This window comes from Zea mays, chromosome 2 (assembly GCF_902167145.1).
Source record: "Zea mays cultivar B73 chromosome 2, Zm-B73-REFERENCE-NAM-5.0, whole genome shotgun sequence".
Taxonomy (NCBI): Eukaryota; Viridiplantae; Streptophyta; class Magnoliopsida; order Poales; family Poaceae; genus Zea; species Zea mays.
The window spans coordinates 9,383,703-9,527,121 of record NC_050097.1 but is presented as its reverse complement, the minus strand read 5'-3'; the positions used below and the strand labels follow the sequence as shown (position 1 = coordinate 9,527,121).

Below are 143,419 nucleotides of genomic sequence, written 5' to 3'. Positions count from 1 at the left end.
TCTTGAGGTGGGGGATGCACCGTTGTTGAGGAAGAAGGTTGATCTCGTTCATCTTGTTCCTGTGGCCGCACTTCTCCAATCGCCATGGTTCGTATAGCGGCCGTCGGAACATCTTCTTCATCTACATCATCACAATCAACAACTTGCTCTCTTGGAGAGCCATTAGTCTCATCAAATACAACGTCGCTAGAGACTTCAACCAAACCCGATGATTTGTTGAAGACTCTATACGCATTTGTATTTGAGTCATAACCTAACAAAAACCCTTCTACAGCTTTGGGAGCAAATTTAGAATTTCTACCCTTCTTCACTAGAATGTAGCACCTGCTCCCAAATACACGAAAGTAAGATACATTGGGTTTGTTATCGGTTAGTAGCTCATATGAAGTCTTCTTGAGGAGACGATGAAGGTAGACCCGGTTGATGGCGTGGCAAGCCGTGTTCACGGCTTCCGACCAAAAACGCTCGGGGGTCTTGAATTCTCCAAGCATCGTCCTCGCCATATCGATTAACGTCCTGTTCTTCCTCTCTACCACACCATTTTGCTGTGGTGTGTAGGGAGCGGAGAACTCGTGCTTGATCCCTTCCTCCTCAAGGAACTCCTCCACTTGAAGGTTCTTGAACTCGGACCCGTTGTCGCTCCTTATCTTCTTCACCTTGAGCTCAAACTCATTTTGAGCTCTCCTTAGGAAGCGCTTGAGGGTCCCTTGAGTTTCAGACTTATCCTGCAAAAAGAACACCCAAATGAAGCGGGAAAATTCATCAACAATAACTAGACCATACTTACTTCCTCCTATGCTCAGATAGGCGACGGGTCCAAAGAGGTCCAAATGTAGCAGCTCCAGGGGTCTTGATGTTGTCATCACATTTTTGGTGTGATGAGAGCCTCCCACTTGTTTCCCTGCTTGACAAGCTGCACAAGGTCTATCTTTTTCGAAATGAACATTGGTTAGACCTATCACATGTTCTCCCTTTAGAAGCTTGTGGAGGTTCTTCATCCCCACATGTGCTAAGCGGCGATGCCACAGCCAGCCCATGCAAGTCTTAGCCATTAAGCATGCATCTAGACCGGCCTCTTCTTTTGCAAAATCAACTAGGTAAAGCTTGCCGTCTAGTACACCCTTAAAAGCTAGTGAACCATCACATCTTCTAAAGACAGACACATCTATATTTGTAAACAAACAGTTATATCCCATATTGCATAATTGACTAACAGATAGCAAATTATATCCAAGAGACTCTACTAGAAACACATTAGAGATAGAGTGCTCATTTGAGATTGCAATTTTACCTAACCCTTTTACCTTGCCTTGATTCCCATCACCGAATATTATTGAATCTTGGGAATCTTTGTTTTTGACGTAGGAGGTGAACATCTTCTTCTCCCCCGTCATATGGTTTGTGCATCCGCTGTCAATAATCCAGCTTGAACCCCCGGATGCATAAACCTGCAAGGCAAATTTAGGCTTGGGTCTTAGGTACCCAACTCATGTTGGGTCCTGCAAGGTTAGCACAAATATCCTTAGGGACCCAAATGCAAGTTTTGTCTCCCTTGCATCTTGCCCCTAATTTTCTAGCAACTATCTTCCTATCCTTTCTACAAATAGCAAAAGAAGCATTTAAAGCATGATATATTGTAGAGAGTTCATTTACTTTCCTAGGAACATTAACAACATTTCTCCTAGGCAAATTATGAACAGCATTTCTCCTACCAACATTTCTATCATGCACATAAGAAGAACTAGAAGCAAACATGGCATGAGAATCAAAGGCATTATATGCATTACAACTTCTATAAGCATTTCTAGATTGTCTCCTATCATGGTACATAAAAGCATGGTTCTTTTGCACACTACTAGCCATAGGGGCCTTTCCTTTCTCCTTGGCGGAGATGGGGGCCTTATGGCTTGTCAAGTTCTTGGCTTCCCTCTTGTAGCCAAGTCCATCCTTAATTGAGGGGTGTCTACCAATCGTGTAGGCATCCCTTGCAAATTTTAGTTTGTCAAATTCATTCTTGCTAGTCTTAAGTTGGGCATTAAGACTAGCTAATTCCTCATTTAATTTAGAAATTGAAACTAAATGATCACTACAAGCATCAATGTCAAAATCTTTACACCTATTACAAGTTTCAACAATTTCTACACAAGAATTAGATTTACTAGCTACTTCTAGTTTAGCATTTAAATCATCATTAAAACTTTTTAACTTAGCAATAGTTTAATGACAAGAAGATAATTCACTAGAGAGCATTTCATTCCTCTTAATTTCTAGAGCAAGAGATTTCTGAGCTTCTACAAATTTATCATGTTCTTCATACAACAAATTCTCTTGCTTTTCTAACAGTATATTCCTATCATTCAAGGCATTAATCAATTCATTAATTTTGTCTACCTTAGTTCTATCTAATCCCTTGAATAAGCATGAGTAATCTATCTCATCATCATCACTAGACTCATCCTCACTTGAAGAAGCATAAGTACTAGTATTAGGAGTGCTTACTTTCTTCTCCCTTGCCATGAGGCAAGTGTGACGCTCGTTGGGGAAGAGGGATGACTTGTTGAAGGCAGTGGCGGCGAGTCCCTCATTATCAGAGTCGGACGAGGAGCAGTCCGAATCCCACTCCTTGCCAAGATGAGCCTCGCCCTTTGCCTTCTTATAGTTCTTCTTTTTCTCCCTCTTGTTCCCTTGATCCTGATCACTATCATTGTCGGGGCAGTTAGCAATAAAATGACCAAGCTTACCGCATTTGAAGCATGAGCGCTTCCCCTTGGCTTTGGTCTTGCTTGGCTGTCCCTTGCGACCTTTAAGCACCGTCTTGAAACTTTTGATGATGAGAGCCATCTCTTCATCATTAAGTCCGGCCGCCTCAATCTGTGCCACCTTGCTTGGTAGCGCCTCCTTGCTTCGTGTTGCCTTGAGAGCAAGGGGTTGCGGCTCGTTGACCGGACCATTCAAGGCGTCGTCCACGTACCTCGCCTCCTTGATCATCATTCGCCCGCTAACAAATTTCCCAAGAACTTCTTCGGGCGACATCTTGGTGTACCTGGGATTTTCACGAATATTGTTCACCAAATGAGGATCAAGAACGGTAAATGACCTTAGCATTAGGCGGACGACGTCGTGGTCCGTCCATCGCGTGCTCCCGTAGCTCCTTATTTTGTTGATAAGGGTCTTGAGCCGGTTGTATGTTTGTGTCGGCTCCTCGCCCCTTATCATCGCGAACCGTCCAAGCTCGCCTTCCACCAACTCCATTTTGGTGAGCAAGGTGACGTCGTTTCCCTCATGAGAGATCTTGAGGGTGTCCCAGATCTGCTTGGCATTATCCAAGCCGCTCACCTTGTGATACTCGTCCCTGCACAAAGAGGCTAGCAACACAGTAGTAGCTTGTGCATTTTTATGAATCTGTTCATTAATAAACACAGGGCTATCCGAGCTATCAAATTTCATTCCACTTTCCACAATCTCCCAAATGCTTGGATGGAGAGAAAACAGGTGAGTACGCATTTTGTGGCTCCAAAATCCGTAGTCCTCTCCATCAAAGTGAGGGGGCTTGCCAAGTGGAATGGGGAGCAATTGAGCATTTGAACTATGCGGGATGCGTGAATAATCGAAAGAAAAGTTTGAGTTAACCGTCTTTCGTCTATCGTGGTCGTCATCGTCCTTTTGGGAGGAGGAAGATTCGTCGCTATCGTAGTAGACAATTTCCTTGATGCGCCTTGTCTTCTTCTTCCTCCCGTCTTTTCTTTTGTGGCCCGAGCCTGAGTCGGTGAGCTTGTCATCATTGGGCTCGTTGACGAAGGTCTCCTTCTCCTTGTCGTTGATCACCATCCCCTTGCCCTTAGGATCCATCTCTTCGGGCGGTTAGTCCCTTTCTTGAAGAGAACGACTCCGATACCAATTGAGAGCACCTAGAGGGGGGTGAATAGGTGATCCTGTAATACTTCAAAATCTTAAGCCACAAAACTTGATTAATTGTTAGCACAGTAATTTGCCAAGTGGCTAGAGAAGGATCTCAACACAACACAATAACCAAGAGATATCAATCACAGAGATGGCACGGTGGTTATCCCGTGGTTCGGCCAAGACCAACGCTTGCCTACTCCACGTTGTGGTGTCCCAACGGACGAGGGTTGCAATCAACCCCTCTCAAGCGGTCCAAAGACCAACTTGAATACCACGGTGTTGCTTTGCTTTTCTTAATCCCACATGCGAGGAATCTCCACAGCTTGGAGCCTCTCGCCCTTTCAAAAGATGTTCACAAAGAATCACGGAGCAAAGGGAGGGATCAGCAACTCACACACGACACAAAGATCACAGCGAATACGCACACACAAAACCAAGACTTGAGCTCAAGTGACTAGCACACTAGAACGGAGCTCAAATCACTAGAATGTCGAACAAGTGCGCAAGAATGTAGTGTGAGTGATCAACAATGCTCAAGGGATGCTTCGTGTTCTCCTCCATGCGCCTAGGGGTCCCTTTTATAGCCCCAAGGTAGCTAGGAGCCGTTGAGCACAAATCTGGAAAGCCATTCTTGCCTTCTGTCATCGGGTGCACCGGACAGTCTGGTGCACACCGGACACTGTCTGGTGCCCGATTTCCTTCCTAAAATGGCGCGGCCGACCGTTGCAGATCTAGGAGCCGTTGGCGCACCGGACATGTCCGGTGCACACCGGACAGTCCGGTGCCCCCTCCCGACTGTTGGCCCGGCCACGTGTCACGCGCAGATTCCGCGGCCGACCGTTGGCCCGGCCGACCGTTGGCTCACCGGACAGTCCGGTGCACACCGGACAGTCCGGTGAATTTTAGTCGTACGTCGTCGGTGAATTCCCGAGAGCGGCCACTTCACGCCGAGTCAGCCTGGCGCACCGGACACTGTCCGGTGCACCACCGGACAGTCCGGTGTGCCAGACTGAGCTGAGTCTTGGCTGTACACAGCCAAGCCTTTTTCACCTCTTTTCTTTTCTTCTTCTTTCTGTTTCTAACACTTAGACAAGTATATTAGTACACCAAACCAATGTACTAAGGCTTAGAAACATACCTTTACTCTTGATTTGCACTTTGTCCATCCATGAGCATAAATTCACATTTAAGCACTTGTGTTGGCACTCAATCACCAAAATACTTAGAAATGGCCCAAGGGCACATTTCCCTTTCAACAAGACCGGCGTCCCATCTGGCTCGCTCCGCCAGACAAGTAATGATGGCGCCCCGCACGCTCTATGACGACGGCGGCTCTCATCCCCCTTATGGAAGCAAGAGGACGTTAGCAAGGACTCGACAGCTCCGACAGCTGTCCTTCCGCCAGGCTCCAGCGCTCCTCCGACGGCCACGACACCACACAAACCAGGTGCCAAAACCTCTCCGGCTGCCACGATGGCATGTACTTAGGGCGCTAGCTCTCATCCGTTAGACACGTTAGCACTCTGCTACACCCCTCATTGTACACCTGGATCCTCTCCTTACGCCTATAAAAGGAAGGACCAGGGACATCTTAGAGAGGGTTGGCCGCGCAGGGAAGAGGACGAGACAGGCGCTTGCGCGAGGCCGCTCGCTCCCCTCCCGCGTGGACGCTTGTAACCCCCTACTGCAAGCGCACCCAACCTGGGCGCGGGACAAACACGAAGGCCGCGGGATTTCCACCTCTCTCTCGCTCTGGCCGCCTTTTTCCCACCTTCGCGCTCCGTCTCTGAAGCGTCCCCAATCCTCTGGGACTCAAATGTGATACAATTACTAGTCCCAGGAGGCTAGTAAACACATTTATACATCAGATGATACCAGATCTGCTCAAACGAAACAAACCTACAAGGTGGCGAACAACTTTAAGAGTTGGTCCACAACTCGGGACATATCATCAGAGTGGGGCTGAAGCAGCCCGATATACGCAGCGAAGCAAATCAGCGGTCCAACAGCCACAAGCAAGGTTGGGAACAGTCGTAACTCTTACCCGATCTCCTTTTTCTGAAAAAACAACAAATAAGCAAGGGTGAGTACAAACGTACTCAGCAGCCCACCTTCACCCGCGGAATGGGGAAATCAGATATAATGCATGGAATATGTAGAGCTCAGGATATTTGCAGAAACATCAATATTTTATGCAGGGTTGTTTTGAAAAACATTTTGTATTTTGCAAAGTGCATCCTCTCCAAAAGGAGCAAGAAGTTTTTCAATATTAGAACAAAATCCCCTGGACTAAACCATCCAGGTATCTCAGCAGTTTCCCACTGGTTTTCCTTTTCAAAAAACAGCTACTGGACTTCCCGTCCACCATAGCTCACGGCTCAACCGCCGAACCTTTTAAAAACCACTTTTCAAAACCATCTCTTTTTTTTGGAAAACAAAACATTAATTGCCATACCATACCAGACTCGTCCATTCCTGTGGACACAGACTATTCGAATAGGTTTTCAAACTCTGCGCAGAGGTGTACACTTTACCCACTAGTCCGGCTCTGCGGTCTCATGATCAATGAGATCCGAATCCGAATCTCTTTCTTTCCTCGCACGTCCTAACCTTAACGGTTATCCAGAAGGAGTCAGGCCACCGCCATGTCCAAACCGGACAAAACTTTCCCCCTCCTTATCCTCCCGGTGCTCCCCAGCCTTCATAACCCTGGGGTTGGACCGTACGAGTTCAGATTGAGTGACTGCCCACACAGTCTTGAGTGGTTGTACTATTAAAGAGTACAGGTAGAGAAGATGACAAACCGGTCCTTATACGAGGGGACAATCCTTCTGCTCACGCCTAAACCAGCTGAGCCATCACCTTAGGCCCTCCCCTAAACTAGGGAGTCCCTGATTATCCCACTCACAAGGTGATAAGGGTGAAAACCCTTCATCATACACATTTTGAAAAGCATTTTCTTTTGAAAACTCACACCCTTTTCTCAAATCATTTGTAACAAATATATTAAGGATTGATTGCGGCAAGCGGCTTGGGTGGCCATAGTAACTTGTCTCAAAATCATATCATGCATAAAATAACAGGCTGAGGGTTGTGGTTGTAAAACATAGGTAATTTATGCATCAAAGGGATCCAGTGAGCTTGCCGTGCTTATTCGACGAATGGGGAAGGGGAGCTCGCAGAACTGGCTTCTGGCTCCACCGCCTGGTGTAGACTTGCAGATCTAGCCTCCACGAGACGGCACGAACGCTCCGATAACTATGCAACATGAACAAGCAAACATACAAACAAGCAAGTATACCAACAAATATTTAGTATAGTGGTCAGAATAGTGATATATGGATGGGTAGAGTCTTGAGTAGAATCGGTGTCATGTGGTGTTGTGATATTACTGGTGGTGGAGCGGAGGTGCTTACCAGGAGGGTGGACTGGAGGCGAAGCGACACTATGCGTGTAGCCGGCAGAGCAGAGTAACTGAGTGGGTGGGGTGTTTGCCTTGGCTAAGGGTGTTGAGTGTGTGTGGAGAGGGAGAGGGTAGCTGGGTGTATTTATAGCTGGGTGTATGTGGTGTAGCACAGTGAAGTTCACTGTTGGTGAGAATAGTGACGAATGAATCGTCTGACTTAGTATGAACAGGAGAGTTATAGGCAGAATATGGGACAAGAGTATTTTGGGAGTTTTCTGGAATATGGACCATGCTTAAGGGATGACATGGTTGGATAGGGAATAGTTTGATAAGAATTTAGAAACGAGAATTATTGGAATCTGAGTTTGGGAGCCTAGTTCGAAGGAATCTCAAAGTTAAGTGTGTTCAACTTGGAGAAACCTGGGATGTGTGACCAGATGGGAAGTTCCCTACTGGAAGGAAAATCACAGTCACCGGAGTTCGTATGACTGGAATATGGGTCTGGCTGGTCTTAGGTGGACTGGACAGCATGATGTATGAGTAGTTGAAATTTGGGGTGATCGGCTAATCGATGAATAGTAACGATGATTAGTAACGATGAATAGTGGCGATGGAAAAGAAATTATAGATATCATCGGTGAATAGTAACGATGATGAATAGTAATGGCAAATAGTAACGATGATGAATAGTATATGTGAATAGTAACGATGAATAGTAATGGTGAATAGTAATTGTGAATAGTAATGGTGAATAGTGATAGTGAATAGTTCGTATGAACGAACGATGAACGATGAATAGGAACTATGAACGAACGGACGAACGATCGAATGATCGGACGAACGAACGATCGGAACTTCGGCAACATAACGGCAGGAAAAGATTATTTGGACGAACGAACGGACGAACGATCGAATGATCGGACGAACGAACGATCGGAATTTCGGCAGCATAACGGCAGGACAAAGATTATCTGGAAGAACGATGAATAGGGACTATGAACGAACGATGAACGATGTATAGGAACTATGAACGAACGATGAACGATCGAATGAACGAACAATCAGAATTTCGGCAGCATAACGGCAGGACAAAGATTATCTGGAAGAACGATGAATAGGGACTATGAACGAACGATGAACGATGAATAGGAACTATGAACGAACGATGAACGATCGAATGATCGAACGAACGAACGATCGGAATTTCGGCAGCATAACGGTAGGAAAAAAGATTATTTGGACGAACGAACGGACGAACGATCGAACGATCGGACGAACGGACGAACGAACCATGAACGATCGGACGAACGATCGGACGAACGAACGAACAAACTAAGAACAGGGGACGAACGATCGAAGAACGATCGAACGATCCTTGTGCTAGTGTGTGCTTGTGTGGAACATGGAGTGGGTGTGTGTGGGGGGGAGAGAGAGTTGCCATGAAATGGCTTGGGGTGGGAAGAGAGGAGGCCCTTGCCCCTCTATTTATAGCCATGGTGGGGGATTAGGGGGAGGGATGAGAGGATTAGTGGGAGGATGAGAGGATTAGTGGGAGGTTAGCATGTATTTGTCTTGTATAAGTGTAATTAGCTTGTAGAGCTCACCGTATGACACTGGAGGCATACGTATACGTATGAGCATGAGAAAAGTGATGAAGAAATATTTGTAGGGACTTGAAAAATGATTATAAAGGTATTTCTTAGGAAGAAAATACTTGGAGATATATTGGTGGAATATCTAGGCAATATTTCTGGAAAGGACTTGAGGGGGATCACTGGGGAAATATCTGGGCAGTATTTCTGAAAAGAAATTGAGGGTGATCACTTGGGAAATATTTGTAGGATATTTTGAGGAGGATTTTGGAGAGAATATAGACCACTATATTTTATTTGCTGATATCAACTCGCAAACAAACATTTTGAAATGAAATTTGAAATTCATTTTGAATTTAGAGCGAGTTTGAGAAAATTTCAGGATTTGAATTTTTGGGATGCTACAAATCTACCCCACTTAAAAGGAATCTCGTCCTCGAGATTCGGCTTAGAAGGGTTATGGGTATAGCTTTACTTCAGCTACATATCTTCACTTTGCAAACTCTTCGAGGAGATGGAACTTCAACAAAATCTAGCCTTTCAGGAGCATCCGGTTGCTGATTGCAAGCGCTGATTCTGGCTACTCAAAGATCATCTTCAGGCTTCAGCTTTCGCTTGGCAGCTAGCTTATTGAAGAAGCATCGATGCCAACACGCAAACCTTTCTCTTGCGAACTCCCACATGGATTCCTTCCTTGATTGGTCTTCTGGTGCTTCATCAACAAAACTTGGGTGACCACTTCTCATCCAGAAACTTATATGCTTCGATGATCGGGTCCTCCACAAGCTTGCTATAGACCTTCTTCTTTTTCTCCATAGCAGGAACCTTACTGGAACACTACCCCACTTAAAAAGAATGAGGGTGGAACTCTTGAATCTTGGGGATTTGAACTCCTTGAAGTACCACATAACAAGGGTGTTACGGGTCCTTCTGCTGCTGTTGCTGCTTGACCAGGCTGCGGAGAGATGACTGACACAAGGTTGATTCTGGGACAACCTTCTTCTCATCTTCTCTTCACTATCTTCTTTTCACTGACCCTTTCCTTCTCTTTGCTCTTCCCACTAGAGGATTCTATCAAAGAGTATTACCATCATACAGAGGAGGAAACCGAAGATGTTGAACCATATACAACAGTCTTCAACCCAAGAATCACCAAGCATTGTGATCTTAGGGGTGAGGGAGTGGAAAATGGAGTTGCTTGCGATTTGGCAGGGGGGTTTATCTGGAGTGTGCTTTGAGCGAGTTGAGAGTTGAGGGAGCTGGTGGGGGGATTTATAGGCGAGCGGGGGTGTCTGGTTGCAGAGTGGTGGTGATGGAGTAGGTGCTACGCGGCAGCGGGTGCGATAAGGGGAGGGGGGCCTGGTGTTGCCGGCGATGAGGGTGGCGGTGGGTGCGCTGCAAAGGTGGCGTGGGCGGCGGTAGTGCGCTGCAAAGGGGGGCGGTGGGTGGCGGTGGTAGTGCGCATGGAGGCGGGCACGCGTGCGAGGGGCACGGGTGAGTGGTGGGGTCAATGACCCTGATGTTTGTGGTCTCTGGTTCCAAGAATCTTTGCATCTCTGTATGGTAATAACTCCTTCTGTCCTTTTTTCCTATTTACTTTGACTCAGGGGCAGTGCTTTGATTCTCACGGTCGGTCCTTTTGACTGAGCGGCTGGACTGGTTTCTTCTGTAGCTTGTTCCAGGCTTCAAGGGTAAGCTTCCCGGTATCTTCTTGGGTAAGGCACTTTTCCCTTCAGATGGGTTAAGATGAGAATGGAAGCATAAGGTAAGGATTAGCTCTAATTTGTGATCTATGTTTTTAGAGAAAACCTTTTTAAGAAAAACGAAAAGAAAACACACAAGCTCAGCAATGATAAGCACAAACAAATCAAATGTTTTGAATAAGGGAAGAATAGAGTTTTTCCAAAGCACGGACTACTCAGATTTGGGGGCTAAGCATAACTACTACTGCTCAGCTCCTGAATTGAGGATTATGCTAACCAGGACTTATGAGAACTAACGTTAAAGCATCACATATGCACTCAAAAGAGGAGAAAACATCAAGCGAAATTCATTTTGAAATGCCCTAGGGGGCCACACAATTAGAGTTTTGCAAAACACGAGTCTACACGATTACCTCTCATACATGCAGGGCTCTAGCCAAAGTGAAGAAAAACTTCACTACCCAATGCATGCAGAGGACTGGTGAGAGCACCTAGAGGGGGGGTGAATAGGTGATCCTGTAAACTTCAAAACTTAAGCCACAAAAACTTGTTAAGTGTTAGCACAATTATGGCCAAGTGGCTAGAGAGGAGTCAAAACACAATAACCACAAGAAATCAATCACAGAGATGACACGGTGGTTATCCCGTGGTTCGGCCAAGTACAAAACTTGCCTACTCCACGTTGTGGCGTCCCAACGGACGAGAGTTGCACTCAACTCCTCTCAAGTGATCCAATGATCAACTTGAATACCACGGTGTTCTTGCTTTTCTTTTCTCAATCCCGATTGCGAGGAATCTCCACAACTTGGAGCCTCTCGCCCTTACAAAAGATGTTCACAGAGAATCACGGAGCAAGGGAGGGATTAGCAACTCACACACGACACAAAGATCACAGCGAATACGCACACACAAGACCCAGACTTGAGTTCAAAAGACTAGCACACTAGAACGGAGCTCAAATCACTAGAATGTCGAACAAGTGCGCGAGATTGATGTGTGAGTGATCAAGAGTGCTCAAAGAATGCTTGGTTATTTCCTCCATGCGCCTAGGGGTCCCTTTTATAGCCCCAAGGCAGCTAGGAGCCGTTGAGAGCACATCTGGAAGGCTATCCTTGCCTTCTGTCGTCGGGCGCACCGGACAGTCCGGTGCCCCAGACCGAAACAGCCCCTTGGCTGCACACAGCCAAGTCTTCTCTTCTCTTCTTCTTTCTGTTTCTAACACTTAGACAAATATATTAGTACACAAAACCAATGTACTAAGGCTTAGAAACATACCTTTACTTGTGATTTGCACTTTGTTCATCCATAGGCATAGATTCACATTTAAGCACTTGTGTTGGCACTTAATCACCAAAATACTTAGAAATGGCCCAAAGGCACATTTCCCTTTCAATCTCCCCCTTTTTGGTGATTTATGCCAACACAACATAAAGCAACTAGAACAAGTGCAAAATCACTTCAAATAAAAACTCAAATTGGTTTTGATTCAATTTTGGCATATATGGATCATCCTTTGCCACCACTTGGTTTGTTTTTGCAAATCAAACTCAAATCTCTATCTCTAAGTCAAACACACATGATGAAGCATAAAGAGAGTCATTCCAAAAGAGATTTATCAAACTTTTCACAAAACTCCCCCTAAATCCCATAATCAACACTTCTCCCCACAAGAAGCCAACTTTTGACAATAGAGACAATAAATGCTTTTGACACAACAAAAACTCTAATCTACTATTTTCAAAATCTCTCAAGTGGTAGCTGATCTATTTATCACTTTGGCCTTTATTTTTCTCCCCCTTTGGCATCAAGCACCAAAACGGGATCAATCTTGGCCCTTTAACCCCATTGCCTCACCAAAATCTTCAATTAAGAGCAAATGGCAATAAGATGTCATGAGATGAACTTGGAATAAGTTACCCTCTCATCGGAGTGCAGTGGAAGTCTTTCATGGTCCAAGTCCACCTTTTCCCTTTCAATTCTCCTTCGAGACTAAATCAAGCAAACTCAAGCAAAAGGTTAGTCTCAAAGGGTCAAGTTGTAACACATCTCCCCCTAAACATGTGCATCACTTTGCAACGGACTTGTGAGGTCCAGGGAGTGTTTGTACAACTTGATCACCACAATAAGCAACAAAATGCAGAATGAACCTGATCAAAGGCATAAACACATGTATGCTACAATTCAATCCAAGTTCCGCGAATCTAAGACATTTAGCTCACTACGCAGCCTGCAAAAGGTCTTCTCATCTAGAGGCTTGGTAAAGATATCGGCTAGCTGGTTCTCGGTGCTAACATGAAACACTTCGATATCTCCCTTTTGCTAGGTGGTCTCTCAAAAAGTGATGCCGGATGTCTATGTGCTTTGTGCGGCTGTGCTCAACAGGATTCTCCGCCATGCGGATAGCACTCTCATTGTCACATAGGAGTGGGACTTTGCTCAGATTGTAGCCAAAGTCCCGGAGGGTTTGCCTCATCCAAAGTAGTTGCGCGCAACACTGTCCTGCGGCAACATACTCGGCCTCAGCGGTGGATAGGGCAACGGAAGTTTGTTTCTTAGAATTCCATGACACCAGGGACCTTCCTAAGAACTGGCACGTCCCTGATGTACTCTTCCTATCGACCTTACATCCAGCATAGTCGGAATCTGAGTATCCAACTAAGTCAAAGGTAGACCCCTTTGGATACCAGAGCCCGAAGCAAGGCGTAGCAACTAAATATCTAAGAATTCGCTTTACCGCCACTAAGTGACACTCCTTAGGATCGGATTGAAATCTAGCACACATGCATACGCTAAGCATGATATCCGGTCTACTAGCACATAAGTAAAGCAAAGAACCTATCATTGACCAGTATGCTTTTTGATCAACGGACTTACCTCCTTTGTTGAGGTCGGTGTGTCCGTCGGTCCCCATCGGCGTCTTTGCGGGCTTGGAGTCCTTCATCCCAAACCGCTTTAGCAGATCTTGCGTGTACTTCGTTTGGGAGATGAAGGTGCCGTCCTTGAGTTGCTTCACTTGGAACCCAAGGAAGTAGTTCAACTCGCCCATCATTGACATCTCGAATTTCTGCGTCATCACCCTGCTAAACTCTTCACAAGACTTTTGGTTAGTAGAACCAAATATTATGTCATCGACATAAATTTGGCACACAAACAAATCACCATCACATGTCTTTGTAAAAAGAGTTGGATCGGCTTTCCCAACCTTGAAAGCATTAGCAATTAAGAAATCTCTAAGGCATTCATACCATGCTCTTGGGGCTTGCTTAAGTCCATAGAGCGCCTTAGAGAGCTTACACACATGGTCGGGGAACCGATCATCCTCGAAGCCAGGGGGTTGCTCTACGTACACCTCCTCCTTGATTGGCTCGTTGAGGAAAGCGCTCTTCACATCCATTTGGTACAACCTGAAAGAATGATGAGCGGCATATGCTAGCAAGATTCGAATTGACTCTAGCCTAGCCACAGGAGCAAAAGTCTCCTCGAAATCCAAACCTGCGACTTGGGCATAACCTTTTGCCACAAGTCGAGCCTTGTTCCTCGTCACCACCCCGTGCTCATCTTGTTTGTTGCGGAACACCCACTTGGTTCCCACAACATTTTGCTTTGGACGAGGCACCAGTGTCCAAACTTCATTGCGCTTGAAGTTGTTGAGCTCCTCCTGCATGGCCAACACCCAGTCCGGATCTAGCAAGGCCTCCTCTACCCTGAAAGGCTCAATAGAAGAGACAAAGGAGTAATGCTCACAAAAATTAACTAATCGAGATCGAGTAGTTACTCCCTTGCTAATGTCACCAAGAATTTGATCGACGGGATGATCCCTTTGAATCATCGCTCGAACTTGGGTTGGAGGTGCCAGTTGCGCTTCTTCCTCCATCACTTGATCATCTTGTGCTCCCCCTTGATCAATAGCCTCCACTTGAGGTACCTGTACGTCACCTTCGGTTGGGGAATGCACCATAGTTGAGGAAGAAGGTTGATCTCGTTCGTCTTGTTCCTGTGGCCGCACTTCTCCAATCGCCATGGTTCGTATAGCGGCCGTCGGAACATCTTCTTCATCTACATCATCACAATCAACAACTTGCTCTCTTGGAGAGCCATTAGTCTCATCAAATACAACGTCGCTAGAGACTTCAACCAAACCCGATGATTTGTTGAAGACTCTATACGCCTTTGTATTTGAGTCATAACCTAATAAAAACCCTTCTACAGCTTTGGGAGCAAACTTAGAATTTCTACCTTTCTTCACTAGAATGTAGCACTTGCTCCCAAATACACGAAAGTAAGATACATTGGGTTTGTTATCGGTTAGAAGCTCATACGAAGTCTTCTTGAGGAGGCGATGAAGGTAGACCCTGTTGATGGCGTGGCAAGCAGTGTTAACGGCTTCCGTCCAAAAGCACTCGGGGGTCTTGAACTCTCCTAGCATCGTCCTCGCCATATCGATGAGCGTCCTGTTCTTTCTCTCTACCACACCATTTTGCTGTGGTGTGTAGGGAGCGGAGAACTCGTGCTTGATCCCTTCTTCTTCAAGGAACTCCTCCACTTGAAGGTTCTTGAACTCGGACCCGTTGTCGCTCCTTATCTTTTTCACTTTGAGCTCAAACTCATTTTGAGCTCTCCTGAGGAAGCGTTTGAGAGTCCCTTGGGTTTCGGACTTTTCCTGCAAAAAGAACACCCAAGTGAAGCGGGAAAAGTCATCAACAATAACTAAACCATACTTACTTCCTCCTATGCTCAGATAGGCGACAGGTCCGAAGAGGTCCATATGTAGCAGCTCCAGGGGTCTTGAAGTGGTCATCACGTTCTTGCTGTGATGTGCTCCTCCCACTTGTTTACCTGCTTGACAAGCTGCACAAGGTCTATCTTTTTCGAAATGCACGTTAGTCAACCCTATCACGTGTTCTCCCTTTAGAAGCTTGTGAAGGTTCTTCATCCCCACATGTGCTAAGCGGCGATGCCACAGCCAGCCCATGCTAGTCTTAGCTATTAAGCATGCATCTAGACCGGCTTCTTCTTTTGCAAAATCAACTAAATAAAGTTTGCCGTCTAATACACCCTTAAAAGCTAGTGAACCATTACTTCTTCTAAAGACAGACACATCTACATTTGTAAATAGACAGTTATACCCCATATTGCATAATTGACTAACAGATAGCAGATTATATCCAAGAGACTCTACTAAAAACACATTAGATATGGAGTGCTCATTAGAAATTGCAATTTTACCTAAACCTTTTACCTTGCCTTGATTCCCATCACCGAATACAATTGAATCTTGGGAATCTTTATTCTTGACGTAGGAGGTGAACATCTTCTTCTCCCCCGTCATATGGTTTGTGCATCCGCTGTCGATAATCCAGCTTGAACCCCCGGATGCATAAACCTGCAAGGCAAATTTAGGCTTGGGTCTTAGGTACCCAACTCATGTTGGGTCCTACAAGGTTAGCACATATATCCTTAGGGACCCAAATGCAAGTTTTATCACCTTTGCATTTTGCCCCTAACTTCCTAGCAATTACTTTTCTATCCTTTCTACAAATTGCAAATGAAGCATTCAAAGCACAATAAATTGTAGAAGGTTCATTTGCTATTTTCCTAGGAGCATGAATAACATTCCTTCTAGGCACATGATGAATAGCATTTCTTTTAGGAACAACATTTCTCCTAGTAACATTTCTATCATACACATAAGAGGAACTAGGAGCAAACATGGCATGAGAATCATAAACATATGAATCAAAAGCATCATGACTTACATTTCTAGTTTGTCTTCTATCATGATATAAAAATGCATGGTTCCTTTTAGCACTAGTAGCCATAGGGGCCTTCCCTTTCTCCTTGGCGGGAATGGGATCCTTATGGCTTGTTAAGTTCTTGGCTTCCCTCTTGAAGCCAAGTCCATCCTTAATTGAGAGATGTCTTCCTATTGTGTAGGCATCCCTTGCAAATTTTAACTTATCAAATTCACTTTTGCTAGTCTTAAGTTGGACATTAAGACTAGCCACTTCATTATTTAGCTTTGCAATAGAGGCTATGTGTTCACTACAAGCATCAATATCAAATTCTTTACATCTATTGCAAATAGCAACATTTTCTACACAAGTTGTTGATTTACTAGCTATTTCTATCTTAACATTCAACTCATCGTTAATGCTCTTTAATTTAGAAATTGTTTCATGGCATGAGGATAATTCACAAGTAAGCATCTCATTTCTTTTAACTTCTAGAGCATGAGATTTTTGAGCTTCTAAAAATTTATCATGCTCTTCATACAATAAATCCTCTTGTTTCTCTAAGAGTTTATCCTTCTCATTCAATGCATCAATTAATTCATTAATTTTGCCAATTGTAATTCTATCTAGACCTTTAAATACACTAGAATAGTCTATTTCATCATCGTCACTAGAATCATTATCACTAGAAGAAGCATAAGTAGAGTTTCGAGTACTTACCTTCTTCTCCTTAGCCATGAGACACGTGTGACGCTCGTTGGGGAAGAGGGCCGATTTGTTGAAGGCGGTGGCGGCGAGTCCCTCATTGTCGGAGTCGGAGGAGGAGCAATCCGAATCCCACTCCTTGCCTAGATGCGCCTCGCCCTTGGCTTTCTTGTAGTGCTTCTTCTTCTCCCTTTTGTTCCCCTTTTCCTGGTCACTTTCATTATCAGGACAGTTAGCAATAAAATGACCAAGCTTACCGCATTTGAAGCATGATCGCTTCCCCTTGGTCTTAGTCTTGCTCGGCTGTCCATTGCGACCCTTAAGCACTGTCTTGAATCTCTTAATGATGAGGGCCATCTCCTCATTATTTAGCCCGGCCGCCTCAATTTGCGCCACCTTGCTGGGTAGCGCTTCCTTGCTTCTTGTTGCCTTGAGGGCAATGGGTTGAGGCTCATGGATTGGACCATTCAACGCGTCGTCCACGTACCTTGCCTCCTTGATCATCATTCGCCCACTCACAAATTTTCCAAGAATTTCTTCGGGCGACATTTTGGTGTACCTGGGATTCTCACGAATATTATTAACCAAATGAGGATCAAGAACGGTAAAGGACCTTAGCATTAGGCGGACGACGTCGTGGTCCGTCCATCGCGTGCTTCCATAGCTCCTTATCTTGTTGACAAGGGTTTTGAGCCGGTTGTATGTTTGGGTTGGCTCCTCCCCCCTTATCATAGCAAATCTTCCAAGTTCGCCCTCCACCAACTCCATTTTGGTGAGCAAGGTAGCGTCATTTCCCTCATGAGAGATCTTGAGGGTATCCCAGATTTGCTTGGCGTTGTCCAAGCCACTCACTTTGTTATATTCATCCCTGCACAATGAAGCTAGAAGAACAGTGGTAGCTTGTGCATTCTTATGGATTTGCTCATTAATGAATGAAGGGCTATCCGAGCTATCAAATTTCATTCCACTTTCCACAATCTCCCAAATGCTTGGATGGAGAGAAAATAGGTGAGTACGCATTATGTGACTCCAAAATCCGTAGTCCTCTCCATCAAAGTGAGGAGGCTTGCCAAGTGGAATGGGGAGCAAATGAGTATTTGAGCTATATGGAATGCGCGAATAATCAAAAGAAAAGTTTGAGTTAACCGTCTTTTGTTTGTCGTGGTCGTCGTCCTTTTGGGAAGAAGAGGACTCATCGCTGTCGTAGTAGACGATCTCCTTGATGCGTCTTGTCTTCTTCTTCTTCCCATCTTTTCGCTTGTGGCCCGAGCCCGAGTCATTGGACTTGTCATCCCTTGGCTCGTTGACGAAGGACTCCTTCTCCTTGTCGTTGATCACAATTCCCTTCCCCTTAGGATCCATCTCCTCGGGCGGTTAGTCCCTTTCTTGAAGAGAACGGCTCCGATACCAATTGAGAGCACCTAGAGGGGGGGGTGAATAGGTGATCCTGTAAAACTTCAAAACTTAAGCCACAAAAACTTGTTAAGTGTTAGCACAATTATGGCCAAGTGGCTAGAGAGGAGTCAAAACACAATAACCACAAGAAATCAATCACAGAGATGACACGGTGGTTATCCCGTGGTTCGGCCAAGTACAAAACTTGCCTACTCCACGTTGTGGCGTCCCAACGGACGAGAGTTGCACTCAACTCCTCTCAAGTGATCCAATGATCAACTTGAATACCACGGTGTTCTTGCTTTTCTTTTCTCAATCCCGTTTGCGAGGAATCTCCACAACTTGGAGCCTCTCGCCCTTACAAAAGATGTTCACAGAGAATCACGGAGCAAGGGAGGGATTAGCAACTCACACACGACACAAAGATCACAGCGAATACGCACACACAAGACCCAGACTTGAGCTCAAAAGACTAGCACACTAGAACGGAGCTCAAATCACTAGAATGTCGAACAAGTGCGCGAGATTGATGTGTGAGTGATCAAGAGTGCTCAAAGAATGCTTGGTTATTTCCTCCATGCGCCTAGGGGTCCCTTTTATAGCCCCAAGGCAGCTAGGAGCCGTTGAGAGCACATCTGGAAGGCTATCCTTGCCTTCTGTTGTCGGGCGCACCGGACAGTCCGGTGCCCCAGACCGAAACAGCCCCTTGGCTGCACACAGCCAAGTCTTCTCTTCTCTTCTTCTTTCTGTTTCTAACACTTAGACAAATATATTAGTACACAAAACCAATGTACTAAGGCTTAGAAACATACCTTTACTTGTGATTTGCACTTTGTTCATCCATAGGCATAGATTCACATTTAAGCACTTGTGTTGGCACTTAATCACCAAAATACTTAGAAATGGCCCAAAGGCACATTTCCCTTTCAACTGGGCATACTAACTTCAGACCAGGCAACTTCTCTTCTGGCAAGGCTGACACACAACTTCAATCTGAGATATCTCCTGGATGGGTCAACAGGGAGCTGATGTTGATGACTTCTTCCGGCGGCGACTGAGATGGCAAGACGGGGTCGAACTCTTCTTCAAGTGCGACTGGCTCTTGTAGCTCCTCAGAGGGCGGCGGTGCTGGTGGGGTGCTTGCAGCTTCTTCCTTGACTTCAAGGGACGGTGCTGGAATTTTCTTCATGGTGAGGGGCTCAAACAACTCCGGCGGGGGATCTTGGGAGGATTCAGGGCGCTCTTGCTTATCCATAGCCTTAGGGGAGACTGGAATTCTTTCCAAGACTATGGCTCCTTCCGGGAGTTCCCAAGCCTTCTTTTCTCCTCTGGTAGAGACCGGGTGACCTTCAAAAATCTGGGGATCTTCCACTCTCCTGGGTTGAACTGGGTTGGATGAAGCGGGCTCTTGGATCCGCAGGGCTCTACGTTGGTTATGGGTGACCAAGTAGGCCTCCATCAACTTCTGGACGTGCTCATCCTTGGCTTGCTTCAGGGCTTCCACAGCAATGACTTCACGACTTTCCAAGGCAGCTACACGGGCTTGAGCTGTGGTGAGATCCACATGCAGCTGACGGTTGCGCTTCTCTGCATCTTCTGCTCGGGCAATCATCTGACGGTGGTGCCGAGCCAAGAAATCATACTGTGCATCAAGGGTGAGCAGGTATGCAGTGAGGTACACGACTGTGGGGTCGTCCTCAAGGAGCTGCTGCTCTTCCAATGCACGCATCCTGGCCATCCAAACTGGACGGTCTCTCTGAAAGGGCGGAAAGAATCTGAGCGGGGTGTCGGCCACTTCTTCTTCATAGATCTGACACAGGGCCCTCAATGCCTTGCGAGCGACGACTTGGCAGGTGTCTTTGAATCTGTGCCCAGCAGTAGTGACACTCCATTCCGCATGGTGCGGACTGGATCCAATGTATACAGTCACGACACACTTCTCTGTGCCATGCTCGATGAATTCACGACCATCATACTCTGGCTGGCTCCTGATTCCGAGGCGGACTGTGCATGCTCTCAGCAACTTGGGGAAACCATCTTCATTCTGGCAGAAGCTGGTTTGGCACTGAACCTCCATCTGACTTCTGAGAGAAGGAAAGGGGAAAACATTTTTGAAATGAAAGGATGAGAGCAAGAATTTTTTAAGAAAATAGTTTTGACTCAAAACCTTTTGGTCAGGCTAAGGGTTACGTCCTGCGGCCAACCTAACAGTTCTGATAGCACCTGAAGCGTCCCCAATCCTCTGGGACTCAAATGTGATACAATTACTAGTCCCAGGAGGCTAGTAAACACATTTATACATCAGATGATACCAGATCTGCTCAAACGAAACAAACCTACAAGGTGGCGAACAACTTTAAGAGTTGGTCCACAACTCGAGACATATCATCAGAGTGGGGCTGAAGCAGCCCGATATACGCAGCGAAGCAAATCAGCGGTCCAACAGCCACAAGCAAGGTTGGGAACAGTCGTAACTCTTACCCGATCTCCTTTTTCTGAAAAAACAACAAATAAGCAAGGGTGAGTACAAACGTACTCAGCAGCCCACCTTCACCCGCGGAATGGGGAAATCAGATATAATGCATGGAATATGTAGAGCTCAGGATATTTGCAGAAACATCAATATTTTATGCAGGGTTGTTTTGAAAAACATTTTGTATTTTGCAAAGTGCATCCTCTCCAAAAGGAGCAGGAAGTTTTTCAATATTAGAACAAAATCCCCTGGACTAAACCATCCAGGTATCTCAGCAGTTTCCCACTGGTTTTCCTTTTCAAAAAACAGCTACTGGACTTCCCGTCCACCATAGCTCACGGCTCAACCGCCAAACCTTTTAAAAACCACTTTTCAAAACCATCTCTTTTTTTTGGAAAACAAAACATTAATTGCCATACCATACCAGACTCGTCCATTCCTGTGGACACAGACTATTCGAATAGGTTTTCAAACTCTGCGCAGAGGTGTACACTTTACCCACTAGTCCGGCTCTGCGATCTCATGATCAATGAGATCCGAATCCGAATCTCTTTCTTTCCTCGCACGTCCTAACCTTAACGGTTATCCAGAAGGAGTCAGGCCACCGCCATGTCCAAACCGGACAAAACTTTCCCCCTCCTTATCCTCCCGGTGCTCCCCAGCCTTCATAACCCTGGGGTTGGACCGTACGAGTTCAGATTGAGTGACTGCCCACACAGTCTTGAGTGGTTGTACTATTAAAGAGTACAGGTAGAGAAGATGACAAACCGGTCCTTATACGAGGGGACAATCCTTCTGCTCACGCCTAAACCAGCTGAGCCATCACCTTAGGCCCTCCCCTAAACCAGGGAGTCCCTGATTATCCCACTCACAAGGTGATAAGGGTGAAAACCCTTCATCATACACATTTTGAAAAGCATTTTCTTTTGAAAACTCACACCCTTTTCTCAAATCATTTGTAACAAATATATTAAGGATTGATTGCGGCAAGCGGCTTGGGTGGCCATAGTAACTTGTCTCAAAATCATATCATGCATAAAATAACAGGCTGAGGGTTGTGGTTGTAAAACATAGGTAATTTATGCATCAAAGGGATCCAGTGAGCTTGCCGTGCTTATTCGACGAATGGGGAAGGGGAGCTCGCAGAACTGGCTTCTGGCTCCACCGCCTGGTGTAGACTTGCAGATCTAGCCTCCACGAGACGGCACGAACGCTCCGATAACTATGCAACATGAACAAGCAAACATACAAACAAGCAAGTATACCAACAAATATTTAGTATAGTGGTCAGAATAGTGATATATGGATGGGTAGAGTCTTGAGTAGAATCGGTGTCATGTGGTGTTGTGATATTACTGGTGGTGGAGCGGAGGTGCTTACCAGGAGGGTGGACTGGAGGCGAAGCGACACTATGCGTGTAGCCGGCAGAGCAGAGTAACTGAGTGGGTGGGGTGTTTGCCTTGGCTAAGGGTGTTGAGTGTGTGTGGAGAGGGAGAGGGTAGCTGGGTGTATTTATAGCTGGGTGTATGTGGTGTAGCACAGTGAAGTTCACTGTTGGTGAGAATAGTGACGAATGAATCGTCTGACTTAGTATGAACAGGAGAGTTATAGGCAGAATATGGGACAAGAGTATTTTGGGAGTTTTCTGGAATATGGACCATGCTTAAGGGATGACATGGTTGGATAGGGAATAGTTTGATAAGAATTTAGAAACGAGAATTATTGGAATCTGAGTTTGGGAGCCTAGTTCGAAGGAATCTCAAAGTTAAGTGTGTTCAACTTGGAGAAACCTGGGATGTGTGACCAGATGGGAAGTTCCCTACTGGAAGGAAAATCACAGTCACCGGAGTTCGTATGACTGGAATATGGGTCTGGCTGGTCTTAGGTGGACTGGACAACATGATGTATGAGTAGTTGAAATTTGGGGTGATCGGCTAATCGATGAATAGTAACGATGATTAGTAACGATGAATAGTGGCGATGGAAAAGAAATTATAGATATCATCGGTGAATAGTAACGATGATGAATAGTAATGGCAAATAGTAACGATGATGAATAGTATATGTGAATAGTAACGATGAATAGTAATGGTGAATAGTAATTGTGAATAGTAATGGTGAATAGTGATAGTGAATAGTTCGTATGAACGAACGATGAACGATGAATAGGAACTATGAACGAACGGACGAACGATCGAATGATCGGACGAACGAACGATCGGAACTTCGGCAACATAACGGCAGGAAAAGATTATTTGGACGAACGAACGGACGAACGATCGAATGATCGGACGAACGAACGATCGGAATTTCGGCAGCATAACGGCAGGACAAAGATTATCTGGAAGAACGATGAATAGGGACTATGAACGAACGATGAACGATGTATAGGAACTATGAACGAACGATGAACGATCGAATGATCGAACGAACGAACAATCAGAATTTCGGCAGCATAACGGCAGGACAAAGATTATCTGGAAGAACGATGAATAGGGACTATGAACGAACGATGAACGATGAATAGGAACTATGAACGAACGATGAACGATCGAATGATCGAACGAACGAACGATCGGAATTTCGGCAGCATAACGGTAGGAAAAAAGATTATTTGGACGAACGAACGGACGAACGATCGAACGATCGGACGAACGGACGAACGAACCATGAACGATCGGACGAACGATCGGACGAACGAACGAACAAACTAAGAACAGGGGACGAACGATCGAAGAACGATCGAACGATCCTTGTGCTAGTGTGTGCTTGTGTGGAACATGGAGTGGGTGTGTGTGGGGGGGGGAGAGAGTTGCCATGAAATGGCTTGGGGTGGGAAGAGAGGAGGCCCTTGCCCCTCTATTTATAGCCATGGTGGGGGATTAGGGGGAGGGATGAGAGGATTAGTGGGAGGATGAGAGGATTAGTGGGAGGTTAGCATGTATTTGTCTTGTATAAGTGTAATTAGCTTGTAGAGCTCACCGTATGACACTGGAGGCATACGTATACGTATGAGCATGAGAAAAGTGATGAAGAAATATTTGTAGGGACTTGAAAAATGATTATAAAGGTATTTCTTAGGAAGAAAATACTTGGAGATATATTGGTGGAATATCTAGGCAATATTTCTGGAAAGGACTTGAGGGGGATCACTGGGGAAATATCTGGGCAGTATTTCTGAAAAGAAATTGAGGGTGATCACTTGGGAAATATTTGTAGGATATTTTGAGGAGGATTTTGGAGAGAATATAGACCACTATATTTTATTTGCTGATATCAACTCGCAAACAAACATTTTGAAATGAAATTTGAAATTCATTTTGAATTTAGAGCGAGTTTGAGAAAATTTCAGGATTTGAATTTTTGGGATGCTACAGTCTCGCGCCGACCCATCTGGACTGGGGCACGCGGCGACATTTCACTCGTCGGCCCAGGGACCCCCCCGGTCTCGAAACGCCGACAGTTGGTGCGCCAGGTAGGGGCCTGCTGCGTGTTGACGAACAGCTTCCCGTCAAGCTCCAGATGGACAGTCTCCAGCAACCTTTCCAGCCCGGGACGGTGCTCCGTTTCGGGAGTCTTGAGTTCATGTCCCTCGACGGCAGCTACGACATGATACTCCTTCCCCCGCCGTGCGACAGCGACAATGGCGGCCGACAGCCCACCCGCCGGTGGCGGAATCGACGACGTCTTCCCCGCGTGGTGGAAGAACAACATTCGAGCTCACCCCGCCCTCTCCCCCGCCGACAGAGGAGGAGGCGGGGCAACCAAGGCCAAGCAGGAGGCGGCACCTCGTCGGCTGTCGAGCGAGTCGACGGCGCCGGCGCCCCAACGGGGGGCACGTCGGGCATCGACCTCGCGTTTGAGACGAAGACGAGCGCCGTCTCCCCGCAACACGCCAATTCCAAGCAAACGGACGATGCCAGCACGCTCGCGAAAGGCTTGCTGGGCGTCACCCTCGTACCTGAGACGACGGTGCAGTCAGTCCCTGACGTGACTTCGTCACCGCCCGTCGACCAAGAGGTACCCACCGATTCCCGTCTCACGCCCTTTGGATTCAGCCTCGACCCGCCAAGCGACTTCGCTTTGGCGGACGCTCTCGTAGAGGCGAGTCCAAACCCTCTGGGGTTTCGTATGCGGTCACCCTGGGACCGGCTGACGGACATCTCGACCTACGGGCCCTCGGGGTCCGAGGAAGATGACGTGTCCGACTTCTGTTGGGATTTCTCCGGACTTGGTAACCCCAGTGTCATGCGGGACTTCATGACCGCATGCGACTACTGCCTTTCCGACTGTTCCGACGGTAGCCGCAGCCTCGGCGACGAGGACTGCGGCCCAAGTCGTGAATGTTTCCACGTCGATCTAGGGGGTCCCTCCGAAGGCAACCATCTTGGTATGCCGGAGAACGGTGATCTCCCTAGGCCTGTGCCTCGCGTTGACATCCTACGGGAGCTAGCTGTGGTCCCCGTTCAGGCGGGGGGTCATGACCCACAGCTCGAGCAAATCCGCGGGGTGCAGGCCAGGCTCGATGAGGGAGCAGAACACTTGAGCCGATCCGCCGGGACATCGGGCAGGAATGGGCGGGCCAACCTCCGGCCGGAGAAGTGCGCCATCTACCCCAGGGTATCCAGCACCGCATCGCCGACGATGTCAGGGTGAGGCCGCCACCCGCTTCCAGTGGAGTCGGCCAGAACCTGGCTGCAGCGGCAATGCTTCTCCGCGCTATGCTAGAGCCATCAACCACCGCGAGGGGCGGCGAATCCAGGGAGAGCTCAAGAATCTCCTGGAGGGCGCCGCGGTCCGACGGGCCGAGAGCTCCGCCTCCCGAAGGCAGGGGTACCCCTCGGAACATCGCGCCGCGACTTCCCGATTCATGCGAGAAGCCTCGGTCCACACCGGCCGCACGCGCGACACAGCGCCTGTGGCCCCGGGTCGCCTCGGCAACGAGCACCATCACCGCAACCGTCGGGCCCCACCTCGACTAAAGGGTGCGCTGAGGCTACCACCCCAGGCGTGGGGGACGCTACGACAGCGGGGAGGATCGGAGTCCCTCGCCCGAACCACCCGGTCTGCAGGCTTTCAGCCGCGCCATACGACGGGCGCCGTTCCCGACCCAGTTCCGAACCCTGACTACTATCACAAAAGTACTCAGGGGAGACGAGACCGGAACTGTGGCTCGCAGACTACCGGCTGGCCTGCCAACTGGGTGGAACGGACGATGACAACCTCATCATCCGCAACCTCCCCCTGTTCCTCTCCGACACCGCTCGCGCCTGGTTGGAGCACCTGCCTCCGGGGCAGATCTCCAACTGGGACGACCTGGTCCAAGCTTTCGCCGGCAATTTCCAGGGCACGTACGTGCGCCCTGGGAACTCCTGGGACCTCCGAAGCTGCCGACAGCAGTCGGGAGAGTCTCTCCGGGACTACATCCGACGATTCTCGAAGCAGCGCACCGAGCTGCCCAACATCACCGATTCAGATGTCATCGGCGCGTTCCTCGCCGGCACCACTTGTCGCGACCTGGTCAGCAAGCTGGGTCGAAAGACCCCCACCAGGGCGAGCGAGCTGATGGACATCGCCACCAAGTTCGCCTCTGGCCAGGAGGCGGTTAAGGCTATCTTCCGGAAGGACAAGCAGCCCCAGGGCCGCCCACCGGAAGATGCCCCCGAGGCGGCTTGTGAGAAGAGGATTTCTCCTTCTTCTCTTTGTGGTGTGAAGAAGATCTCTTCTCCTTCCCTTTGGAGGAGTCCTTCTTCTTCTCCTTCCTCTTGGTCCGAGACTTTTCCGATGAAGTGCTCCCGTGGCTTGTAGTGGGCTTTTCGCCGGTCTCCATCTCCTTCTTGGTGTGATCTCCCGACATCACTTCGAGCGGTTAGGCTCTAATGAAGCACCGGGCTTTGATACCAATTGATAGTCGCCTAGAGGGGGGTGAATAGGGCGAAACTGAAATTTACAAATATAGACACAACTACAAGCCGGGTTAGCGTTAGAAATATAAACGAGTACGCAAGAGGGAGTAAAACAAATCGCAAGCAAGTAAAGCGGTGAGACACAAGGATTTGTTTTACCGAGGTTCAGTTCTTGCAAACCTACTCCCCGTTGAGAAGGCCACAAAGGCCGGGTCTCTTTCAACCCTTACCCTCTCTCAAACGGTCCCTCGGACCGAGTGAGCTTCTCTTCTCAAATCAAAATCGGGAACAAAACTTCCCCGCAAGGGCCACCACACAATTGGTGCCTCTTGCCTGATTACAATGGAGTTTTGATCACAAGAACAAGTGAGAAATAAAAGAAGCAATCCAAGCGCAAGAGCTCAAAAGAACACGACAAATCTCTCTCGCTAATCACTAAAGCCTTGTGTGGAATTGGAGAGGATTTGATCTCTTTGGTGTGTCTAGAATTGAATGCCTAGCTCTTGTAAGTGGTTGAGAAGTGGAAAACTTGGATACCATGAATGGTGTGTGGTTGGGGTTATTTATAGCCCCAACCACCAAACTAGCCGTTTGGTGGGGCTGTCTGTCGCATGGTGCACCGGACAGTCCGGTGCGCCAGCCACGTCACCAAAGCCGTTGGGTTCTGACCGTTGGAGCTCTGTCTTCTGGGCCCGCCTGGATGTCCGGTGGCGCACCGGACATGTACTGTAGAGTGTCCGGTGCGCCAATACGCGCGTGCCTGACTTCTGCGCGCTCTGGCGCGCATTAATTGCTGTTGCAGGTGACCGTTGGCGCGAAGTAGTCGTTGCCCCGCAGTTACACCGGACAGTCCGGTGTACACCAGACATGTCCGGTGAATTATAGCGGAGCAGCCGTTGCAGTTTCCCGAAGCTGGCGAGTTTCTGAGGCCGCTCTTCCTTGGAGCACCGGACAGTCCGGTAAATTATAGTGGAGTTGCCTCTGGATTTTCCCGAAGGCGACGAGTTTGCGCTGGAGTCCTCTGGTGCACCGGACATGTCCGGTGGCACACCGGAAAGTCCGGTGCGCCAGACCAGAGGTGCCTTCGGTTGTCCCTTTGCTCTTTTATTGAACCCAATACTTGGTCTTTTTATTGGCTAAGTGTGAACCTTTGGCACCTGTATAACTTATACACTAGAGCAAACTAGTTAGTCCAATTATTTGTGTTGGGCAATTCAACCACCAAAATTAATTAGGGACTAGGTGTAAGCCTAATTCCCTTTCAATCTCCCCCTTTTTGGTGATTGATGCCAACACAAACCAAAGCAAATATAAAAGTGCATAATTGAACTAGTTTGCATAATGTAAGTGCAAAGGTTGCTTGGAATTGAGCCAATATAAATACTTACAAGATATGCATGGATTGTTTCTTTATTTTGGACCACGCTTGTACCACGGATTTTGTTTTTGCAAATTCTTTTGTAAATCCTTTTCAAAGTTCTTTTGCAAATAGTCAAAGGTAAATGAATAAGACTTTACGAAGCATTTTCAAGATTTGAAATTTTCTCCCCCTGTTTCAAATACTTTTCCTTTGACTAAACAAAACTCCCCCTAAATGAGATCCTCCTCTTAGTGTTCAAGAGGGTTTTGATATATCAATTTTGAAAATACTACTTTCTCCCCCTTTTGAACACAATGAGATACCAATTTGAAATTTACCATTTGAAAATCTCCAATTTTAAAATTAGGTGGTGGTGCGGTCCTTTTGCTTTGGGCAAATATTTTCTCCCCCTTTGGCATGAATCGCCAAAAACGGAGTCATTAGAGCCCTTTAAGTACTTTCTTCCCCTTTGGTCATAAATAAATGAGTGAAGATTGTACCAAAGACGAAGTCCTTTTGCTTTGAACTCTCCCTCAAAAGATGGAGAGATGCGCGGAGCGACGACGAAGGATGAGTTACGGAGTGGAAGCCTTTGTCTTCGCCGAAGACTCCAATTCCATTTCAATACACCTATGACTTGGTTTGAAATAGACTTGAAGAACACATTAGTCATAGCATATGAAAGAGACATGATCAAAGGTATACAAATGAGCTATGTGTGCAATCTAGCAAAAGAAATTGCGCGAATCAAGAATATTGAGCTCATGCCTAAGTTTGTTAAAAGTTTGTTCATCAAGAGGCTTGGTAAAGATATCGGCTAATTGATCTTTAGTGTTAATGTAAGAAATCTCGATATCTCCCTTTTGTTGGTGATCCCTAAGAAAATGATACCGAATGGCTATGTGTTTAGTGCGGCTATGCTCGACGGGATTATCCGCCATCTTGATTGCACTCTCATTATCACATAGCAAAGGGACTTTGGTTAATTTGTAACCGTAGTCCCGCAGGGTTTGCCTCATCCAAAGCAATTGCGCGCAACAATGGCCTGCGGCAATGTACTCGGCTTCGGCGGTAGAAAGAGCTACGAAATTTTGCTTCTTTGAAGCCCATGACACCAAGGATCTTCCCAAGAATTGGCAAGTCCCCGATGTGCTCTTTCTATTAATCTTACACCCCGCCCAATCGGCATCCGAATAACTAATCAAATCAAATGTGGATCCCCGAGGGTACCAAAGCCCAAACTTAGGAGTATAAGCCAAATATCTCAAGATTCGTTTTACGGTCGTAAGGTGAGATTCCTTAGGGTCGGATTGGAATCTTGCACACATGCAAATGGAAAGCATAATGTCCGGTCGAGATGCACATAAATAGAGTAATGAACCTATCATCGACCGGTATACCTTTTGATCCACGGACTTACCTCCCGTGTCGAGGTCGAGATGCCCATTAGTGCCCATGGGTGTCTTGATGGGCTTGACATCCTTCATCCCAAACTTGTTTAGAATGTCTTGAGTATACTTTGTTTGTCTAATGAAGGTGCCCTCTTGGAGTTGCTTCACTTGAAATCCCAAGAAGTACTTCAACTCCCCCATCATAGACATCTCGAATTTTTGTGTCATGATCCTACTAAATTCTTCACATGTAGACTCGTTAGTAGACCCAAATATAATATCATCAACATAAATTTGGCATACAAACAAGTCATTTTCAAGAGTTTTAGTGAATAAAGTAGGATCGGCCTTTCCGACTTTGAAGCCATTAGCGATAAGGAAATCTCTAAGGCATTCATACCATGCTCTTGGGGCTTGCTTGAGCCCATAAAGCGCCTTAGAGAGCCTATAGACATGATTAGGGTACTCACTGTCTTCAAAGCCGGGAGGTTGCTCAACATAGACCTCTTCTTTGATTGGTCCATTGAGGAAGGCACTTTTTACGTCCATTTGATAAAGCTTAAAGCCATGGTAAGTAGCATAGGCTAATAATATGCGAATTGACTCAAGCCTAGCTACGGGTGCATAGGTTTCACCGAAATCCAAACCTTCGACTTGGGAGTATCCCTTGGCCACAAGTCGAGCTTTGTTCCTTGTCACCACACCATGCTCATCTTGCTTGTTGCGGAAGACCCATTTGGTTCCTACAACATTTTGGTTAGGACGTGGAACTAAATGCCATACCTCATTCCTAGTGAAGTTGTTGAGCTCCTCTTGCATCGCCACCACCCAATCCGAATCTTGGAGTGCTTCCTCTACCCTGTGTGGCTCAATAGAGGAAACAAAAGAGTAATGCTCACAAAAATGTGCAACACGAGATCTAGTAGTTACCCCCTTATGAATGTCGCCGAGGATGGTGTCGACGGGGTGATCTCGTTGGATTGCTTGGTGGACTCTTGGGTGTGGCGGTCTTTGTTCTTCAGCCTCCTTGTCTTGATCATTTGCATCTCCCCCTTGATCATTGCCGTCATCTTGAGGTGGCTCATTTGCTTGATCTTCTATTTCATCAACTTGAGCTTCATCCTCATTTTGAGTCGGTGGAGATGTTTGCGTGGAGGAGGATGGTTGATCTTGTGCATTTGGAGGCTCTTCGGATTCCTTAGGACACACATCCCCAAGGGACATGTTCCTTAGCGCGATGCATGGAGCCTCTTCATTACCTATCTCATCAAGATCAACTTGCTCTACTTGAGAGCCGTTAGTCTCATCAAACACAACGTCACACGAAACTTCAACTTGTCCAGAGGACTTGTTAAAGACTCTATATGCCCTTGTGTTTGAGTCATATCCTAGTAAAAAGTCTTCTACAGTCTTAGGGGCAAATTTAGATTTTCTACCTCTTTTAACAAGAATAAAACATTTGCTACCAAAGACTCTAAAATATGAAATATTGGGCTTTTTACCGGTAAGGAGTTCATAAGATGTCTTCTTGAGGATTCGGTGTAGATATAACCGGTTGATGGCGTAGCAGGCGGTGTTGACCGCCTCGGCCCAAAACCGATCTGAAGTCTTGTACTCATCAAGCATGGTCCTTGCCATGTCCAATAGAGTTCAATTCTTCCTCTCCACTACACCATTTGTTGTGGCGTGTAGGGAGAAGAGAACTCATGCTTGATGCCCTCCTCCTCAAGGAAGCCTTTGATTTGAGAGTTCTTGAACTCCGTCCCGTTGTCGCTTCTAATTTTCTTGATCCTTAAGCCGAACTCATTTTGAGCTCGTCTCAAGAATCCCTTTAAGGTTTCTTGGGTTTGAGATTTTTCCTGCAAAAAGAATACCCAAGTGAAGCGAGAATAATCATCCACTATTACAAGACAATACTTACTCCCGCCGATGCTTATGTAAGCAATCGGGCCGAATAGATCCATGTGGAGTAGCTCAAGCGGCCTGTCGGTCGTCATGATGTTCTTGTGTGGATGATGGGCACCAACTTGCTTTCCTGCTTGGCAAGCGCTACAAACCCTGTCTTTCTCAAAATGAACATTGGTTAGTCCTAAAATGTGCTCTCCCTTTAGAAGCTTATGAAGATTCTTCATCCCAACATGGGCTAGTCGGCGGTGCCAGAGCCAACCCATGTTAGTCTTAGCAATTAAGCATGTGTCGAGTTCAGCTCTATCAAAATCTACTAAGTATAGCTGACCCTCTAACACACCCTTAAATGCTATTGAATCATCACTTCTTCTAAAGACAGTGACCCCTACATCAGTAAAGAGACAGTTGTAGCCCATTTTGCATAATTGAGATACAGAAAGCAAGTTGTAATCTAATGAATCTACGAGAAAAACATTGGAAATAGAATGGTCAGGAGATATAGCAATTTTACCCAATCCTTTGACCAAACCTTGGTTTCCATCCCCGAATGTGATAGCTCTTTGGGGATCTTGGTTTTTCTCGTAGGAGGAGAACATCTTCTTCTCCCCTGTCATGTGGTTTGTGCACCCGCTATCGATGATCCAACTTGAGCCCCCGGATGCATAAACCTACAAAACAAATTAGTTCTTGACTTTAGGTACCCAAACGGTTTTGGGTCCTTTGGCATTATAAACAAGAACTTTGGGTACCCAAACACAAGTTTTGGAGCTCTTGTGTTTGCCCCCAACATACTTGGCAACGACCTTGCCGGATTTGTTAGTCAACACATATGATGCATCAAAAGTTTTAAAAGAAAAGCTATGTTCATTTGATGCACTAGGAGTTTTCTTCTTAGGCAACTTAGCACGGGTTGGTTGCCTAGAGCTAGATGTCTCACCCTTATACATAAATGCATGATTAGGGCCAGAGTGAGATTTCCTAGAATAAATTCTCCTAATTTTGCTCTCGGGATAACCGACAGGGTATAAAATGTAACCCTCGTTATCCTGAGGCATGGGAGCCTTGCCCTTAACAAAGTTTGACAATCTTTTAGGAGGGGCATTAAGTTTGACATTGTTTCCCCTTTGGAAGCCAATGCCATCCTTGATGCCAGGGCGTCTCCCATTATAAAGCATACTACGAGCAAATTTAAATTTTTCATTTTCTAAGTTATGCTCGGCAATTTTAGCATCTAATTTAGCTATATGATCATTTTGTTGTTTAATTAAAGCCATGTGATCATGAATAGCATTAATATCAACATCTCTACATCTAGCACAAATAGAAACATGCTCAACAATAGATGTAGAGGGTTTGCAAGATTTTAACTCTATAACCTTAGCATGTAATATGTCATTTTTACTTCTAAGATTAGAAATAGTAATATTGCAAACATCAAAATCTTTAGCCTTAGCAAGCAATTTTTCATTTTCATTTCTAAGGCTAGCAAGTGAAATGTTCAATTCTTCAATCCTAGCAAGTAAATCATCATTATCATCTCTAGAATTGGAAGTTGAAACATTACAAACATGAGAATCAACCTTAGCTAACAAATTAGCATTTTCATTTCTAAGGTTGGCAATAGTGTCATGGCATGTGCTTAGCTCACTAGTTAATTTCTCACATTTTTCTACCTCTAGAGCATAAGCATTTTTAACCTTAACATGTTTCTTATTTTCCTTAATTAGGAAGTCCTCTTGGGAATCCAAAAGGTCATCCTTTTCATGAATAGCACTAATTAATTCATTTAATTTTTCCTTTTGTTCCATGTTAAGGTTGGCAAAAAGGATACGCAAGTTATCCTCCTCATCACTAGCATTATCATCACTAGAAGATTCATATTTAGTGGATGATTTGGATTTAACCTTCTTCCTCTTGCCGTCCTTTGCCATGAGGCACTTGTGGCCGACGTTGGGGAAGAGGAGTCCCTTGGTGACGGCGATGTTGGCGGCGTCCTCATCGTCGGAGGAGTCGGTGGAGCTCTCGTCGGAGTCCCACTCGCGGCACACGTGGGCATCGCCGCCCCTCTTCTTGTGGTACATTTTCTTTTCTCTCCTCTTGCCCTTCTTGTCGTTATCCCTGTCACTGTCACTTGATAATGGACATTTATCAATAAAGTGACTGGGCTTACCACACTTGTAGCAAACCTTCTTGGAACGGGATTTGTAATCCTTCCCCTTCTGTTGCTTGAGGATTTGGCGAAAGCTTTTGATGATTAAAACCATCTCCTCGTTGTCGAGCTTTGAAGCGTCGATTGGTTGTCTACTTGGTGTAGAGTCCTCCTCCTTCTCCTCCGTCGGCCGTCACCTTGAATGCCACCGGTTGTGCTTCGGATGTGGAGGGATCATCAAGCTCGTTGATCTTCTTTGAGCCCTTGATCATACATTCAAAGCTCACAAAATTCCCGATAACTTCCTCGGGAGTCATTAGTGTGTATCTAGGATTACCACGAATTAATTGAACTTGAGTGGGGTTAAGGAAGATGAGTGATCTAAGAATAACCTTAACCACCTCGTGGTCATCCCATTTCTTGCTCCCAAGGTTGCGCACTTGGTTCACCAAGGTTTTGAGCCGATTGTACATATCTTGTGGCTCCTCCCCTTGGCGAAGACGGAAGCGACCGAGCTCCCCCTCGATCGTTTCCTGCTTGGTGATCTTGGTGAGTTCATCACCCTCGTGCGCGGTCTTGAGTAGATCCCAAATCTCCTTCGCATTCTTCAACCCTTGCACCTTTTTATATTCCTCTCTACTTAGAGAGGCGAGGAGTATCGTTGTGGCTTGGGAGTTGAAGTGCTCGATTTGGGCTACTTCATCCTCATCATAGTTCTCATCCCCTACGGATGGTACCTGTGCACCAAACTCAACAACATCCCATATACTTTTGTGGAGCGAGGTTAGATGAAATCGCATTAAATCACTCCACCTAGCGTAATCTTCACCATCAAAAGTTGGTGGTTTGCCTAATGGGACGGAAAGTAAAGGTGTATGTTTCGAAATGCGAGGGTAGCGTAGGGGAATCTTACTATACTTCTTACGCTCTTGGCGCTTAGAAGTGACGGACGCCGCGTCGGAGCCGGAGGTGGATGCCGATGAAGAATCGGTCTCGTAGTAGACCACCTTCCTCATACTCTTTTTCTTGTCCCCACTCCGATGCGGCTTGTGAGAAGAGGATTTCTCCTTCTTCTCTTTGTGGTGTGAAGAAGATCTCTTCTCCTTCCCTTTGGAGGAGTCCTTCTTCTTCTCCTTCCTCTTGGTGCGGGACTTTTCCGATGAAGTGCTCCCGTGGCTTGTAGTGGGCTTTTCGTCGGTCTCCATCTCCTTCTTGGTGTGATCTCCCGACATCACTTCGAGCGGTTAGGCTCTAATGAAGCACCGGGCTTTGATACCAATTGATAGTCGCCTAGAGGGGGGTGAATAGGGCGAAACTGAAATTTACAAATATAGACACAACTACAAGCCGGGTTAGCGTTAGAAATATAAACGAGTCCGCAAGAGGGAGTAAAACAAATCGCAAGCAAGTAAAGCGGTGAGACACAAGGATTTGTTTTACCGAGGTTCGGTTCTTGCAAACCTACTCCCCGTTGAGAAGGCCACAAAGGTCGGGTCTCTTTCAACCCTTACCCTCTCTCAAACGGTCCCTCGGACCGAGTGAGCTTCTCTTCTCAAATCAAAACCGGGAACAAAACTTCCCCGCAAGGGCCACCACACAATTGGTGCCTCTTGCCTGATTACAATGGAGTTTTGATTGCAATAACAAGTGAGAAATAAAAGAAGCAATCCAAGCGCAAGAGCTCAAAAGAACACGGCAAATCTCTCTTGCTAATCACTAAAGCCTTGTGTGGAATTGGAGAGGATTTGATCTCTTTGGTGTGTCTAGAATTGAATGCCTAGCTCTTGTAAGTGGTTGAGAAGTGGAAAACTTAGATACCATGAATTGTGGGTGGTTGGGGTTATTTATAGCCCCAACCACCAAACTAGCCGTTTGGTGGGGCTGTCTGTCGCATGGTGCACCAGACATGTCCGGTGCGCCAGCCACGTCACCAAAGCCGTTGGGTTCTGACCGTTGGAGCTCTGTCTTCTGGGCCCGCCTGGATGTCCGGTGGCGCACCGGACATGTACTGTAGAGTGTCCGGTGCGCCAATACGCGCGTGCCTGACTTCTGCGTGCTCTGGCGCGCATTAATTGCTGTTGCAGGTGACCGTTGGCGCGAAGTAGTCGTTGCCCCGCAGTTACACTGGACAGTCCGGTGTACACCGGACATGTCCGGTGAATTATAGCGGAGCAGCCGTTGCAGTTTCCCGAAGCTGGCGAGTTCCTGAGGCCGCTCTTCCTTGGAGCACCGGACACTGTCCGGTGTACACCGGACAGTCCGGTGAATTATAGTGGAGTTGCCTCTGGATTTTCCCGAAGGCGACGAGTTTGCGCTGGAGTCCTCTGGTGCACCGGACATGTCCGGTGGCACACCGGACAGTTCGGTGCGCCAGACCAGAGGTGCCTTCGGTTGTCCCTTTGCTGTTTTGTTGAACCCAATACTTGGTCTTTTTATTGGCTAAGTGTGAACCTTTGGCACCTGTATAACTTATACACTAGAGCAAACTAGTTAGTCCAATTATTTGTGTTGGGCAATTCAACCACCAAAATTAATTAGGGACTAGGTGTAAGCCTAATTCCCTTTCAAGGGGCCCGTCAAGCACACCCTTGAAGAGTGCGCTATGCTTCGGCGCCACTTCCACAGGGCCCGGCCACCCGCGGAGGGTGGCAGGGCTCACGACGACGACAAGAAGGAAGATCACCAGGCAGGAGAATTCCCCGAGGTCCGCGACTGCTTCATGATCTACGGTGGGCAAGCGGCGAACGCCTCGGCTCGGCACCGCAAGCAAGAGCGTCGGGAGGTCTATTCGGTAAAGGTGGCGGCACCAGTCTACCTAGACTGGTCCGACAAGCCCATCACCTTCGACCAAGCCGACCACCCCGACCACGTGCTGAGCCCGGGGAAATACCCGCTCGTTGTCGACCCCATCATCGGCGACGTCAGGCTCACCAAGGTCCTCATGGATGGAGGCAGCAACCTCAACATCATCTACGCCGAGACCCTCGGGCTCCTGTGTGTTGATCTATCCTCGGTCCGGGCAGGCGCTGCGCCTTTCCACGGGATCATCCCCGGGAAGCGCGTCCAGCCCCTCGGACAACTCGACCTTCCCGTCTGCTTCGGAACACCCTCCAACTTCCGAAGGGAGACCCTCACGTTCGAGGTGGTCGGGTTCCGAGGAACCTACCACGCAGTATTAGGGAGGCCATGCTACGCGAAGTTCATGGTCGTCCCCAACTACACCTACCTCAAGCTCAAGATGTCGGGCCCCAACGGGGTCATCACCGTCGGCCCCACGTACCGACACGCGTTCGAATGCGACGTCGAGTGCGTGGAGTACGCCGAGGCCCTCGCCGAGTCCGAGGCCCTCATCCCGACCTGGAGAGCCTCTCTAAGGAGGTGCCAGACGTGAAGCGCCACGCCGACAACTTCGAGCCAGCGGAGACGGTTAAGTCTGTCCCCCTCGACCCCAGCTGCGACGCTTCCAAGCAGATCCGGATCGGCTCCGAGCTCGATCCCAAATAGGAAGCAGTGCTCGTCGACTTTCTCCGCGCAAACGCCGACGTTTTCGCGTGGAGTCCCTTAGACATGCCTGGCATACCGAGGGATGTCGCCGAGCACTCGCTGGATATCCGAGCTGGAGCCCGACCCGTCAAGCAGCCTCTGCGCCGATTCGACGAAGAAAAGCGCAGAGCCATAGGCGAGGAGATCCACAAGCTAATGGCGGCAGAGTTCATCAAAGAGGTATTCCATCCCGAATGGCTTGCCAACCCTGTGCTTGTGAGAAAGAAATGAGGGAAATGGCGGATGTGTGTAGACTACACTGGTCTAAGCAAAGCATGTCTGAAGGTTCCCTACCCTCTGCCTTGCATCGATCAAACCGTGGATTCCACTGCTGGGTGCGAAACCCTGTCTTTCCTCGATGCCTACTCAGGGTATCACCAAATCAGGATGAAAGAGTCCGACCAGCTCGCGACTTCTTTCACCACACCCTTCGGCATGTACTGCTATGTCACCATGCCGTTCGGCTTGAGGAATGCGGGTGCGACGTACCAGCGGTGAATGAACCATGTGTTCGGCGAACACATTGGCCGGACAGTCGAGGCCTACATCGATGACATCGTAGTTAGGACGAGGAAAGCCTCCGACCTCCTTTCCGACCTTGAAGTGACATTCCGATGTCTCAAGGCGAAAGGCGTGAAGCTTAATCCCGAGAAGTGTGTCTTTGGGGTTCCCCGAGGCATGCTCTTGGGGTTCATTGTCTCCGAGCGGGGCATCGAGGCCAACCCGGAGAAGATCGCGGCCATCACCAGCATGGGGCCCATCAAGGACTTGAAGGGCGTACAGAGAGTCACGGGATGTCTTGCGGCTCTGAGCCGCTTCATTTCGCGCCTCGGCGAAAGAGGTCTGCCTCTGTACCGCCTCTTAAGGAAGGCCGAGTGCTTCACTTGGACCCCTGAGGCCGAGGAAGCCCTCGGGAACCTGAAGGCGCTCCTCACGAACGTGCCCATCTTGGTGCCCCCCGCTGCCGGAGAAGCTGGCTAAAATAGCCTCGGGGCGAACATCGGTTCCCCCGGACGTCTTCTCCCGAGACCTGCATCAGCCCTCCGTCAAGATTGACGACACGCCCGAGCCCGAGGCACCCTTGGCCTAGCCCGAGGCACCCTTGGCTCGGCCCGAGGCACCCTCAGCTCGGCCCGAGGCACCCTCGGTTCAGCCCGAGGTACCCTCGGCCCCCGAGGGTGAGGCACTGCGCGTCGAGGAGGAGCAAAGCGGGGTCATGCCTAATCGAAACTGGCAGACCCCGTACCTGCAATATCTCCACCGAGGAGAGCTACCCCTCGACCGGGCTGAAGCTCGGCGGTTGGCGCGACACGCCAAGTCGTTCGTCTTGCTGGGAGATGGGAAGGAGCTCTTCCACCGCAGCCCCACAGGTACCCTCCAGCGATGCATTTCCATCGCCGAAGGCCAGGAGCTCCTACAAGAGATACACTCGGGGGCTTGCGGCCATTACGCAGCACCTCGAGCCCTTGTTGGGAAACGCCTTCCGACAAGGTTTCTACTGGCCGACGGCGGTGGCCGACGCCACTAGAATTGTCTGCACCTGCGAAGGGTGTCAGTTCTACGCAAGGCAGACCCACCTGCCCGCCCAGGCTCTACAGACGATACCCATCACCTGGCCTTTTGCTGTGTGGGGTCTGGACCTCGTCGGCCCCTTGCAGAAGGCACCCGGGGGCTACACGCACCCCTGGGAAGGGTTGTTCGTCATCGCCAAAGTCCTGAAGCCCGGAACGAACAAGCTGGCCGACAGTCAAGGCGAGGTCTACACCAACACTTGGAACATCCAACAGCTACGTCGCTTCTACCCTTAAGATGTTTTCAAGTTGTTCGTATACCTCGTTCCCACGCAAAATTTGGTCATCAAGGAAGGGTCAGCCTTGCCTCGGCAAAGCCCTCGGGGGCTAAAAAGGGGGGAACCCCCTCCACGTCAAAAATTTCAATCAAAAAGGCTTCCGCGATCCCCGGGCTATGTCGGTAGCAGGACCCCAAGAAGCGAACGCGGGTGCATGTAAGTGGCAAGGCTGACTGAGCCGAGGAACTCCTACGCCTCTGGGTTACGGATACCTCACTCGTCACCTACCACGAAAAATGACTCCTACTTGGGCAAGCCACCCTGCTACTGACGAGCGGGGCCGGACACGCAAAATGAAAGGAAAAGGGAAACGACTTTATACTACAATAATAAAGTGTTCAGGCCTCAACGGCCACAAAAGACACACGTGCATTGAAAGGAAACTACTCCGACAGAGTTAGGCGTCGCCTGGGGAAGGAGTCGCGCCTTCGGCTTCGTCCCCGCCCTCGGCAAAGTCCACCCCGGCTTCGGACGACGGCGCAGGCGGGAGGATCTCTGCCTCGAAGGTGGTCGCCAGCATTGCGCTCGGGTCCGCGGCGGCCACGTCGAGCCTCTGGACTTCAGCCAGGGCGGCTTCATCTTCGTCAGGAAGGCAATACCCCTCGCTAACCCGCTCCAGATCCACGACATAGTGGGAAGCAAGCACGGCGAAGGCCCGCCTGACGCCGTGGTGTAGCGCCTCGCGGAGTCTGTCGCGCACGTGATCGCCCAAGGCCTGCAGGCGACTTTGAGGGGAGCTTCCTGAGGGGACGTCGTCGAAGCCAAAGACCCGGCAGAAGTCCGAGATGGCCTCAGACATGGCCGCGTGGTCGGCCTCCCTCTGCTCGGCCGCCCCGGCAAGCGCCCTGGTGGACTCATCAAGGGCGGACTCGAGCTCTGCGAACGGCCAGAGCGCAAGGCCTCAAACACAAGCGAAGGAAACAAGCTGAAACGAAAACCGAAAATGGCCAGGACATACCTCCGGCTCGGGCACGCTGCTCCGAGGCTATGGCCTGGGCTACGGCTAGGTCTGCTGCAAGGGCTCCAGCCCGGCTTTCGGCCTCGGCAGCCCGGCCCCGAGATTGGTCTCGCTCATCGGCGACCTGGTTGAACTCCGACTGCCGTCGTTGCACCTCTGTGCGTGCCGCTGCCGCCTCTGCTCTCAGATCGGCGCAGAGCAACCGAAGGTCCGCCACCTCGGCGCCCTGCTGGGAGAGGCGCGCAGTAGCCCCGGCGAGTGAGGTCCTCAGGGATCGCAGCGAGCCTGAAAGGGAATTAGGCTTACACCTAGTTCCTAAATAATTTTGGTGGTTGAATTGCCCAACACAAATAATTGGACTAACTAGTTTGCTCTAGTGTACAAGTTATACAGGTGCCAAAGATTCACACTTAGCCAATAAAAATACCAAGTATTGGGTTCAACAAAAGAGCAAAGGGACAACCGAAGGCACCTCTGGTCTGGCGCACCGGACTGTCCGTTGTGCCACCGGACAGTGTCCGGTGCACCACCGGACATGTCCGGTGCACCAGAGGACTCCAACTCAAACTCGTCACCTTCGGGAAAATCCAGAGGCAACTCCACTATAATTCACCGGACTGTCCGGTGTACACCGGACAGTGTCCGGTGCTCCAAGGAAGAGCGGCCTGCCGGCCTCAGGAACTCGCTAGCTTCGGAAAACTGCAACGGCTGCTCCGCTATAATTCACCGGACATGTCCGGTATACACCGGACTGTCCGGTGTAACTGCGGGGCAACGACTACTTCGCGCCAACGGTCACCTGCAACAGCAATTAATGCGCGCCAGAGCACGCAGAAGTCAGGCACGCGCGTAGTGGCGCACCAGACACTCTACAGTGCATGTCCGGTGCGCCACCAGACATCCAGGCGGGCCCAGCGTCAGAGCTCCAACGGTCGGAACCCTAACGGCCGGGTGACGTGGCTGGCGCACCGGACATGTTCGGTGTGCACCGGACTGTCCGGTGCACCATGCGATAGACAGCCTCCACCCAAACGGCTAGTTTGGTGGTTGGGGCTATAAATACCCCCAACCACCCACCATTCATTGCATCCAAGTTTTCCACTTCTCAACCACTTACAAGAGCTAGGCATTCAATTCTAGACACACCAAAGAGATCAAATCCTCTCCAACTCCACACAAGGCTTTAGTGATTAGCGAGAGAGATTTGTCGTGTTCTTTTGAGCTCTTGCGCTTGGATTGCTTCTTTTCTTTCTCACTTGTTCTTGTGATCAAAACTCCATTGTAATCAAGGCAAGAGGCACCAATTGTGTGGTGGCCCTTGCGGGGAAGTTTTGTTCCCGGTTTTGATTTGAGAAGAGAAGCTCACTCGGTCCGAGGGATCGTTTGAGAGAGGGAAAAGGTTGAAAGAGACCCGGTCTTTGTGACCACCTCAACGGGGAGTAGGTTTGCGAGAACCGAACCTCGGTAAAACAAATCCTTGTGTCTCACCGCTTTACTTGCTTGCGATTTGTTTTACGCCCTATTGCGTACTTGTTTATATCTTTAACGCTAACCCGGCTTGTAGTTGTGTTTATATTTGTAAATTTCAGTTTCGCCCTATTCACCCCCCCTCTAGGCGACTATCAATTGGTATCAGAGCACGGTGCTTCATTAGAGCCTAACCGCTCGAAGTGATGTCGGGAGATCACACCAAGAAGGAGATGGAGACTGGTGAAAAGCCCACTACAAGCCACGGGAGCACTTCATCGGAAGAGTCCCGCATCAAGAGGAAGGAGAAGAAGAAGGACTCCTCCAAAGGGAAGGAGAAGAAATCTTCTTCACACCACAAAGAGAAGAAGGAGAAATCTTCTTCCCACAAGCCGCATCGGAGTGGGGACAAGAAAAAGAGGATGAGGAAGGTGGTCTACTACGAGACCGATTCTTCATCGGCATCTACCTCCGGCTCCGACGCGGCATCCGTCACTTCAAAACGCCAAGAGCGTAAAAAGTATAGTAAGATCCCCCTACGCTACCCTCGCATTCCTAAACACGCACCTTTACTTTCCGTCCCATTAGGCAAACCGCCAACATTTGATGGTGAAGATTATGCTAGGTGGAGTGATTTAATGCGATTTCATCTAACCTCACTCCACAAAAGTATATGGGATGTTGTTGAGTTTGGTGCACAGGTACCATCCGTAGGGGATGAAAACTATGATGAGGATAAAGTAGCCCAAATTGAGCACTTCAACTCCCAAGCCACAACCATACTCCTCGCCTCTCTAAGTAGAGAGTAATATAACAAGGTGCAAGGGTTGAAGAATGCAAAGGAGATTTGGGATCTACTCAAGACCGTGCACGAGGGTGATCAACTCACCAAGATCACCAAGCGGGAAACGATCGAGGGGGAGCTCGGTCGCTTCCGTCTTCGCCAAGGGGAGGAGCCACAAGATATGTACAACCGGCTCAAAACCTTGGTGAACCAAGTGCGCAACCTCGGGAGCAAGAAATGGGATGACCACGAGGTGGTTAAGGTTATTCTTAGATCACTCATCTTCCTTAACCCCACTCAAGTTCAATTAATTCGTGGTAATCCTAGATACACACTAATGACTCCCGAGGAAGTTATCGGGAATTTTGTGAGCTTTGAATGTATGATCAAGGGCTCGAAGAAGATCAACGAACTTGATGATCCCTCCACATCCGAAGCACAACCGGTGGCATTCAAGGCGACGGAGGAGAAGAAAGAGGAGTCTACACCGAGTAGACAACCAATCGACGCTTCAAAGCTCGACAACGAGTAGATGGCTTTAATCATCAAAAGCTTTCGCCAAATCCTCAAGCAACGGAAGGGGAATGATTACAAATCCCGTTCCAAGAAGGTTTGCTACAAGTGTGGTAAGCCCGGTCACTTTATCGCTAAATGTCCATTATCAAGTGACAGTGACAGGGATAACGACAAGAAGGGCAAGAGGAGAGAAAAGAAGAGGTACCACAAGAAGAGGGGCGGCGATGCCCATGTTTCTCGAGAGTGGGACTCCGACGAAAGCTCTAGCGACTCCTCCGACGACGAGGACGCCGCCAACATCGCCGTCACCAAGGGACTCCTCTTCCCAAACGTCGGCCACAAGTGCCTCATGGCAAAGGACGGCAAAAGGAAGAAGGTTAAATCAAAATCCTCCACTAAATATGAATCGTCTAGTGATGATAGTGCTAGTGATGAGGAAGATAACTTGCGTACCCTTTTTGCCAACCTTAACATGGAACAAAAAGAAAAACTAAATGAGCTAATTAGTGCCATCCATGAAAAGGATGATCTCTTGGATTCCCAAGAGGACTTCCTAATCAAGGAAAATAAAAAGCATGTTAAGGTCAAGAATGCTTATGCTCTAGAGGTAGAAAAATGTGAAAAATTAACTAGTGAGCTAAGCACATGCCATGACACTATTGCCAACCTTAGAAATGAAAATGCTAATTTGTTAGCTAAGGTTGATTCTCATGTTTGTAATGTTTCAATTTCCAATCCTAGAAATAATGATGATGATTTACTTACTAGGATTGAAGAATTGAATATTTCTCTTACTAGCCTTAGAATTGAGAATAAAAAATTGCTTGCTAAGGCTAAAGATTTTGATGTTTGCAATGCTACTATTTCCGACCTTAGAACTAAGAATGATATATTACACGCTAAGGTTATAGAGTTAAAATCTTGCAAACCCTCTGCATCTATTGTTGAGCATGTTTCTATTTGTGCTAGATGTAGAGATGTTGATATTAATGCTATTCATGATCACATGGCTTTAATTAAACAACAAAATGATCATATAACTAAATTAGATGCTAAAATTGCCGAGCATAACTTAGAGAATGAAAAATTTAAATTTGCTCGTAGTATGCTTTATAATGGGAGACGCCCTGACATCAAGGATGGCATTGGCTTCCAAAGGGGAGACAATGTCAAACTAAATGCCCCTTCTAAAAAATTGTCTAATTTTGTTAAGGGCAAGGCTCCCATGCCTTAGGATAACGAGGGTTACATTTTATACCCTGCCGGTTATCCCGAGAGCAAGATTAGGAGAATTCATTCTAGGAAGTCTCACTCTGGCCCTAATCATGCATTTATGTATAAGGGTGAGACATCTAGCTCTAGGCAACCAACCCGTGCTAAGTTGCTTAAGAAGAAAACTCCTAGTGCATCAAGTGAGCATGATATTTCTTTTAAAACTTTTGATGCATTATATGTTTTGACTAACAAATTCGGCAAAGTGGTTGCCAAGTTTGTTGGGGGCAAACACAAGGGATCAAAGACTTGTGTTTGGGTACCCAAAGTTCTTGTTTCTAATGCCAAAGGACCCAAAACCGTTTGGGTACCTAAAGTCAAGAACTAAACTTGTTTTGTAGGTTTATGCATCCGGGGGCTCAAGTTGGATCATCGATAGCGGGTGCACAAACCACATGACAGGGGAGAAAAAGATGTTCTCCTCCTATGAGAAAAATCAAGATCCCCAACGAGCTATCACATTCGGGGATGGAAATCAAGGTTTGGTCAAAGGATTGGGTAAAATTGCTATATCACCTGATCATTCGATTTCCAATGTTTTTCTTGTAGATTCATTAGATTACAACTTGCTTTCTGTATCTCAATTATGCAAAATGGGCTACAACTGTCTCTTTACTGATGTAGGTGTCACTGTCTTTAGAATAAGTGATGATTCAATAGCATTTAAGGGTGTGTTAGAGGGTCAGCTATACTTGGTAGATTTTGATAGAGCTGAACTCGACACATGCTTAATTGCTAAGACTAACATGGGTTGGCTCTAGCATCGTCGACTAGCCCATGTTGGGATGAAGAATCTTCATAAGCTTCTAAAGGGAGAACACATTTTAGGACTAACAAATGTTCATTTTGAGAAAGACAGGGTTTGTAGCGCATGTCAGGCAGGAAAGCAAGTTGGTGCCCATCATCCACACAAGAACATAATGACGACCGACAGGCCGCTTGAGCTACTCCACATGGATCTATTCGACCTGATTGCTTACATAAGCATCGGCGGGAGTAAGTAATGTCTTATAATAGTGGATGATTATTCTCGCTTCACTTGGGTATTCTTTTTGCAGGAAAAATCTCAAACCCAAGAGACCTTAAAGGGATTCTTGAGACGGGCTCAAAATGAGTTCGCCTTAAGGATCAAGAAAATAAGAAGCGATAACGGGACAGAGTTCAAGAACTCTCAAATTGAAGGCTTCCTTGAGGAGGAGGGCATCAAGCATGAGTTCTCTTCTCCCTACACGCCACAACAAAATGGTGTAGTAGAGAGGAAGAATCGAACTCTATTGGACATGGCAAGAACCATGCTTGATGAGTACAAGACTTCGGATCGGTTTTGGGCCGAGGCGGTCAACACCGCCTGCTACGCCATCAACCGGTTATATCTACACCGAATTCTCAAGAAGACATCTTATGAACTCCTAACCGGTAAAAAGCTCAATATTTCATATTTTAGAGTCTTTGGTAGCAAATGTTTTATTTTTGTTAAAAGAGGTAGAAAATCTAAATTTGCTCCTAAGACTGTAGAAGGCTTTTTACTAGGATATGACTCAAACACAAGGGCATATAGAGTCTTTAACAAGTCCACTAGACAAGTTGAAGTTTCTTGTGACGTTGTGTTTAATGAGACTAACGGCTCTCAAGTAGAGCAAGTTGATCTTGATGAGATAGGTATTGAAGAGGCTCCGTGCATCGCACTAAGGAACATGTCCATTGGGGATGTGTGTCCTAAGGAATCCGAAGAGCCGTTAAATGCACAAGATCAACCATCCTCCTCCACGCAGGCATCTCCACCAACCCAAAATGAGGACGAGGCTCAAGTTGATAAAGGAGAAGATAAAAGAGATGAGCCACCTCAAGATGACGACAATGATCAAGGGGGAGATGCAAACGATCAAGATAAGGAGGATGAAGAGCAAAGACCGCCACACCCAAGAGTCCACCAAGCAATCCAACGAGATCACCCCGTCGATACCATCCTCGGCGACATTCATAAGGGGGTAACTACTAGATCTCGTGTTGCACATTTTTGTGAGCATTACTCTTTTGTTTCCTCTATTGAGCCACACAGGGTAGAGGAAGCACTCCAAGATTCGGATTGGGTGGTGGCGATGAAAGAGGAGCTCAACAACTTCACTAGGAATGAGGTATGGCATTTAGTTCCACGTCCTAATCAAAATGTTGTAGGAACCAAATGGGTCTTCCGCAACAAGCAAGATGAGCATGGTGTGGTGACAAGGAACAAAGCTCGACTTGTGGCCAAGGGATACTCCCAAGTCGAAGGTTTGGATTTCGGTGAAACCTATGCACCAGTAGCTAGGCTTGAGTCAATTCGCATATTATTGGCCTATGCTACTTACCATGGCTTTAAGCTTTATCAAATGGACGTGAAAAGTGCCTTCCTCAATGGACCAATCAAGGAAGAGGTCTACGTTGAGCAACCTCCTGGCTTTGAAGATAGTGAGTACCCTAACTGAAAGGGAATTAGGCTTACACCTAGTTCCTAATTAATTTTGGTGGTTGAATTGCCCAACACAAATATTGGACTAACTACTTTGCTCTAGTGTATAAGTTGTACAGGTGCAAAAGGTTCACACTTAGCCAATAAAAAGACCAAGTATTGGGTTCAAATAAAGGAGCAAAGGTCAACCGAAGGCACCTCTGGTCTGGCGCACCGGACTGTCCGGTGAGCCACCGGACATGTCCGGTGCACCAGAGGACTCCGACTTCAAAGTCTTCGCTCTCGGGAATTTCCAGAGGCCGCTCCGCTATAATTCACCGGACTGTCCGGTGTACACCGGACATGTCCGGTGCTCCAAGGAAGAGCGGCCTCAGGAACTCGCCAGCCTCGGGTTTTCACTTCAGCTGCTCCGCTAAAATTCACCGGACTGTCCGGTGTAACTGCGGCGCAACGGCTACTTCCGGCGCCAACGGCTACCTGCAGCGCATTTATTGCGCGCCAGCGCGCGCAGAGGTCAGGCACGCCCATGCTGGCGCACCGGACACTCTACAGTACATGTCCGGTGCGCCACCGGACATCCAGGCGGGCCCAGAAGACAGTGCTCCAACGGTCGTCCCAACGGCTCTTTGGTGACGTGGCTGTCGCACCGAACATGTCCGGTGTGCACCGGACTGTTCGGTGCGCCATCGAACAGACAGCTCCACCAAACGGCTAGTTTGGTGGTTGGGGCTATAAATACCCCCAACCACCCACCATTCATTGCATCCAAGTTTTCCACTTCTCAACTACTTACAAGAGCTCTAGCATTCAATTCTAGACACACCAAAGAGATCAAATCCTCTCCAAATTCCACACAACACCCTAGTGATTAGAGAGAGAGATTTGCTTGTGTTCTTTCGAGCTCTTGTGCTTGGATTGCTTTCTTCTTTCTTGATTCTTTCTTGTGATCAAACACTCACTTGTAATTGAGGCAAGAGACACGAATCGTGTGGTGGTCCTTGCGGGAACTTCGTGTTCCAAGTGATTGAGAAGAGAAAGCTCACTCGGTCCGAGGGACCGATTGAGAGAGGGAAGGGTTGAAAGAGACCCGGCCTTTGTGGCCTCCTCAACGGGGAGTAGGTTTGAGAGAACCGAACCTCGGTAAAACAAATCCGCGTGTCTCACTTCATTATTCGCTTGCGATTTGTTTTGCGCCCTCTCTCGCGGACTCGATTATATTTCTAACGCTAACCCGGCTTGTAGTTGTGATTATTTTTGAGAATTTCAGTTTCGCCCTATTCACCCCCCTCTAGGCGACTTTCAATTGGTATCAAAGCCCGGTGCTTCATTAGAGCCTAACCGCTCGAAGTGATGACGGGAGATCACACCAAGAGGGAGATGGAGACCGGTGACAAGCCCACTACGAGCCAAGGGAGCACTTCATCGGAAGAGTCCCGCACCAAGAGGAAGGAAAGGAAGAAGGTCTCCTCCAAAGGGAAGGAGAAAAGATCTTCTTCACACCACGAAGAGAAGAAGAAGGACTCCTCCAAAGGGAAGGAGAAAATATCTTCTTCACACCACAAAGAGAAGAAGGAAAAATCCTCTTCCCACAAGCCGCATCGGAGTGAGGACAAGAAGAAGAGGATGAGGAAGGTGGTCTACTACGAGACCGATTCTTCATCGACATCCACCTCCGGCTCCAACGCGGCGTCCGTTACTTCTAAGCGCCAAGAGCGTAAGAAGTATAGTAAGATCCCCCTACGCTACCCTCGCATTCCTAAACATACACCCTTACTTTCCGTCCCATTAGGCAAACCACCAACATTTGATGGTGAAGATTATGCTATGTGGAGTGATTTAATGTGATTTCATCTAACCTCACTCCACAAAAGTATATGGGATGTTGTTGAGTTTGGTGTACAGGTACCATCCATAGGGGATGAAGATTATGATACGGACGAAGTGGCTCAAATCGAGCACTTCAACTCCCAAGCCACAACCATACTCCTCGCCTCTCTAAGCAAGGAGGAATACAACAAAGTGCAAGGGTTGAAGAATGCAAAGGAGATTTGGGACCTACTCAAGACCGCGCACGAGGGTGATGAACTCACCAAGATCACCAAGCGGGAAACGATCGAGGGGGAGCTCGGTCGCTTCCGTCTTCGCCAAGGGGAGGAGCCACAAGATATGTACAACCGGCTCAAAACCTTGGTGAACCAAGTGCGCAACCTCGGGAGCAAAAAGTGGGACGACCACGAGGTGGTTAAGGTTATTCTAAGAGCTCTCATTTTCCTTAACCCCACTCAAGTTCAATTAATTCGTGGTAATCCTAGATACCCACTAATGACCCCGAGGAAGTTATCGGGAATTTTGTGAGCTTTGAATGTATGATTAAAGGATCAAAGAAGATCAACGAGCTTGACGAACCTTCCACGTCCGAGGCGCAACCGGTAGCATTTAAGGCGACGGAGGAGAAGAAGGAGGAGTCTACACCAAGTAGACAACCAATTGACGCCTCCAAGCTCGACAATGAGGAGATGGCTTTAATCATCAAAAGCTTTCGCCAAATCCTCAAGCAACGGAAGGGGAAGGATTACAAATCCCGTTCCAAAAAGGTTTGTTACAAGTGTGGTAAGCCCGGCCACTTTATCGCTAAATGTCCATTATCAAGTGACAGGGACAGGGACAACGACAAGAAGGGCAAGAGAAGAGAAAAGAAGAGGTACCACAAGAAGAGGGGCGGCGATGCCCACGTATGCCGCGAGTGGGACTCCGACGAGAGCTCCACCGAGTCCTCCTCCGACGAGGACGCCGCCAACATCGCCGTCACCAAGGGGCTTCTCTTCCCCAACGTCGGCCACAAGTGCCTCATGGCAAAGGACGGCAAAAGGAAGAAGGTTAAATCTAAATCCTCCACAAAATATGAATCCTCTAGTGATGATAATGCTAGTGATGAGGAGGATAACTTGCTTACCCTTTTTGCCAATCTTAACATGGAACAAAAGGAAAAATTAAATGAATTGATTAGTGCTATTCATGAAAAGGATGACCTTTTGGATTCCCAAGAGGATTTTCTAATTAAAGAAAACAAGAAACATGTTAAGGTTAAAAATGCTTATGCTCTTGAGGTAGAAAAATGTGAGAAATTATCTAGTGAGCTAAGCACATGCCATGACACTATTGCCAACCTTAGAGATGAAAATGCTAAATTAATTGCTAAGGTTGATTCTCATGTTTGTGTTACTTCAATTCCCGATCTTAGAAATGATAATGATGATTTGCTTGCTAAGATTAAGGAATTGAATGATTCTCTTGCTAGCCTTAGAGTAGAAAATGAAAATTTGATTGCTAAGGCTAAAGATTTTGATGTTTGCAATGTTACTATTTCCAACCTTAGAAGTGAGAATGATATATTACATGCTAAGGTTGTTGAATTAAAATCTTGCAAACCCTCTACATCTAATGTTGAGCATGTTTCTGTTTGTACTAGATGTAGAGATATTGATGTTAATGCTTTTCATGATCACATGGTCTTAATTAAACAACAAAATGATCATATAGCATTATTAGATGCTAAAATTGCCGAGCATAACTTAGAAAATGAAAAGTTTAAATTTGCTAGAAGTATGCTCTATAATGGGAGACGCCCTGGCATCAAGGATGACATTGGCTTCCAAAGGGGAGACAATGTCAAACTTAATGCCCCTCCTAAAAATTTGTCTAACTTTGTTAAGGGCAAGGCTCCCATGGCTCAAGATAACGAGGGTTACATTTTGTATCCTGCCGGTTATCCTGAGAGCAAAATTAGGAGAACTCATTCTAGGAAGTCTCACTCTGGCCCTAACCATGCTTTTATGTATAAGGGTGAGACATCTAGCTCTAGGCAACCAACCCGTGCCAAGTTGTCTAGAAAGAAAACTTCTAATGCATCAAATGATCATGTCATTTCATTCAAAACTTTTGATGCATCATATGTGCTTACTAACAAATCCGGCAAGATAGTTGCCAAGTTTGTTGGGGGCAAACACAAGGGCTCCAAGACTTCTGTTTGGGTACCCAAAGTTCTTGTTTCTAATGCCAAAGGACCCAAAACCGTTTGGGTACCTAAAGTCAAGAACTAAAATTGTTTTGTAGGTTTATGCATCCGGGGGCTCAAGTTGGATACTCGACAGCGGACGCACAAATAACATGACCGGGGAGAAGAAGATGTTCTCCTCATATGAGAAAAACCAAGATCCCCAACGAGCTATCACATTCGGGGATGAAAATCAAGGTTTGGTCAAAGGATTGGGTAAAATTGCTATATCACCTGACCATACTATTTCCAATGTTTTTCTTATAGATTCTTTAGATTACAATTTGCTTTCCGTATCCCAATTATGTCAAATGGGCTACAACTGTCTATTCACTGATATAGGTGTTACTGTCTTTAGAAGAAGTGATGATTCAATAGCATTTAAGGGAGTGTTAGAGGGTCAGCTATACTTGGTAGATTTTGATAGAGCTGAACTCGACACTTGCTTGGTTGCTAAGACTAACTTGGGTTGGCTCTGGCACCGCCGACTAGCCCATGTTGGAATGAAGAATCTTCATAAGCTTCTAAAGGGAGAACACATTTTAGGACTAACCAATGTTCATTTTGAGAAAGACAGGATTTGTAGCGCATGCCAAGCCGGGAAGCAAGTTGGCACTCATCATCCACACAAGAACATCATGACTAGTGACAGACCACTGGAGCTCCTACACATGGACCTATTCGGCCCGATCGCTTACATAAGCATCGGCGGGAGTAAGTACTGTCTAGTTATTGTGGATGATTATTCTCGCTTCACTTGGGTGTTCTTTTTGCAGGAAAAATCTCATACCCAAGAGACCTTAAAGGGATTCTTGAGACGGGCTCAAAATGAGTTCGGCTTAAGGATCAAGAAAATTAGAAGCGACAACGGGACAGAGTTCAAGAACTCTCAAATTGAAGGCTTCCTTGAGGAGGAGGGCATCAAGCATGAGTTCTCCTCTCCCTACACGCCACAACAAAATGGTGTAGTGGAGAGAAAGAATCGAACTCTATTGGACATGGCAAGAACCATGCTTGATGAGTACAAGACACTGGATCGGTTTTGGGCCGAGGCGGTCAACACCGCCTGCTACGCCATCAACTGGTTATATCTACACTGAATCCTCAAGAAGACATCCTATGAACTCCTAACCGGTAAAAAGCCAAATATTTCATATTTTAGAGTTTTTGGTAGCAAATGCTTTATTCTTGTTAAGAGAGGTAGAAAATCTAAATTTGCTCCTAAAACTGTAGAAGGCTTTTTACTAGGATATGACTCAAACACAAGGGCATATAGAGTCTTTAACAAGTCCTCAGGACTAGTTGAAGTTTCTTGTGACGTTGTGTTTGATGAGACTAACGACTCTCAAGTAGAGCAAGTTGATCTTGATGAGATAGGTGAAGAACAGGCTCCGTGCATAGCGCTAAGGAACATATCCATTGGAGATATGTGTCCTAAGGAATCCGAAGAGCCTTCACATGCACAAGATCAACCATCCTCCTCCACGCAAGCATCTCCACCAACCCAAAATGAGGACGAAGCTCAAGTCGATGAAGGAGAAGATCAAATTGATGAGCCATCTCAGGATGACGGCAATGATCAAGGGGGAGATGCAAATAATCAAGACAAGGAGGATGAACAACCAAGACCGCCACACCCAAGAGTCCACCAAGCAATCCAACGAGATCACCCCGTCGACACCATCCTCGGCGACATTCATAAGGGGGTAACCACTCGATCTCGTGTTGCACATTTTTGTGAACATTACTCTTTTGTTTCCTCTATTGAGCCACACAGGGTAGAGGAAGCACTTCAAGATTCGGATTGGGTGATGACGATGCAAGAGGAGCTCAACAATTTCACGAGGAACGAGGTATGGCATTTAGTTCTACGTCCTAATCAAAATGTTGTAGGAACCAAGTGGGTCTTCCGCAACAAGCAAGACGAGCATGGTGTGGTGACAAGGAACAAAGCTCGACTCGTGGCCAACGGGTATTCACAAGTCGAAGGTTTGGATTTCGGTGAAACCTATGCACCCGTAGCTAGGCTTGAGTCAATTCGCGTATTATTGGCCTATGCTACTTACCATGGCTTCAAGCTTTATCAAATGGACGTGAAGAGTGCCTTCCTCAATGGACCAATCAAGGAGGAGGTCTATGTTGAGCAACCTCCCGACTTTGAAGATAGTGAGTATCCTAACCATGTCTATAGGCTCTCTAAGGCGCTTTATGGGCTCAAGCAAGCCCCAAGAGCATGGTATGAATGCCTTAGAGATGTCCTTATTGCAAATGGCTTCAAAGTCGGCAAGGCCGATCCTACTTTATTCACTAAAACTCCTGACAATGATTTGTTTGTATGCCAAATTTATGTTGATGATATCATATTTGGGTCTACTAACAAATCTACATGTGAAGAATTTAGTAGGATCATAACATAGAAATTCGAGATGTCAATGATGGGGGAGTTGAAGTATTTCCTAGGATTCCAAGTCAAGCAACTCCAAGAAGGCACCTTCATTAGCCAAACGAAGTATACTCAAGATATTCTAAGCAAGTTTGGAATGAAGGATGCCAAGCCCATCAAGACACCCATGGGAACCAATGGGCATCTCGACCTCGACACGGGAGGTAAGTCCGTGGATCAAAAGGTATATCGGTCGATGATTGGTTCATTGCTTTATTTATGTGCATCTCGACCGAACATTATGCTTTCCGTTTGCATGTGTGCAAGATTCCAAGCCGACCCTAAGGAATCACACCTTACGGCCGTAAAACGAATCTTGAGATATTTGGCTTATACACCTAAGTTTGGGCTTTGGTACCCTCGGGGATCCACATTTGATTTGATTGGTTATTCGGATGCCGATTGGGCGGGGTGTAAGATTAATAGAAAGAGCACATCGGGGACTTGCCAGTTCTTGGGAAGATCCTTGGTGTCTTGGGCTTCAAAGAAGCAAAATTCGGTCGCTCTTTCTACCGCCGAAGCCGAGTATATTGCCGCAGGCCATTGTTGCGCGCAATTGCTTTGGATGAGGCAAACCCTGCGGGACTACGGTTACAAACTAACCAAAGTTCCTCTTCTATGTGATAATGAGAGTGCAATCCGCATGGCGGATAATCCCGTTGAGCATAGCCGCACTAAACACATAGCCATTCGGTATCATTTTCTTAGGGATCACCAACAAAAGGGGATATCGAGATTTCATACATTAACACTAAAGATCAATTAGCCGATATCTTTACCAAGCCTCTTGATGAACAAACTTTTACCAGGCTTAGGCATGAGCTCAATATTCTTGATTCTAGGAACTTCTTTTGCTAACTTGCACACATAGCTCATAAGTATACCTTTGATCATGTCTCTTTTATATGCTATGACTAATGTGTTTTCAAGTGTATTTCAAACCAAGTCATAGGTATATTGAAAGGGAGTTGGAGTCTTCGGCGAAGACAAAGGCTTCCACTACACTCTACTACTCATCCTTCGCCGACACTCCGAGCATCTCTCCAACTTTGGTATAATCTTCACTCATTTATCTTATGACCAAAGGAGGAGAGAGTACTTGAATGGGCTCTAATGATTCGGTTTTTGGTGATTCATGCCAAAGGGGGAGAAAATATGAGTCCAAAGCAAAAGGACCGCACCACCACCCTAATTTTAAAATTAATGATTTTCAATTGGATGGAAAATTTCAAAATTGGTATCTCTTTGTGTTCTAAAGGGGGAGCAAGTAGTATTTTCAAAACTTGACATCTTAAAACCCTCTTGAACACTAAGAGGAGAATTTATTTGAGGGGGAGTTTTGTTTAGTCAAAGGAAAAGCATTTGACACAAGGGGAGAAAATTTCAAACTTGAAAATGCTTTGAAAAGTCTTATTCATTTACCTTTCACTATCTTGCAAAAGGATTTTGAAAACAATTTACAAATGGATTTGCAAAAACAAAACATGTGGTGCAAATGTGGTCCAATATGATAAAAATAAAGAAACAATCCATGCACATCATGTAAGTATTTATATTGGCTCAATTCCAAGCAACCTTTGCACTTACATTATGCAAACTAGTTCAATTATGCACTTTCATATTTGCTTTGGTTTGTGTTGGCATCAATCACCAAAAAGGGGGAGATTGAAAGGGAATTAGGCTTACACCTAGTTCCTAATTAATTTTGGTGGTTGAATTGCCCAACACAAATATTGGACTAACTACTTTGCTCTAGTGTATAAGTTGTACAGGTGCAAAAGGTTCACACTTAGCCAATAAAAAGACCAAGTATTGGGTTCAAATAAAGGAGCAAAGGTCAACCGAAGGCACCTCTGGTCTGGCGCACCGGACTGTCCGGTGAGCCACCGGACATGTCCGGCGCACCAGAGGACTCCGACTTCAAAGTATTCGCTCTCGGGAATTTCCAGAGGCCACTCCGCTATAATTCACCGGACTGTCCGGTGTACACCAGACATGTCCGGTGCTCCAAGGAAGAGCGGCCTCAGGAACTCGCCAGCCTCGGGTTTTCACTTCAGCTGCTCCGCTAAAATTCACCGGACTGTCCGGTGTACACCGGACTGTCCGGTGTAACTGCGGCGCAACGGCTACTTCCGGCGCCAACGGCTACCTGCATCGCATTTATTGCGCGCCAGCGCGCGCAGAGGTCAGGCACGCCCATGCTGGCGCACCGGACACTCTACAGTACATGTCCGGTGCGCCACCGGACATCCAGGCGGGCCTAGAAGACAGTGCTCCAACGGTCGTCCCAACGACTCTTTGGTGACGTGGCTGTCGCACCGGACATGTCCGGTGCGCCATCGAACAGACAGCTCCACCAAACGGCTAGTTTGGTGGTTGGGGCTATAAATACCCCCAACCACCCACCATTCATTGCATCCAAGTTTTCCACTTCTCAACTACTTACAAGAGCTCTAGCATTCAATTCTAGACACACCAAAGAGATCAAATCCTCTCCAAATTCCACACAACACCCTAGTGATTAGAGAGAGAGATTTGCTTGTGTTCTTTCGAGCTCTTGCGCTTGGATTGCTTTCTTCTTTCTTGATTCTTTCTTGTGATCAAACACTCACTTGTAATTGAGGCAAGAGACACGAATCGTGTGGTGGTCCTTGCGGGAACTTCGTGTTCCAAGTGATTGAGAAGAGAAAGCTCACTCGGTCCGAGGGACCGATTGAGAGAGGGAAGGGTTGAAAGAGACCCGGCCTTTGTGGCCTCCTCAACGGGGAGTAGGTTTGAGAGAACCGAACCTCGGTAAAACAAATCCGCGTGTCTCACTTCATTATTCGCTTGCGATTTGTTTTGCGCCCTCTCTCGCGGACTCGATTATATTTCTAACGCTAACCCGGCTTGTAGTTGTGATTATTTTTGAGAATTTCAGTTTCGCCCTATTCACCCCCCCCTCTAGGCGACTTTCACTAACCATGTTTATAGGCTCTCCAAGGCGCTTTATGGGCTCAAGCAAACCCCAAGAGCATGGTATGAATGCCTAAGAGATTTCCTTATAGCTAATGGCTTCAAAGTCGGCAAGGCCGATCCTACTTTATTCACTAAAACTCTTGACAATGATTTGTTTGTATGCCAAATTTATGTTGATGATATTATATTTGGGTCTACTAACGAATCTACATGTGAAGAATTTAGTAGGATCATGACACAAAAATTCGTGATGTCTATGATGGGGGAGTTGCAATATTTTCTAGGATTCCAAGTCAAGCAACTCCAAGAAGGCACCTTCATTAGCCAAACAAAGTATACTCAAGACATTCTAACCAAGTTTGGAATGAAGGATGCTAAGCCCATCAAGACACCCATGGGAACCAATGGGCATCTCGACCTTGACACGGGAGGTAAATCCGTCGATCAAAAGGTATACCGGTCGATGATAGGTTCATTACTCTATTTATGTGCATCTCGACCGGACATTATGCTTTCCGTTTGCATGTGTGCAAGATTCCAATCCGACCCTAAGGAATCTCACCTTACGGCCGTAAAATGAATCTTGAGATATTTGGCTTATACTCCTAAGTTTGGGCTTTGGTACCCTCGGGGATCCACATTTGATTTGATTGGTTATTCGGATGCCGACTGGGCGGGGTGTAAGATTAATAGAAAGAGCACATCGGGGACTTGCCAGTTCTTGGGAAGATCCTTGGTGTCTTGGGCTTCAAAGAAGCAAAATTCCGTAGCTCTCTCTACCGCCGAAGCCGAGTACATTGTCGCAGGCCATTGTTGCGCGCAATTGCTTTGGATGAGGCAAACCCTGCGGGACTACGGTTACAAATTAACCAAAGTCCCTTTGCTATGTGATAATGAGAGTGCAATCAAAATGGCGGATAATCCCGTCGAGCATAGCCGCACTAAACACATAGCCATTCGGTATCATTTTCTTAGGGATCACCAACAAAAGGGAGATATCGAGATTTCTTACATTAACACTAAAGACCAATTAGCCGATATCTTTACCAAGCCTCTTGATGAACAAACTTTTAACAAACTTAGGCATGAGCTCAATATTCTTGATTCGCGTAATTTCTTTTGCTAAATTGCACACATAGCTCATTTGTATACCTTTGATCATGTCTCTTTCATATGCTATGACTAATATGTTTCAAGTCTATTTCAAACCAAGTCATAGGTGTATTGAAAGGGAATTGGAGTCTTCGGCGAAGACAAAGGCTTCCACTCCGTAACTCATCCTTCGTCGTCGCTCCGCGCCGCTCTCTATCTTTGGGGGAGAGCAAAAGGACTCCATCTTTGGTATATTCTTCACTCATTTATTTATGACCAAAGGGGAGAGAGTAATTCCTAGGGCTCTAATGATTCCATTTTTGGCGATTCATGCCAAAGGGGGAGAAAATATGAGCCCAAAGCAAAAGGACCGCACCACCATCTATTTTTAAAAAATTGGAGATTTTCAATTGGTAAATTTCAAATTGGTATCTTATTGTGTTCAAAAGAGGGAGAAAGTAGTATTTCAAAAATGATATATCAAAACCCTCTTGAACACTAAGAGGAGGATCTCATTTAGGGGGAGTTTTGTTTAGTCAAAGGAAAAGCATTTGAAACAGGGGGAGAAAATTTCAAATCTTGAAAATGCTTCATAAAATCTTATTCATTTACCTTTGACTATTTGCAAAAGAACTTTGAAAAGGATTTACAAAAGAATTTGCAAAAACAAAACATGTGGTGCAAGCGTGGTCCAAAATGTTAAAAATGAAGAAACAATCCATGCATATCTTGTAAGTACTTATATTGGCTCAATTCCAAGCAATCTTTGCACTTACATTATGCAAACTAGTTCAATTATGCACTTCTATATTTGCTTTGGTTTGTGTTGGCATCAATCACCAAAAAGGGGGAGATTGAAAGGGAATTAAGGCTTACACCTAGTTCCTAAATAATTTTGGTGGTTGAATTGCCCAACACAAATAATTGGACTAACTAGTTTGCTCTAGTGTACAAGTTATACAGGTGCCAAAGATTCACACTTAGCCAATAAAAATACCAAGTATTGGGTTCAACAAAAGAGCAAAGGGACAACCGAAGGCACCTCTGGTCTGGCGCACCGGACTGTCCGGTGCACCACCGGACAGTGTCCGGTGCACCACCGGACATATCTGGTGCACCAAAGGACTCCAACTCAAACTCGTCACCTTCGGGAAAATCCAGAGTCAACTCCACTATAATTCACCGGACTGTCCGGTGTACACCGGACAGTGTCCGGTGCTCTAAGGAAGAGCGGCCTCAGGAACTCGCCAGCTTCGGGAAACTGCAACGGCTGCTCCGCTATAATTCACCGGACATGTCCGGTGTACACCGGACTGTCCGGTGTAACTATGGGGCAACGGCTACTTCGCGCCAACGGTCACCTGCAACAGCAATTAATGCGCGCCAGAGCGCACAGAAGTCAGGCACGCGCGTAGTGGCGCACCGGACACTCTACAGTGCATGTCCGGTGCGCCACCGGACATCCAGGCGGGCCCAGCGTCAGAGCTCCAACGGTCGGAACCCTAACGGCTGGGTGACGTGGCTGGTGCACCGGACATGTCCGGTGTGCACCGGACTGTCCGGTGCACCATGCGACAGACAGCCTCCACCCAAACGGCTAGTTTGGTGGTTGGGGCTATAAATACCCCAACCACCCACCATTCATTGCATCCAAGTTTTCCACTTCTCAACCACTTACAAGAGCTAGGCATTCAATTCTAGACACACCAAAGAGATCAAATCCTCTCCAACTCCACACAAGGCTTTAGTGATTAGCGAGAGAGATTTGATGTGTTCTTTTGAGCTCTTGCGCTTGGATTGCTTCTTTTCTTTCTCACTTGTTCTTGTGATCAAAACTCCATTGTAATCAAGGCAAGAGGCACCAATTGTGTGGTGGCCCTTGTGGGGAAGTTTTGTTCCCGGTTTTGATTTGAGAAGAGAAGCTCACTCGGTCCGAGGGATCGTTTGAGAGAGGGAAAGGGTTGAAAGAGACCCGGTCTTTGTGACCACCTCAACGGGGAGTAGGTTTGTGAGAACCGAACCTCGGTAAAACAAATCCTTGTGTCTCACCGCTTTACTTGCTTGCGATTTGTTTTACGCCCTCTTGCGGACTTGTTTATATCTCTAACGCTAACCCGACTTGTAGTTGTGTTTATATTTGTAAATTTCAGTTTCGCCCTATTCACCCCCCCTCTAGGCGACTATCAGAGCCCCAGATATCGACCTCGTGGCGGATGAACGACGACTTGGCGGCGCTCAGATCCGTCAGATCCTGAGGAAAGGAAGCGGGGCGTCACAAAAGACGCCTTGGTCATAAAAAAGGTATGCCTGAAACCATTACCTGGAGGATCTTGGGGACGTCCCTGCAAAAGACCTCCAGCGATGACCGGAGTGACCCCACCGTTGCTTCGGCACACTCGCAGAGCTCGTCCCAAGACTGCTCCTCCCGCTCATCGTCAAGAACGAAGAAGGGATCCGAAGCCTCACGGGTCCGGAACCGGAGCAACTGGCGCCGCCTCTCGGAGCTCCGCTGCGCAGGGACAAGGCTGCCGCTCGGCGGGACAGATCGCGTTTCCACGCCCCCCTCCTCTGAGGCACCGAGCGCCGACGCCTTGGCCATCTCAGCATCGGCAGCAACAGGTCGCTCCCCGACTGGGACGGCAGCGGCTTCAGCAGCAGCAGGCGCCAGCACCGGCGACATGTCTGGTGGGCTCGAGGCCACGTCCGCGCCAGCCGCCTCCTCCAGCACGATGGCCGCCTCGGCGGAAGAGCCGGCCTCAGGAACTCGCTCCATGGCGACTGGTGCCGCCTGAGCCCCCCGCTGTGGAGCGCCTTGCGAGAAGGTCAGCTGAACAGCGAGGCCCGGCGCGGCACCGGCTGCGGAAGCCGACGCCGTCTTAAGGGCTTTCCGGGGAGCCAGATCGGTCAGGCCATGGCTTCGCTTGCTGAGGAGAAAAGAAAAGTCGCGGTCGGGACGTACGAATGAGGAGCCAGGACGAAGACGTTCCAAAGTACTTACCTGCTCCGGGCCATGATCAACCGCGCCTGAGGAGAGGTCTCTCGGATCTCGACCCCCGAAGGTACCGCCGAGGTCCGCCTCGCCGCCAGCTTCGGTACCGTCCTCGCCTTGGGCACCTTGGACGCCCGGGAGACGGACTGCCCAAGCGCTGCCACGGCGACCTGAGGGCCGCTCTCCTGCGCTTCCAGCGTGGGCGACGGCTCTCGGGGAACAAACGCCTCGGCCTGACTCCCCGGGGTCACCTCAACTTCCCCGGCCGAGGGGTCAAGTACCCCCTCGGTCTGCCCCCGCTCTTCGGGCCGGGACCTCGGCGTCCCGACTCCGGGAACTGACGGCGCCAGCCCGCTCGGGGGCTGGCTTGACGACTCCTGGCCTAGCCTCAAACCCGGGCTGAGGCCGAGGCGGGCAACCATGTCGTCATCCTCGTCATCATCTTCATCATCGTCGTCGTCGTCAGGTGTTTCCGGCGACGGCTCCCTCGGGAGTCCATCCCTCTCCTGCCGACGATGGAGCTTCTCCAAGGCGTCTCGGGCCCGCGTCCGCTCGCGGGCCCGAGCCTTCTCCGCGTCTTTCTTCTTCTTCTTCTCCTCCGCGGCGACCCGCCGCGCTGCTCGGTCCACCGCGTCCTCCGGGACCCGTGGCCGGGAAGGCTTGTGCCACCCTACCTCCTGGAGACAGATGAAAAGTCTCGACCGTAAGGACCAAGGGCAATCCGACGCAGGGAGAAAGAAGGAACGGACACTCACCAGGGTCACACACCCATGGTTGGGGCGCATCAAGGGCTGAGAGAAGGCGCTGGCGTCCGGTTTTCCCAACGCGACGACCACCCGCCCGTGGAGAACGTCGATGGGAAGGGGATCCGAGGACATCCGCGAGCCCTCCAAGTCAGCCTCCAGCGTCATCTCCCAAAGCGGCAACCGCCGCTCCGCCAAGGGAAGCACCCTACGGCGGTGAATGGCGGCAATCACTCCCGCGGCGGTGAGTCCCCCTTTCCGCAACGCCTCCAGGGCCTTGAGAAGGGGCTCGAGGTTCTTCTGTCTGTCGTGCGGGGTCCCGTAGCGCCAAGCATCGGCGGCGACGGTGACCACTCGCTGGGAAAATGGCGGGAGCATCTCGCCGTCATTCCGGAGGTAGAACCACCGGCGCTGCCACCCTTTATTCGAGGACGCAAGGATGGCGGGAATGTACAGCGACGCCCGCGACTGCCTCAGCTGGAGAATGCAGCCGCCGGCCCGCACTGCCGTGCGGACCCTTCTCTCCCCCGTCGGCGAAGCAAAAAGCTCCACGGAAAAGAGATGAGTCCACAAGTCCCAATGGGGGGCGATCCCCAAGTATCCTTCGCACACCGCTACGAAGATGGCGGCTTGCGAGATGGAGTTGGGGCTGAGGTTGTGCAACTCCACCCCATAGTTGTCCAGGATCGCTCGCATGAAGCGGCTTGCCGGCACACCGAACCCCCGCTCGTGGAAGGAGACGAAGCTCACGACATACCCCGGCGGCGAGGACGGAGCGGCTCCGCTCGCGAGGGGAATCCACTCTGGCTGCCTCTCATCAGAGAGAGGGCGAAGTAAACCCTCAGCAACAAGATCCTCCAGGTCATCCGCCGTGACTGTGGAGAAAGGCCATGGGTCGCGCGGCGAGACGATGGTCACCCGGTCGGCCATCAGCGAGCAAAAGGGGTGGCGGCGGAAAGGACTGGGTGGGCGGTTTCCTTTTCTCTGGCTAAACCTCTCAGGTTGCGAAAACCTAAGAAGGAGGCGAGAAGCGGAGCAAAGAACCGTCACCAGACCCTCCCCCGAGTATATAAAGACCGAGGCGAGACCCGTTCAACGTTTCGCCCGGACCCGCCGCGGGATTCAAAAACTCAAAGCGAAACGGTCGTTCCTCGAACGGCTTGCGCACGCGCAACGGCTGCCCCGCGAACCGCTTGCCCCGTCGCATTAACTCCGCGGCGGGACAGGCGGCGCCTCTAGCAGGGGAAGCGAGCGTCGCTTCGCCTTCGCTATAATGACCGCGTCAAAAAAGGTACGCCACGTCATTCGATTTCGTATCCTTTTCCTTTTTCTCTTTCTCTCTCTTACAACAGGGATCGGGAAAGGGGGATACCCCGAAAAGGATCCTTCTCCATAAAGGAAACAGGCTCCGAGCCTCCCTACTGATCAGAGGTTCAAAGGCTGGCCCCTCGGAGGGGTTTAACAGCCACCTCAGAGCGCGTGGGCTCCACACCCACTACTGGTCAGAGGTTCGAAGGCCGGCCCCTCGGAAGGGTTCAACGGCCGCCTCAGGCCACTCGGGCTCCGCGCCCACTACTGATCAGGGGTTCGTAGGCTGGCCCTCGAAGGGTTCACAGCCGCCTCAGACATAGAGCGAGGGATGACCCTGAGTACGTTCGATACATAACCAAGGCTCGGGCTACGCTCCCGAGGTACCCTAGGACATTTCCGAGACCAGCGGGAACGATCTTGTAACGGAATCCCATCAGAGGGAGGCATCGAGCCCTCGGACCCCGTCGACAGGGGACCGGGTCCGGCAGATCACCCGCAGGTACTTTTGAGCGCGCCTCCAGGCCTCTAGCCGACCCCTAACAAATGGGGCACGGGCGTCCACTCGGATTACCCGCCAGCAGCTCACCGGAGACACCATGTTCGGCGCCCTCCGAGGGTAACATGGCGCTTTCCCCCCTCCTCCTTGCGGAAAGGCGACGCAGGGGCGTATGTAAAAAAGTCGAGTCTCCCCTTGACCGTCCTCTCGCCCTGTGTAGAGGCTCGGGGGCTGCTCTCGCAAATCCGGCTCCGGCCAAACTGTTGACAGCGTCAACATACCAGCCCGAGGACTTGGGACTCGACCGTGCACCTGGGCTACGGCCAGCTCGCATGAGGGAACGACCAGACCAGTCGAAGCATTGCGCGAGGCATTAAGATCCCGGAGGAGTCAAACCACTCCTCCGAGGCCTCGGGGGCTACACCCGGCGGGTGCGCTCGCGCGCACCCACCGGAACAAAACGCAACCGAGAAAGGCTGGTCCCCTTGCAAAAAAGTGCGACAAAAGCCTCCAAGCGAGTGTTAACACTCCCTTCGAGGCTCGGGGGCTACTTTCGGGGACCATAATTAGGTGTACCCTCAAGACTCCTAATTCTCAGCTGGTAACCCCCATCAGCACAAAGCTGCAAAGGCCTGATGGGTGCGACTAAGTCAGGGATCGGTCCATTCGAGGGACTCGATCACGCCTCGCCCGAGCCCAGCCTCGGGCAAGGCAGCCGACCCCGGAGGATCTACGTCTCGCCCGAGGCCCCCCTCCAGCGACGAACATACTTCCGGCTCGCCCAAGGCCCAGTCTTCGCCAAGAAGCAACCCTGGCCAAATCACCACGTCAACCGACCAAATCGCAGGGGCATTTAATGCAAAGGTGGCCTGACACCTTTATCCTGACGCGCGTCCTCCAGTCGACAGAGCCGAAGTGACCGCAGTCACTTCGCCGCTCCACTGACCGGCCTGACAGAAGGACAGCGCCGCCTGCGCCGCTCCGACTGCTGTGCCACTCGACAGAGTGAGGCTAACAGGCAGCCAGGCCCGACCTCGGGCACCATAGGAAACTCCGCTCCGCCCGACCCAGGGCTCGGACTCGGGCTCAGCCCCGGAAGACGGCGAACTCCGCTCCGCCCGACCCAGGGCTCGGACTCGGGCTCAGCCCCGGAAGACGGCGAACTCCGCTCCGCCCGACCAAGGGCTCGGACTCGGGCTCGGCCCCGGAAGACGGCGAACTCCGCTCCGCCCGACCCAGGGCTCGGACTCGGGCTCGGCCCCGGAAGACGGCGAACTCCGCTCCGCCCGACCCAGGGCTCGGACTCGGGCTCGGCCCCGGAAGACGGCGAACTCCGCTCCGCCCGACCCAAGGCTCGGACTCGGGCTCAGCCCCGGAAGACGACGAACTCCGCTCCGCCCGACCAAGGGCTCGGACTCGGGCTCGGCCCTGGAAGACGACGAACTCCGCTCCGCCCGACCCAGGGCTCGGACTCGGGCTCGGCCCCGGAAGACGGCGAACTCCATTCCGCCCGACCCCAGGGCTCGGACTCGGGCTCAGCCCCTGAAGACGACGAACTCCGCTTCGCCCGACCCCAGGGCTCGGACTCAGCCCTGGCCTCCGCCGACGGTCTCCGCCTCGCCCGACCCAGGGGCTCGGACTCGACCTCGGCCTCGGAAGACAGACTCGACCTCGACCTCGGAGGAACCTCCACATCGCCCAACCTAGGGCACGGACCGACCACGTCAACAGGAGGCGCCATCATTACTCTATCCCAAGCTAACTCAGGCTACGGGGAACAAGACCGGCGTCCCATCTGGCTCGCTCCGCCAGACAAGTAATGATGGCGCCCCGCACGCTCTATGACGACGGCGGCTCTCAGCCCCCTTACGGAAGCAAGAGGACGTCAACAAGGACTCGACAGCTCCGACAGCTGTCCTTCCGCCAGGCTCCAGCGCTCCTCCGACGGCCACGACACCACACGAACCGGGTGCCAAAACCTCTTCGGCTGCCACGATGGCATGTACTTAGGGCGCTAGCTCTCATCCGCTAGACACGTTAGCACTCTGCTACACCCCCCATTGTACACTTGGATCCTCTCCTTACGCCTATAAAAGGAAGGACCAGGGCCCTCTTAGAGAGGGTTGGCCGCGCAGGGAAGAGGACGAGACAGGCGTTCGCGCGAGGCCGCTCGCTCCCCTCCCGCGTGGACGCTTGTAACCCCCTACTGCAAGCGCACCCGACCTGGGCGCGGGACAAACACGAAGGCCGCGGGATTTCCACCTCTGTCTCGCTCCGGCCGCCTTTTTCCCCCCTTCGCGCTCCGTCTCGCGCCGACCCATCTGGGCTGGGGCACGCGGCGACATTTCACTCGTCGGCCCAGGGACCCCCGGTCTCGAAACGCCGACAAATAACATCCCTACTAGATACATCTTGATATAACTCTCGAGGACGACCTCTCTTCTGCCACAACGACTACCGATACATGTCTTTCATCTAAGAAACGATTATATATATTAACACAACTATATATAAATAGCAGAAATGATTTTAACTTATAAATACACGTATTTCACAAACTATCTAACAAACTCTAGTCATCATATGAACCATATATCCTAGGAATAATAACTAATAGCAATGCGAGCAACAATCAAAACTAATTACTCGAAACCATACGACACAATATACGTAACAAACGAATCGGTAAGACACCATACCTTGGTCTACAAAGTTTTCCAACTCAAATACGAAGATTGGAGCACCTCTGGGCGGTATGGCGCCGATCGAGCTAGGGGGCCATGCATCGGCGCCTCGTCAGCCCTCCACGCGCAACTGAGTAGGTTGTTCGGCACTATAGGCTACGACATCGAGCTGTGTTACCTCGATGTCATAGGGTCCAAAATCAGAATTAAGTCGTTCAAATATCTAAACATGATTTTTTTTTCGAAAAAGACTAAAATACAAAAAATTCGGCACTCGCAACTGCAATTCATATCGTTGTTAGCTCTTGTTACACAAAAAATAGACGTCATTGGCATTAGAGGTCTAAAGAAACTTGACTCACACAATGGTTGAGTAGGAGCTAGATGTGTTTTTATGATATTACAGATATGGAATTAGGAAGTACACGTACGACCACTCGCTACGGTCTGAGGAATTCACGGTCCAGCCGCTCCAGCGTGTGGAAAATCGCTTCGACCAACCCGGTAGCACTGCACGTACGCTAACCGGGTACATGTAGCCGGACCGAATCGTGTTAAATCGAATCTCGGATGCCAGTGCGGCTCTGCAAATTTTCACAGACACAGGTGCCCCACACCATCGTGGACCCACGGGCAGTGGGAGAGCTATGGGTCAACAGCGGTGCCCGATGGACGCCGGCAAGGTGCTATGTGCCCGATCCATGCCATGTCATTAACCCCGGAAAGCAACTGTTACCAAAACGCACCCGTTTCACGTTACACTGCGACTGGGGCCCGCAAAGCGTATGGCCCACTGAACAGTCTAAGTGTAGCATTTCAAACGACCAGGGTACACCAACGTATAACCATGGCGTACGTGTTCACGCAGCCCTGCTGCGCCACCGAGGAATTCAAACTACACTCACTGGCAGTACGGTCCCACATTCCGTGGCCCCCAGTGACAAGAGAGGCAACCGTATATACCCGCACCCGGATCGAGACTCCCACCCCAGTCCAGCTCCCCATGTCGCATCTAGACGAAGCCTTCTCGTTAGATTATTCTCCCCAAAGTCGCTCCCTGCCTCTCCTCCATCTCAGCCTCGCGATCGAACCCTCGCCCTCTTGCTTCCCTTCCCCCACCTCCGCCTCCGCGCCGTTCCGTCCTCCCACTCCTCATCTCGCGATTGGCAAATTCTAGGGTTTCGCGGCGGCCACCCGGATCCAGCTCGGCTTCGCGAGCGCCTCTAAAGCTTCAGGTCACGAGAGGGCGCTTTGCTCTCTCCCTGTCCCGCCCTCACCGCGGCCGCCGCCACGACGACGACGACCTGCGGTGCGCCTGTGCCTGGGTTCGGATCGTCCGGCGCCTCTCCGTTGGCCACTGGTGAGGAACTCCGCTCCTTTCTCGAGCTCCCAACTGCTGTTTGCTGCTAGCTCTCTACACTCACTTCGATCGCGTCGTCCTGTGATTTGATGTATCGAGAGAAGAGATAGAGGTTTGCGCCGGAGCTGGGGTGCGCAGCTGCGAGCTAGCTGAGGAGTGGTGTCGTTTGTGTTTGTGCGCTTGCTTTTTTGTATGCGGGTGGGTGGGGGCTGCCGTGTGTTGCTGTGTCAGTCGTCGCTTTAGCTGTCTCGCTTTGCGGAGGTGGAAGCTCGTAGGATTGCTTTGGCTTATTAGACCGTTCGGACTTTTGAGTCGGGGTAGGTTGGAGGTGTGGGAGTAAACATATATATTTGTTCCAACTCTGATGTGATCGGCTCCTCAATTGTTGCTTCTGAGTGTAGCCGTACGAATCTGGAAGCTCACAATGGGGGATTTCGATTCGGTGCCTGACTGGATGTTGTACATTTTCTGAAGATTTCAGTGCTGGAGATCTCGAGTGCTTTTGTTTATTGCATATTTGTTCTTTCCATTCTATGCTAGAAAGTGTTTTTATTTTTGGGTTAATGATGCAATTGGAATTTAGTTTTCTGTTGCTTCGGTTACATTGTTTTCTTAGGTGAATTGATGTTTCTTGAGGTTGATGTTTAATTGGATGATCAATGGTTCCATATTCACTTTTGTCCATTTTCTTCTGTTTAGGGGTTGGCTTTTGGGCTTTCAGGGTATTAAAATTAAACATTTTAAAGTTCTAATTTCTTGCAGTGTTTTGGAATCCTTATGAAGTTTGACATGTATATTATATTATGGCCTGTTGATGAAGTGGGTGTGGGTTAATTGTTGGGTGGGTACTTAATGGCCTGCAGTAGCCAGATAAGAAAGCTTTTTGAGTCAAAGTTTGAACGCTGTCTCTTAAACTTTTGAGGGGTTCTACACATGTTATAGATGAGACTGCGAATGGGGGAGTGACATTGTGTGGGTAGCGTGCCAGGTGGTTCATCACAGTTTTACCAGTTAAAATACAGGACAACAGTTTCTGTAGTACTCATCCATCCCAAAAAGAATGTCATTCTCGTTTTTTGAGAAGTCAATGAATCTCAAGTTTGACTAAATATATAAAATATATACTAATATTTATGTTGCATGATAAGCACCATTAGATAAATAATGGAATATATTTTGATAATAATTCTATTTAGAGATACAAATCTTGATAATGTTTTTCTATAAATCTAGTCAGGTTTGATTTAGTCAAAACCAAGAATGACATTCTTTTTGGGACAGAGGTAGTAGAAAACAGTTTCCAGTGGGTGGTTTATTGGTGTGTAAAGATATATGCTCTTCATACCAATGCTTCCTAGTCATCTCACTGTCATCTATTTCCAGGATACCAGCTCATGATGTGGAAATCTCAGCTCTAAATCCGCTTGGGTTGTGATATCGTGACAGTGTGGGTACTGACATAACTGGCACTGTGCAAGATGTTTTGGCATGTGCCGGGACTCTCCGCTGCATCACCGGTGAGTGCTTGCACTTCGATGTTCATGTTTTCCCTCCTAAGGTACAATTATTTGTTAACTGCACATTTCGTTATCTCTTTCAGGTTGATACTATTTTGGACAAGGAAAATTTTAAGTTGGAATGTCTTCTTGATGAGGATGAAATAATTCAGGAGTGCAAAGCACTGAATACCCGCTTAATCAATTTGTACTGTATTTTTCCTAGAGCACTTTATATATTATGCTTGGCCTTTTTCTATATTAGTGATAAGTGTTTTTTTGGGTGAACTAATCTGTGTATTCTTGTTAGCGCAGTTTGCGGGACAAGGTTCAAGTGGAACAATTACTCCGCTACATTGTAGAGGAGGCTCCTGAAGATGCAGAAAAGAAAAGGATATTTAGGTATATCATGGGTAACTAAGATTATATAAAACTCATTTTTTACAATCTCCTAATGTGGAATTTATTCAAAACCATGGAATACCTGTGCAGATTTCCGTTTATAGCTTGTGAAATATTTACATGTGAAGTGGATGTCATCATGAAGACATTAGTGGAGGATGAAGATGTATGTTTTACTTTTTAACCTTTGTTATCGTTGTTTTGATATAGTTCTGATACTGCTGTTTTTCCCAATTGTGTTGTGTGTAAAATTGTCTTTCACAACTGATGAAGTTGTGATCTCTGTGCAGCTTATGAATTTACTTTTCTCCTTCCTGAAACCTGACCACCCCCATGGGACATTGTCGGCTGGTTACTTTGCCAAGGTACTTTTATGCATCTGTTTTTTTCTGGTAGAAAAATCTCTAGTTGCACAATGAAAACGGTAATTTGCTGATTCTTGTACTGACATTCTAAGTGATCATGTTCTTAATTTTGCAGGTAGTGATTTGCTTGATGATCAGGAAGACACTCCCACTAGTTAGTTATGTGCAGGTTTGTGTAGTTATTTTACCAATTTTTAGCTCTTCTAGGTTCTATTTGCTTCACTGATGTGTGATCCCTTGCTTGCTATTTATCTTGTTCATGCTTATAAATAATAATGCTTACTTTGTACTATATCTATAATGAAACACCACTGACCCCCTTGGAACATAAATGCTTCTGGATGGCTATCACATCCATGCAATGCTTTTGTATCTCTTCTTACCCTGTGTGTTGGATCTTAAAACAGCAGTTAGAATATGTAATGATTATTCTCGAATTATCTTGTTTCTACAGGGCCATCCTGAAATAGTTAGCCAACTTGTCGATCTTATTGGGATTACTTCTATCATGGAGGTCAGTTTTCTGTATAATATACTGTAACTGTAAATTGTTACTTTAATCATCGGTAAAGGTGCTGAAAAAAGTATATGCTTGTGATACTGGCAAGTGATGGCTTGGCCATGCTAACATTTTACACAAAATGGTTATTTTGAAAATGTACTTTTCTCATACAATGAATTAATGACCCAGTGTATATAGTTTGATTGTTTGTTGGTTTGTACAGGTTTTGATTCGCTTAATCGGTGCAGATGAAACTATGTATTCAAGCTATGCAGATTCTATGCAATGGTTAGATGACATACAAGTCCTTGAGATGATTGTTGACAAGTTCAGCACATCAGTAAGAACTGAAGATTGCTTTTAGCATCAAACCTTGAACATTTATCCTGTTTGTTGCTTGAAACTACCTAAGTCTGCATCTGTTGACATTTGTATAAATGTTGTTGAAATGTTATTTCTCAATTGTCCCCACTGAGTTTATCAGAAAGCAATTGCTTCTCTTACTGTGAAAGGCCTTGCGTATACCATTCTATTGGTTGTGGGTAAAACAGCACTGCTGCTTGCCATTGCCAGGTTGGATTCAAGTGTTGATAAAAACCAACATATTGTATTTAACTGACTTGGCAATGCATGATAAGCTTTCTACAAAATCTGGGTTTCTTGATGCCCCATTATTAGAATACCAGTTGACTCATATAATGTGGTTACCAATTGCATTAGTTTTGACTACAACTTTCTAATCCAGAACCTATATGACTAGTCCAATCTCCTCCAGGCCAAAGATGCAATGATCCAATTTCTGGCTCACATTGTCCATTTGTCATTGTTGTCATGGTACGACACCGGGGTACAAAAGATACCCAAAAGATGAGAAGTGTAACGGATAGAGCGGGGGTATAGGCACACTGCGTTGATCCTAGGTGCAACCGGGTACCAACACGAGGACAGTTTTAGAGATGTCCGGGCCACTGTGCGTAATTCCCAACATCCTCTTGTGAGTAATAGATTGATGAACACATAAGTGAAGAAGATTTACAAGCTCAAGTATCAACTGTGCGCCATAACCTACTAGCTCTCCCTTTCCGTTTGGTTCTGGTCATAGTTTTAGCCTAACGGTCCGTAGTTCACCTTTATGGCTGCCCTTAGGAGATTGTAATTGTGGAGTTTGGAATCTCTTCCTTCCTTTTTTCTCCTTTTGCTCTACCCTTCTCCCTTTTGTAGGCTAACACTCCCTATTATAGGCCAATAAAGGAGGCAGCATTACATATCGGCTGGATTGTGGGCCTCAGTTGGCTCTTGGCTGTGGCCCAACAACCCCAATCTTATCCTGGTCGTGGGATGGTTGGTATAGTTATAGTTTTATTCCTTTGTGTGTGTGTGTGGGGGGGGGATCAAGTTCTTTAGGATGGTGGGCCCCTGCCTTTGTCAGAGCCAAGGTAGATCCCCGGGAGCGTGCGTTAAGCAGTCTCTGGTCACTCAATGATTTCCTTCATTGAGATCCTTGAAGGTGTCTTGGCAACATTCAGGGGTATGGCGTCCCCTGGACGCTGACAGCCATGTTTGTGGATTAATTGCACTTAATGGATCACGTTTTCTTGGGAATTTGTGCTTTTGTATTCAACATGATTCGTTTTATTTAATTTCTATTGCAGGATTCTCCTGAGGTTCATGCAAATGCTGCTGAAATCCTTTGTGCAGTAACTAGATATGCCCCTCCAGCACTTGCTGCAAAGATTTCCAGTCCAAGGTGATTTTGAGTTCTACTACTGTTTAAATTTATCAAGATTCTTATAGTGGGATGGCTTTGTCTTTTCAACTTGATATTCAACATATTTATGGGCATTTTTAATTCACATTTGCAGCTTTGTGGGGAGATTATTTCAACATGCTTTTGAAGATTCAAGGCCAAAATCGGTGCTGGTCCACTCATTATCAGTGTGCATATCGTTGTTAGATCCTAAGAGACTTGTATCGGCTTCCTATCAGGCTTTCCGTAGTCAGTTGAGCCATGGAACACTTGTCACCGCAAGTCCAGAGACAGTAAATGGCATGCTGGATAGCCTAGGTTAGTGGTTTTTTAAGCTGTAAATTCCATGTATCTTACCTTATGGAGTTATCATAGCCTTTGAACATCTATCTTGTTACCTATGATATTTCAGGGGATTTATTGAAGCTGCTGGATGTTTCATCTGCTGAAAATGTTCTGCCAACAACATACGGTAGCTTACAACCTCCACTCGGGAAACATCGCTTGAAGGTAAGCAGTACTTGTTTTGTTTATTTTCTGATTTTAAATAGTCATGAACAAAACTGCACAACAACTAGTGCTGGAGAAGTTAGTCATTTGGTGCCACTGTTGCTTTACACACATATCTTTCGTGGAATATATCAGGGATTGATTGGTTTATCCAGAGCACTAACAGTATCTGTTTCAGTGATTTTTACTTCATAGAATATCATGTAATGGTTCTATTTTTTTGTTATTAACACTGACTATTTCATTTCCAGATTGTTGAGTTCATCTCTGTTCTTCTATCAATTGGTAGTGCAGCTGCCGAAACACGACTGATTCAACTAGGAGCAATCAAGCATGCTATAGATCTATTTTTTGAGTAAGTTAGATATTGGAATCTGCATATAAAAATTATTGAAATCCTGACAGATTTCATCATTAGGTACCCGTTTAACAACTTCTTGCACCACCATGTCGAGAATATCATCGGCTCATGTTTGGAGAGTAAGCAGGATCGACTGATTGGCCATGTCCTTGATGACTGTAAACTTGTTACAAGAATTCTGGAAGCAGAGAAGAACTCTGCTCTGTCGTCAGATTTAACTAAGGTTAAATCAAATTGTCTTACTACGTCCATTGTTTCACTGTGGTTTACCTTTATCATCTTTTTTTATATTTGTTTGTTCACTTATATTTTTCTTGCAGCATACTATGTCTTCAGAGGGAAGATCTCCCCCAAGGATAGGAATTGTTGGTCATATGACACGGATAGCTAACAGGCTCCTTCAGCTGGTCAACACAAACATCATGGTTCAATCACATTTGCAGGTTTGGGTTCGATGATCATTGTATAGAGAGGAAAACCTGCTATTATTTACATGTTACAGGGTCTGCAAGCAATATCACTAATTCACTTGTAATTTGTCATGTACAATGCTCAAAATAAAATAATGTCACCTAAACTTTTTTCGCTTAATTTTGCTACCTTGATTCTATGGGTTGTATTGAGCTTCGTGTGAAGTCAGAGTTTGAGCAATATCACCCCTGAAGTTCTTTGATGGAAGTTTTGTTCCTAGGAAATCTTGATATACGCAAGTTAAATTCACTTGTAGTATTGTAGTCTGCAAATACCCATTGTTTAATCATGATTGTATATGCCGGTAGAACGTGCATGTTAAGGTTTTGTACAATACAATCTTGCCGATTTCTGATGCACCTTTTGTGCCAATTATTATGCTTGTTGTGAGCTGTATTATCTTTGTTTGTCCATCTTTGTTGTATAAGTTCATTCCTAAAAGAACTGTTTGTTTGATTTGCTCTTAATGTTTCAAACAACAGCCAATTATATATAACAGGCTTAATTTGATTGCAGCAAAATTCTGATTGGATTGAGTGGCATGCCAGTACCCTGACGAAGCGTAATGCATTAGAAAATGTTTACCAGTGGGCTTGCGGGTAAGTTATTTTACCTAATTTATGGTTTATATTGTCCACATTTTTAATTTAACTGCAAATTGAATTCTTCATGTACTCGTTTGTCGTTATGAATCATAGAATCTGTGTTCTAAGGACAGGAAGTAGTATTAGTCAATGTGATTGCTTTAGAAACATTGCACATCTGTTAACCACAACTGTGCTGCTTTGATATCCAAATGTGCATCCTGCATTACCCCTAGACTTCTTGCTGGATTTGGAAGGAACTACAGTGAACAGATGTTTGTGGAGTAACAAATCCATTACAAACAAGTTATGTCCATATCCTACAAAAAAATGAGGAGGAAGATGTTCTTTATACACTGGGATGTGTTCTCTTTTTTCGCATGGATGAACAAGAGCTAATTTCTCTTATGTGACGAGGGATTTGAAAATTTCCTTTAATGCCGTAGGTATGCGGGTCTGTAGTCCATATGTCATTGACATATTAAATGCATATACGATGGAATAGGAAATCATTGACATATAACGAATCACCAATAACAACATTGCGATGTTTCAGAGTTTCCCTCATGTTGCGCTATCGGCTTGGTCCAGATGTGGACTTCTGCAGTTCTGCCTGTCTAGGATGTTAATGCCAAATGTCATAGCTCTTGTATCTATCAATTATTTAATACTTTCAAAGGCCAGTCTGTATGTCTTGCATGTTCACATGAAGTGTATGAAGTTACTACAGAGTACAGACTTCAGCTGCTTTGGCTTACTGGGATGAAAGGTCATATGCTGAATTCTGCTTTATTCTCTGGTTATAGTCGACCAACATCACTGCAGGATCGTGGTAGGGATAGCGATGATGAAGACTTCCGAGATAGGGACTACGATGTGGCTGCACTTGCTAGCAATTTAAGCCAAGCATTTAAATATGGTATTTACAGTAGTGAGGATATTGACGAGGTCAGTTTCTCTTGATTAGTGCAGTTGTTTCTCGTTTGGTCTATTAGCATACTTTAGTGCTTTATAAATAGGCATATTGATTTAAATTAAAAGATTGAATAATTTTTTTTCTGAGATCCAAAATGCCGAATTACATTAAAAGATATCCTTAATTTTGATGGACCTAAACAGCCAAGTTCTGTAGTTGCAACATGCCAACACATTAACAGTTTTTAAAATTTATTTAGTAACTTTTGTTTATACATGCAGGCTCAAGCATCACTTGAGCGGGATGATGAGGTATATTCAGAAGTACTGTTTAGATTCATTGTATCATCTTGCATTGAACTGAACAGATTGTATCTCCTGATGTTTGATGTTTTTTTCTGGTTATTATATCTGCCACAGGATGTATATTTTGATGATGAATCTGCAGAGGTTGTAATCTCCTCCCTTCGCCTTGGAGACGACCAAGAAAGGTTTATTCTTTACTATTTAATATGATTACTGTTCTTCCTTTTGTAAGCACATTTGATGTTTGCAATAAGAATGGACTAATGAAGATGCCGTTTGCAGTGGTTCGCTCTTTACAAATTCCAATTGGTTTGCATTTGACGAGGACAAGGCACTGAATGATGGTTTGGTTAGCTCAGAAGCATCCCCATCTCCAAATTCGGAAATATCCGCACTAAAAGAGGATGATGAACATGATGAAGTCATTCTTGGCGAAATTATAGATGAAATAAAAGGTTCTGAACCAACTCTACCAGTCTTCAACAAAGATGCAAACAAAGAATCTGGTTCCACCGGCTTGGCAAATGGTACCGTTGACAAATTCGAAGATGATATCAGACCACCAACTCCGGATGTAAAAGAGAGTCAACCTGAGTTTGTTGAATGGAAGGAGGAAGAAGCTGAACCTGGTGATATTGCCGAGAAGGATACCGCAGTTCCTGATATTGAGGTTGAAAATGAGAAGCAGCTGGATTCCATGGATGATGTTATGCTTTGCGATGCAAAGTTAGGAGAGGAAAAGAAGAGTGATGAGCTTGGCATATGAAGTGAATTTCAGAGGAGCAGAATTTCAGAGGAAGCACTTGGAACTGGTCAGACCATTATTGCACAAGCAGTCTGAGGATCATATGTGAGTTCTCTGTTGTACACTTGAAGGTGGTCCCGGACCGTGCATCTGATGGAGCCTCAAAGATTCAACTTGTCTGATGGATAGATGTGTAACATGATTTGGTGGTGGTTATTGTTATGTGCCTATAGTCTGGGCTACATCGAGACGCAAAATTCTGAAAGTAGTCTTCCTTGTCCTTTCGGGGTTCTAGTTGTGACCCAGGTAAATAACTGATAGGTGAATAGGTGATGCTATTTGTACGAAAATTTTGGCTCAAATGCAGTCGATTGTTGGCATATTTAGAACTTGTTTCAAATTTGTGTAAACTAAAGAATATAGTTTCTATTTTTTTCCAGGTACTTAATGCATAATTCATTTGTTATAATATAAACGACCTTTGGTACATGTCACAGCCGTGAACCTGCTGACTTGCTGAGGCTGTTGTTTAATCTTTCGATGAATACTGGATGATTGCATGCTGACTTGCTGAGGCTGTTGTTTAATCTTTCGATGAATACTGGATGATTGCATGCCGCGTGAGAGATGCTATTTGTCACCCTAGGTGTGATCACTGTCCTAAAATGAGTTAAAACTTTGTGATTGGCGAATGATTAGATGCGACGGTTTGCAATGTTGCTCGCCGCCGCCGCCGGCAGGGTGATCGTCGAGTTTTGTAGAAATACGGGCCATAACGAGACATGAAACAAATGATGCGACAGTTTCATCATGAAGATTTGCAGGTTCAGTTACCCGATGGAACTAGTGTTCCTCGGTAGAGATGAGCAAAAGGTTAAAGCAAGGCGAAACACCATGGCTGAAATAATTAATGCCTTCCATCGTGTCTCGGCGCTCCCATCATCCTGGATCACTTGAGCTGCTGCACGATCCGTTCTCCTTTCGAGTCAGCACAGCAGCACAGCGAGCTTCGATTCAGCAGCCACAGAAGGCCCACTTCTTCTGCGATCCGGAGCTCCACGTGTCAGCACACGCAACACCCACGGTCGTGCAATTAAAAAGTGCAAACTAAAGACAAACAAACGCGTACCCGTTTGGGCGGCGTGTACTGGTTGCCGTCGCCGAAGTCGGGCCTGTACCCGCCGTCGCCGCCGCCGTTCCTGAAGGCCGGCGGAATGCCTGCGCGCGCGTTCCCAGCCCCAGGGCCGGTGGTGGTCTTCTTGTCGTCGCGGGCCTTCTGGAATATGACGGTGAAGCCCTCGGACGTGGCCGGATTCTTCACGTCCCACTCCCCAAACTTGGGCAGCGGATGCCCGTGCCCCTTGTTGTCCTACAACCCAAGGCAACGCGACGGCATGGGTGTGCAACGCCCCAATTCCAGAACGAAATGGAGATGCAACTGAGCGAAAGAAACCGGAAATGGGAATGACAATATGCATGCATGGTGCTAGCTGCTCGATAGATGTGGTACGCCAGACGACGTTAGGAGAAAAAAAACAAAGCATGCACGCAGTGAAATAAGAGAAGGATACCGGCGTCGCCATGGCTGGGAGGGAGGGAGCTAGCTAGCCCGTGCTGAAGAACACGATCGACGTCCGGGAGAGAAAGAGAAGGCGCGCGGAGTAACCAGCAGGAGAAGCGTTGATAAAATTAGACGGGAGGGGGTGGCCTGGAGTGGGGACGCCCCTATTTATACACAAGGGAGGTGCCGGTTTTGCTCCGAGAGAGAGAAGAGGTAGGCACGAATAGCGTGACCACACAGGACGATTTGAGGTTCAGAGGACGCTTTCGTGCTCGTTCGTTTCTAGCTTCCGCGTGTCTCGGTAGGGTGTAATTACGCATCGCACCTTGACGTTTTCTTTCATAGATTAAGGGCTAGTTTGAGAAATCCATTTTCTCAAGGATTTTTCGTTTTCCTAAGAAAAATTGGTTCATTTTCTCTTGGAAAATTAGAAATTCCATAGAAAAATATGGTTGCCAAACTAGTCCTAAAAAATTATTCTCAATCCAAAAAAAAAACATACGTGTGGAACGAGAATGGGAATCTTACCCGCAGATGTGGGTAGCCTTGGATTAGGATTGATAATTACACTAATAGCTCTTCATGACATTATCAGTGTATCTGTCTCAATAATCAGTGCTACCGACAATATAGCTGCAACAAATAAACAAAGTGAGCCAGCCACCCACCATTTGCTAGGCCATATTAGACCTCAAGATTGGGGATGACACTCAAACCCACGGGTGCGGGGTGACCACGGTTTCATAAATTTTGGGTGTAGGTACGGGTGTCAAATTAGATCCATGAGTGCGGGTACGAGTGTCAAATTAGACCTACAAGTCAAGTGTGGCTGTGGATTTCCAACCACAAGTGCGCAATGGGCTCCATAAATAATAATATATTATCCTAAGTCTCTTAATTTTCGAGGGATTGAATTTGTCCTGACTCACTAGAGTTTAGAACCCTACTATGTTTGAACCTTGTTTTTCTTTATTCTGGTGCACATTAGCTATTTGAACATATAATAATTATTGTTTTATTAAGTGTGATTTCACCCTTGCTAATGTAATATATGAGAAGTTTGATTTGGTCTATCATCAAGCCTCATACAACAATATTATGTCACTAAATTGAGTTTTAAAACAATATTACCAGCTGAATTGTCAATAGATTACATGTTATGTGTTGATAAATTGACTATATACTCCCTCCGTTTCTTTTTATTAGTCGCTGGATAGTGCAAAATTGTACTATCCAGCGACTAATAAAAAGAAACGGAGGGAGTATATTCTATGTGTTTTTTTACATTTTATTCTATGTGTTGATAAATTGACTATATAAGGTGCATCAGAATACACACTTACATATTAGCAAGAATATCCCCTTATTTTCCTAAGGGGTACCTATAATTCATAGCCAATGATGAAAGAAAATCAAGTTACATATGCAAGTCTAGATGGATGCTAAATATAGCTTCTTGTCAAGGCAATTTCAGACACAGTGCCATCGAACATTAAAAAAGTAAAACCTGTCCTGACAAGTCAGGACGACAATGTCAACATTTGAACACATGTTCTCTACTTCAAAGGCTCACTTCTTTTCCCTGGCTAACTGAGATAACATGTTGATTTTTCTTGAGACGTCTGTAGTTTGTGAATTGTGCTGCAAAGCTGTCTAAAATGCAGCTATTGCCTATATGAAGGGAAAAGTAAATTCCAAATCAGACTAATATCCATTTACTGGAGGGAAAAATAAAAAAAAAAGAGTTTGTATAGATATTGCCTCGGATGCTAGAATGAAAGAGGGCATCAATTGCCACTCAAACTATTCAGAAAATACAGGAATTATACGTGGGAAGACCGCTCCGTGTCCGTTCGATGAAGATCCTGTGACCCATAAGAATAGCCACGAGATGGGCTGATCGACGAGGATTGCTCCCCGCTCTATATATAGTAACTAGTACAATGCCAGTACACACACAAATTACAAAAGACTTAAATATTTCAATTTGCAGCTTGCTAATGTCCAAAACATCACAACATTATTACAATAAGACTGGGACAGTGACAACGAGCACAAACATCAGAAAATTTAGCAGAACACATCTTTTAATTTGACATCATGATATGTGGCTGCGGGCATAACAAACAAAAGTATTACAAGCCTACTTGAGATTGATAATCAGCAAGAAATATCTAAACCGCTATTTATATAATGAAAAGATGCAGAAGGAAACTATGCATATAACGGAGCAGCAGAAACAGGCCGATTGAGATATAACAAAAGAAGTCGTTCCAAGAGATCTAAGACGATCTATTAAGTAGCCATCAAATGATCGTGCAAAAAGTCCGATAGCATGGACTGCATGGTTAATCATGCTCATTTGAAGAAACAGGGCAGATTTCATCTCATCATCATGGCTCATCAGTGACCACACTTTGAATATATGCTGTCAAATACTTCGAATTAGATTCGGTGCTAGAAGATCATAAGTAAAAGATCTAGGTAACAAGTACTGACAGGTATGAGGTAGGTCCTAGTTGAGATTATAAAAAAAAACAATTGTGCTCAGGGCCATATAACTCTCAGAAGCAGCACTAATTGCTATAATCCTCTTTGTTTTCAAACTATTTGGTGACTTTGATAATTTGGCCCTTTCAAACAACATCACAATTGATGTGCCTGGGAAAACATTAAAAAAACAATTGTATACCATTTGCTAAATTGCACTCATCTGAATAAAATCATCATCTACCTACAAGGTCACCAGCCCAAATCCTAACTTCGTCACCACCCACACCTGCTCTTACTGCACAATTTGAGATGAATTAGGTGACTTACTCGAAACACATCCCACTGAAGGCTGGATAAGGAGCCTATAACATCTTACTTTTCAAACATCTCAAGGCCACCAACTTTCTTCAAAATCATGCTGCTCAATACCAACAAATGGCACCACTAGATGAACAACAAAAATATACAGTGAAATACTGGTTTCCGCGAAAACTGCTGAATAACTGTATTGTTTTATCATTGTCTGACACATAACTTTCACTGGCGCTTGACCATTTTATAAGAAATAATTTTGGTGGAGGAGAATCTGGACCATAACCCAGCAACAGAATGACCTGAAACAGAGTTGTATCTTTACTAGACAACTATGCAGGTTAGTAGCAATGTGATTGAACATTTAAATTGAAATAGAAAACACAAACATAAGTTGTGGTACTTATCGGGTAGGATGTGAATTGCAGGATAAAGAGGGAGGTGTGTGGCCATAACATATCCAAAAACAGCAAGAGGGGCTAGACCTAAAGAATTACAAAGTTTTATTAACCAGCATAAAACTTGGGAGCGGCAAACACAGAAGCAATCAAACAACTAAATCAAAACAATCCAAACACATATGATGCTATAGCGTTCAAGGAGTTTCATGTTTGTGTATGTTCCATAAGCAAGGACCTGTAAGAAATGACATGAGTGTATAAAAAACAGAGATGACAAAATAAAGACAAAATAATGTTATATTTGTGAAACTAAGAACAAACCTGCTCCCCTTTTTTATATTTTTTTGTTGCATACAAACAGTATGCATTACAATCTTCGTGTCCACCATATGTTAATCTCTCAGATGAATTGATCACCTCATTCTTGTGCTGGTAATTCGTAAGTTCAGCAGTATCCTCGTCCTGCAATAAAGTACCATCATCATAAGCAGCATAATTGAACAAATCACCCTCATGGCATAAGCAACCAGCTTCATCCCATGCAATACGTAATGAGAAACAATGTATTTAAGGCATCGCCTAGGCGTTAAGACGGTGGTCATGTTTACTTGCTCGCCTTACCGCCTCCTGTTCATGTTTACTTGCTCGCCTTACCGCTTAACAACAAAAATCGTTGGTGCTTTTGGAGTGTACAACAAAAGATGGATATTGGAGAAAATTGTTGACAGAACTACGGAGTTATACTTGGAGAGCTTCGAAGGCGTATCTGTCGGCGGCGAACGCTTGGATCGCCGACGGCGTGCGCTCGGTCCTCGGCGGCCGGTGGGCGGCGGTGGCGGTGCCACTCTTCGTGCTCACAGCGCTGGTGCGGCGCATGGGCCAGTACCTGCTGCTCCTCCACCGCGCGCTGCTGCTGGCGCAGGTCTACCTCGCCATCTACTTCGCGACGCTCGCGCTCGCCGTGGCCGCCACTGGGCTGGAGCCGCTGCGCTTCTTCCGCGCGGCCTCCCCCGCCGCATACGCCTGGTCGCAGGCTGCGCAGTCCCTTGGCCTCGGCGTGCGTCTGCGGCGGCGACCACACGGAGGCGACGGCAAGCGGCTCTGGCGGCTTTGACTGCTCGTCGGCGGAATACGCGTACCTGGAGTCCTGGACCTCCTCCTCTCCTCCTCCGTGGGCGCAGCCATCGCTCCTTCGCTGATGCCTTTCCATTCCCGTGCGCGGTCTACCTCAGAAGGGAGCTAGGAGCCTAGGAGAGGGCGCGAGTAGCGGTGAACTCTGCGAGGAGATCGGGAGGAAGGTGGGTGGTACGGGGGAGGGGAATCCTTGTCCGATGAGAGGAATCCTCATCCCATCACAACGCGGAGCGGAGTGTCTGTTGCGTGGCGGCGGGCGCGGACTTGGCTGTTGCGAGGATGTCGAGGCGGTTGTTACGGCCTTGTGGGGAGGGGGCTGGCGGCGGGGGCACCGTGCATTATATTAGTATTTAGTAGAGGATCTTCATCTCCCCTCGCCCCGCCAACTCCACCTACGATAGCGTTGCCTACTAATTAACGCGCGATGGAGTATCGTGCGGCGCCGCCGGACGACGTGATCGTCCAGGTGAACGCCGCCGCCGTGGCGACCGTGGACGAACGGATCTCGACGTGCCAGATCACCGAGGAGGAAGGCGGCATCGTCGGACACGAGCAGGTCCCCGTCGGCTGGCTCGCCCATCGGTCCTTCAGCCAGTCGTATAGGACGAGACACCGCAACCCTATGGTACGTTACGAACGGCAGAGTCGACATGCATTTGTGCGTGCAGATTGATCGATCCAATCCAACCAAAACTATTATATCCCGTTTGGATGTAGACATTGAAGCACAAAATAGAAAATTGGAATCAGTTTTCCTCAGTTCTGCTGTTTGGTTGCACATGAAATTTAGATTTCGAATAAGAGGCTCAAATTCTCTAGAATTAGACTATAACTAAAAACCCCTCTTCCAATTCAAAGTTCTACCCCTCGTTATTGAGTGGAATTAGACAGCATAATTCCAAACTCACAATAGAATTGGACATCTCATTTAAATACCATGCTTGATTTAGTATTCATGCCAATTCAATTTCATCCACTCCAATATTGTTTGGAGCACTAGTGTTTCTTCTTCTTCCTCTTGCATTGACAAGATGCGTGTGATGGTGACGTCGACGCGCCGGTCGGTCACCATGATGCTGATGTGTGCAGGAGTTCACCGGGTGGCAATTGGCGCTGCTGGCGTACCAGTCGCTGGGCGTGGTGTACGGCGACATCGGGACGTCGCCGCTCTACACCTTCTCGTCCTTCGCCCTGCCGAACCCCGGCGCCGCCGACATCCTAGGCATCCTCAGCCTCATCCTCTGGACGCTCACCCTCGTCAGCCTCGTCAAGTACGTCTTCGTCGTGCTCCATGCAGATGACCACGGAGAAGGTACAACACTGCATTAATCTATTATTGGTACACATACTTTGTAGTTCTTTTTTTTTTCTAAAAAAAGTTGTTATTACTGTTCTAACGATCATGCATGAATATGGAAGGTTGGTAGTAGATCAATCTAGTCAATAGTTGTATTGCGCTTAAAATGCGGCTAATTTAGTTAGATCCAACAAACTGTCGTGCATGCCATGTATATAGCAGTGGGCGAAATCTATCTGGTTGACAAATTCAGATAATGTATGCATATTGTGTGCGTTGTGTGCATGCATGCAGGTGGCACCTTCGCCCTGTACTCGCTCCTGCGCCAGCACGTCAACTTCAGCGGCAAGTCGGTGCCGGTGCCGGTCACCCGGCTGGCGTCGGATGTCAACCTCAGGTTCCACAGCAGGAAGAGTAGCCAGCAACCGAGGATGCTCGCCTTCCTGGAAGGCAGCTCCATCGCGCAGGCGGTCATCACCTACCTCGTGCTGGTTGGAACTTGTATGGTGATGGGTGACGGTGCCCTCACTCCATCCATCTCAGGTATTTACTTCACACCATCACCATCACCACCACCATCGCCATTATCAGTATTCACTTCACATCATCATCACCACCACCACCACGCCATCAGATCATCACAGTATTTTAATAAGGTCTAATTCTCCTTTTGATTTCGATCCTGATGTTGTTCTCTTGAATCTATCCAGTCCTATCAGCGGTTCAAGGGATCCAGTCAAGATCTTCTAGCATCAAACAAGGTAGGCAGTGCTGCTGCCTACTACCATACCATCTCATGTCATGATATTTCATCGTTGCAAGGTAAAAAATAACAATAACGAGTAACATTATTCCATGTTCTGTCTTGTTTCAGGCCACGTTGTCCTCCTGTGCGTGGTTATCCTAGTCATCCTTTTCCTGTTCCAACAGTACGGCACAAGTAAAGTTGGCTTCACCTTTTCTCCCATCATGCTCGTCTGGTTCGCGTTGATCGCGTCCACTGGACTGTACAACATCATCAAGCACTATCCACCGATTCTGAAAGCCATATCGCCGCATTACATATACCTTTTCTTCGCGAGGAACAAAAGGGTTGGATGGGAGCAATTTGGAACAGTTGTTCTGTGCATAACAGGTAAGAAATGCAAGCTAACTATATTACTTTCTTTTTCCTTTTTATTTCAACAAGAAAAAACATGCAGTATAATCATAGAAAGCTATCGTTCATTAATGTCATACAACCAAGAAACAAGCAATATCCGATCATTTTTTTTTTTTGCAAAATCTAGTACTAGCCAGTTAATTGATTTGTCAGAACTGAATTATAGGTGTGATATGTTTGTGATCAGGTGTCGAGGCTATGTTTGCTGACTTGGGTCATTTCAACAAGAAATCAATCCAAGTAATGACTAATATGCTCATTTTCCTACCCTATTATATAGATAAGAAACCATTTATATATGCTAATAAATGCCCTTCCCTTTGTCCCTGTATAGATGGCATACTCGTGTCTGGTCTATCCATCACTGATACTCGCATACGCTGGCCAGGCAGCATTTCTGATCAAGAACCCATCGAAGCTCAGCACAACGTTCTACAGCAGCGTCCCAGAGCCACTGTTTTGGCCAATGTTCGTCGTGGCCACTTTGGCTGCCATCGTTGCGAGCCAGGCACTGATATCTGCCAGCTTCTCCATCGTCAGGCAGTCGGTTGCTCTAGGTTGCTTTCCTAGAGTTACCATGAAGCATACCTCAAAGAAGTACGAGGGCCGAGTGTACTCTCCAGAGATCAACTACTTCTTGATGATTGCCTGTGTATTGATCACTGTTGGCTTCAAGGGTGGACCAGAGATTGGGCAAGCCTATGGTAAGCAATTTTCCCACATAAACGACATGGTATTTGAAGCACAATTTTCATGGTATTGCATAAATTTTATTAAGATAGTACTTTGTAGAGATATCATGCTTTAATTGTTGGATGCAGTATTATAACTTACTGAATCTCTGGTGAAAATATAATTAATTAATGTACACATCCTTTTTGGCATATGCAGGTGTTGCCGTGATATGGGTTATGCTTATCACAACCCATCTGATCACAGTGGTCATGGTAATAATATGGCAGGTCCATTATGCAATAGCCGGGACATTTTATGCCATCTTCGCTGCCATCGAAGGTCTTATGACGATCTCACTCCTGTATAAGATCGCACAGGGTGGCTGGGTTCCGTTTGCGATAACTGCATTCTTCCTTATAATTACACTTTCTTGGACCTACGGGCGAAGCAAGAAGCACGAGTACGAGGTGAGCAACCTGATGGACAGGCAGGATTTCATCAAGATAGTGAATATGAGCAATAGAGTACCTGGAATATGCATCTTCTGCACAGACCTGATGAACGGCATCCCGCCCATTGTGCGGCACTACGTCCAGCACATGGGCTGCCTTCGCGAACTGATGGTGTTCGTCACTGTGAGGCACCTACCTGTGACGTCTGTGCTACCTGAAGAGCGCTTCCTCTTCGACAGGCTGGAGCCTTTTGGTGTCTACAGGTGCATAGTCCAGTATGGTTACATGGACACCCAGAACATGGAGGACCACGAGTACGTTGTATCGATCATTGCATCCCTCAAGGAAATTGCTCAGAGCGGTGATGAGATCCTGATGATGGATTCTGCTCTAGCGAACGGGACGACCTTTGTGCTTGGAAGGGTCATCTTAAACATGAGCCCTGAGCGGGGGAACTGCTTCAAGCGCTTTGTTATCAACAACCTTTACAGGTTCCTGCAAAAGAACTTCAGGTCCAACATTTCCAATCTGAAGATAGCTCCTAGCAAAACCTTGCAGGTTGGAATGCAGTATGAGATTTGAGTAGAGGGGCGTTGAAAGATGGGCATGAGATTCTAGAACATGCAGATGTGGGTCGATAGTTTTGATTTTTTTTTTTTGCAACTAATTTAGGTGGCAGAAATATTATATTGTATAAGCAAGTAATTTGTAAATAGTGCAAGTAATATAATTACATAAAAGATAGAACAACTGGGTAAATATTTGTTGGATCAGTTGGAACAAAAAAATTCATCCAAAAATAAATAGTACATTACAGGTGATTTGCGTGGGGGAGCACGGCGAGCGGGTGGGGCACAATGGACCTGGGCGGGGGTGGTGATGGATGTGACGGCGGTCTTGCTTCTCAAGCAGTTTTACCAACAAGCTTAGACTGTCTCCATCAATGTCCTCTATATACATCCTTTATATCCGTCCTTTACAGTCTTCTCTAAAAGATTCCATCTCCTATATCTACTTTCTCTCCAACAACGTCCTCTAAATCACGTCCTCTATATGTAAATACCTATATTAAAGACATTTTTAATTTTTTAATTTTTTTACATACGTATTTGTCATACTCTCAAATGTATTGTACATATTTTAGTTTTATTAAACCGGTTGTTTAAAGTATTCAAATAGATAGAGAACCGTTTAGAGGAACTCTACGTATAGAGGATCCAGCAATATTCTCTAAATTTAGAGAACCGTTTAGAGTACGTTGCTGGAGGGAGTTCTCGTCCTCTAAATTTAGGGTACAGGACCCTTTAGAGGGTCTTGTTGGAGCCAGCCTTAGTCCAAGATGAGTTCCTCTTGCACATTCCACTAAATGTCCTTTCGACACTGAAGAAGTTCCGTATTCAAAGGTGCCCAGAAATGCAGTTATGTAGCAGCGGCAGGGAGGGAGGGGTTTGGAGGGTTCACCTTCCTCATGGAGCTCATAATTACAGGTTGCCCCATGCTGCTTTCGTCTGCCAATGAGAGATTTTCCTTTTCCATCATCCGTCACATATATTTGTGTGGAGTTTCTCCACAAAAGGCTACAGCCTTACTTTCCGGAGAACCGGAGCTCTCTCAGATTTCTGTCAGTGCGGGAGAGCCCATACTTGCAGTCTCTACAGCTGCATTGCTGCACGGCTTTGCACAGGAGCTCCATATCCAGAGTTGTCGACAGGTGGCTGCATTGGAGGCCATGCAGATGCAGTATCTGAGTTCCCTCCGAGTCTTGTCAATTGAGATGGATCCTGAACTATGTGCTTCATAGATGAACAAGAAAAGGCGCTTCAGCTCCTCACGTCACTGCAGGGTCTTGCGATTTTGGGGTTCCTGAATCTTGAAGAGCTACCTGCTGTGCTGCACAGTCTCCACTCCCTCGAAAGGCTAGACAACATCAGGGGCTGTCCACGCATATCAAGGCTGCCTGAAACGGGCCTTCCACCGTCACTGGAAGCGCTGGAGATCAACGACTGCAGTGTAGAGCTTCAGGAGCAGTGCAGGATGCTATGTTAGCGACTGAGAAGCTAAGGGTCCAAATTTATAATTATCGTTCAACTGGCCTCTGGATGTCTTTGTTGGACAGAAATTTCTGCATGTACAACAAAGCCGTACTTACTGTGAGCCTTTTCCCCGCTTTTCGGGTATGCGTTATCGTAGCTCATGCTATCTTTGCGATTTCTTCAATACTATTATAGGATATTCCCTCATTGCCCTATTGCTAAACTAATCATTCGTCCTGCTTTGATATCATCTAGTTGTTTCTATAATTTTTATTAAACTTCAAGTGGTTAAGTGAGTGTTTGAATGAAATAGAGCTAATAGTTAGTTGGCTAAAAATTTACTAGACAAATTAGCTAGCTAACAAATATCTAGTTGACTATTAGCTATTTTTAGACTATTAGCTATTTTGCTAAAAATAGCTAATAGTTAACTGTTTGGATGTATTCAGTTAGATTGTTTGGATATATTCAGCTAATTTTATTAGTTAACTATTAGCTCTAGTGTATTCAAATACCTCCTAACTCTCCATGAACGGATGGAGTACTAGTTGCTTGGTTAATCTATTCTTAGTGTTGGGTCACGTATTAAACATGTCTTAATCACTTATCTGTGATAGTACGGATTAAGGCGTGCTCCTTTGACTCCTGAGTTTGTTGATGGAAGGCTGTCATAGCCTTTTGATGACAGCTCTCAGGTTTTTTTTTCTTTGTTAGCTTGTTGGACACAAATCTGTAGACCCTACTGCATTGTTCCTGGTCGTATAGCTCCATTTATTTTTGGACGTGTGCTGCATATGAGTTCAGAATGCAACTATATAAGGTCTTGTTCGTTTGTGTCGGATCGATGGGTCGAAACGATTCATAACCGGATTGTTTCTCTAATTTATATAAATTTTGATTAGCTAAAACGATTCCGGGTACAATCCAACACAAACAAACAAGGCCTAAGTGGTAGTTAGCACACTCTGTGATCAAGTTACTTCAGACTAGCGGGCTCCATCGTTTGATGAATTGAATGGAAGTGCCGGGGAAACAAAATTGTCAACAACGTGAGGAAGCGTAAGGCAAGCCACCTTACTCAACACAAGGAATCGTTAAAAATGACCACTAACCTTTACATTCCTATTTGCAGCAACAAAACATGGCACTTCATCCTTCCTTCCTTCAACGTCGGAGCCCTATCTCTCATTGAAACAATGAAATCACATGTTGCATAAATACAACATCACACCTGCACCTTTACTGGCATTTCCATTGATATGCATCTCGAAAAGCCCAGTAACCTAAAACTCAAACAAGAGTAAAAGAATCTCCAAAATTCCAAACAAACACACATCAACACATGGTCTTATGGTGTTACACGATAAAGAGGCATATGGCTATCAGAGGATGATAATTTCCATATACCAAGCAACACCACCAGAACAAACTGAATACATATTTGCATGGTCATTGAAAACTATCTTGCATAGGCCTATCCGAAAAAGGTCAAAAACCATCACCGAACAAAAGATACTGCATTGTTACTTATACAACCATACTTTAATGTCATGCACAAATCATTAATTACATAAGAGGTCTGCACCAGAACAATTGTACTACAAAGAACACAAACACTAGCCCTGGCCCCCTCCATACCAGAAGGTCGATCAACTACTTTTAACACCCCAATACCTTCCACCACCAGCTTACATACACATGGTGCTAACAGACACCCACAAAGCCAGTTTGTTATCTACTACTAACTGTGTAATCGAAGCCTACGCACACCCACGTCTCAGAAACAGCTACATACTTACAATTACCACTAGCTCTACGTAAATCACCCAACAACAGAACTCAGATCATCCAAATTTTCAAATCCTAGTGTTAAGCCAAAGAATGAGCATTGCCAGCTCCTGAGGCACTGTCCCCTGAGCTCCTCGACTCAGAACCTGTAAAAGAAGGCAACAGTTAATGTAAAAAGATCTGCTCCCTGAAGAAATATGAAGTGTTGAAGGAGTACACAATGCCAGCTTGATCATATATACCACTGGACGACGAAGAGCCACTGCCAGAACCACGAGAGCCAGTCGCACCTTCAGCGTCCTTCTCGATTTCCATGGATTGGTAAGTGGCTGTTGGCATCTCATCCCCAATATCAACATACTCATCCACCTGCTCAGCCATTGTAGCGCTCCTCACAGGTTTCTCTCTCTCCTGTAAAATTAATAAACCAAAAAAGCTAGCATGAGATCCCAATTTACACATCCACTAGCTGCGACAAGAAACAAACCTCCTACCACATCATCATTGTCAACCAACGTAAGCACATTGCTGACAGGTGCAGTGTCATTCTCAGCCACAGCAGCACTGGTTACATCAGCGGCGCCACCATTCATCACCACAGCACGCTGAGATTTCTTGAGCGCTTTGTTGAAGTTAGCTACGAAACGATCAAGCTCCCACTGTGTCTCAACATCCATCTCATCAATATCAAGCTCGATCTCATCCCCCAGCATCTCCGGATTGTTGTTCCTCTTGCGCACAATCTGTAGCACATTATGCATCTTCTCTTCGGGCAAACTCTCCAGCCCCACCCTGAGCATGTTCTTCTCCTCCAGGCTCATCTCCCTCTTGTTAGGCTCCCTGGCCTTGGGCTTCCGCATCCTCACATTCCCTGCCCTCGGCTTAACCTTGGCCTCAACAGGCTCAGCTGCGGGTGGAGGTGTCAATTCAGGCGGCACTGGCCTTGGCGGCTCAGGGCGTTTGCAGTCTTCCTCGAAGCAGGCGAGCGCCTCCTTGTACATCCTCTCGAAGTAGGCGAGGAGGGCGCCAGCGAAGGTGTGGACCTCGTGGCCGACCGGGTTGTACCGCAGCGCGTTGGTGAAGGTGAGGCGGACGTCGGCCGCGAAGTCGTCGTGCGAGGCGTACCTCCCGGCGGCGAGGCCCTCCTTGACGGTGCCGAGGTCCATGGGGCGCTTGATGACGGCGTGGTAGTCGTGGAGGCCGAGGCGCTCCACCTCGACGGGCGCGTTGAACCACACGCTCCGCTTGTCCTTGCGCAGCCTGGTGAGGATCTGCCCGCACCGCTTCCGCACCTCGCCGCGGAGCCCCGCGGGCGGCGGGCCCTGCTGCTGCCAGGTGTCGATGCGGGAGAGGAGGGCGCGCACCTGGGTGAGCTCCCCCGCGAGGCGGTCCCGGAGCGCGCGGGCCTCGCGCGGGCCCAGGGACGCCGGGCGGAACGTCACGTATCCGGCCGCCGGCGAGGAGGCTGCCGCCCGCGGCTTGGACTTGGACCCGTCGGCGCGCGGGTGGGGCTGGCTGGGGTTAGGGTTGGGAGGTATGGGCGCGAGTGGGGCGCGCGTCTCCCCCCAGCCGTGGTGGCGCGCCCCGCCCTGTCCGGCCAGTAGGGCGGAGGCCATCGCCGGTGCCGGCGAGTTCCCGCGAGCTCGACTGGTGCGCTGGCAATTCGGATCCGAGAGAGAGAGAGAGAGAGAGCACGGGAGTCGGGAGGGGTGAGGGGAGTGGAGTAACTATTTGGGATATTTTTTTCGGAAGAGTAGCGGGCGAGTCTGGTCGGCGCCGAGAGAGGACGGGATCAGCACCGTTGGTGTGCTTGGGTGGAACGGATGGGATGGCTGGACAGTTTCTTCTGCGACTGCGAGCGTCGTTGCGTTTGCGTGGCCCAGTACGCTTCGGTTTGACTGATCGTTGGGGCACAGGCACAGCACAAGACAGGACAATGCGTGGGATGGATCACAGGTGCTGTTTGGTTCACGAAATGTAACGTAAAGGATAATGGTAATGGTTTACACTCGATTACGGGCGGTAACAAGTTTGAATAGTCCGGTATCAATTTTTAGTATGGTATCTAATTACGGTTGGACTAAAACAAACATAATTTAACGTTATCACTTACCCATTACGTTACAAATATTTGAACCAAACGGTACGCCAGTTCGTGTGGAGTCTGGAGTGTTGACTGAGAGATCGTCTTCAGCCTGTCCTCGGTGGATCATGAAAAGGAGGAGTATTGTAGTTTATACTATTTGATATTGTACTGTTTACGTAGTGACCTTTGAACCCGAGCTTCGTCGTGAGCATCGGTAGTTGTAAGCTTTTGGGGTCCTTCCATGAACTCTCCTCATGTTGATTCATGCATGTGAGGCGCTCTATCTGGCGCCGGCATCGGCCATCTTTCGAATCTGAGCAAAGGCATGGGTAGTTGGTAGAGATGGCAATGGGTACCCGAAACCCGAATACCCGACGGATTTTACCCTATATGAAGGCGGGTACGGGATGATTTCTCTACCCGCGGGTATGTTAATGGGTAAAAACCTCTACCCGTTGGGTAGACGGGTACGGGTATGGGTTGGTACTACCCATACCCGTCTACCCGTGGGTAAAATATACCCGCATCAATAGCACTATAAACATCTAATAGAGTCCAACTTAGCTAGAATAAAACCTTCTCTAGTTATCATTTATCTAGATACTAAGTTATGTAATCATATGATTCGTTATATGTGAAATGGAAGTTGTTTTTATATGTTTATTTAATATTTTGAGTGATTGGTACATTGGAATTTAATTCTTTCCTAGCGGGTACGGGTTACCCGACGGGTAAAAATACCCACGCGGGTACGGGTATGGGTAAGATTTTATACCCGCGAGTATATATGGGTAACCCGACGGGTAGAATTTTTTTTGATAGGTACGGGTATGGAATGGTACTACCCGACGGGTATGTACCCGTTGCCACCAAAAGAAAGCACAAAGCAGAGCAGCATCACATGTGTGGAGCAGGGTACAGGCACCAACGTGGCCCTGCTCTTTGCACAATCTCTTAGCTAAGGCTGTCTTCAGCAACGTCCTCTAAATTTCGTCCTCTAAAAAAATATTCTTTGTCCTTTACAACATCCTCTAAAAAAATTCGTCCTCTATATTTTCTTCATCTCCAGCAACATCCTCTAAAACCGGTCCTCTATATCTACAATGTTAACAGAATTCATATATTATTAATAAAACAAATATCCGTGATTATTGCATGCATATTAATCCGTATATATTTACAAAATTATGAGACATTTAAATACTGCAAATTATTTTTTATTCATATTAACAAATATGTTGTACAGATGCGCTCCATCGCGATGTTGTTGCCCGCGCTCGTTGGTCGAATAGCGGATACACAACCATCCGCCACAAATAGCGTGCGCAAGGACCATCCTCTACTTTACAGGAACCTTTACAGTTCCTTGTTGGAGGCAATACATGATGTTTGGTTCTCTAAATTTGGCGTACAGGACCGTATAGCGGTGCTTGCTGGAGCTAGCCTAACTTATAGCCTCACTAGAGCATCTTCAGGACACTCTTTATTTTTTACTCTATTTGACTCTTAATTTATCTTTTTATAAATAATAGCATCTCACTCAACATACTATATATATATATATATAGTTTTGCTAGCCAGGTGTTTAACGAAATTTGGCTCATGATAGAGCCAATTTGGAGAGTCGGATAGCCTGGCAAGTCAAATATTTAGTCTGTTGGAGAGTTATTTTTTTGTTGAGTAGCAAAAATTTGGCTCGGCGAGCCATTTAACTAATTTATTGGAGATGCTCTTATACTACTTGCTTTATACTTGCTTAGATGTAAGGGTGTTACATGTCACAATCACTCAATACTCCAAACAGTTAAGTCACATATATGTATTATTTATTATTACTACTACTACAATTGTTGATCATAATATCATATGTATATCATACATACATCATACATACGGTATCTTTCTCTACGAAGATGTCACGATAACTCGTGTTACCTGAACAGTCACAAATTCACAGTATACATACATAATAGAGGGTTCCCACGCAGAATAAGTTTAGGGAAATATGGCACTTGGCACGCCACAAGTAACGCCAGGCACATGCCTCATGCCGAGGAGAAGCGAAGCGAGGGGAGCTTCTTCCTCCCTGCTTCCCTCCGGCAATCAGTGGGATGTCCCAGCCTACTCTCAGGTGCCGATCCATCCCATACACAACTACTACTCGTCTGCTTTTAGAGCCGAGAGATGAGCAGCGGGACAGACACAGGGCTGTCCTCGCCCATGGCAGGGTGGCACATCTCCAGCATGTCGAGCTCCCTGAACCGCTCCAGAACCCGCATCTTGCACTCCTCGGCCGCCATGACACCCGTGGAGAAGGCGCCGTGCACCGTGCCCGTGTACTTGACGCTCGTGGCCTCTCCCGCGAAGAACAGGTTGTCCACGGGGATGCGCAGCTTCTCGTACAGGTCACGGGGTTTGTTCACCCCATCGAACGTGTACGAACCAAGCGTGTTCTCGTCCGAGCCCCAGCGCGACACCAGGTAGTTTATCTGCAGTAACAAAGTTTTGGCCAGCACAGGCTGTAAGAGGAGAAATGCTCTACATCAAGGATTCTTTTACTACTCGTAGCTCTAGGTACTGTGTCGACAAACTAACCGGCTCAGCTGCATTGGGAAGGATCTTCTTCAGCTGAGAAAAGGCGAACTGGGCAGCAGCCTCGTCCGACGTCTTCTCGATGTCACGAGCAAGGCGGCCGGCGGGCATGTAGACAAGGACTGGGTGGCCTGTTGCCTTGTGAAGGTTGAGGAAATAGCTGCAACCGTAGGTGCTAGAGGAAACGACGCCGAGGAACTCCACGTTAGGCCAGAAAACCTGCCCGAAGTGAAGAACGATCTTGTTCTCAACTCCAACCGTAAGTTCTCTGATCGCTTCCTCTTTCCACTCTGGCAGCCTCGGCTCGAATTTAATGGTTTTCGCTTTCAGGACACCCAACGGAACAGTGACCACAGCAGCATCCGCAACAAACGTTTGGCCGCTGCTTACGGTAACCTCTACCCTGTTCCTATGGCGAACAATTTCCACAACCCTGAAGAACAAAGAACAGGATCAGTGATCTAGGAATGGCTGGTGGAAGTGAAACCACAACTAGTGATTACCAAATTAACAAGAAAAGGATAGATATGCGTACTTATGGTTGAGGCGTATATCTAAGCCTTTTGCGAGAGTATTTATAACCGGACGATACCCACGAACCATGAGGCCATGGCCACCTGGAAGCAGCACCTCCTACATCCCGTCAACATTATCATGTAATAAGGCACAGTAATCTCATAATGCGCACGTATACTGGCCAGCGACAAACCAAAAAACCCATACCTGATCCCAACCCTGTAGTGAAATTGAATCAGCGTCGGTGGCAAACCAACCCTCCATACGGCACAAATACCACTGAAGAACCTCATGAGCAATCCCTTCTTGCCTGTATTGAACACGTAGAAAGCACAGTTAAAATGACTGGAACGTTTGCGCTGACCAGCGCACTAGGCAGAAATCAGATTAGTTCAAACCTCAAGTGCGGATTTCTAGCCATAACAATTGCGATGGCTTTTGCGATAGACATATCTTCATTGATTTCTTCCCTCAATTTGCCAGTCTGTACACACAAGTGTTATGGGCCAATCAAATAATAGAAACCACCTAAAATCAACAGGCACCGACAATTGATACGAGGGAATACCTCTTCCAGTATCTTCTCAAACACCTTCCCAAGCTTTTCTACCAACTCTTGTGGTACTTGGCGTCCGTTAGTGTCATAGAGTGCATAACTGGAAGGCAGTAGACCAAGTTAGCTCCCATCATTTGCTCCATCTTCTCTCAAAGTTCAATTCAGTCTAATGCAAAGTTTTACTACCTCTCTAGATCATGATCAAACAGCACAGAATCATCACCACTTGTGCGGTACAGTGGAAGTCCAAGCCTTCCAATTATTGGTGCCAAGGGATTTTCTTCACAGACCCCATGAAGCCTGATGAATAAAAATGATGAAAAAAATGTTCATGACATTCCCTCAAGATAAACTTTTGGGCACATGGTGAAAGCTAAAAAGAATGGAACTCACCAAGATGCTCCCAAATCGACCGGAAACCCAAAAGAGTAGTCAGTGTGAACTCTGCCACCAATCCTATCACGGGATTCCAGTAGAATAACCTGGAATGTGTCACACAAATTGAAAAGGATCACAAAGGGTCTACTCATTTTCGCCAAATAAATACAGGTTGTAAGTTGTAACATTACACCAACACCGAAACATGACAAAAAAAATAACACCGAAAATCACCTGGAAGGATGCATTTCTGAGAGCATCAGCAGCAGCAAGACCAGCAAACCCACCACCAATAACAATAGCAGATGGTGTGTGTGGCTTTCTCCTAGCATTTTCACCATATGAGCCTGACATGGACAAAATATGCTTTATCTCAGTACATGTAACACAGGAAATAAAATGTTTAAGTACAAAATGTGTTCAGAAGAACAAGTTTAGTTCTATTGATCGTATTGAGAAGGAAAGGTAAGGTTCAAAGACATTTCTAATCAAATTTGTTATTCCAGCAGTATCACGATTTGCACACAGAGAAATGAAGGAAATAAAGGTGGATGACTCCTGCTTTTTTAACTATATCCATAAAAGAAACTTCCTGAAACATTCACATGTCCGTTACTGCTGTAGTGTTTGGATGACATACAAAACCTGCTCAAGTTTAATCTTCTGCAAATTTTGATGCAATTGTGTGGTTGCTAATATGGATGGGTTTAGCATAAGACTGATATTTTGCTCCAGAGAGCAGAGTACCTCCAAATGATAAAAGACCAGTTCATACAGAAGTAACATAAAGAAGCCTACCAAGTTGTGAAATTGCCGAGATCGCCTGTTGTTCTCACATCAACCCTCCTCTACCCCCTCCACCATGGAGGGTTAGTAGTGAGGCATGTTCCCCTGTCTCAGAACAATGATGGTGAGGTAAGACAGGACAGTTTAAGATTTTCAGTTAGCCTCTCAACAACTAAATTTGGGCCAATGTAGTGTCCTTGGTCTGTATTAATCGCAGATGCTCTGGCAGAAGACAGTTCACTCTTGACTCCTCCAACACTATTAAAGCATATAGATTAGGGTTTTTTTCAGAAGATCACAGGGGTGGGAATAACTTTTTATTTATCTTTTTTTTAAAAGGCCAGAGCATGGACGTGACACAAGGTCATTAGTGGTTGTACACTCTTCTAGATTATGTTTGGACAAGATGGGCACCAGACTATAAGGAATAAGCATGTCATGTCTGGTGGCTAATGTTTGCCTTGGTAGCACTGGTAGTCTGTAGGATCGTGGAAGAAACCTCTTTAGCAAACCTCTCTATCAGATATGCTGAGGACACTAAAAAAGCTGCCCAACTTCATTGGTCACCAAGCATTTATCACCTAATGCTAGCAGCCACAACAAGACACACTAAAGCAAAACCATGCATTAGTATATACCGAGACATAACAAATAAATGCAAATTGCAGCATTGGAATATAGTTAACAAGACAGCTATATCCACTAGCCAATATTACCATACATTTGCCTGCTCGTGTTCATCAGCATGACAACAATGTGGATCGCACATGCATGGTACTAAGCACTTAACACAGACAGCATAGCACTTGACGGCATATGCTTTTCTGTAGTCAGGTTTTGTAGCAATCGGGATAAGCTATTTTTTCCCTTATCGTGCAACAGTGGCAGGCTTGTGAGAGTAACTATTTTAGTGAACGAAGGTCCCCAGTACTAAAAAATGAAGCACAGGAGTCCACAAATCCACATGGGGTCAAATCGGAGAAGCTTCCAAGTGGTCGGTCCCCTTGCGTGAGATGTTAGGTATAACAAGTGTGAACTGTAAACAGCTACCAAGTGCTTGTAATCTACTTTTCTTTTTCTTCCTTCCACCGACAAATGAATATGGGACTTCATGGTCCATGGCCCTTCCATCCATCGGGCCCATGCGTGCCTCCCAACAACCATAAGAACCTCCGATTTTTTTGGTTATCGAACGAAAAAAATTCGAAACCACTATCAAAAAGTTAAGTTGGAAAATTTCAAATTTGCCACGGAAGCTGCGTCAGATCCACCAAACGAATACCTAATCAACAACCTAATAAAGTATGCCAATCGATTCTTCCTCACCTGAGTAGCTTTAATAATTCACATCGATTATAAGATATATCTTTTAAATTGGAAGAACCGATCTGCCAACTGTAAGCTCAAAACTCAAAGAGCTCCCGGAGAAGCAGCAGGACTTACTGTTGTTCGCCATCTGTGCAGCTCTGTTGAACTCCTTCACAATTACTATTTGAATTAGAATTGGATGGATTTAACAACTGGGGGGAGAAATGCAGCAGGAAGATGAGGAGGCAGGCGACGTAGTGGTTCGAGTTCGAGTTGAGTCCCAGGTTCACGAAACAGTTCATACAGCAGCGCAGCCGAATCGCCGCAGCCCTGCAAGGAATTCACGGTCCCCTTCGCGATCTCACACAGCCTTCCAGTGTCCCCCCGATCCCATCAACTTCTTAGCCAATTGGACTTGCGGGTTAGAGGAAAACTCCGGCGGGGCAAGCAACACTGCAAAATCAGGGAAATCAAACTATTAATTCCACGAAACCCGGGGGGAAACCGACGGAATCCCGCCCCGCAAGCCAAGCAATCCGTAGAGGCAGGGTCAATAAAGAGCCTGGCCGTTTCCCCGCCTGAAATCACGCGGCGCGGAGGACGAAATCATGGAGGGGGAAAAAGGCACGAAACCCACCTTGAAAACCTGGCCGGGGCCGAAGAACTGGAGATTTCCTTCGCACAGGAAGGATCTCAGTGGATGCGTACGGGGGAGGGAGGAGGAGTCCGGCGTCCGGCCTGCTGCTGTCTCCTGCCGTCTGGGGAAGCTTTGGTCGGGGCGATGTGGTGCGGGTGCGGCGATTGGGTAGAATTTATAGCTTCGTTGGACGGCGAGGACGGTACGTGCACCACCAGGTCACCTTACCCGCCACCCGGGGTGGCCAGCCTCGCCGACCCCACCAAACGCGTGGTTTCGTGAGCGTTTGATAGCGTTTGGACGGCGCTGGTGCGCGATGTAGACGGACGAGTGTTGCTGACCACATGTGAGTTGTGAGGCGATATTTCTTTTTGTTTCTCTCTTTCCAACAATATTCATTCCGCCAAAAGGACTATATATATTATGCATAAATAAGTTAATACGCATACAAGTTTCTAGAAAGATGCATGATGCATACACACAGTATTTTTTGTCACACATGATTTACAGTCTTTTGATTCTTATTTTGTTGACTAGCAAAAAAAACATGTGTCCTTAACTAAGGATATATACACATTATAGTCCGATCACCTGGATGACATGCAGCTTGGAAATTCATTTTACAATTACTTCATAGCTTATCATTCATCTTGAAATCACTCGATAACATGTCTATACATGCTCTACTCGAACTCGCATAGATACAAGGCACTTTGAGATTTAGTTCATTGTATTCCAATTTATATTGGAATCGAACTCCCATCAGTACATAGACACAGTGGCGGAGTGCAAGCAAGAAACAAGGTATGGCTGAGTGAGAGGGGAGGTAACAAGGTATGGCTGAACAGAGAGGGGAGGTTGGACGTTTTCAGACTGCTGTCTATTGGAGAGGAAGGAGCGTGGAGGGTCGCTACACAGACGCATCGCGCGAGAGCACGGACACCGATGAGGGTTGCGAAGCCCAACAGCCATAGGACACAGTGTACGGCCACAGTGTTGTCGCCCACCACACATGGGAGCTGGAGACTAGAGAGCGAAGCGGCGAAGCGCTATGCTAGAGCGGTTGAGCCACAGGCGAAGAAGCACGCTTGTTGACGCCTTTTTGGAGCGTCAAACACTCAACAAGAATCGTGGCGGTGCCCTCTGCACAGGGGCGGACGGTCCGCGTGCAGGGGCCGGACAGTCCGTGGCCTGGTGCGAGGCGCGGCGGTGCTCTCTGCACAGGGGCGGACGGTCCGCGCGCAGGGGCCGGACGGTCCGTGGCCTGGTGCAAGGCTAGGGCTCCTGCCTGACGGCCGGACGGTCCGCGCGTATGCAGGGACGGCGGAGGATCGCCGACGGCGCCTGGATCTTGCTCCCGGGAGGGACTCCGTCGGGGAGGAGAGATCCTAGGAGTTGTCTAGGCTCGGGCCGGCCGACCTAGACTCCTCTAATCGACGTAGAGTCGAAGAGAAGCGGAGAATTTGGGGATCGAGAGGCTAAACTAGAACTAGACTAGAACTACTCCTAATTGTACTGGAAATAAATGTGAAATAGAAGTTGTATTGATTCGATTGATTATTTCAAATCGGACGTATACCTCTCTATTTATAAAGAAGGGGGGCTGGACCCTTTACAAACAAACTTCCCGAGCTAATTCCGAGAATCTAGCCAACAAACACAGCAAAAAACTCGGAACCTTAATCTGTTCTGCGCACGCGCGGACCGTCCGGCCCACAGGCGCGGACCGTCCGGCCCACAGGCGCGGACCGTCCGCCCTCTCTTTTTGGTGTCGAACATATGCCCCCCTGCCTTTTGGTGGAGCTGAGCGAACCAAAAGCAACCAACTCGATGTATCACATCGGTTTTCTTAGGCATCTTGCCACTTACTAGGATGGTACGCAGTGACCTTGGTCCTGATGGTTGACTCAACGGACGTGACCCTTTAGCTTTGATCGAACTATCAGTCCCAACACCGTCGAGCGTCATACTAGTCCTGGCCAATTCGTCACCTTGCTTTCCTAATTTTCTAAATGTTCTGGCGTAGCCTCGTAGTTGACCAGGTCTTCTCCTTGCAGGTCGTCTTCCTCCATGGGTGTTGGTACGTCGTTGCAGGTGTCATGGTGTATTGCGGATGATTCGGCCTCAGGGGTCGGACGGTCCGCGTCCTGTACGGTTGGTCTGGTCTTTATAGTCGGATTGTCTGCCATACCTGCAAAGAGCTGCACATTTGTTGTTTTATTTTCTATCTTTGTGGACATTTGATTTTCCTCAACGGCCTTGGGTCTCCATCTCTTTTGCGGTGGTGGATACTGCGGATGTGTGTCATTGAATATTTTTTCCGCCTCCTTCTCCTGATTCTCCTTTGCTCTAAGGCGCTGTAATTTTCGCTTTTGCGATCGTGTCAATCTCGATAGGCACCATCGGGGCATGGAGTATTTTGGATCGGCTGTTTTGTCGACAGTCGTTCCTTCTTTTTTGTTTGTGTTGGCCGCTTCACCAAAAATCATCGGCCCTTCGTTATTTTGTTGTACGACGACATCTGTCGCTCCTATTTTAATGACGTCTCCTTTTTTCGTACTGTTGGAGGTTGTAGCTGTATGCCCCCTGCCGGATTAGTCAGCCTTTAGGGTCGAGTTGTTCGTGGACCAGATTGAGGGGCTCTCAATCGGTCTTGTATTGGAGGTGTCAACCTATTGAATACAGATGTATAGGGTGCCCCCCAAGCGGGGTACTATTGCATCCCAAATGGGTATGATGGCATGCCCCACATTTGATTTGGGACATATGGTGGAGGTATGTATGTGTATGGATATGGCATAGGTGGATATGGTGGTGAAGGTGTCCATGCAGGTACGTTAGGTCTTAATTGAACATTATGACCTCTCGTCCTTTCCGATTGGTGTGGTGGTCCAATCGGCCTAACCTGCTGTTGCACCTGGGTGGGTAAGCGAGGTCGCTTTGGTGGCCGGTCGCTGGGGTCAGCCTTCTTTTTCACATATTTAGACAATAATTGATCAAAGGTTGGGCTGGATTTTACCAACTGTCTAGTTGCCTTGAACGTGTTAGTTTTCCACGTACCTATTTCTGGTCGTCGTGGTTTGAAGGTATGTGGTCGCCGCGGCTCTTTGGCGTTGCCGGACCGTCCGCTGGAACGCTCCGGACCGTCCGGTGATGTTACGAACCGTCTGCGATGCGTAGTATGGGTTCTCGCGCATATCCCCTCGTCTGCTTTTGCCCTCCAGTGCCGGAGTTTGTGATGGTCACTTTCAGTGTCTCTCCTCCATCAGGAGTCTTCTCGGCCACCACTTTCCTGCAAGAGATTTTGTTGTTTCCATCGGTCTCCCATGAGTTGCCGATGATGACTTCTTTGTCTTTGCCCTTATCGGCTGTGCTGGGCCGAATTAGGACCCTTTTGCCATTGAAGTCGATCATATTCATTGGAAAGGGCTCTGTGTCCTCCTGAAATTTCAATCGTCCTTCGTTAATGGCCGATTGGATTTATCGTCAGAACACATTACAATCATTAGTGGCATGGGAAAATGAGTTGTGCCACTTGCAGTATGCGCGACGCTTTAGTTCGTCGGCAGGTGGAACAATATAATCAATTTTAATGTTACCATTTGAAAGTGCATTCATCCCTTTTGTGAGTTTTGGTGATTTGGATAACAACACATTTAAAGGTCTAACAAGTTTGCTAAGTGTTGAACAGGAAATTCAGTATGATGAACATACTTGAATAGTGTATAATGATCAGTGAACAAGGTTCAACACAAGGTCAAATAACCAGTGAGACAATGCAAATGGATATAATATGGTCTCTATATTGGTTTGAATATATGGACAAGTCCTGAGAAATCACTATGCATAAATATGATCATAATAGAGGTTGAAGTGATTAAGAGGATTGGTCAAGCCAAAGTGAATAAGATATGAGGAATCATGAATTGGCTTGACCATATTACTATTAGTCCATATATGAATATATGAGAATCAAACTAGAGCTTGATTGATCTTAGCAGTTATATCTAGATGACATTCAAGCAAGGTTCACAATATTGAAGAAATGATTCTCTCAATGGATGCTCAATAGGATGTGACTCAAGAATGGCTTGATATGGTGAAGATAGCAAGGAAAGGGCTTCGAGGAACTAAGCGAAGGTGAAGGCCAAGCGACAGCTTGTAGACCGAGGTACCATGGCTAAGGTGAAGAAGAGAGTACTTGCACTAAGTCGATGAACTAATCAGCTATGAAGAGTTACAACATGTTGATGCATCAGTAAGGTGACTTGAAGCCATAATTTGAACTCATATATGGTGAAATGGCACAAGTCACAGGCTCGATTTGTGTTTGCTTCAAAGGTGAGACAAAGATGTTTGTGATCCTTATGAAGCAACATCATGGAGAAATCACACTTGAGACACCAATGACTCAATGAGTTTACTTAATTATATTTTATTTGACTTGAGTATAGGAATCGTCGTACTATTAAGGGGGATCCATAAAGAAGGTTGGTGTTGGTACTAAAGCTCAAAATCCTTGATCTAAAACTTCCATTTTACCCTGGTTTCACTTCGGTTTTCTCAAAATCTATGCAACAGTTCAAAAACCGGTTCAACCGGACCTAAAACCGGTTCAACCGGTTTCTGCACTGTTCCCCTCTGTCACTGCCAGTCTGCCAGTCAGTCCTATTAGAAAAAGTCATGTGCAGTTTTTTGGAAAACCGGTTGAACCGAATTTTGAATCCGGTTCAACCGAATTTGAAACCGGTTGAACCGAATTTTGAATCCGGTTCAACCGAATTTGAAACCGGTTCAACCGAATTTGAGTCCGGTCCAGTCTCCGGCTGAGTCCGCTAGTGAACCGAAAACCGACTGGTGGAATCCGGTTCAACCGAATTTCAGTCAGATTTCTCCAACGGCCACCAGCTTTTGGGAGCACCTTTATATACACCTCCCACACTCTTCCCCACAGAAGAGCATGACTTGGACTCCATTTCTAACCTGAGAAACACCTCCCACTCTCTCTCACACACCTCTTGCCTCTCCCATTTCAAATCTTTGGAGAGAAATCTTTGAGTGAGATTGAAGAGCTGCGATTTTGGTGCTTCATCTCTAAATCCCTCTTGCTCTTCTTAATTCGAGCTTTGGTACTACATCAAGTTCTTTGTGGATTCATTACTCTTGGAGTTTCTAGCTCCTAGATGACTAGGTGTCTCTTGTGAGTCTCCAAATCTTGTGGAAGACCACAAGAAAGTTTGTATTACCCGCTCGTTTGAGCAAAGATTAGTGTGTGGGCTTGACCTTTGTGGTCGGCAAGGGAGGATTAGGGTTGAAAGAGACCCGACTCTTTGTGGGCGCCTCAACGAGGAAGTAGGGCACCTTGGTGGTGTGACCGAACCTCGGGATAAATCTTGTGTCTCTTGTGTTCTTGCTCATTGTGTGTTTGTGTTCTTCGTTCTCTCACCATTGCGTGGAAGATTTGTTTATATATTTTTGGTGTGTGGATTTTGAGAAGTGCCCTTCTCAGATCTACTACTTTGAACCCTGTGGATCAACTAGAACACCTCATTTCCAAAGTTAACTGGGTGAATTTCGAGATCAATTCTGTTTTACCCAGTTTGCTTCTAGTTTTTGTTGAAAAAGTTTTAACTTGCCTATTCACCCCCCTCTAGGCAACTTTCAATTGGTATCAGAGCCTAATCCTCGTTCTAACGCTTAACCGCGTGAGGAAAAGATCATGTCGGGGGGACTAAGAAACGAAAGTGCTTCTAAGCTTGAAAAAGTTGAGGTTGCCTCGACTTCATCTTTTGTTGCAGATGTTGATCCTAGGGCAATAGATCTTGCCATGAGAATCGCCGAAAGGATGTTCCTCAAAATGAAGGAAGATGAGGCGAAGAACAAAATTGAAGAAGAAAATGATCGATGGAGACCAAACGATGAATCCACCTCTTCACAAGGTTCGTCTTTCAAATCAACTTCTCATATGTGCTTTATTGCTAATGGGAGTGACAGTGAAAGCGAAAGTGAGGATGAGGAGGATCAAGAAAGTGATAGTGAAGATGAGGATGATCTTCAACAATTATTCGCTCAGCTAAGCAAGAAACATCGGATGAGCTTGCTCAAACTCATGAAAAGAGCGGAAGAACAAAAAGAAATGCTTCATAAGCAAGAAGACTTCCTCATCAGAAAAATCAAAGACTTAGATAATTTGACCAAAGAGCATGAGAAGCTAAAGTGCTCTCATGATGATTTGGTCCAAAGGTATGAAGACATTTCAATTGAGCAAATTAAAATTGTTAATCATTCATCATATATTTCTCAATTAGAAAATAAAAATGCTATGTTCAAGAACACGATAGAAAGGCTAAATATTGAAAATCTAGCTTTGCAAGAAAAACATGATATGCTTGTGTGCTCTCATAATAAATTTATGGATTCACATATCATGTTAGAAATAGCTCATGAGGTTGTGTTAACTAATTTGAAATCATACCAACCTCACTTATGCACATGTACTCAAACAAAAACTATATTATCATGTGCTAACAAATGTTGCTCTCAAGAAAGCCAATCTTCCATTGAGCTAAAACTTTCAGGAACAAGTAATGTTTCCTATGCAAAAGAAAACAATGAGCTCAAGGAAGAAAATGAGAGGCTAAAAGGGAGCTTGATTCAATTGAAGGGAAAGTGTCATGCTCAACCTTCTCAAGATAACCGTGATAGTATGGTGAAAAAGCTTGAGAAGGGGAAAATAGTAGCATGCACAAAACACCTTCAAAAGAATATCAAGCTTTCCAAGAAGGACATGAGCAAACATCAAGAGAAGAAAGCCAAAGCTCATGACAAGTGCCTCAACCACGCCTCCACATGCTCCACACAAGGTAACAAACAAGTCACTCTTCCAAATAAGAGAAGATGCGCTAGAAAGTGTTATCAATGTCATGTGAAGGGACATGAGATTAAGTCATGTCCCTACACAAAGGATAGTGGCTTAACTTTAGAAAGAAAGAGGCCCACTAACCATGTAGCAAACAAGAAGCAAGGTAAGAAGGAGTCTTGCAAAATTAAAAATCAGATTTGCTACACTTGCTGAAGAAAGGGACACCTATGCAAGGATTGTCCCATGAGTGAGTATCCTAAGCCTACCATGTCAATTCATTCATATTCACTTAGAAGACCCAAAAATGACACTTGTGCTAGAAAGGTAAGTAGTTCACCTAAAACTAGCACAAAGGCCATTTGGGTGCCTAAGTATTTATTAGCTAACCTTGGTGGACCCATCCAAAAATGGGTACCAAAATGTACTTAATAAGTTTTGCAGGTACCCAGAGATGATATGAAGCTTTGGGGTGCTTGAGCGGTTTAACTCAATCCTTATCTCAAGCTATCAATCTTACATTGTCTATCCTTTAAGATTGACCCAAAGATGAATTGAGTTGTTATATCACTAACTTCATATTCATCTCTAGCAAGAACTTGTGTTGTAGGGAATAAGGATTAACCTTTGTGGGAATGAAGCAAAAGGCCTACAACCAAGTGATATCCAAAGGATGGTAACAATTAATTCTTAAGTGCACATTGCTTTTAATTGGTATATTCCTTTGTGTCTTTTGTAGCCACATAGGAAAAATGAAGCACTTGAGAATGAACTTAAAAGATTTTACCTTGCTTTGGAAAGGATCTAATTATATGGTAGATTGCAAGTTCATATTTTTATATTGTGACAATCTACATGCTTTAAATTGATTGTATGTATCTTGTGGCATATTTCAAGTTAATCATCATATTATTGCCATGACCTAGACATAAAGAGTATTTTTCCCATGTTCTTAAATGAATAGAGTGTTATGTAAGAAATTCAAATTCTTAAAGCACTTACCAAAAGGGAATTCTCTATATGACTAGAGTTGTGAGACTAATGTTTCTATCCAAGTGTTTATGTAGTCTCACAACATGAGAATGTGTTTCCCAAATGGAGTGTGCCATTCAACATTCAAAGAAGATCGAACCAATACTATGTGATGTATTCATTCTTGTTTAAACTGGTTTTGAGTCTTCTCCATTAATCACTCACCATGTTATGAATTAGAGTTGCCCTATAAACTTAATTAAATAATCATGCTACTTTCATCTTTTTTCAATTGATGTTATGCATGATGCTTGTAAGGGTAATTTAGTTCATATCATGAGGTTTCCTTATTTTAGTAACCTTCTTGTCATTCATATACTAGAGGTTGCTAAATAGGAAACTATTGCTTGTGTTACTAATGCAATCTCTTTTAAACTATTTCATGAAATTCATAAGTAGAGATTGTGCTCTTTCAATTGGTAAAATCACAAGCTTTAAATGTTAATCTTCACCTAAAAGAAAGATTAGGAATGCTCAAGGCAAAGGTATGGAACTACTTCAATTGGTAGTTGATCAATAGTAGTTCCTTTCAAGTGGCATACTTTCAATTAGTAATAATCTATTTTATGAAAAGAAATGTCAATATGAAGGTTAAATTCCTTTTGGATTAAATTTGTAAATTGGTGCATATTGTTAATTCACTCATCCATGTGCATTAACTTAAAAGGAATTTAATTTATGCCTTTATGCCTCATAAATGATGATTTATTTGACATTCATATATAAATATCATCATTCATTAAATACTTCATTGTACTATTAATACCTCTTTTCAAAGTGCTTTTTTACTAGTTTTAAAAGGAAAAGAGATAACAAGCTAAAGAAGGAAGTATCCACAATTGAAGAAAAGAAGAATACTTAGATGACACCATCTCATATAGTAAGATCTTTCAATTGATATAACAAATGGTACATTCTATATGGTGGTAAGTATTCTTAGGCATAAGTTAATTCATTGCAAATTTTTCATGCCTTGACCAATATATGTAATGTACTCCTCTTGAGAATCTTCATTGAATTGAAAGTGCATTTGATAAGTTATTCAAATACTTGATGCACATATCTAGTGGGAGCACATTATATATATCTTGTGTCGTAGAGAATAAGTTTTCCTTGAGTAAGCTATACTAAGACAATCCAAAATGGTAAATTTGTATCTCATTCATATGGATTGTAATCTTTGTTTTCTAAATAACTACTCTTGATGCAGTTTAAAATTCCCTTATCGTTAAATCTAAAAGTGCATAAGAATCTTTTTGTTGATATTCATGACATACATATGCACTAACATGGATATGATTTTTAAACTGTAAAAGGTACAATTAGTGATCCATACTCTCTAAAATTTGGAAACCCATATTTTCATATCTTAGAAATCTACTTAAATCGGTATCCATATGCTTCACATTGAATTGGATCACTAAGTTGTAAATTCCATGCATAACTTGTCTTCATGTTATGAATGCTTGTGCGACTAACCTTGATAAGCTAGGTGCACCCAAGGTCAAGCTAGGTTCATCATCGAGAAGGCAACACAACGATGTATCAAGAAAAGGAGAAAAGGCTCCTATTCTTAACTCTAGTTTTTATCTATGTGATTAAATATTGACTTGAAACCATGTAAGATGGTTGTCAAGTATATGTGGGTGCCTACACAAAGAGAAAGGCCACAATAAGGATTGTGTGGGTACTCAAGGCTCTTACTACTAATCTCAAAGGACCCAATTCAAATTGGGTACCAAGATATGAAGCTCAAACTTGTTTTGCAGGATCACTCCTTCAATGGATCAAGTTGGGTGCTCGATAATGAATGTATAAATCATATTTGGAGATAGTAGCAAGGGTGGTACAACTGAATCTCAAGTGCATATTATTTTTAAATCATATCTCTTTTGTGACTTGTGTAGCCATTAAGGGAAAAGAAGCACTTGAGGATATACATCAGTTGTTGATTATGAAATAAAGGTCTAATTGGAAGTTGAATGAATATCATCATATGGTGAACAATCCAAAATTATGTGACGTATTCTCTATCTAGTTAATTTGGATTTGATTCTTCTATATTAGACACTCACCATAATATGGATTAAGTCAGCCCTTTAGACTTCATTGAATAACGATGCATATTATCCATATCATTCAAAATATATTGTGCATAAGGGCTCAAGGGAAATTTAGTCCATATTATGAGGTTTCTCTATTTTTAGCATCACGCTTGTCTTTCGCATATAAAGGGTTGCTAAATAAGAAACTAGTGCTTGTGCTACTAATGCCATCTCTTGTGTTGAGTTTATCCATAGAAAATCTATGTTAAGAGATGGTGCTTGTTTTAAATTGGATAATCACAAGCTTAAAGGATACTATTCAACTAAAGTAAGATGGAGTTGATAAGAGGCCAAGGTATGAAAACTTACTCTCATTCAGTTGTTTTAGTATTTTATCCTTAGTGGAATGTATCATAGTATATGTTAAATTACTTGCAATATAAAATGTTAAATAGTGCATATAACTTTGACATCAACTACATGTGTGCACTAATTTAAAGGAATTTAATCTATCCTTTTGGGTTTCAAGAATGATGATTCATTTTCCATCCACATATAAGGATCATCATTTGTGAAACCCTCCCTTGTGTTTTTAATGCTCTCTTTTCTAAGGAATTTCAATAAGGTCCTTCCAAGAGCTTTCAAGATGGATTCAAAATCTACAAAAAATGAATGAAGTTCAAGATCACTTGGTTGGATGAAATCATAAAGAGAAAAGAGATCACAGTGAATCAAGAAGGGAGTTATATTTTTTATCAACCAAATAATGAAGATGTAGTGACACATTTATATGATATCCTTCATTATGAGGTTTGAGGTTCATATTAGCATGCTTTACCCTTCAAGATTTCAATTGATATACTTTCAGTTCTTAAACTTTCAATTGGTTTGATTTTCATCATCTATGTAAAGCATGTTATGTTAAACCAAGATATAGTGCAAACATCTCCTTTAACCTCGTATTGTTGATGTGCATAAGTGTACTTTGTGTACTCTTGCATGCACAAATTGAGGAAGAGTTTAGCCTATATCTTATGAGGCTAATGATTTCTTCAAGTTCATGTTTTGTAGTCTCACACCTTGGAGAACATCAAATGAGGATGAGTGGTTCCAAGGAAATGATCAAATATTTACCACATGTCACCCATGGATTAGTTCTATTGGGGAACGATATGTGTTCTCTAGCATAAATTCAATTGTTTCAAATATATTATGCCTTGACCAAGATATATGGTGAACTCCTCTAAGAATCTTAATTAAATCAAGTGCATGTTACAAGTAATTCGAGTACTTGATGCATACATTTAGGGGGAGCTCATTCTATATCTTGTATCCTTAAAGACTAACATTTTCTTCTAGTGAATTTGTGTAGTTCTTTGAAGAGAATGAGTTTCTCTTGATCGTTTAAAGAGGATAAGTTTCTCTTTGAAATGTCAAGCCTATCAAAAGCTAAGATAGAAATTCATGATTATAATGAATACCATATGGCATGGAGCAAAGTCTCAAATTAGAAAAGAATCTTCAAGCAAAGACAATCGCTTCCACTACAAATTTTGATGGGTATCAAAGATACTTTGCTCCAATAAATGTATCTTCTATACATTTCATAAGAGAATGAGTTTCTATTGTATATGCTACTCCAACGTCATCTAAAATTGGTAAATATGTATCACATCTTTTTGGATTACAAATATCTGAAGTAGCATAGCTTATAGATTCTCCTGTCTAGAACTTAATTGATTAAATAGTGCACATGTTCCTTATGTTGCATGATTATGTTCAATTGATACTCCTTGTATGCCAATGGTACTTTAAGTTGCAAATAAGTACTCTCAACAAGTATCAATTGAATTCATATATATGTGTGCACTAAAACTTGAGGAGAACTTAGTGTAATATGCAATTAGTGATCTGATTATCTATCAAACTGTATCAATTGGTGGTTTTCAATTGATATTTTTTTGTACATGATCGCTAGTTGTATAATTCATACTTGTGCAATCTTCATGATGCCTCTTGTTATGATAAGAAAATGATAGGTGACATCTAGACTCCAGGTATCAAGATTTATCTTTCAATTAGTATGACAATATTCATTTGATATATTGGACCTATGTCACAATTATGCCAACAAGAGATTGCAAAATGAACTCTAAATACAACACAAGTGTGGAACACCCCTTTGAAAAGGTAAAACGCAAAGGTACATCACTTATGACACTTCTCCATTACCTTTGTGCCATATAAGGACCCTTTTCATGATAGTGTGTTCTAATCTTGATTAATCATAATTTCTACCCTTTATATTCTTTATATCTTTTTTGGAGATTTATGACAAAGGGGGAGAAATTGTGCATTAAAGCTTACCTTTAGTCTTATGTACCTAAGTGTAAGAAGACTTTTGAAAAGGGGGAGAAATAATTGACAAAAGGGGGTTGAATCATAAGTAAAACATAATATGAAGGAAATTGATGAGTGCATAATATGTCATGAGCATCACATTTATTTATGACACAAAGCACCCTATGAATAGTATGATATAAGTTGTCTTCACTCTTTGACCCAAATATGTGGTTTTGGCATTTGAGTACAAAATTGGTATTTTATGAAATGCACATATTTAGGGGGAGGAAACTATATCATAGGATTCAAAATCTTATTTATCAAATCTTATGTAAGCTTTAAATGTGTTGTCATCAATCACCAAAAAGGGGGAGATTGAAAGTGCATTCATCCCTTTTGTGAGTTTTGGTGATTTGGATAACAACACATTTAAAGGTCTAACAAGTTTGTTAAGTGTTGAACAGGAAATTCAGTATGATGAACATACTTGAATAGTGTATAATGATCAGTGAACAAGGTTCAACACAAGGTCAAATAACCAGTGAGACAATGCAAATGGATATAATATGGTCTCTATATTGGTTTGAATATATGGACAAGTCCTGAGAAATCACTATGCATAAATATGATCATAATAGAGGTTGAAGTGATTAAGAGGATTGGTCAAGCCAAAGTGAATAAGATATGAGGAATCATGAATTGGCTTGACCATATTACTATTAGTCCATATATGAATATATGAGAATCAAACTAGAGCTTGATTGATCTTAGCAGTTATATCTAGATGACATTCAAGCAAGGTTCACAATATTGAAGAAATGATTCTCTCAATGGATGCTCAATAGGATGTGACTCAAGAATGGCTTGATATGGTGAAGATAGCAAGGAAAGGGCTTCGAGGAACTAAGCAAAGGTGAAGGCCAAGCGACGGCTTGTAGACCGAGGTACCATGGCTAAGGTGAAGAAGAGAGTACTTGCACTAAGTCGATGAACTAATCAGCTATGAAGAGTTACAACATGTTGATGCATCAGTAAGGTGACTTGAAGCCATGATTTGAACTCATATATGGTGAAATGGCACAAGTCACAGGCTCGATTTGTGTTTGCTTCAAAGGTGAGACAAAGATGTTTGTGATCCTTATGAAGCAACATCATGGAGAAATCACACTTGAGACACCAATGACTCAATGAGTTTACTTAATTATATTTTATTTGACTTGAGTATAGGAATCGTCGTACTATCAAGGGGGATCCATAAAGAAGGTTGGTGTTGGTACTAAAGCTCAAAATCCTTGATCTAAAACTTCCATTTTACCCTGGTTTCACTTTGGTTTTCTCAAAATCTGTGCAACAGTTCAAAAACCGGTTCAACCGGACCTAAAACCGGTTCAACCGGTTTCTGCACTATTCCCCTCTGTCACTGCCAGTCTGCCAGTCAGTCCTGTTAGAAAAAGTCATGTGCAGATTTTTGGAAAACTGATTGAACCGAATTTTGAATCCGGTTCAACCGAATTTGAAACCGGTTGAACCGAATTTTGAATCCGGTTCAACCGAATTTGAAACTGGTTCAACCGAATTTGAGTCCGGTCCAGTCTCCGGCTGAGTCCGCCAGTGAACCGAAAACCGACTCGTGGAATCCGGTTCAACCGAATTTGAAACCGGTTCAACCGAATTTCAGTCAGGTTTCCCCAACGGCCACCAGCTTTTGGGAGCACCTTTATATACACCTCCCACACTCTTCCCCACAGAAGAGCACGACTTGGACTCCATTTCTAACCTGAGAAACACCTCCCACTCTCTCTCACACACCTCTTGCCTCTCCCATTTCAAATCTTTGGAGAGAAATCTTTGAGTGAGATTGAAGAGCTGCGATTTTGGTGCTTCATCTCTAAATCCCTCTTGCTCTTCTTGATTCGAGCTTTGGTACTATATTGAGTTCTTTGTGGATTCATTACTCTTGGAGTTTCTAGCTCCTAGACGACTAGGTGTCTCTTGTGAGTCTCCAAATCTTGTGGAAGACCACAAGAAAGTTTGTATTACCCGCTCGTTTGAGCAAAGATTAGTGTGTGGGCTTGACCTTTGTGGTCGGCAAGGGAGGATTAGGGTTGAAAGAGACCCGGCTCTTTGTGGGCGCCTCAACGAGGAAGTAGGGCACCTTGGTGGTGAAAGGGAATTAGGCTTACACCTAGTTCCTAAATAATTTTGGTGGTTGAATTGCCCAACACAAATCTTTGGACTAACTAGTTTGCCCAAGTGTATAGATTATACAGGTGTAAAAGGTTCACACTCAGCCAATAAAAAGACCAAGTTTTGGATTCAACAAAGGAGCAAAGGGGCAACCGAAGGCACCCCTGGTCTGGCGCACCGGACTGTCCGGTGTGCCACCGGACAGTGAACAGTACCTGTCCGGTGCACCAGGGGACTCAGAATTAAACTCTTCACTCTCGGGATTTCTCGGAAGCCGGCGCGCTATAATTCACCGGACTGTCCGGTGTGCACCGGACATGTCCGGTGCTTCAAGGAAGCGCGGTCTCCGGAACTCGCCAGCCTCGGGTTCGCGTGGCAGCCGCTCCGCTAAAATTCACCGGACTGTCCGGTGTGCACCGGACTGTCCGGTGCGCCTCCGAAGCAACGGTCATCTCCGCGCCAACGGCTCTCTGCCGCGCATTTAATGCGCGCACAGCGCGCGCAGACGTCAGACATGCCCATACCGGTGCACCGGACATCAAACAGTACATGTCCGGTGTGCACCGGACACCCAGGAGGGCCCAGAAGTCAGAAGCTCCAACGGTCAGAATCCAACGGCAGTGATGACGTGGCAGGGGCACCGGACTGTCCGGTGTGCACCGGACTGTCCGGTGCGCCATCGAGCAGACGCCTCCAGCCAACGGTCAAGTTTGGTGGTTGGGGCTATAAATACCCCAACCACCCCACCATTCATTGCATCCAAGTTTTCCACTTCTCAACTACTACAAGAGCTCTAGCATTCAATTCTAGACACACTAAAGAGATCAAATCCTCTCCAATTCCACACAAAGCCCTAGTGACTAGTGAGAGTGATTTGCCGTGTTCATTTGAGCTCTTGCGCTTGGATTGCTCCTTTTCTTTCTCACTTGTTCTTGAGATCACAACTCCATTGTAATCAAGGCAAGAGGCACCAATTGTGTGGTGGCCCTTGCGGGGAAGTTTTGTTCCTGGCTTTGATTTGAGAAGAGAAGCTCACTCGGTCCGAGGGACCGTTTGAGAGAGGGAAGGGTTGAAAGAGACCCGGCCTTTGTGGCCTCCTCAACGGGGAGTAGGTTTGCAAGAACCGAACCTCGGTAAAACAAATCTCCGTGTCTCACTTGCTTATTCGCTTGGGATTTGTTTTGCGCCCTCTCTCTCGGACTCGTTTATATTTCTAACGCTTACCCGGCTTGTAGTTGTGTTTATATTTGTAAATTTCAGTTTCGCCCTATTCACCCCCCCCCCTCTAGGCGACTATCAATTGGTATCAGAGCACGATGCTTCATTAGAGCCTAACCGCTCGAAGTGATGTCGGGAGATCACGCCAAGAAGGAGATGGAGACCGGCGAAAAGCCCACTACAAGCCATGGGAGCACTTCATCGGAAGAGTCTCACACCAAGAGGAAGGAGAAGAAGAAGGACTCCTCCAAACGGAAGGAGAAAAAGGCTTCCTCTTCTCACCACCAAGAGAAGAAGGAAAAATCTTCTTCCCACAAGCCGCATCGGAAAGGCGACAAGCATAAGAGGATGAGGAAGGTGGTCTACTACGAGACCGACACTTCATCAACTTCTACCTCCGACTCCGATGCGCCCTCCGTCACTTCTAAGCGCCAAGAGCGCAAGAAGTATAGTAAGATCCCCCTACGCTATCCTCGCATTTCCAAACATACACCTTTACTTTCCGTCCCATTAGGCAAACCACCAACTTTTGATGGTGAAGATTACGCTAGGTGGAGCGATTTAATGCGATTTCATCTAACCTCGCTCCACAAAAGCATATGGGATGTTGTTGAGTTTGGTGCGCAGGTACCATCCGTAGGGGATGAGGACTATGATGAGGATGAGGTGGCCCAAATCGAGCACTTCAACTCTCAAGCAACAACAATACTCCTCGCCTCTCTAAGTAGAGAGGAGTATAACAAAGTACAAGGGTTGAAGAGCGCCAAGGAGATTTGGGATTTACTCAAGACCGCGCATGAAGGTGATGAGCTCACCAAGATCACCAAGCAGGAAACGATTGAGGGGGAGCTCGGTCGGTTCCGGCTTCGCAAAGGGGAGGAGCCACAACACATGTACAATCGGCTCAAGACCTTGGTGAACCAAGCGCGCAACCTCGGGAGCGTAAAGTGGGATAACCACGAGGTGGTTAAGGTTATTCTAAGATCACTTATTTTCCTTAACCCTACTCAAGTTCAATTAATCCGTGGTAATCCTAGATATACCAAAATGACCCCCGAGGAAGTTATCGGAAATTTTGTGAGTTTTGAATGCATGATCGAAGGCTCAAGGAAGATCAACGAGCTTGATGATGCCACCACATCCGAAGCTCAACCCGTTGCATTCAAAGCAACGGAGGAGAAGGAGGAGGAGTCTACACCAAGTCGACAACCAATCGACGCCTCCAAGCTTGACAATGAGGAGATGGCGCTCGTCATCAAGAGCTTCCGCCAAATCCTCAAACAAAGGAGGGGGAAAGACTACAAGTCCCGCTCCAAGAAGGTTTGCTACAAATGTGGTAAGCCCGGTCATTTTATTGCTAAATGTCCTATATCTAGTGACAGTGACCGAGGCGACGACAAGAAGGGGAGAAGAAAGGAGAAGAAGAGGTACTACAAGAAGAAGGGCGGCAATGCCCATGTTTGTCGGGAATGGGATTCCGACGAGAGCTCAAGCGACTCCTCCGACGACGAGGACGCCGCCAACATCGCCGTCACCAAGGGACTCCTCTTCCCCAACGTCGGCCACAAGTGCCTCATGGCAAAGGACGGCAAAAAGAAGGTTAAATCTAAATCCTCCACTAAATATGAATCCTCTAGTGATGACAATGCTAGTGATGAGGAAGATAATTTGCGCACCCTTTTTGCCAACCTTAACATAGCTCAAAAGGAAAAATTAAATGAATTGGTTAGTGCTATTCATGAAAAGGATGACCTTTTGGATTCCCAAGAGGACCTCCTTATTAAGGAAAACAAGAAACATGTTAAGGTTAAAAATGCTTATGCTCTAGAAATTGAAAAATGTGAAAAATTATCTAGTGAGCTAAGCACTTGCCGTGAGATGATTGACAACCTTAGGAATGAAAATGCTACTTTAAATGCTAAGGTTGATTCACATGTTTGCAATGTTTCAACTTCAAATCCTAGAGATGATAATGTTGATTTACTTGCTAGGATTAATGAGTTGAATGCTTCCCTAGCTAGCCTTAAAATTGAAAATGAGAAATTGCTTGTTAAGGCTAAAGATCTTGATGTTTGCAAAGTTACAATTGCCAATCTTAGAGATAAAAATGATATTCTTCATGCTAAGATTGTTGAACTTAATTCCTGCAAACCGTCTACATCTACTATTGAGCATGTGTCTATTTGTGATAGATGTAGAGATATTGACGTTAATGCTATTCATGATCACATGGCTTTAATTAAACAACAAAATGATCATATAGCAAAACTAGATGCTAAAATTGCCGAGCACAACCTAGAGAATGAGAAATTTAAATTTGCTCGTAGCATGCTTTATAATGGGAGACGCCCTGGCATTAAGGATGGCATTGGTTTCCAAAGGGGAGACAATGTCAAACTTAATGCCCCTCCTAAAAATTTGTCTAACTTTGTTAAGGGCAAGGCTCCCATGCCTCAGGATAACGAGGGTTACATTTTGTACCCTGCCGGTTATCCCGAGAGTAAAATTAGGAGAATTCACTCTAGGAAGTCTCACTCTGGCCCTAACCATGCTTTTATGTATAGGGGTGAGACATCTAGCTCTAGGCAACCAACCCGTGCCAAGTTGCCTAGAAAGAAAACTCCTAATGCATCAAATGATCATGCTATTTCATTTAAAACTTTTGATGCTTCTTATGTGTTGACTAACAAATCCGGCAAAGTAGTTGCCAAATATGTTGGGGGCAAACACAAGGGGTCAAGGACTTGTGTTTGGGTACCCAAAGTTCTTGTGTCTAATGCCAAAGGACCCAAAACCATTTGGGTACCTAAAGTCAAGAACTAAAATTGTTTTGTAGGTTTATGCATCCGGGGGCTCAAGTTGGATACTCGACAGCGGGTGCACAAACCACATGACCGGGGAGAAAAGGATGTTCTCCTCATATGAGAAAAACCAAGATTCCCAGCGAGCTATCACATTCGGGGATGGAAATCAAGGTTTGGTCAAAGGTTTGGGTAAAATTGCTATATCACCTGACCATACTATTTCCAATGTTTTTCTTGTTGATTCTTTAGATTACAACTTGCTTTCTGTTTCACAATTATGTCAAATGGGCTACAACTGTCTTTTTACTGATGTTGGTGTCACTGTCTTTAGAAGAAGTGATGATTCAATAGCATTTAAGGGTGTGTTAGAGGGTCAGCTATACTTAGTAGATTTTGATAGAGCTGAGCTCGACACATGCTTAATTGCTAAGACTAACATGGGTTGGCTCTGGCACCGCCGACTAGCCCATGTTGGGATGAAGAATCTTCATAAGCTTCTAAAGGGAGAGCACATTTTAGGATTAACAAATGTTCATTTTGAGAAAGACAGGATTTATAGCGCATGCCAGGCGGGAAAGCAAGTTGGAGTCCATCATCCACACAAGAACATCATGACGACCGACAGGTCGCTTGAGCTACTCCACATGGATCTCTTCGGCCCGATTGCTTACATAAGCATCGGCGGGAGTAAGTATTGTCTTGTAATAGTGGATGATTATTCTCGCTTCACTTGGGCATTCTTCTTACAGGAAAAATCTCAAACCCAAGAGACCTTAAAGGGATTCTTGAGACGGGCTCAAAATGAGTTCGGCTTAAGGATCAAGAAAATAAGAAGCGACAACGGAACGGAGTTCAAGAACTCACAAATTGAAGGCTTCCTTGAGGAGGAGGGCATCAAGCATGAGTTCTCTTCTCCCTACACTCCACAACAAAATGGTGTAGTGGAGAGGAAGAATCGAACTCTATTGGACATGGCAAGGACCATGCTTGATGAGTACAAGACTTCGGATCGGTTTTAGGCGGAGGCAGTCAACACCGCCTGCTACGCCATCAACCGGTTATATCTTCACAGAATCCTCAAGAAGACATCATATGAACTCCTAACCGGTAAAAAGCCCAACATTTCATATTTTAGAGTTTTTGGTAGCAAATGCTTTATTCTTGTTAAAAGAGGTAGAAAATCTAAATTTGCTCCTAAAACTGTAGAAGGCTTTTTACTTGGTTATGACTCAAACACAAGGGCATATAGGGTATTTAACAAGTCCACTGGACTAGTTGAAGTCTCATGTGACGTTGTGTTTGATGAAACTAACGGCTCTCAAGAAGAGCAAGTTGATCTTGATGAGATAGGTAATGAAGAGGCTCCATGCATCGCGCTAAGGAACATGTCCATTGGGGATGTATGTCCTAAGGAATCCGAAGAGCCTCCAAATGCACAAGATCAACCATCCTCCTCCATGCAAGCATCTCCACCAACTCAAAATGAGGATGAGGCTCAAGATGATGAAGGGCAAAATCAAGAAGATGAGCCACCTCAAGATGATGGCAATGATCAAGGGGGAGATGCAAATGATCAAGAAAAGGAGGATGAGGAAGAACCAAGGCCGCCACACCCAAGAGTCCACCAAGCAATCCAACGAGATCACCCCGTCGACACCATCCTCGGCGACATTCATAAGGGGGTAACCACTCGATCTCGTGTTGCACATTTTTGTGAACATTACTCTTTTGTTTCCTCTATTGAGCCACACAGGGTAGAGGAAGCACTTCAAGATTCGGATTGGGTGGTGGCGATGCAAGAGGAGCTCAACAATTTCACACGGAACGAGGTATGGCATTTAGTTCCACGTCCTAACCAAAATGTTGTAGGAACCAAATGGGTCTTCCGCAACAAGCAAGACGAGCATGGTGTGGTGACAAGGAACAAAGCTCGACTTGTGGCCAAAGGATACTCCCAAGTCGAAGGTTTGGATTTCGGTGAAACCTATGCACCCGTAGCTAGGCTTGAGTCAATTCGCATATTATTAGCCTATGCTACTTACCATGGCTTTAAGCTTTATCAAATGGACGTAAAAAGTGCCTTCCTCAATGGACCGATCAAGGAAGAGGTCTATGTTGAGCAACCTCCCGGATTTGAAGACAGTAAGCATCCTAACCATGTTTATAGGCTCTCTAAGGCGCTTTATGGGCTCAAGCAAGCCCCAAGAGCATGGTATGAATGCCTAAGAGATTTCCTTATTGCTAATGGCTTCAAAGTCGGCAAGGCCGATCCTACACTCTTTACTAAAACTCTTGAAAATGACTTGTTTGTATGCCAAATTTATGTTGATGATATTATATTTGGGTCTACTAACGAGTCTACATGTGAAGAGTTTAGTAGGATCATGACACAGAAATTCGAGATGTCGATGATGGGGGAGTTGAAGTATTTTCTAGGATTCCAAGTCAAGCAACTCCAAGAGGGCACCTTCATTAGCCAAACGAAGTACACTCAAGACATTCTAACCAAGTTTGGGATGAAGGATGCCAAACCCATCAAGACACCCATGGGAACTAATGGGCATCTCGACCTCGACACGGGAGGTAAGTCCGTGGATCAAAAGGTATACCGGTCGATGATTGGTTCATTGCTTTATTTATGTGCATCTCGACCGGACATTATGCTTTCCGTTTGCATGTGTGCAAGATTTCAATCCGACCCTAAGGAATCCCACCTTACGGCCGTAAAACGAATCTTGAGATATTTGGCTTACACACCTAAGTTTGGGCTTTGGTACCCTCGGGGATCCACATTTGATTTGATTGGTTATTCGGATGCCGATTGGGCGGGGTGTAAAATCAATAGGAAGAGCACATCGGGGACTTGCCAGTTCTTGGGAAGATCCTTGGTGTCTTGGGCTTCAAAGAAGCAAAATTCGGTCGCCCTTTCCACCGCCGAAGCCGAGTACATTGCCGCAGGTCATTGTTGCGTGCAATTGCTTTGGATGAGGCAAACCCTGCGGGACTACGGTTACAAATTAACCAAAGTCCCTTTGCTATGTGATAATGAGAGTGCAATCAAAATGGCCGACAATCCCGTCGAGCATAGCCGCACTAAGCACATAGCCATTCGGTATCATTTTCTTAGGGATCACCAACAAAAGGGGGATATCGAGATTTCTTACATTAATACTAAAGATCAATTAGCCGATATCTTTACCAAGCCACTTGATGAACAATCTTTTACCAGACTTAGGCATGAGCTCAATATTCTTGATTCTAGAAATTTCTTTTGCTAGCTTGCACACATAGCTCATTTGAATACCTTTGATCATATCTCTTTTATATGCTATGACTAATGTGTTTTCAAGTCTATTTCAAACCAAGTCATAGGTATATTGAAAGGGAATTGGAGTCTTCGGCGAAGACGAAGGCTTCCACTCCGTAACTCATCCTTCGCCATCGCTCCAAGAAAAGGACCTTGTCTTTGGGGGAGAAAGTAAAAGCCCAAAGCAAAAGGACCGGATTTCGTCTTTGGTATAATCTTAACTCATTTAATTATGACCAAAGGGGAAGAAATTACTTCGAGGTCTCTAATGATTCCGTTTTTGGCGATTCATGCCAAAAAGGGGGAGAAATGAGCCCAAAGCAAAAGGACCGCACCAAATTCAAAAACTTAGTGCTTTCCAAAAGTATTTATCATTTGGTATCCTATTGTGTTCAAAAGGGGGAGAAAGTAGTATTTCAAAAATGGTATATCAAAACCCTCTTGAACACTAAGAGGTGGATCTCTTTTAGGGGGAGTTTTGTTTTGTCAAAGGAAAAGCATTTGAAACAGGGGGAGAAAATTTCAAATCTTGAAAATGCTTTGCAAACTCTTATTCATTTACCTTTGACTACTTGCAAAAGATCTTTGAAATAAATTTACAAAAATTTTGCAAAAACAAAACATGTGGTGCAAACGTGGTCCAAAATGTTACATAAGAAAGAAACATTCCATGCATATCTTGTAAGTAGTTATATTGGCTCAATTCCAAGTAACCTTTACACTTACATTATGCAAACTAGTTCAATTATGCACTTCTCTATTTGCTTTGGTTTGTGTTGGCATCAATCACCAAAAAGGGGGAGATTGAAAGGGAATTAGGCTTACACCTAGTTCCTAAATAATTTTGGTGGTTGAATTGCCCAACACAAATCTTTGGACTAACTAGTTTGCCCAAGTGTATAGATTATACAGGTGTAAAAGGTTCACACTCAGCCAATAAAAAGACCAAGTTTTGGATTCAACAAAGGAGCAAAGGGGCAACCGAAGGCACCCCTGGTCTGGCGCACCGGACTGTCCGGTGTGCCACCGGACAGTGAACAGTACCTGTCCGGTGCACCAGGGGACTCAGAATCAAACTCTTCACTCTCGGGATTTCTCGGAAGCCGGCGCGCTATAATTCACCGGACTGTCCGGTGTGCACCGGACATGTCCGGTGCTTCAAGGAAGCGCGGTCTCCGGAACTCGCCAGCCTCGGGTTCGCGTGGCAGCCGCTCCGCTAAAATTCACCGGACTGTCCGGTGTGCACCGGACTGTCCGGTGCGCCTCCGAAGCAACGGTCATCTCCGCGCCAACGGCTCTCTGCCGCGCATTTAATGCGCGCACAGCGCGCGCAGACGTCAGACATGCCCATACCGGTGCACCGGACATCAAACAGTACATGTCCGGTGTGCACCGGACACCCAGGAGGGCCCAGAAGTCAGAAGCTCCAACGTCAGAATCCAACGGCAGTGATGACGTGGCAGGGGCACCGGACTGTCCTGTGTGCACCGGACTGTCCGGTGCGCCATCGAGCAGACGCCTCCAGCCAACGGTCAAGTTTGGTGGTTGGGGCTATAAATACCCCAACCACCCCACCATTCATTGCATCCAAGTTTTCCACTTCTCAACTACTACAAGAGCTCTAGCATTCAATTCTAGACACACTAAAGAGATCAAATCCTCTCCAATTCCACACAAAGCCCTAGTGACTAGTGAGAGTGATTTGTCGTGTTCATTTGAGCTCTTGCGCTTGGATTGCTCCTTTTCTTTCTCACTTGTTCTTGAGATCACAACTCCATTGTAATCAAGGCAAGAGGCACCAATTGTGTGGTGGCCCTTGCGGGGAAGTTTTGTTCCTGGCTTTGATTTGAGAAGAGAAGCTCACTCGGTCCGAGGGACCGTTTGAGAGAGGGAAGGGTTGAAAGAGACCCGGCCTTTGTGGCCTCCTCAACGGGGAGTAGGTTTGCAAGAACCGAACCTCGGTAAAACAAATCTCCGTGTCTCACTTGCTTATTCGCTTGGGATTTGTTTTGCGCCCTCTCTCTCGGACTCGTTTATATTTCTAACGCTTACCCGGCTTGTAGTTGTGTTTATATTTGTAAATTTCAGTTTCGCCCTATTCACCCCCCCTCTAGGCGACTATCAGGTGGTGTGACCGAACCTCGGGATAAATCTTGTGTCTCTTGTGTTCTTGCTCATTGTGTGTTTGTGTTCTTCGTTCTCTCACCATTGCGTGGAAGATTTGTTTATATATTTTTGGTGTGTGGATTTTGAGAAGTGCCCTTCTCAGATCTACTACTTTGAACCCTGTGGATCAACTAGAACATCTCATTTCCAAAGTTAACTGGGTGAATTTCGAGATCAATTCTGTTTTACCCAGTTTGCTTCTAGTTTTTGTTGAAAAAGTTTTAACTTGCCTATTCACCCCCCCTCTAGGCAACTTTCACCATTTTTAGTAATTCATCGAATATCTTATCGCATTTGCCAACATTAAATGTAAACTTAATCTCCTCCTGCCGTTTCTTTTGAACTGGCTGCAAGAAGGAGCAAGCCGAAGATTTGGCCTGCTCGGGCCAAACTATTTCGGTAGTGTAAATTTCCTTTGGTTCACCGTCCGAACTACTTTGATTGTGTTCTACTATATGGACATTATGATGAACCGTTTTGACTAGTTCTTTGCTTCGGCTTTCACAAGCCGAAGCTTTCTGATGTAATTGTGCTAGCGTAAAGAACCTGATGCCTTCTAATTTCTCTTTTAAATAATAGCGTAATCCATCAAAGGCTATTTCCGCCAGTTGTTTATCTGTTAAATGAATTTGAAAGCATCGGTTTCTCGTATCCCGGAATCTCCGGTTGTAATCACTAACCGATTCATACTTTTCTTGTCGTAGGGACACTAAGTCTACTAAATCTAGCTCATAATTGCCAGATAAGAAATGTTCATGAAATTTTTGTTCTAAATCTCCCCACGACAAAATGGAATTAGGAGGGAGCGTGGCATACCATGTGAATGCAGTCCCTGTTAAAGATAATGAAAATAAACGTACACGGAATGCTTTGGTGTCGGCCAATTCTCCTAACTGTGCTAAGAACTGATCTATGTGCTCACGCGTGCTCTTTTCTTCGTCACCCGAAAACTTTACGAATTCGGGTATTCTGGTCCCCTGTGGGTATGGGAGCCGGTCAAACTGGCTATCATAAGGTCTCCGATATGACTGCCCCCCGGGGACTATACTAACTCCGAGCTTATCTCGGAACGCCCCAGCTATTTCTTCCCTTACTATATCGATGGCAGCCGGTGGGAGACCACCGACTCTTTGACCCAATATGGGTGAGTTTGTTTGAATGTTGGTATGTTGTTTTCCTCCCCATTGGTTTGGGTTTTGCGGCGCGTTAATGCATGCCCTATGAGGCTCATAGGACTGGCCATTCCTTTCCGACCTTCTAGAGGGCAGAAAGTACTCACTCTCACGGGTTTGATAGATTATATTATGGTGCTGGTGTGTCGTATGGTGAGATGGGGATTCTAGCTAGGACGGATATGGAGTTGGATATCCATCCTCCTTAAAAAACTCAGTGTCGGACCGTTCGGTTAAATATGCGGACCGTCCGGCCCCGTGCGCGGACTGTCCGGCCATGTGGTCAGACCGTCCGACATTATATTCGGACTGTCTGGCGCCATACGCAGACGGTCCGAATAGGTTATCTAGGGTTTGCACGACATGTGGCGGCTTGGGTGCAGGTCTCGGTAATTCGCTTCTAAAAATGGGATCGGCCGCCGCTGGCCCGGACGGTCCGCGCCTACCTGCGGACGGTCCGGACATGCGCAGATCGGCAAATTTATCGCCGATGTGCGTGGGAGGCTGTCGTTGCCCAGGGTACATGTCCATCGGCATCCCATAAAGGGGTTGTGACTGGTCGTGACAACCTATAGCCGATGAATTATGTGTGTATTCCCTCAATTCAACCTCGTACGAAGGAAGATTTGCCATAGTAGACTTATCAAGCACACACACTAGCCTTTTATGACCATTTTGTATATCCCCTACGATACGTTGCAACCGTTCTCGCTGCTCGTCTATGTAAGCTTTAAGAAATTGGAGTTCGTTGGTGTTACTTACATTGGGGGTAATCGTAGTAGATCGGAGCGAAGCCAGATCCGTTGCCCGTTGCTGAACGACTTTGTTGTTCCTGTCCACTTTGAAGTTGGCCAGGAACTTCGCCTTTGCTTCTTGGATCAGCTGCTCCTGACGCTCCTCGAACAGGAGTTGTTCTTCAGCCGGCAAGGTTTCCCATGTCGGTGTGATGATATTGCTGGTGGAAACTTCAGAGCTATCCTTTGAACCGGCCATTGAGAGCCGATTTGATAGGTCTATATGTGTTGTCCCCAGCGGAGTCGCCAAAGAGTATGTTGATGCCTTTTTGGAGCGCCAAACACTCAACAAGAACCGTGGCGGTGCCCTCTGCACAGGGGCGGATGGTCCGCGCGCAGGGGTCGGACGGTCCGTGGCCTGGTGCGAGGCGCGGCGGTGCTCTCTGCACAGGGGCGGACGGTCCGCGCGCAGGGTCCGGATGGTCCGCGGCCTGGTGCAAGGCTAGGGCTCCTGCCTGACGGCCGGACGGTCCGCGCGTACGCAGGGGCGGCGGAGGATCGCCGGCGGCGCCTGGATCTTGCTCCCGGGAGGGACCTCGTCGGGGAGGAGAGATCCTAGGAGTTGTCTAGGCTTGGGCCGGCCGACCTAGACTCCTCTAATCGACGTAGAGTCGAAGAGAAGCGGAGAATTTGGGGATCGAGAGGCTAAACTAGAACTAGACTAGAACTACTCCTAATTGTACTGGAAATAAATGCGAAATAGAAGTTGTATTGATTCGATTGATTATTTTAAATCGGCCGTATACCTCTCTATTTATAGAGGAGGGGGGCTAGACCCTTTACAAACAAACTTCTCGAGCTAATTCCGAGAATCTAGCCAACAAACACAGCAAAAAAACTCGGAACCCTAATCTGTTCTGCGCACACGTGGACCGTCCGGCCCCAGGGCCGGACCGTCCGCCCTCTCTTTTTGGTGTCGAACAACGCTGGAAGCAAAGCTGGAGAGAGGGAGCTAGAACAGCGGCAGTCAACAGCAGAGAAGTGGGCTGCGAGAGACCGAGAGTACGCGGTGTGTCGTGCGAGCGACTCGACGAGATTGTGAGAGACCGCGTAGAAGAAGACAGGCGGGCCAAGGTATGGCGTGAGCCATAGCACGCCATACCGGGCGCTCCGCCACTGCATAGACAAACCGGTAAAAATATGTGAGACAACAACGATAAAAGTATTCATACTTTATTAATAGTATACTAGGTGTATATCCATGCGTTGCTACGAGATCAACATGTAATGCTAAGATACATTAAGATACAGAAGCACTATGATAAAATACATTGATATAAAAAACACTAATTATTATTCGACACTTTTTATTAGCATCACTAAAAGGGATGTTTACATACCTCAAAAAATATAAATATAGTTAGATGATTGTGTGTTGCTACAGTTTTTATATATCACAAGTAGATTTTTTAATGGAATAGTTATTCAAACATATTCTAATTCGAGAAGTCTCTATCCAAAAAAGCAGAGCATCCAAATATCTTGCTTCCAAAACTCTAAGAGTTAGATGAAATGGTAAGGAACATGAGAAAACTATGATAAACCACTGGCTTCCATACGTGCTTGGGCCTATCATTTATTCAACAAAGTGTTCTCCCAATTTTGGCTTGAACTCCATAACTAATTTCTCAGACTGAGACAGATATTGCAGTAAGAGCGGCAAATCAGGCTATTCCAATGATAAAAACAGATCAATACAAGTTTATAGTATGTAGGTTTACTCAAGAAAAGAAGAAATTTTATATTTTTTAATCTTCAGCATTACTGATCACTCAAAAACTGAAGATAAACACATAGCAAAATTGTTTTCAAATCCTAAAAAAGTCTAAAATTTGAGTTGAACATGCATCAAGCAGGAACAGAAGAAGTCCAAGGATCGGATCAGACCAGAAGGTCAAACCAGTTCCATATTTGAACACAACTGCAAAACACATAAGCATGTAAGTATCCTCCATTACAACAGCAACATAGTTTTTTTAAGAAAGCCCACAATTTAATGCACGGAACTTATTTCCTTGTTTTCATAATGGGAGAATGTATAACTTACTATTCGCCTGCAACATCATTAATAGGAAATTAATATATAATGAAATGCACTAAGTGTCTGAAGACAGGAAGAAGTGCTCCAACTAAAATAAATCATTTTAAATATTAACCATATCGAAGGGTAAAACATTTATATGAAGTAACCAATCACCCATGTTCACTTGATCTGTAAAAAAATTCTATAGAAGTAAAAAAGCTCTACAGAACCCATGATTCATGTTGGCCATGATAAATGTACTAAATGTACTATTCCAATCACACAGAGATGGTTAAGATAGTAACAGGACAAAGATGTAATACTTTGAATATCATACCTCTAAACTTTCATAAATGTAGGAATCAGTTCACATACTATACCTTGTCCGCCAATCGTTGAACAGGGACCACCCTTGTCTGGGCTTCTTCAACTAAGTGAAATATGTTAGACATGACAGTCTCACCACCAAGTCTTCTAACTTCGACAATGAGTTTACCATTCAAGTTAATACTTCCTGATGATACTGGGGAACATTATGCAACATTGGTCTTTATTTCAGAATCAAAGCAAGATAAAATAACTCATCAAAAGATTTACAATGTTCAACATCATTTTTTCTAAGCCATAACATAACAAAAAACAATTTTTATTTATCCAAGTATTTTGCTATAAATTGCCAGATCAAGCGGGAATGTTGGGGGGAATGGTAGGATGCCAAATCTAGGGCCCTGACAGCCTGGCCGATGCGTGTTCTATGTAGCGCGGAAGGGGAAACGAAGGGGGTTGATGGCTGGTCGAGCTAGGGGACGCGAGGGATCCTCCACAGCCGGCCACACCGCGACTGCGCGGCTGGATGGCGAGGCGGAGAGGACGGCGAGGCGGGGACATGGCGTTGGCATGGCGGCTCGGGAAGCCGTAGAATACGAGCGCTGCGTCTGGCATGGTTGGTCGGGTGGGCTGGCGATGCGGAGGAGACGGCACGGTGCCTAGCCCACATGGCAGGGTGGGGTGTTGCTGAATCTGCGTGACACATGCAAGAATCCCCTCCACCCCGGGCGCTGATGGCCTAGATCTGCGCGGTTTCCAAATCCCTGACGGTGGGCGCTGATGGCGTCCAGGTTTGGAGACCCCGGATTCGAGGCAGTGAATGGCGCGGCAACCGCGGACGGGCTTCCCTGGCAACTCGGGGCATGGCCGGGTTTGGGGATTTTGCTGTTGCTATTGCGGTGTAGGCGAGGCGAGCTGTTGTTGTGCACGATTTTCTTGGTATGGCAGGGGCATGGACGCGCGGGTGCCCACGTTAGGTGCTTAATTAGTAGTAGGGATTAACTCAGCATATGTTTGCTCATGCGCTAATAATGGTAATAGTGTAATGGTAATGATGTAGTTTTTTCTCAGGCTTGACAACCCACAGGTACTTCCTACCCACATGAACACGGACATGGGTGAGAGAATTTATATATGCAATTGGTATGGGCTCCAATATCATCACACCTTATATAGAGTTTGACAATACGTGGTAACTGGTATACACCCAACAATGCAAGTGCGTTCTACCATAGGCTCAAGCCAGACTATTTTGATTTCATTATCTAAAAACGTGCAGCCGATCAATTTTGGCTTACAACTGAACCCGTATTTTTTTCTTAATAGATTTGGCTTATGAAATTATATGCATATTGACATATTTACATGTACCGAGCTAGCACAAGCTATCACTACACTGACATACGGACATACAAAATGTGGGTACCTGCCTGGGTGACAAGGAATGTAGGAAAGAGACAAAACACACTACAAAGGAGGTATAAATTGACACCACATACCTGAATGCACGGTACGTGGAGCCCGGGAAGGCCGCGTGAAACGCTCTGTCCTCGTCAGCGCTCATCGACCGGAACCAAAAGAACTCCTCCCGGGGCTCTCAATCTCTCCTTCAGAACCATCTCCCCAGGTCTCGCACTTCACCTCCTCTGGCGCTGCGAACACGAGCCCCGACGCCGCCTCCACGGCGTCGCGCGCCTCGCGAGCGTCGACCGTGCCGGACTCCGCTGCCGCCGCAATCGCCCGCTGCTCCACGTCCGCGTCACCCGAAACGAGGGTGTGAGAAGGGATCTCGTCCGGTTCCAGCACCGGCGGCGGGAAGCTGAAGCGCTTTCGCGGGGGCAGGGAGAGGTCCGGCACGCGGAGGGAGGCCTCGAGGAACTCAGCGAGGACCCGCTCGTCAGCGGCCGTGGTGCGCGTGCCGTGCGGATCGGCGTCGGCGCCCGGTGGCGGGGGTGGATGCGGGGATGGTCCTGGAATGGATGGCGTGGCGTGAGGGGTGGAGGCATGGTGAAGCCTGGTGGATGCCCACGTTACCTTCTTATAGAGTAGTAGAGACATGGTAGAATACTTCTAGAAATAAATTTCATAAATATGTGAATACTTTTTACGCGACTCATACTAAACTTTAGCTCATATAACCAAACATCCTTTAGTCTTTCCCCTCTTATACAAGGAGGCATCATCCCTCCTTTTGAGTATACACTTTTACAAGGCCTGCTTACTTGTTTTCGCTCAAAGCTAAGAACATCTCCATTATGACGGACTATACTCACACGGACTTGGCAAGAGCATGCCTCTGAAACTCCTGTCCGCTAACAATCTTGCTCAGGACAGCGACCAATAAATTGTTTGGAAAACGTCTACACGACTGTTCACTAAACATCTACTTCCATTGGACTATTTGAGGGACTATACAAAATTCTCATATACTTTAAAACTCTCCCCAAAAGCAAACTGTAAACACGCATGTCCTGTAAATGTATAGGTTGGTTAGCCCTTTTTTACCTACAACAAAAGACTGTAAAAGGTTCTCTACAATATAGAGGATGAAGTGCGTCCTTTAAATGCAGAGTTTCTAGTATCGTCTCCATACACTGCGCAAGCTTCGTCCTTGCATTGAACTAGTTGCTGTCCTCGTTTCCGTACAGACTCCAGTGTATTTGTTGCGTACAAATCGAAGATGCTTTAAAAAATTCTACACAAAATTACTGCACAAAAGAAAATGTTGACACCATTATCGTACTTCAATTGTTTCCAAATGTACGTCCCGAAATTGATTTGCTAACTAACCGAGAATAATAACATTAACATTAAAAATTGTGTCTAGCATTTTTAATACATGCAGTATTTCATTTTTATTATATGCAAAATGAAGGAAAACAATGAAGTTAATGAATTCTGTTGTCACTATAGTTATAGAGGACCAAATTTAAATGACGTTGTTGAAGATAGAAAAGATATAGAGAACGTAATCTATCTTTTTAGAGTTTGTAAAGGACAGATAGTATTTCTTTAGTGGATGAATTTTAGAGAATAAGAGAAATTGTAAACACTTGCCCCTTCGGCACAGAGCAGAAAAAAGAAATGGTAGAGAATAATTGTGGAGGGTGTTCTTTTACAAAGGACAACAAGGGACGTTATGTTTGAGATAGATGATTGTGATATAATATATGTATCATGTGCACTAATTTCTCGTATGCTTCTTTAATAATGTGCTATTAACACTTGTGGGGGTCGATTAAACTCTAAGAACCTCATGGATAGTTTCATACGAAAATCTAAATCCAATCCAGTTTTCAGTATGCTGGTTTTGCGAGAGTATATATGCGCGTGATACGTGGGGTTATTGTTAGTCAATACTTAATTTCAGTTTACAGTTTAGTGGATTCGTCGTCATTTTCCGGGGTCACTTAAATTTTAGCCTCTATCCGTCTTCTTCCTAGCACAGGGCAGCGAGTCTCCGTGAAAAATGGAATCTTTATTTATTTAAATATTAAATAGGTGTCTACACGGTTTTTTATGACATCCCAATTTCGTTTTATTTTATACTACAATACAATACAACAGCCTTATAGTAAACAACAAGACTATATAAAAGTATAAAACTATGCTGACACACACTACCGAGCACCGACGTGCTACGTTGTGAACGTGTTGGCGCTTTCGGGGGCGACAGGTAAAATGTGGTAATCAGTGACAGCGAGACACTGATGAAAACGAAAAGAACGTGGACGTACTCGACTGTTTCCTGGGTGCTGACACGCGCGCTACATACAGGTACCAGTGGGGCTACATGACATACGCACTACGTAAGTAATTCATCAGTCCGTCCCAGAATAGACAAGTAATGTTAATTGTCGCTTTTCCATGAAGTGACATATTTTAGTTTTATTTATACAAAAATAAAAACGATATTAATATCTATAGTATATAATTTATATCATTAGTACTAAATTTATTTTTACAATAAACTTATTTAAAATATAAATCCTTGATGTCCGTCGAAACGAGGGCTTTTAATAATAAATCAATACCATCAGTTGTGTAGCTTATTTTCAGAGGTACTTACTGGTTTAGATTCTGGAGACTTCTACAAAAGGAGGAAAAGTATCAACAAATCTTTAATGTTTGTCGAGCTTTGGAAGTGGTAGCGATGAAAGTCTTTGCAAATTGCAATTCATGGATGGCGCTTAAATGCAAGAATTGAAGTTGGCTAGTGTTATCTATAGTCATGGTATTTTGTTTTCTTCGAGTTAGTTTAATTATTCAAGCAACTGTTCTCTAGTGCAATAATTGTCATGTATTGGTTGTACATATCTTTATGCTAAAGCCAGAACTCTTGTTTCCATAATTAAAAATATTAAAATATAAAAATTATTGATATTTTATATAAATATATTTAAATTCAAGAAAAGTTCGAACTGTTTATTTGGGACACGGGGAGTACTTCCATCTCTGGTCCAACCAAGACCTTGTTCGTTTCTGTCGGATTGCACCCGGAATTGTTCCAGCTAATCAAAGTTTATATAAATTAGAGAAGCAATCCGGTTAGGAATAGTTCCGACCCACCAATCCGACACAAACGAACAAGGCCCAAAACGTAATAAAGTCGGTGGGAAAAAACGGACAGGATCGGATGAAGCCTAGAAACTTAGAACACAGGCAGACGTATCACGAGTTCACGACGCACTCGCACCGTACGTATCATGAAAATAAAGTACTTGCACGAGCGTGCGCGTGTTAATTTTTTAACAAAAGGATGGAAATGATTCTGGTTAGGAGGAAGTGGGCGGTGGAATAATTTGAGACCAAAACCAGCTCTCGTGAGCTGCTGCTGCAGTGCTCGACTTTCACGTGTGGGGTAACAAAGGGTGGGGGGTCACGTCTCTGTCGATTACGGTAAAAACGAGGATGCTAATTACTGCCGGATGGAAACGGGTATATTTATTTAGACGTTGAAAATTAACCCTAAATTATAGGTATAAAACTGGGATACGAATTCGATGTTTTTTCCACCTTTGCTGTTATATAAAAATACAATGCATACTATTTTTTCTAATAATGTGCTTGACGATGTAAAAAAATAGTTAGCATAAATTCCTATACGTATCTAATTTAAAATATCGAACTTGTCATAGCAATTCGAACGCCTACATCTACCCCTACTGCCAGGTGCCAGGTCTGTTTTTCTGCGACAAAGAAGAGAGGTAGAGAGGTGCTCATCGGGCCCATGGTTTCCAACCCTGTCGGCGGCGGCGCAACCGCATCCGACCCGACCGTCGGCACCCTCGTCTCGTCGGTGAAGGCAGCAGGGAGCGCGTATTGTACGTATACGAGCTAGGGCCGTGCACCGGAATCCGAACCAATGCTACCCCGAAACCGCCGAGCGCGTCGTCCTCGATCGCGGCAATGCAAGCCGGCAACCAACCCTGGTCTCGTGACTCGCCAGTCTCGCCGTAGCTAACAGAGAGGATCGGAATCACTCGGAGATAGTGCATGCGCGGTGCGCCCCCATCGAAACGCGTGGCCGATGCTGCCACCCGGCTGCGTGCGCGTACGAGCGTTTCCCCGGCGGCGAATCCCCTGCTGGGTTGGTGCGGGCATGCGGGTGGGGGTGGGGCTCGTGCGCTCTCCCCAGTCCCCGGGTGCCTCGTCGCGCTGTCGTACGTACACGCGGAACACGCCCCTGGAGCCTCGGACGATGCCAGTCACCACCACCACGCTCGGCAGTGACCCCATCCCGGCCACGCGCAGCCCGGCCCATGTCACACACACAGCTCGTGTGAGTGACGCTCTACTGACTGCTCCTGACCACGGCGGCAAAAATGCAACTGCACGCCGCACGCGTGCCGAGTTTTAAAATCCAGGGACCCCCCAACGATCGGATCCTGAATCGGGGATCGGACTACCCTACACCGGCCGACGAGACGCATGGCCCCGAGCGTAAAGCTTGGCAGCTGCTAAAGATCGTGACCAAGAAGCAACCGAGCGAAAACAGGCTACATAGAACCGTAGTTCATTCGTCAGGGGTCCGATCGCAGATGCGAGCAAGGCGAACATACCGACCAGACCTAACCAGCTGACCTCTAACCGTTTGAACAAGTGGTCCAGCGCGCACCAGGCTACTACCAAATGCAAACGCTTTCAGGTAGAGAGTGACATAGTTTTAAGCGGCACTCAACTCAAGGCCCTGTAACCTCTCACAGATGAATATGGTGATGCTATTGCTCATGTCCATGGATCCCACCACCCAAAGCAACTACACTAAAGTCGAAAGGCACCAAGTGGTTGCTGACTCGTCACCTGTCATCACTGCACGATACATGTCTCCAGCCTAGGGTTCAGCAGGACAAAGAAACCTTTTTTTTTTGCTTACATATGCCTGCCCAACTGACAGCTGCAGATAACTTTAGGAAACGATGATAAACACGTGGCATTAAAGGGCTCGTTAATGCATGCACCGCACCTACTACTACGAGAGACGAAACCAGTTATAACCTCCTGCAGTGCTTGCTATCTATCTTCGGTCCACAGGCCTTTCAATACACTAGAACTCGAGGCGCCCTTACCGGCGCCATATTAGGACAACACAGAATATGTGTTGAAAAAAGTTTTTAGTTTGAATAAATCTATGTTAAATCTGAACAAAACTATTTGATGCAGAAGTTGTTGTCTGAACCATGGAAGATGCTGTCGGAACCTTGTGCAAACACAGGTTTCAGGTTAAACATACAAAACATCAACTTCTTTGTAACCTTGTGGAACCATATGCCATACAAAACTGTAGGTTCTTTAGTCTGAACCATAGAAGCTTTGTGGGACCTTGGGCATGCAAGCAGCATACAAAACAACACCTTCTATGGTTTCAATCTCGTACCAGCATAGAAGCTGTTGTATACAAAACAGATTTCAGGTTTCTACAAAGTAGTACGCACAACATACACAACAGGTTTCAGGTTACCAAAAAACAACATACACAACATAGAAAATAGGTTTCAGGTTACCAAAAATACCACAAACAGATCTCACACCAGCCTACACAGGTTTCAGGTTCAAATACAAGCATACACATGTTACAGATTGTCAGCATAGGACTTGTGTAACCATACATAGATATAATTCATTGAATTCCTAAATCACATACTAAGAACAGCTGCTTCTGTGAGTGACACTGCCATCTCTTGGATACTGTGGCTTGGGAAATGGTTGCAAGGCCTTGAGGGGGTCAAAATAAAACTGACAAGGCCACTGATGCATTGTTGACATAGCATGCCCCATAGGGCCACCGATGCTACACAAGCTTCTTCCTAATATCATTTATTAACTGTTGTTTAATCTATATACTATCTCGCTAGTCTACATGCCGAGTGTTTATAAACTAGAGGCCCGTATTTTTACTGTGTTTTTTTCTAAAAAAAGCAAACAATACAACAAAAGTAGGAAAATCCTGTTAGATTCAAACCACAAAAAAGCAACTATAATGCAAGCAAACAAATGGTATATAACCAAAAAAATCCAATCATTTGTGACCTTGAAAAGGAGAAACTTTCAGAGTAACACTTACTTTTTAAAAGCAGCTATAATGCTGGTGGTTATGATCTGCTTTCATTGTATACTCATGCTATGCTGGTGGTCCCACCATTCATCCTATGGTTTCTTTCTAGAAGGAGATCTAGACAGGTGATAGATAGGAGTATTGTATTTCTTTTGTGTTTCCTGGTACCAGCAAACTCTGCAATATAGATAGAAGCTAATCCTATCTTCAGCTCTTCTCTTTGCCTGACAAGGCGCCTTTCCTTGTCCACTTTATTTTAATTTTACCAATATAATATTATTGGCTAGTTTGGGGAAATCCTCCCAAATCAGGGCTAACAAAAAGATTTTTTTTGCAGGTTCAGCTAATTGCTACTCTAAAGATGGTTGCCCTCCCTAAAAGAATACATATAGAGCATGCGAAAGAGCGATTAGATATGATTGTTCTGTAATATCACCTTGAATTCTGTTACCGGAGTATTCATGAACTTTTCAAGTAAACCATAAGCTATTAGGGACCATTTTTCTTTAGGATTCAGAAATAGAAGAATTAACAGATAATTGACTTACCAAAAAGCGAGTCCCACATGTTGTATGTAGAAGGAAAGATCCCTACAGTTGGCCCACTAAGCATCCTAAGAAGGGAACAAAAAGAATAAGCTATAATGAAGCTGCACAAACATACACATCTAAGCAGGCCATGCACTCAGTCCGAAGTATGAAATTAGAATCAAGGAGGAGATTTTCGAGCTGCGTGCTTGCAAAATAAGATTAACATGCTCTATAGCACTGGAAAATAGTGCGTTGCAAATACCCGTGCGTTGCAACGGAAAATACAAAGTTTTGCCCTTTTGCTCTATAGCATTGGAAGGGCAAAACTGAGCAAAAAACACGACTAAGGGTAAAAATGAGGACACCGGCAAAACCAAGGGCACCACCTTAAAAAACCGTTCTAGTTTTGTTCCAGTCAAACTATCTTGAGTTTGCCAACTTTATAAAAAAAATATACCTATACTCATATTACCTATTTGGTGTCATAAGGTACTGACAATATTCTTTGTAAACCTGGTCAAACTTAAGTAGTTTGGACATAGCACAAATCTAGAAGACCTGTTATCTGGGAAGGACGTTGTATTTGTTTGTGTTATTCTTGTTCCCCCATGCATCAGCTTTTCATTTTAACTTTTTGTTAGGTGAAAAGCAACAGGAGTTCTGAGGCTTACACATTTAACCATGATAGTATGGCTCGCCGTGCATTGAAAAATACATGCCTTGGTATGTTTTTCTTTGGCAAACTTATTGCACTCCAACTGAGGAATCACGTTCTAGAGAATTATCACCTAATGCAAGTTTTCTGATGTTCCTTGTAGCATACCTTGCGTCATTGAATGAGCCAGATTTCGTTGAGCTTGCACTGCATGAGTACAAGTCTGCGACTAACATGACAGAGCAGTTTGCTGCATTAGCAGCATTATCCCAAAATCCAGGCCAAGTTCGTGATGATGCCCTCTTGGATTTCTATAACAAGTGGCAGCATGAATACTTGGTAAGATACATGACTGATTATACTTTATCTGTTACTGATAAATGTTTTTATGAACTAATGTAGCACGCAAGTTCTTGGAGAAAAAAATGTAGCACACAAATTAAGTGGGTACCTGTTGTTTCTTTGTTTTACTCTGATAGGTTGTAAGCAAGTTGTTTGCTCTTCAAGCTACTTCAGAGATTCCTGGAAATGTTGCAAATGTTCAGAAGCTGCTGTCTCACCCTGCTTTCGACCTGAGGAATCCCAACAAGGTTGGTGGTGCCATGTGCTTAAATTTTCATGTGGACCTTGAGCACCTAACTAAGATTTGCTAAAAAAACTCAGGTGTACTCACTAATCGGGGGATTCTGTGGCTCACCTGTGAACTTCCACGCGAAAGATGGTTCTGGGTACAAGTTCTTGGGTGAGATCGTTTTGCAGCTTGACAAGATAAACCCTCAGGTTAATGCCAAGTACTTGTTCTCCTGGGTATTTACCTAGTAGAGGATAAAAGCTAAAGAACATGAAAATCTTTAAAAAGATCGTCTTCTCCTTGAGCCACAAGTAGCTGTCGCAGCACCGGGACTGACGCTGCTGCAGGCTTCTCTATCAGGAGGTTTAGGATTCCTGATGGACAGCACGTTCTGCATCTGGACACTGTCAGCTTCTCTTTTTTCGAAGAAGCCCAGGGAGCCCTCCATGATCAGCTTCCCGGAGCCAAAGGCGGGGGGCAATGCCGAAGGCGAATACGAAGGCGAATACCCCGCCTTTGCCCTTGCTCGAAAGAAGGAGGTTTGTCCCCACAAATGCGTGTTCAAGCTTTCAAGGAATGGTCCTATCCGGTGGTTACCTGGCGGGATTGCCCTTTCCCATGGTTGCTTTCAGAGAGAAAGGCAATCAAGTAGGAAATGATTAGTGGTGATGGTAAGCTCAAGAACAAGCAGATCAGTTCGAAAGTTGAAACAATGATGCGGTTAGAAAGCGCAGTGGAAACCCTTTGTGGGAAAGGGGATACCATCGAAATGGCCACCTTTTGCTAGATAAAAAAACAAGCAAAGAAGGAGTGAAGGCGTCGCTTGAAGCGCCGCACTATTGCTCTGCAGGAGTGGTACGTATAACTGACAAAATTGTTGAAGGTTTTCGTCTATATATAAGCAGGGGTAGAAATCGATCAGTGGTTTGGAATCCAAGAAGGCAAGATATGCGTGGTGTAACATTTCAAACATTAGTTATATAGGGAATGCGAGATCAAGCCAAAAGAGACAAGAACGGAAAAGATGAGCAAAAGCAATGGCATTAGGAGAGAAAGCTAGCAAGAAAGGTTTACCTTTTGCAGGGACTGCACGCATCGCGAGCAGCCGGCGTAGGAGGCGTTGCGGCAGCTCTTCTCCAGGGCCTTCACCGCGGCGGTGGGCGTGGCGTTCCTGGCCGCGGCGCCAGTTTTGACGGCGAACGCGGCGGGGCAGCGGAGCGAGCCGATCTGGTGGAGCCGGATGCCGCAGAAGCAGAGCACCGTGTCGCACGTCGCGTTGGGCCGGGGCAGCGCCACCCCGCGCCGCTCCAGCGCTGCGCCCAGCGTGTCGACACACCTCTGGTTGTCGTACGGCACCATGGGCCCGTCGTCGTCGCCGTCGGGCCCCATTCCCTCGTCCCCCACTAGCGCCGAGGGCGGAGGCGCCGGGGGCACGGACAGCGCGGTGCGCGCGTGCGCCGCGAAGAGCCAGGCCGCCAGGACCGGGCAGCAGCGGCCGCGGTCCAGCGAGCCCGGCCCCCCGCCGGCGCCGCACGCCGCGGCTACCCCACCGAAGAGCTCGGCCGAGAGGTCCAGGTGGCACGGCCGCGAGGCGGCGTTGGACGGGGACGAGGAGTTGGATGGGGACTGCGCCTGCGACAGCGGGAACGAAGGCACGTCGGAGCCACGGGCCGGGGGAGCCACGGCTAACGCCACGAACAGCGCGACGGCCAGTTGCGCCCACATTGCCGCCGGCGACGTGGACCAGGTGGTGGTGGTGGCGGCTGTCGAGTGCGACTGTGTGTGGCCTTTCTTTGGGGACCGGGTGTTGTTGTATGTATATACGAGGCTGCAGAGGGCGAGAGGCTGTAGAGGGCGAGCGGACGTGGACGCGAACGGCTGCGTCGAATTGAAGAAAACACCATTGGGTCCGTCGCCAGCGCTGCCGGCCGCGTGAAACGCGGAGGGAGTGCCAAACCCCAGCGACTTTTAACTAGAAGTAATACAAGAAAAGCTATGGCCATTGAGAATTCGACGTACTACACACACCATAGGCAACGGCAATCAGCTAAACGATGTGTCAGGCATGTTTTTACAACTAAATCTCTGGACCGTTCTGACATCGCGCTAAACCTCATGGCCTCATTCATTAGACCGCCACATGTCAGTTTCCTCAGCTGATTATTGAAGCGAAGAGAGCTAGTGACATTTTGTGCAGGCACGCGTACTTGGAATGGACACACAGATCGAACGACTATTCATTGGATTAGGCGAACCACGTCTCACGCCTGCCTGTACATGCACACACAAGTATGTCAATCCATCCATCGTACTGAAACTATCGTATAGATCAGACTAGTGAGAATGATTACATACTTGGCTTAAAATTCATCGTCCACATACTTTTTGCAGTGTAACATTACTCAGAATCTCTGATGGTCTGGGGTTATATGTTTAGGTTGAATCTATTGGTAACATCAACAATTCAAGATACTAATAACACAATACATTTTTTTTCCAAACATCAAATGAAAAGTATTTCCACATCCACACATCAAGAAACGCATGACTGAATGCGTAACAGTGCTTTACCTCTTCATAAGCCCAGACTACAAGAAATCGAGAAGCAAACTCAGCCCACCAAACCTAGAGTGTTCCGCACCACTGCAAAACTACACAGAAAAAAATGCAGCGCATACATACAATCCCGCACCATCTATTTCCAGCGCTCATATCTTATAAGGGCTTGTTCGGTTATTCCCAATACACATGAATTGAATGAGATTGAAAAAAAATTAAAAAAAAAAGTTTGACTTATTTAGGATTCAAACTTATCTAATTGCACTCAATCCACATGGATTGAAAGCTAACCGAACAAGCCCTGTGATCAGGTTGGGCATAAGGTTCAGCAACAACACCCAGCATCATCTCTCAGCCTACCCTTGGCTTCAGAACTCACAGCCTTTTCTCCTCGCAATGCTTGACCTTGCGCCCAAAACACAAAGCACCTCTTGCTAGAGACTAGACCATCGCAAGCCCCCGGCGGCGGCGGATAGGGTTCGGAGTGGCAACCGTACGCGGCGGGGCAACGGACGGGTGATGCCGCGACGGCGATGGGGATCGATCGAATGGGACCATGGCAGGGAGGGGTCAGGTCAAGCGTAGCTGTTTTGAGTGCCGTCAGCAACGTGGAGCTGGAGTGGACCACAGTTTGCGCTTTGCTGCGTGGTGTGGGCCCCGGGATCGGTGGCGTTGCGGTGTTTTGCAGTTAAAAATCGCAAGCAGTTCGTGGCCTCTGGTCTAGTGGCCTGGGACCTGGGACTGGGGGAGGTTGGTGCTCGCTGCAGCCTGCAGAGCGAACAGCGGAGAGGGGAAGCTGAAACAGTGCCGCAACTGCTTTATTAATACCAACTCAAAGTTTGATGTTTTACTATAGCGAAAATGCGAAATTGACATCTCTATCCAACCCATGGTCCGTTTTGCAGGCTACTTAGAGCAAGTATAATAGCAGGCTTACCGTCAGTAGTCACCTCTTACAGAATCCATAGGGAGCAGGTTCAGTCCAATTAAGATGACAGGCTTACCGCTGCTGTGACTATAATTTCTTCACCGGTTATCAGCAAAGCTGAACAGTACGTCCTTGCATTGCATTGCATTGCACTCTCTTTGTTTCTTTCCTCATACTACGTCAATGCATGACGCAGCAAAGCTGAACATGTCGTGTATTCGCTACTTCCACGTCCACTGGGCCTGGCCGTGTCGCGCAATGCCGTCGCGGATCGGGATCCCACGCAACGCATCATGCGTGTAACCTACCGGACTGAGGGCATCTCCAACAACGGAACAACCCAGGTAAACGACGGTACAAAGTACTGTTTTGTACTATAAATTGTATTATTTATAGAGTGAGGTTTCAGATAATAAGTCTGCTGGAATAGTATATATAGTAGTTACTTCGGTTTTTTTTATTTAACATGTTTTAGTTAAAAATTAACTAGTGACTGTCAAATATTCGAGAACGAAGATACTCCTGACGACGGGCTCTTCACGCTGTTCGCTGCAGTGATTTGTTGAATAGCAAACGAGATGTTATTAAAGTAAATAGAGCATCATCATCAAAACTGACACCTCTGAGATGTGAAAGGGATCTTTGGTAGCAGAATCTTTGCCGGGTGCCGGCCACACTGTTGCATGCGCGTCCGCAATGTTCAGTGAAGAATCTCGCTTATCTCTGGATTATAGATCTGCATCCGGTTAGAATACTGTATAGTTGATTCGTTTTGGTTTCAGTCCCTCTATAACGGATTTTTTTTTATTTTGGTCATGCACGGTCGTCGTTACATGGATATGAGGAATTGGCCATGATGGTGTTCTAGCTTGCATAAATTCAGATGAAGTGAAAACCACATGGAGTACATCTGGACAACATTGCCGTGATATATTGCATATATTGCGTTGAAGGATTCGTTCAGCCTTGCATTTGTTTCGTTGCGGCTTGTGAAAACAGAGCCGGAAACCGCTCAGCTCAGGTAGCAAAACTATGTGCGTGACTGCGTGTGCGTCTGAGCCTCTGACAATGAACGAGTCTGAAACTCGCTCTACAGAGTACACGTACAGGTGACGTCAAGCATGCCACATGAGGTTGCCTGCTTGGCTGATGGAGAAAGCGATAGGCAGACGCCGCGAAGATTTTCAAATGTTTCTGGTCAATTCGACGAGATCAAATCAAACTCGTGTATTAAAGTGCTGTCTGAGGCAAATCTACTTCTACTTGTATACAACAACTGAGATACAGTATAATACTTTAGTGGTACTAGTATCACTTGGACAAGATACACGGTCTATTCAGATTCACTAGGTTTATGCCTTTTCCACCAGACTCCCAACCGAGGCGCGTATTTTATCTTCCCTTCCGGCAACGGTTGGCTTGCATGCCAACAAATCCATCAAACAAGTCATATCAGACTTAACACAACATCAAATCAACAATCCAGGTCGTTGGATATGTTGAACGATTAGACAAATTCCAGTTTAAATTCTGAATATAAATCATGATAAAATCACAAGCACTGAAATAACAAGCCAAATCAGATGATGCGTACTGATTAGACTTACTGATAGATGGCACGCGCCGGAATCAGCAGGGTCGACGATGTCAATCAGATCACGAGCAGTCGCGTGAAGACGCTTCCCAAAAACCTTATTCGGCCTCTCCTGGTGCAGGATCTAGAAGGCGAAGGGTTCCGGAGACCTGCTCTCCTAATCGCAGATGCACCTCTACGATCGGGATGAAGAGAACTGGAAGGCGGCTCAACTGTGAAGAGAGGCGAAAGCGAATTGGAATGATTTGGAGGCTGGCTGCCGGGCTCCTTTTATAGGGCCGAGTCCGCGACCCCGTGCTTATCCGCCCACGAAAATCTCGCAATCAGTTAAGATTTTATAGCGATCGGTTAGGATAAGCGTAACAGCCAAGAAACCAAAAAAATCAAACGGCAAAAGGTAGTCGCGCCCCCGCAAGGCGAGGGGCCGGATTTCGGCGGACCATTCACGCGCATGTCGTGCGCCCGCGCCCTTCGCCCCGGCCAGGCCAGGCGAGCGAGCGCGCGCGCGTGTGGCTCTCCACACTCTCTCCTCTCATCCATGACTTGGTGAGTGAGTGTGGCTTCCATATTTAAGCTAGCTCTACTCCACTAGAGCTAGCAATATGGTGCTAATGGTTCCACCTATCCTCTAGCCATCCTCTTGTATGGGCTTTTGAGATTTTCTGGGATTTATTTGAATATCTTAATTGGGCCAAGCCCATAAATCCTAACAATCCCCCACCAGATCTCAAATGCCCATCTGCAGTTTTCGCCACTGTTCACTACTGTTTAATATACTAGTTTTTTCAGCAGAGACTGTTAAGTTGAACTTCCGCCTAGAACTCCAAGCTACACCAACCCACAACTTGGACAATGGACTATGCCTTGAATTGCAAGTTTTGCGTGAATGGGTTTCACTTGAAGTCATGACCAGTACTTGGCTACCAGTAGTCCCCTTCTCGGGTGGAGCATATACGTCGTACTCCAAGGTCTCTTCATGAGTTTACTAGAGATCACCCAGATCTCATAGACTGCGACGTTAGACAGTCTAACTCATATAGGTGTGTTCTTTCAAAGAATGTTCTGCAGGACAACATCTTCGCTAATACAAGCCAACAGAACACATTAAGGCACAAAGCCAACCTATCTTACAGCATTTGAGAGTATTGCATCTTTACTTAGAGAGGGTCAAAGGCTACTCTCCTCAGTTCACCAATGGCTTGTTCTTCCCAGGACCTAATTCACGGGATCTCCGATCACATAGACTGGGTTTCCACCATGGCAACTTTATTCGGGTCTCATACCCATCTCTCTCGATGCGATTTCTATCACATTACGTGGTAGTCCCTTGGTAAAAGGATCTGCCAGATTTTTATCTGTTGAAATATAAGTCACACTTATAACTCCGGAGTTTCTCAACTTTCTGACATACTTCAATCGTCTTTTGACATGTCTTGATGACTTTCCGTTATCCTTAGAACTCGTCACTTTAGCAATCACTGTCTGATTGTCACAGTTCATAAGGATAGCTGGTATTGGTTTCTCAACCACCGGCAAGTCCATCAAGAGTTCACGCAACCATTCTGCCTCAACGGTTGCTGTGTCAAGTGCAGCTAGCTCGGCTTCCATGGTTGACCTCGTCAAAATGGTCTGCTTGCATGACCTCCATGATACCGCACCTCCACCAATAGTAAAGACATAACCACTGGTGGCATAAAGCTCGTCTGCATCAGATATCCAGTTCGAATCACTATATCCTTCAAGTACTGCATGTTGACCAGAATAGTGAATTCCATAACTCATTGTACCTTGCAGGTAGCGCATAACCCGCTCAAGTGCATGCCAATGATCAGTCCCGGGGTTTGACATGAACCTGCTCAATTTGCTCACAGCAAACGAGATATCGGGCCTTGTTGCACCAGCAAGATACATGAGTGAACCGACAATCTGAGAGTATCTCAATTGGTCTAAACCAATTCTCTTGTTCTTTCGCAGTGTCACACTGGGATCATAAGGTGTTGGAGAAGGTTTGCACTTAGAGAAGCCAAATCGCTTCAAAACCTTTTCAACATAGTGAGATTGCGAGAGAGTAATCCCACCATCTGCCTTAATCAGCTTGATGTTTAGAATCACATCAGCTTCTCCCAGATCTTTCATATCAAAACTCTTTGATAGAAAAGACTTGACTTCATTGATCACATCAATGTTTGTGCCAAATATCAATATATCATCAACATATAAGCACAATATAACTCCTTCGCCCCCACCACAGCGATAATATACACACCTGTCTGCCTCATTAATGGCAAAGCCTGCAGACGTTAGAGTCGTGTCAAACTTCTCATGCCACTGCTTTGGTGCTTGCTTCAGACCATACAGAGATTTCAATAACTTGCACACCTTGCTTTCTTGACCCTTTACTACAAATCCATCAGGCTGTTCCATATAGATTTCCTCGTCCAGCTCTCCATTAAGAAAAGTTGTCTTTACATCCATCTGATGAACAAGGAGACCATACGAGGCAGCCAAAGAAAGTAGTACTCGAATAGTGGTCATTCTAGCAACATGTGAGTAAGTATCAAAGAAGTCTTCTCCTTCTTTCTGAGTATAGCCTTTAGCCACAAGCCTAGCCTTGTACTTTTCAATTGTACCATCAGGCTTGAGCTTCTTTTTAAACACCCACTTACAACCCACAGGTTTGCATCCATAGGGTCGATCAGTGACTTCCCACGTACCATTTGAAAGAATGGAGTCCATCTCATTATGAACTGCTTCTTTCCAATCATCTGCATCTGGAGATACAAATGCTTCTGCAATGGTAGTAGGAGTATCGTCCACAAGGTACACAATGAAATCATCACCAAAGGATTTTTCAACCCTTTGTCTCTTGCTCCTTTTAGGAGCATCATTGTCATCCTCCTCTAGGACAATTTCATGTGGCTGTTCAAAACTCTCAATAGGTGTACTATGTTCAGGAGATATCTCAGAAGAGTATCTAGAATTGCTATGAATGTCTTTCATTGCAAATATATGTTCAAAGAAAGTAGCATCACGTGATTCCATAATAGTATCAACATATACATCAGGAACTTCAGATTTAACTACTAAAAATCTATATGCTATGCTACACGAAGCATATCCAAGAAAGACACAATCCACTGTCCTTGGACCAAGCTTGCGCTTTTTATTAATTGGTACATTGACTTTTGGCATGCACCCCCAAGTGCGCAAGTATGAAAGTGATGGTTTTCTCCCAACCCACTTCTCATAAGGGGTTTTCTCTTCTTTGCCCATAGGAATTCTATTCAGAACATGACATGAAGTCAGGACTGCCTCCCCCCACCATGCCTTAGATAAACCACAAGTGTCTAACATGGCATTCACTAGGTCAGTCAACGTACGGTTTTTCCTTTCAGCAATCCCGTTTGACTCGGGTGAATAGGGAGGAGTCCTCTCATGAATAATGTCATGTTCTGCACAGAAATCGTCAAAGACTTTGGGAAAGAACTCGCCACCACGATCTGATCTAAGACGTTTGATCTTTCTTTCTAGTTGGTTTTCAACTTCAGCCTTATAGATTTTAAAGTAGTCTAAAGCCTCATCTTTAGT

At 46.0% G+C, this 143,419-nt stretch overlaps 6 protein-coding genes and 1 pseudogene across 10 annotated transcripts; 2 read left to right on the top strand and 5 right to left on the bottom strand.

Moving 5' to 3' along the window:
- Positions 1 to 66,262: 66,262 nt before the first annotated feature.
- LOC100216566 (uncharacterized) lies at positions 66,263 to 75,467 on the top strand. The gene is made up of 20 exons (NM_001360032.1): positions 66,263 to 66,591; positions 67,975 to 68,108; positions 68,192 to 68,295; positions 68,403 to 68,489; positions 68,580 to 68,655; positions 68,780 to 68,854; positions 68,970 to 69,023; positions 69,309 to 69,368; positions 69,580 to 69,696; positions 71,009 to 71,103; positions 71,219 to 71,421; positions 71,516 to 71,613; positions 71,865 to 71,968; positions 72,032 to 72,197; positions 72,295 to 72,417; positions 72,962 to 73,044; positions 73,836 to 73,977; positions 74,227 to 74,256; positions 74,365 to 74,435; positions 74,533 to 75,467. Exons 2-20 carry the CDS (start codon positions 68,070 to 68,072, stop codon positions 75,014 to 75,016), a joined length of 2,211 nt encoding a protein of 736 aa, NP_001346961.1. The 5' UTR covers positions 66,263 to 66,591; positions 67,975 to 68,069; the 3' UTR covers positions 75,017 to 75,467.
- A 285-nt stretch (positions 75,468 to 75,752) lies between these two features.
- On the bottom strand, positions 75,753 to 76,684 carry LOC100282006 (nitrate-induced NOI protein). Its single transcript, NM_001154919.3, has 3 exons — positions 76,567 to 76,684; positions 76,125 to 76,364; positions 75,753 to 76,036 (listed from the first exon to the last, which is right to left on the bottom strand). The coding sequence occupies exons 1-3, from the start codon at positions 76,576 to 76,578 to the stop codon at positions 76,010 to 76,012; spliced, it is 279 nt and encodes a 92-aa protein (NP_001148391.2). The 5' UTR covers positions 76,579 to 76,684; the 3' UTR covers positions 75,753 to 76,009.
- Positions 76,685 to 77,955: 1,271 nt separating this feature from the next.
- LOC100502423 (uncharacterized) lies at positions 77,956 to 81,226 on the bottom strand. 3 transcript variants are annotated; one of them, XM_008670349.4, is made up of 4 exons: positions 80,507 to 81,226; positions 80,084 to 80,224; positions 79,377 to 79,997; positions 77,956 to 78,984 (listed from the first exon to the last, which is right to left on the bottom strand). In XM_008670349.4, exons 1-2 carry the CDS (start codon positions 80,970 to 80,972, stop codon positions 80,208 to 80,210), a joined length of 483 nt encoding a protein of 160 aa, XP_008668571.1. In that variant the 5' UTR covers positions 80,973 to 81,226; the 3' UTR covers positions 77,956 to 78,984; positions 79,377 to 79,997; positions 80,084 to 80,207. The 3 variants fall into 3 exon arrangements, with proteins under 3 accessions (XP_008668571.1, XP_008668570.1, NP_001183830.1); XM_008670348.4 differs by having other exon boundaries at positions 78,372 to 79,997; NM_001196901.1 differs by lacking the exon at positions 77,956 to 78,984 and having other exon boundaries at positions 79,159 to 80,224; positions 80,507 to 81,132.
- A 94-nt stretch (positions 81,227 to 81,320) lies between these two features.
- On the top strand, positions 81,321 to 85,226 carry LOC103645925 (potassium transporter 26). Its single transcript, XM_008670648.1, has 8 exons — positions 81,321 to 81,521; positions 81,986 to 82,208; positions 82,488 to 82,736; positions 82,904 to 82,954; positions 83,068 to 83,328; positions 83,543 to 83,595; positions 83,690 to 84,059; positions 84,247 to 85,226. Exons 1-8 carry the CDS (start codon positions 81,321 to 81,323, stop codon positions 85,062 to 85,064), a joined length of 2,226 nt encoding a protein of 741 aa, XP_008668870.1. The 3' UTR covers positions 85,065 to 85,226.
- Positions 85,227 to 88,040: 2,814 nt separating this feature from the next.
- LOC100274549 (Transcription factor GTE7) lies at positions 88,041 to 89,932 on the bottom strand. The gene is made up of 3 exons (NM_001148905.1): positions 88,798 to 89,932; positions 88,546 to 88,714; positions 88,041 to 88,449 (listed from the first exon to the last, which is right to left on the bottom strand). The coding sequence occupies exons 1-3, from the start codon at positions 89,917 to 89,919 to the stop codon at positions 88,385 to 88,387; spliced, it is 1,356 nt and encodes a 451-aa protein (NP_001142377.1). The 5' UTR covers positions 89,920 to 89,932; the 3' UTR covers positions 88,041 to 88,384.
- A 2,261-nt stretch (positions 89,933 to 92,193) lies between these two features.
- On the bottom strand, positions 92,194 to 97,284 carry LOC101027113 (lysine-specific histone demethylase 1). Of its 2 annotated transcripts, NM_001323613.1 has the most exons (11): positions 97,163 to 97,284; positions 96,661 to 96,978; positions 94,666 to 94,778; positions 94,447 to 94,535; positions 94,240 to 94,353; positions 94,066 to 94,153; positions 93,896 to 93,981; positions 93,705 to 93,807; positions 93,517 to 93,614; positions 92,985 to 93,414; positions 92,194 to 92,878 (listed from the first exon to the last, which is right to left on the bottom strand). In NM_001323613.1, exons 2-11 carry the CDS (start codon positions 96,671 to 96,673, stop codon positions 92,561 to 92,563), a joined length of 1,452 nt encoding a protein of 483 aa, NP_001310542.1. In that variant the 5' UTR covers positions 96,674 to 96,978; positions 97,163 to 97,284; the 3' UTR covers positions 92,194 to 92,560. The 2 variants fall into 2 exon arrangements, with proteins under 2 accessions (NP_001310542.1, NP_001266475.1); NM_001279546.1 differs by lacking the exons at positions 96,661 to 96,978; positions 97,163 to 97,284 and having other exon boundaries at positions 94,666 to 95,011.
- A 36,218-nt stretch (positions 97,285 to 133,502) lies between these two features.
- LOC100502514 (uncharacterized) lies at positions 133,503 to 136,542 on the bottom strand (annotated as a pseudogene). Its single transcript, NR_158456.1, has 5 exons — positions 135,825 to 136,542; positions 134,877 to 135,375; positions 134,631 to 134,751; positions 134,348 to 134,490; positions 133,503 to 133,607 (listed from the first exon to the last, which is right to left on the bottom strand). The product of NR_158456.1 is annotated as an uncharacterized protein (transcript).
- Between the last annotated feature and the right edge of the window lie 6,877 nt (positions 136,543 to 143,419).

What these genes read in the sequence shown, in the direction of transcription:
- LOC100274549 (NM_001148905.1), bottom strand. Translation starts at nt 89,919, where the DNA reads ATGGCCTCCGCCCTACTGGCCGGACAGGGCGGGGCGCGCCACCACGGC. An exon ending in TGGTTGACAATGATGATGTG is followed by an intron (nt 88,715 to 88,797) that starts GTAGGAGGTTTG and finishes TTAATTTTACAG; the next exon opens with GAGAGAGAGAAACCTGTGAG. An exon ending in TGGCTCTTCGTCGTCCAGTG is followed by an intron (nt 88,450 to 88,545) that starts GTATATATGATC and finishes CTTCTTTTACAG; the next exon opens with GTTCTGAGTCGAGGAGCTCA.
- LOC100502423 (XM_008670349.4), bottom strand. Translation starts at nt 80,972, where the DNA reads ATGGAAAGGCATCAGCGAAGGAGCGATGGCTGCGCCCACGGAGGAGGA.
- LOC100216566 (NM_001360032.1), top strand. Translation starts at nt 68,070, where the DNA reads ATGTTTTGGCATGTGCCGGGACTCTCCGCTGCATCACCG. An exon ending in GCAAAGATTTCCAGTCCAAG is followed by an intron (nt 71,104 to 71,218) that starts GTGATTTTGAGT and finishes TCACATTTGCAG; the next exon opens with CTTTGTGGGGAGATTATTTC. An exon ending in TGTCGTCAGATTTAACTAAG is followed by an intron (nt 72,198 to 72,294) that starts GTTAAATCAAAT and finishes TTTTTCTTGCAG; the next exon opens with CATACTATGTCTTCAGAGGG.
- LOC103645925 (XM_008670648.1), top strand. Translation starts at nt 81,321, where the DNA reads ATGGAGTATCGTGCGGCGCCGCCGGACGACGTGATCGTCCAGGTGAAC. An exon ending in CGAGACACCGCAACCCTATG is followed by an intron (nt 81,522 to 81,985) that starts GTACGTTACGAA and finishes TGATGTGTGCAG; the next exon opens with GAGTTCACCGGGTGGCAATT. An exon ending in TCAACAAGAAATCAATCCAA is followed by an intron (nt 83,596 to 83,689) that starts GTAATGACTAAT and finishes GTCCCTGTATAG; the next exon opens with ATGGCATACTCGTGTCTGGT.
- LOC100282006 (NM_001154919.3), bottom strand. An exon ending in AGTACACGCCGCCCAAACGG is followed by an intron (nt 76,037 to 76,124) that starts GTACGCGTTTGT and finishes TCCGGATCGCAG; the next exon opens with AAGAAGTGGGCCTTCTGTGG.
- LOC101027113 (NM_001323613.1), bottom strand. An exon ending in TCAGAAATGCATCCTTCCAG is followed by an intron (nt 94,536 to 94,665) that starts GTGATTTTCGGT and finishes GACACATTCCAG; the next exon opens with GTTATTCTACTGGAATCCCG. An exon ending in GCTAGAAATCCGCACTTGAG is followed by an intron (nt 93,808 to 93,895) that starts GTTTGAACTAAT and finishes TGTTCAATACAG; the next exon opens with GCAAGAAGGGATTGCTCATG.